The sequence below is a fragment of the Rhinolophus ferrumequinum genome, chromosome 13 (assembly GCF_004115265.2).
Source record: "Rhinolophus ferrumequinum isolate MPI-CBG mRhiFer1 chromosome 13, mRhiFer1_v1.p, whole genome shotgun sequence".
NCBI lineage: Eukaryota > Metazoa > Chordata > Mammalia > Chiroptera > Rhinolophidae > Rhinolophus > Rhinolophus ferrumequinum.
The window spans coordinates 66406629-66550807 of NC_046296.1; the positions used below are offsets into that span (position 1 = coordinate 66406629).

The window sequence follows — 144179 nt, forward strand, 5'->3', positions numbered from 1 at the left end:
TATTAGTCATTTTTTGACTGTACATCATTTGCATGCCTGCTTAAGTAAAATGCTTCTGCCTGCTGGAAGTCTAGCCAACTTCCAAGGAAGAACCAGCTCAAATCTGATCTTGACTAGAAGTCTTCCCAGCTTCCTCCAAATTAATTAATCTCTTCCTCTTCAAAGCGTATATCAAAATAGCCATAGCAAAGCACAGAAAGAAAAAAAAAGATAGGAAATATGGAGAAGAGAATAAGAGACACAGAGGATATGGTTAAAAGGCCAGCATATGAATGAGCAGAGTCCCAGAAGGCAGATGAGAGACTGTCAGAGAAATTTTTATTCTAATGAAAGGCATCAATTACTGTGAACTCCAAGAAGGATAAAAACAGTGGAAATTCCAAAGGCCAAGAAGGATTATCTTGGAGAACTTATTCTAGAAAATATTACAACTAATTATAAAGTGATAGTAATTTAAAGTATTGTATTGGTTCAAGGATATCTAAATGCATAAATAAATCAAGTTGAAGTCAATTTAATTCGAGAAAGAACCACTCTAGACAATTTGAAAGTAGAGGAGAAAAGGTTTAATACTTCATAAGATATAAATGGAAAAGCAGCTATCTTTAGGTTAAATGTTGGTTTTAGAGAAAATTAGAGGAAAACTTATAGAGAGAAAATAGAATCAATAATAAAAGTAGTTGAATCTAATGCTATGTTAAGTGATGTACTAACCTAAATTTTTAAAGTATCTTTAGCGAGCAAAAACTGCTTAATAACTTAAAATATGATCAAATGAAACTAAATCTCATGATTAAGATAGGAGACAGGTGAAATTTCAAAACATACCACTAGCAGATCTGAATGACATAGTTTTTATGGCACCATAAAATTAAACATTAATTCACAGTCTCATAGAATTGAAGGGGTTAAAAAAATCCACAGTGGACCTAATGCAATATTAACTATCTCTTCTGTTCCAGCCCTTGTTTTCTTTTACGGGAATCTGTGCTGATAAGTGAACTTTAGCTTCAGCGGCTACTAGGCACTCAAAGCTAGAGCAAGCAGCCTGGAAATGGGAAAAGTTCCAACATTTCAAGTAGGGGAAGAAAGAACTGAACCTCTTACTAACTTCATGTTACCCTAAAAATACTTTTAATGTGAAACTCTAAATGAGTGCAGTTGGATGTCAATCTTTTTATTGTTTTAATTTAAAAAAAATTATTAAATTTATTGGGGTGACATTGGTTAGTAAAATTATACAGGTTTCAAGTGTACACTTCTGTAATACATCCTGGATATATGGCATTGTGTGTGTTGAATGGCGTTTCCTGACCATGCAGTGCCCGTTCCCATCTCTTAGTCACGTCGTTGTCTTGATGCCCGCTCACCTCCTCCTTTCTCTGGGGGCACTGCTCAAGTCCCACCAATCCCCAGAGACCGCACACTCTTCTGAGCTGTCATGTCCTTGGGTCTTAGCCTATGCTATTTGGGGCTGATAAGATTTCCTGTTAGTATATTTCCCACCTCCCTAATTAGGTTGCACTCTTGTGAAGAGAGGCTCCAAATCTTCAGAGTCTGTTAGCAAGAATTTGATGATGAAAAAAGCTTTAGAGAGTCTAAAACAGCTGTGGTGAGGCAGTGGGATGGCAACATGAAAATGTGCCTGCCCTACTGACAACCGTGTGGAACTTACGCGGCGCTTGCAGTCAACTAAATCCTGACGTCTTTTACATATAAACTGATACTAACTCAGGTATAACTCTTTAGCTTTCCTCCAACTCTCTCTCTTTTTCTCCCCTCCACCGCTCACTTACACACAGGGTTTTACACTTGCCCCTCTCCTATGGCCTCTTTTGTCTGTTCTTAACTCGGTCCTGTCATGTATTCCTTTTCCTTCTGGTGCCATCCCAGAGATGAGGAAATGTTCCTTTACATGCTTTTTATTTAGAAGGAAGAAGCTGAATACACGGGTCAGGGAGGATACTGGCAAAGACATTATGAGAAGTGATGGCGACAACCATGATGAATTAAGGCAAAAAAAGGCATGTCAGGAGCATCCTTGTCATCCCTCCTCTTTTCAATAATGGATGTTTAAAATAATGACTTTGATCAATAAAGTTTTTGTTTCAGGTCTCTGTTAGGAGGTCAGGGAACTCCAAGTGGTGAGATTAGGGGAGCTATCTTTTCTTCAAATGCTTCCGTATTCTCCAAGCACTTTATAATGCATACGTATGCCTTTTATAATCAGAGAAAAACGATTTTTAAAGCAAGATAGTGCGTAAAACATCCTAAAATTTCTATGGAAAATTTTATACAATGAGATTGAAACCATGTAAAAAGATTGGACTGCTGAAATCGCCATTCCGGTATGCTGATATTGCTGAAGAAGATGAAAGGGTGATTAAAATTACAGTTTTGATGGGGAGTGTGGTGAGGAATGGAAAGATAACTCATATTTTTCCTTTGCTATCATAACACATGACAAGTAGAAAAGCCAGGTTCTTGAAGTGATTTCAGTGATTCCACTGAAGCAAGAAACCTTAGGATGTGTTTGCCAGAAAGATGTAGGCAAGCTGCACAAACCACAAAAAGACCAGTGGTAGCGGAGGGGTGAGGTAGCCGAGACAGAACGGAGGAGAAAGCATTTCAGTTGTATTTTACCACATTATCTCATTGCAAGATTTGAGCCCGAGAGTCCCTAAGTATGAAAGGAATAAACAGCATTTGGCATGAGTTAGGAACCATTTATTATCAAAATAGATATAACTTTTGGAATGTAACCATTATGTTGACAGAGGAGAATGTGACACAGTGAGATTATAAAGCAACTTTATTTTTTATCAGGACTGCTCCCGCAAATGCTATTTCTTGCTTCCCAGCCCTGGGTGAGATTTTGAATAGGTCTCATAATTTTTACCATATTTCCTCATTACTCTTAGCTCACAAAATATTCCCCCGTCACTGTTGGTCTTACAATTTTCTCGTGTTAGTAATGAAATGCCTGGCCTGCAATAACATAAAACCTCCGGACGCCAGGCTTCTTCCTCCCCTCGTTCAGACCTGCGATGAAAAGGGGAACCCTGCTTAACGAATCTATTCTCCCCGTCAGCGCTTCTCTTTGCCCCACCCTGCCATGCTTGGAATCTGACCCTCCTCTTGCCCTCCATTAAAATTGTGGGCTAAAGTACAGCCTGTTTCTAGTAGCTTCTTCCCAAGCTGTTATCTGGACTGCTTTGAAAATGTTCCCCAAAGAACAACTTGTGCACTGAATATCTTCAGGGATTTTTCTTTGTGGGGGAAGAGGCAGGGAGGAGGTTCAGATGGCACAGGCAATCGTCTTTTCTATGTCTGGGACTGAATGTCCCACTTCTGGACCGGTTTGCAAGGCTCTGGACTGAGAACCCCCACGGCAGTGTGGTGGTGCTTGGGACCAGCCCTTCCTGTCCTCCTCCCACCCCCTTGCTTACTGTTGTGTTCCGTTTTCCCCCAAGACAGGAGTCTGGTCCTGCTGGTTTACTGCTCCTCGGCATGGCTCACATGTGGTGGGCAGAGCTCAGCCTGAGCATGAGGCTGGTCCCACCTAAAGCCATCTTCCTGGGCTCGTGTGGAGGTTCACTTTCACTAACCAGGCGATGCTGCTGGAGGTTCAGAAATTATGGGTGAAGGGTTGGGAGTGGGGAGTGGGGAGGCAGGTTGGAAAGGGGGATTATCACAGGAATGGTGTTCCAAAGGGGAAAGCACTTAGGATTACAAAACCTGTCTCCCTGAGCCATCATTGCACTAGCTACCTGCTGCCCTGCAATCTTTCAGCGCCTTTTGACCCAGCCTCTGATGTGTCCGCAGACCATCAAGAGGACCTGTCAAATGCCTTGCTGACTATGCAGATAGAGTAGCCCCCCTTACCCACAGGAGACACAATCCGAGACCCTCACTGGATGCCTGAAACCGTGGGTGGTACCGAACCCTATATATACTATGTTTTTCCTGTATGTACATACCTATGATAACATTGAATTTATAAATTAGGCATAGTAAGAGATTAATAACTAACAATAAAACAAAACAATTGTAACAATATATTGTAATAATAGTTAGGTGAATGAAGTAAAAATCAGGGTGACTCACACACAAGCACTGCTAACCTCCGCAGCTGATCTGATAACACAGCCAGCCTCTAAGTGACCAAGGGGCGGGGAGCGTCTGCGGTGTGGATCTGCAGGACAAAGGGATGACTGACAGCCCAGGTAGGATGGAGTGAGACAGCGTGAAGTTTCATCATGCTACTCAGAACGGTGCACAATTTTAAATTTTTGAACTGTTTATTTTTTGAATTTTCCATTTAATATTTTTGACCAAGGTTGCCCACCGGTGACTGAAACCCTGGAAAGTGAAACTGTGGATAAGGGAGGACTACCGTAGTTCTTTATGTTTAGAGCACAGGTTCCTTTTCTGGGGCGACAGAGCCCTATGAAACCACAAATTCCAATTTTCGCTCTCTGAATCAGCGTTTACTAAAAGGCCACCTGCTATCCTGTGTAGTTCCTCACACATTGCTCAACATTAAAAAGGGATATTCATACTTCAAATCACTGATTTGGACACCATGGGACCAAAACCAAAGTCTGAGAATGGTGTTTCATTGGAATCAGCCAGAGAGATATTTTTAAATCCCCAACAAATGTCAAGTCTTGATTTTTGCAAAGGTCAATGAGGATTCTGAGGTGCCAAGCTTGGGACCCGTGGTAAAGCATCTCTCAGTGGATCAACCTGGCAACTCATGAAAAGAGTCACCAGGGAGTGTGGCTCCATCAGATGTTGCTGTGACATGCATGTGACAATGACAGAGTGCTCCAAAGAATGTGACGGAGTCGTAAATGGTGTGATTTCTTCCTTAAAGGTTTGCCAAAGCCAGACATGGTTCCAAATAGGGTGAGAGGGGTTGATATGGAATAAGGATGGAGTGAGCCTCATAGTGGGGGAAAGGGAAGTAAACAGGTTAAAGATGCTTTGATACATACTTTTGAGTCCTACTGTCCTAGACACTGGGGTGTAAAAGGTGAACACAGAAGGTGGGATGACAAGTCTGCTTGAGGTCATCCAGAAAGCTGCACAAAATGGGGGGCCGCTTAAGTTGTATTGTATCTTAAAAAAACAAAAACAAAAACAAAAAAACAAATAGAATTCACCTGCTGGAATCAGCTGGACAAGAGGCAGGAAAGAATGTTCAGGTGAGCAAACAACACTTTGGAAAAGAACGGAAAGGAGAAAGAGCATGGCCCAATGTTCCAGAAACTGTAAATATCGCCAGCCTGGGGGTGGGGCAGGATGAGAGGAGAGTAGTGGACAGAGCAATGGTGAGAAGTCGGGCAGGGGCCAGCTCCTGAGGACACTGTGTGTTAAGTACTATTAGGGAAACTGTTCTATGGAAATGGAAGGCTCTTGGGAATTTTAATCAAAGATGTGACATGATCTCCAATCTCTGGGGAAATGGTTAGTGGAGCACCAGTGGGGAGTAATTGGGGGCTTTTGGAATTGTCCTGGTGGGAGCTTCTGAAGCCTTTAACCAGACTAGGAATGATGCAAGTGGCTACAGTCAGGTGGTGGGCTGACTGGATGGTTGGGGAGGGAGGAGGGTGAGTTGCATGACTTCCCAATTCCTGTCTCCGGTGCATGGGGACAGGAGCCAGGTCCCACACAGGAACAAAACCACAGTGGGATCATATTAGGTAGGGGAGGGAGATGAGTCCAGCTCTGAAAACAACCAATTTAAGAGAGGTGAAATCTGAAAGGGGTAGCCAGAGAAATGGAAGGAAAGCTAGGAGAATTTGAGTCAGAGGAGCTCAGGGAGGGGAACATTTCCAGGAGGGAGTCGTGAACAAAAGGGCTGTGAATGGAAAGCTGTCAATTGCATTTGGCCACGGGGAAGTCTGAGGTTCCTTCTGCAGAGATGGGGGTGGAGGCCAAACTTCGGGAGCTGGGATGGGAGAGTGAGGAAGAGAGGGAGCCAATGGGCTGTCTTCACCAGGAGTAGAGATCCCTCAGGGGTTCAGAGAAGGCAGAGACCTGCTTCTGGGTTCCTGAGAAAGGCATTGGAACTGACCTTCATTTGCAATGTATTTTTATTGTCTTCCTAAGTTACAATTGTGGTTTAGTTCTCTGCATAAGCTTTGATTATAAGGGTGAATAGGGATTATAAATTAACCATAATAAAAAGAGTGACATTGACAATGAAGAAAATATTGCCTGGGGCACTTGTCAAAGATATACTGTGTTTCCCGGAAAATAAGACCTAGCTGGACAATCAGCTCTAATGCGTCTTTTGGAGCAAAAATTAATCTTAGACCCTGTCTTATTTTATTGTAATATAAGACCAGGTATATAATAGAATATAATATAATATACTGTAATGTAATATAATATAATATAATATAATATAATATAATATAATATAATATAATATAATATAATATAATATAATATACCGGGTCTTATATTAATTTTTGCTCCAAAGACGCATTAGAGCTGATTGTCGGCTAGGTCTTATTTTCGGGGAAACAAGGTATTAAACAAAAGGAAAGTGAGTGAACGAAAGGAGGATGGTGCCAGAAGTGTTCACACACAGATTCATTCTGCTTTTCTAGCATCCGACAGCAAGATGCAAACATGAACTGTGACAGTCACAGAGTCGATAAGATACAAAAACAAACTCTTTGCCCCTTAACGCACATTTATTTCTGATGATCTTATCAAGCACATGGCATCACATAATCATCAGTGTCTGTGGAAAAACATCCTAACACTGAAGACTGGGATGATTTCCACTGGGCTGCTTTTCATAATATCCTTCCATTGTTCTCACTGCATGAAAAATGAACCAAAGAACCCCAAAAGCCCAGTGAGTCAGAAAACAGCAATCTATAGACATTTGGAAGGAGGTGATATACGATGGCACCCAACAAATGACCCAACAAATGGCCCCACATGTCTGGCTCTACATTTCAGTGGATTTCTGGGTACCTGGAGCCGAGGTTGCAAACTGGCAACTTACTGGGCTTCATGAGACCTATAGGTACGGCGTCCTTACGCCACAGAATTAGTTCCCACAGTGTCTATTTTTAAAAATTATATCCTAACATAAAAGTCAGGCAAGTTCACATAAAAATCCAGATTTTGAGCAATTGTGAAGCCGGACACAGGTAACACTGGGTTTTCATTTCCACAAAGTGAACACGTTGCGGGAGAGCGCCCCCTGCTGCATTGGCTCCTGTGCACCGCCCACCTCTTACGGGGGGCAGAACAGATTCACTTCACTCACCCGTATCAACTCAGGCCAAATAGATCTTCATTCACTGACAGCCCTCCTGCAGAGGGAAAATGGGACCATTTGTCTTCAAGCAATCCCATCAATGTTGCTTCTCTCTGCCCAACTTTGTAAAGGTTTGAATGACCCTGAGTTTAAGGTCATTTCTATGGCAGCTGTTATGCGTACAACCAGCTAAGTATTAGTCTCCATTCTTTGGTTCAGCTGAGCTGGTGGTAGAATCTAGTGCTTGACGAGGATTGTGCTGAATGGAGTGTTAAACCATTGGGTTTATTCCCGCTCCGTGCTCCAATGCACTTCAGGGAAATGTTCCATTCTCACCAGTAGTGGTGACCCAACCATGCTCTGACCTCCAAGGAGAATGGGATGCGGGGTGGTTGGCAGCTAATGTCACTTTAGAGATACACATCTTTAGACAGTGCTGGAATCATGGGGGAAGAGATGCTCTGTTTCCCTTGGCTGACAGGATATGACGTCATCCTGTGGCAGTTGGTGGCCATCTTGCTTTCATAAAGGGAGACGCCAGCACAGAGGGAAGGAGGCAAAGCCAACAGGTCAGGGGAGATGACTCCTGTTGCCATCACCGAGCGCCCAGGAAGGAGAGTCTCTCACAGAAGCCCCTGTGGACTTCCTGTACTATCTCATTGGCCAAAACGGTGTCATGAGTTCCTGCCTCATCCAATCGCTAGCAGGGGGTTGGGGGAGGGGAGTGGTTGCTATAACCGACTTGGACCAACTGTGATTCCTTCAAGTTGAGCCTCCACAGGAAGAAGGCAGCATGTGTGCCATGTGAGCAAGCAACACCATCCTGCCACAAAGGAGAAATGGACAAGGGAGCTGAGGGCTCAAAGCCAAGGGAACAGAAGACCAAGAGGGTGCCCCATGCAAAGGTGCAGAGTTGTGCCAGTTAAGTCCAAGGATTACATCACTCCACGCTCCTCAAACTGGGGATGCAAAACAAGAATACCCAACACATCTTTCTGAAGCAAGACATTTATTGAAAGGTTTGGAAAACCAAGTACTTCAATAAGTACCATCCCCTTCCCACAGGGGAGGGAAGAAGGGCCCCAGGAAAAACAGTCCAGTCTCTGAAGTTTCACCCAGCTGGGGGCCGAAGTGGTGGACCTGCTGTGAGGGTGGTCCCTCCTCTTGTCTGCCAGGGAGCTCCAGGACGTCCTCCAAGGATGTGCTTCTGAAGGCCCTGGTGATGCTGGATGCTACGGCAATGCCAGATACCCTGGCTGTGAATCCCAAGCAGAGAACTCCATGGCACTGTTCACATCTCCATTGTCTGCTGGACCGAGTCGTCTTGCCCACTGCTCCTTGGACACACCATGTGTATTTCTTGTACTGCTGGCCTCTGGACTATCTCCTCCACCACGTGGTCGGGCTCCCTGGACCTCAGCTTCATCCAGCTCAGCCTTTAAAATGCAGGGAGCCCGGCTCGACTTCCCTGGAGTCTTGTTCTAGCCCTGCCTTTGCCAACCAAAATCTACAGGGGCTTTACCTGACTGCGTTTGCAGTACCCCTTTTTGGGTGGCAGACAGAAGAGCTTCCTAAAAAAGTTCACCTAGCCACGCGCCGCCGGCCCTGTTTATTTTCTTCTGGGTTTCCACTGCTGCTGGTGGTGCTGTGGCTGGAAAGAGTCCCCAGGGTGACACTGGGGGGCTGGGCCAAGGATGGTGGTGTTGGAACCAGGTCTGTGCTCAGGGGTGGCGGTCCTGGAGCCCCGGCTGGGCTTGGGAGTGGCGGTCTTGGATCCTGGGCTGCTGCAAGGGCGGGTGGTGGTCCTGGACTAAATTGTTGACTTACAAACGGTGGTGCTGGACTCCAGGATGGCTGTAGGACCTCCAGACTCTTGGGCCTTCTGCCCTGACTCGTGGTCCATAGGCTGCTGCTCTGCCTGCTGGAAACCAGACCACTCGGATTGAACCTCCTGGGCTGGGGAGGGACTGAAGCTTTGGAACTCAGGAGGATGGAAGGGCTTTACCTTGATCGTGCGATACTGGAGTTTTGGTTTTTTTGTGTGTAAGATGAGGTACGTGGCCATGATGTTGTTGTATATGTTATTTGACAATGTGTCCTTGATGTCTTCCCAATGAAAGCCCAGATTCACCATCTCTTCTATTACCCAGGGGTCTCTGACATCACTGGGTGGCTCAGCGTAAGGCTTCAGTTCTTCCTCTTGGCCCATGTTTAGCCAAGGATCTGGCATGATGTCCTTCAGGTTGTCTCTCTGCTCAGGGTTGAGGGTTAGCAGTTTTTGGAGGAAGCTTTCCATGTCCATGGATTGATAGGGAGGCACCATGTACTGCACTCTGTATAACTTCTTCAGCAGCTCTTCCAAGCTCTTGGCCTCGAAACGGACGGTGTTCGTGAGCATCTTGTACAGCAGCACTCCCAGGCTCCAGATGTTGATGGCATGGCCATCGTATGTTTGGCCCAGGAACAGTTCTGGGGGTGCATACATGAGATCGCCACAAAACGTGCTGAGTTGGTGGACATTGAAGGACCCGCCAAGTCCAAAATCTACAAGTTTAGCGTTCATCTGAGAGTCTAATAGCACGTTTTGTGGCTTCAGGTCCCGGTGAGCAATGCCCTTCTCGTGGCAGTAGTGCACCGCTGACACCAGCTGCCGGAAGACGCCACGGGCCTTGTTCTCCGACATGCAGCCGTGGTCACGCAGGTAGTCCAGCATGTCGCCTCTGGCATGAACTCCATGACCAGGAAGAGGGATTCCGCCCAGCTGATGACGTGGAATAGTTGGACGATGTTCGGATGGTGCAGGTCTGCCATGCAGCGGACTTCATGCAGGAGAGATCTGTGCATTTTGTCAGAGACCGTTGGTCGTTGATTTTCACAGCCACCTTCGTCTTCGTGAGAATGTGCTTGCCCAGCACTACCTTGCCATAGGTGCCCTCACCGATGCTTCCCTGGAGCTCGTAATGGGCACCGAGGGGCTCCTGGTCAACAGGGATGTCTGTAAAGTCACATAACATGGTGACCTACTAACTATGCTCACTGACAATACTAACTATGCTCTCCAGCTGGGCTACCAAACAATAACTATACTAACTATGCTGACTATATATACTAAGGGACAAAGAAGGAGAAACCAAGCTAAAAGGTCCAAGTCCAACAGGTCACCACAAATCAGCTTCCTGGGCTATAACAGACAGAAAGCTCAGCCCAGCCAGGGCCTTATATAGCAGCTTGGGGTAATTCCCTCACACTGGTGCTTTAAGAGCTCAGAGCCAGAACCTGACCATACATGGTTAAGGATAAACTACAGTGGTTTTCTCAGTTTTGGGTTTCAAGACCCCTTTACTCTGAAAAAAAGGGGGGATCCCCCAAAGAAATTTTTGTGTATGTGGGATATTAAAGACTGATATTTACTTTATTAGAATTTAAAGTCTGTAGGATGCTTTAAAAAAAAAAAAAAGGTGTATTAGAATGTTTTCCCAGGGGTGGATAGTGTTCCATTTTGAAAAGCCCCTAAGATGATTTGTTTCCACTCCTTCAGCCAAGAAATGGTGCTGCCCTTTGAGAAGCACTACTTGGGTGTATAATAAAGTAAATTTTATGTAAAATGTTCATTTCAAAGGTATCTACAAGGAATTGTTCTTTAAAACTACTTTGTGCTTATTAATACAGTAGCTTAGCTGAGTAGTTCCCTTAGAAAATACTTTCAGGTGTGTATTCATTTTGGATACCTTCAGTTTTTTTGTTTGTTTGTTTTGTTTTTTAAATAAATGGAACCTTGTTAAAAGTGAATTTGCTTCCAAAAGTGGCTACTTCATAGGTATAAAATTGGCTGTGCTCAGAAGAATCAGATTGAAATAATGGTAAGGACACAAAGTCTACAAATTTTCACCATTGATTCAATCCAGTTAATTGTTTGCACAATTTCAGTTTCACAACTTCCAGAAGTAAGTGTTGCCTGTTTTTCTCTAATTAGTAAATTACCATATGTCAATGTTTGTTTGATACATTGTTTAGAACAGATTTTTTGTCAACTTTTGTATCAGTTTAAAACAATCTACTTCAAATCATGGGAAAATCGTGAATATTTACTGAGTATATTGGATCTGATCTCAGTTTTCTTGAAGAGAGATTTTTTTCTTTAAGCTCTGCCTGATCCACTGCACTGAAGCTCCAGACATAGCTGAAACTAAACCATTAGTTTTAAAACTAAACCATTCACGCCTTCAGACTATGCCTCCCATCTTTCTCCATTAGCAGCACACAAAATGGAATGAAAGACACATCTTGGAATTATTATAATTCAATGCTTTTGGATAACTTATTTATGCCATATGTTTTGTGCCAAGTGTGTTTTTTTCTTAAAATTCATCCATTCAATTTTGTCTTCCTCACCAGCTCCCTGACGCCATTATCTTTCCATTAGTGAACTCTGATGCACCTCTTTTTCGACACTCTTCTCGGTGGTGTTTTGGGTCCTACAGAATGCCCCTCCCCATGTCCCCACACACTCGGGATTTATAGGGGCACTCTTCAATACTGAGATATTCTGAAAAATACTTCTGTTCTAATTGATACCTGCAAAGGTACCCAATTGGACACCTAACATGGTACCTGAAAGCAGAGTAACTCACAACCGTAAAGCCTCCTTTTGTCTGTTGTTGACAGCAGATGCTGCAAAGCTACATCACACATGCCTGCTTAATATTATCAAAACACTTATTCATGTATTCCTCTCAGTATCCCGGATCTGCACTACGGATCCTGCAGACATGGTCTTCACGAGTGCATCAACAGAAACCTGTGTCACCTGCAGTAAATCATCCTAGGCCTGCATCACCCGCATGCCTCCCGACGCAGTGCTGACCGGGAAATAAGGGAACCTCACTTTGACACACGCTGGGGAGAACCGAGATTCTCATTATCGACGAGCTAGTGATACTGAAGTCTGGTGCTATTACTTACATGTCCCAGGGCCTCAAAGCGGACGCAGTCTTGCCTTCTGCTGAGTGGGGATGGCATACAGTGAGAAGGGGCTGAAAGATGGAATTGTTTTCATTCAGTCAAGCAGTGAAGCTGAGCGAGTGAGTGACCAGGAACTGTGTATCACACAGTGTCTTCACTGAGTTAAGACAATTGTTATTCTTTGATTAAAATATGCCTTAGGTTTTAATGGGAGCCACACAGATGAGACAAAAATAAATTTATTTTTTAATTAAAATTTTAAATTAAAAAAATTTTTTAAAAGAGACAGGTAAATCAATTTTCATAATATGTTTATTAACCAAATTTATCCCAAATGTTATTATTTTTACACGTAGTCAACGTAAAAATCATTAGTGATCTCATATATTTTCTTCTAATTATGTCTTCACAGTTGGTTTTATTGTTTTACATGTACAGCTGGTTCTTCTCAGTGCAAACTAGCCACACATTTCCAGTGCTCAGTGGCCCTACTGTGTTTCCCTGAAATAAGACCTAGCGGGACAATCAGCTCTAATGCATCTTTTGGAGCAAAAATTAATATAAGACCCAGTATATAATGTAATGTAATATAATATAATATAACACCAGGTCTTCTGTAATGTAGTATAATATAAGACCATGTCTTACATTTATTTTTGCTCCAAAAGATGCATTAGAGCTGATTATCCCACTAGGTCTTATTTTCGGGAAACACCGGTACCTATTTAGAGCCCACAGGGAAGGTGCCCAGGGCGGCAGGGCCAGGTGAGTCACATCCCTGCCCCCTCCCGCTGCCCCTCCAGCTTACCGCCCCTCCACCCCTCGCCCAACCCGTCTGGCCTCCCCCCGCCCCCGCTGCCCTTTCCAGCCTTGCCTCCTGCGTGCTGGCCCCGCCCTCTGAGGGCGTGGCCACCTGCCCCCGCTTCGGGCCCACGTGATCTGTCAGTTCTGGCAGACGGTGGAAAATGGCCGCCGGGTGTGTTGAGGGCGACGCGCTGAAAGCCGCCGCCTCTGCATTTTCCATCTTCTAACCGCGCCTGCGGCAAAGCGGGTCCTTTCCGCCGGCGCTGTCCTCAGGCCGCCTTGTGAGACGGTCAGTGTGGTGGTCGGTTTTGCGGGGTGACCGGGGAGGAGGTGGGGGCCGCGGCCCGGCGGGGAGGGGTGAGGCCGGGTGTGGAGTCCGCGGCGGGGGAGACGGGGGGGGGGGGGGGGGGGAGGGGGACGGGGCGCCGGCTTTCCGGGCGATTCTGCGCTCCTGCGGCTCCGGGAAGGTCTCGGACTTGCTGTTGCAGTTGGTCAGCCTCTCCGGAGGCCGAGAGGCGCCTCGGGTGGGGGCGGGGGCATGGATGTCAGTGAAACGATTATTTTTCTTTTGTGGAGCCGCCTCTGGCACACCCGCCACCCGGAGAACCCCTTCAGCTGGTGCCGCTGAGCCGGGCATTCGAGGTTTCTCCCCCTGGGCTTCCCGGGGCGCGGTGGTTGGTTTCCAGCCTCGGCTTTCATCCTGGGCCCCATGGCCTAGCAAAATACCAGCAGGCCGTTGATTGCGACGCTTCCATGATTTATTTAGAGGGAAACGATTTCTTTGTCCGCCAGCAATGTTGGATTGTATTTCTTTCAAGTTGTTGTGACATACGGAAAGATTTAAACCCATGAAGAACCTTTTCTTACTAATAACTGTGCATATGGAGCCCTCTCTGCTAGCCATTGGGGGCGCTTGTTCCAAATGTAGCAATATTTGTCCTCACCTCAGAGATTCCCATTCAGCTGGCCAGGGGTGTGGCTCTGGTCCATTGTGGTGATTCCGATCCCTTTTTGTCACTGTCTGCACTTCGACAACACTGAGGGTCAGACATCTGAATTATTTTTAAAGGCACCGGAGGGGGTCGAGTCAAGGTTGAGACTTGCTGTGGCCAGGCGAGTTCTTTGTTCTCTGGCTTAACCAGCGTGGACACTTTCATCAGAATCATTTTGAGATGCTCATGCAAATGTCAGTTTCTGCTCCCACCCCAGGTCTACTGCATGGCATGCTCTGGGGGGGACCCCAAGGAACACATAGGGACAGACGCAGTATTGATAGGTTTCCTGAGGAACTGATGCCCACAGTGTGAGAATCCAGTCCTGCCGTCTTTGTGTGAATGATTTCCACGGCTCTTTCCCAAACACTGGGCGGATTTTCCGTCTCAGCTTGTTTGGAGCACCTCTAATTCAGTCTGGCCACAGAAAGCGCCTCGGCAGCCTCAGTCACCCAGCAGAAACGGTGGGGAAGGAGGGAGTAATGATAACCTTGCAGAGAAAAGTCCTGACGTCCCTTTTTGTGATAAGGGCTGCACCTTCCAGGCACCTGTGCGTAGCATGTAGTCATTTTTGACGTGTTCTTTTCATCTCCAGTCCGTCACATAGTGTCTTTTATTCTATATCCAGAATCTCTCTGCTGGATATTTTGGTAGGTCGGGGTGGTCACCTGTGGTGGGATTTTATGTTTTTCAAGTTTATATCTCTCATTTCTTCTCCGTCCTCACCGCTGCCCCGTCTCCTGTGGGTTGTCTGTGTTCATGGTTCCCTGGCTGGTATCCAGGGTCCTGATTCTTTGTGGTTTTCCAGTTTGGGCCCCATAACATTGCTGGGAGATTAATTTTCCTGGGATCCTGTGTGTGCCCTCCCCTTCTTCCTGTTTTTGCTCAAGAACTGTCGATTTCTGTGCTTTATCTACTGCCATATTAGGGCTGTTTAGAAGGCAAGGAACAGAGACTTACTCTTTTACTGCAGGGAAAAGGAGATTTATAGAACTGAATGAGAGACAGCAAGAAATCAGGCTCCAAGGTAGCTCCACCTTCTGCGGCTCTCAGGGGCCATATTTATTTTCTCACTTGTGAAGAGCCGTTTTCTCTGTTCCTATCTGTTGGGTTCTCTCTCTGCTGACTGGCTGTCTCAAAACTGTTATTTTGCACATGGCCCATGATGACTGGGTCTCTGGTTTCTAATTCCCAGTTCTAGAGAGAGGAATCTTTTTGGCCCAGCTTATCTTTGGAGCAGGCACATGTCGCAGATCCTATGCCCCTCCCTGCTTATGGCTGATGGCAGACAGCCTGGCTGTTGAGGGTGGCAGGAGCTGTGGGCAGGCAAAGTCCTACGAAGAGGATGATCCTAAGAGTTGCCTACGCAGTTAGCCAACTTGATAGTTACCCATGACATTTCTACTTGTTCTAGACCAGTAGGAGGTTCTGGTGATATAAGAACGAAGGCGACACAGCCCTTATCTTTGAAGGGATTACAGATCTAACCACCCTCACCTTCCAGTCTTAGCTCTCACTTTTTACTTAAATATCCCATCCATGTTGTTAATTGTTTCCTGGCAGACACCACTAGTCAGTCAGCACTCTCGGTTTTCATGCTGTTTCTTTTGCCTGTTACGCCCTTCGTTCATTTCCCACCTGTTGGACCCATTCTTCAAGGATCAACACAAAATGATACTTCCGTGATACCTCATGGGAGTAGTGACTTCTCTTTAAACTCTCATAGCACTTTGGGCTTCTCTAGCACTATTCTACCTTGATTTATAGGTTGGATTTATCTGGTTGCTATATCATTTGCTTTTTCTATTATGTTAGACAAGTTATTTAGGTATGAAACCTGTTTCTTATGTGTAAAATGAGAAATAATATTTACGTAATAAGATTACTGGAAAATCAAGTGAGATCATAAGTATAAAAGCATCTCATGAACTGTAAAGCGCTGTTTTTGTGATGAAGGTCTCATATCTCCTGTAAGTTGACTGAAGCCTTGATCGGAACCCATAAAGGCTGGCGTAAGCCCTGCACATGACGGTGCTCAGGAAATATTTGTAGAACAGATGAGACCTTGCTCCCTGGGCTTCCTTCATTCACCTGATGTCTATTGAGTCTCTTCTGTGTGCCTGGAAATAATGTCAGGCACTGGGGCAACAGCCATGACCAAGCCAGGCGTACTTCCTGCTTGGGAAAACAGATACTGCAATGAAGTGCGGTGAATCTTTAAGGCTGCTTTTGGAAGAGCCCAGAGGAGGGGGAGAAGGAAGAGAAAGGAGGAAGAAGGGAGAAGAGAAGGCGCTAAGCTGGTCTGGGGCGGGGAGGGGTGGCCATTGAAACCTCATGGGGAAATTGACATTTACGTTGAAACCTGAAGGCCGTCTAGGGTTTGGTTGGGCAAAAGTGTGTGGGGGTTGGCGGGATGTTGCAGAGGTGGGGTGTAGAGGTGGGGGCAGGGGGCAGGGGTAAGATCCTGGTCCTTGTGAAGGTGAAGGGGAGAATGACTTGAAGTTGACAGAAAATTTCTGGGAGTGATGAGAGGAAGATGGGATGTGAGGTTGACGGTACTGGTTTAAGACAGGTGAGAATAGAACCTGTGTCAGGGATTCGTTTAAGAGAGAAAGCAGTGGTAATCAGAGGTGAAGCCACCCCTGGGGGGACTGGGAGACTTGCCCTTCCAGGGACACGATCTGATTTACTGGGCATGCTCTGAGATCCAGCTCTTGATTTATCTTGTTAGAAGCCTGGCTGATGGGCGTCACTTTGTAACTATCAGCTGTGGCAGACTCTCTTCTCCTGTTAAATTAATAAATGTGATGTGACTTGATCAAATTCAGTTTAGGAAACATATATCAATTCTTTAGTATGCACAAGAAACTGGTAGGTGCTTCTGAATTTGTGACGGTACCGACTTGTGACGGTCCCGCCATTCAGAAACTTCATAAAGAAGTGAAGCATGGATGAATGCAGAGGTGACCAGGTGTATAATGCTGAACGATCAGCAAAGCCTGCGGTTGTATTTCCCCCCTAAACACACAGGGTAGAGAATCCGCATGTACCCGTCCTCCAGGTCCAACTAACAGTTATCCATATTTTGCCAACTTTAGTTCAGCCATTGCCCTCTTTTCCCAGTCATCCCCTTTTTCTTCCAGTACATTAATGAGACCTCCATAGGGAAGGAATAACGTCTTACTCAGATGGTAGGTGATAACAATAGCACAGTGCCTTGCAAATTGTAGACTGCCAACAAACTGTTGTTAGATTGAACTGTTATTGAATTATAGCTGTGTAGAATTGTACGCATTTTCTCAGAATTATATGACAAAAATAGATCACCTTTCCCTAATAGACTCGTTTGAAAGGATATCTTTTGGGCAGCTTAAGGCAAAACAACTTCAATTTATAAGATATTTTTTTACTCTTTTATTAAAATTTTCAGCTTAATCTTACTCTTAAGGAATCGAAGTCTAAAGTTTTAATTTTAGTCACTATCTATAAGAGTGATAACCATTGTATGTTTTCTGTATCTAAAGGTGATATACATAAAATCCACATAACAGATTGGGGGAGAGGTAATAAGATTTGGAAATCTAAGATTTTTCTATTTTTCTTCAACAGTTGAGGTCAATATCTGTAGTTTCTTTTTTTTTCTTTTACTGTGCTTATTCCAGTCTTGTTTGGTATTGTAGTGAAGCCCCAATAAGGGCTTGTCAGACCTTTGTGGGTATGAGCTTTAAATTGTATTTTAAAGCAATTGTAAACTTACAGAAGATTTGTAAGAATAGTACAAAGAACTCTCTTTTACCCCTTACCGAGATTTACTAAATGTAAAATTAAAGTTTAGGTTGCACATAGCATAACTATTTATTGATGACCTACCAAGCCCTTACTTAGTTTATGAGGATGAAGAGATGAATAAGATGTTTTCATAAAATGGTGAAATCCTGTTTTCAAGCATTTCACCGTAAATTAATAATTATGACACATTATTAAATCATAATACTGAAAGTACCCATTTAGCATAGGTGTACACATTGAAACGGGGCAGGGCAGGGCACGAGAAAATCAAGAGGGAGAAAGGAGGAGGTCCTGGCGGAGGTGACCTCTGCGCTGGATTTTTTTTTTTTTTTAAAGATTTTATTGGTGAAGGGAAGCAGGACTTTTTATTGGGGAACAGTGTGTACTTCCAGAACTTTTTCCAACTCAAGTTGTTGTCCTTCCAGTCTTAGTTGTGGAGGGCGCAGCTCAGCTCCAGGTCCAGTTGCCGTTGCTAGTTGCAGGGGGCACAGCCCACCATCCCTTGCGGGAATCGAACCGGCAACCTTGTGGTTGAGAGGACGCGCTCCAACCAACTGAGCCATCCGGGAGGCAGCTCAGCTCAAGGTGCCGTGTTCAATCTTAGTTGCAGGGGGCGCAGCCCACCATCCCTTGCGGGACTCGAGGAATCAAACTGGCAACCTCGTGGTTGAGAGCCCACTGGCCCATGTGGGAATCGAACCAGCAGCCTTCGGAGTTAGGAGCATGGAGCTCTAACCGCCTGAGCCACTGGGCCGGCCCTCCCCGTGCTGGATTTTGAAGGAATGTTTTTGGTTTGTTGGAAAGTGACAGCCAGTTAGGCTTTTCAAGTAGTTGGATTGGTGTAGGCATGCTCGCTCATCCTTAGATGTTGGGTTATCGCCTGCGTGCTGGCTAGACCCTGTTCTAAGTGCTGGAGATTCGGCAGCAAACAAAACAGAGGTAGTCTCCACTCACTCTCACTGAGCTACATTTTTGAGTTGGAGTGGAGATTGAAGAAGCAAAGAGAAACAAACAAACAGATGGTGTTTTAGAAGGTGTATATTGGGTCAGTGTTACTAGACGCTTAAATGAAAAGAGGAGAAGAGGCTGGAGTTAGGAGGACCACGGGGCCACACTCAGGAGTTTATTGTGTCACATCTGGAGGACACAAATTAGTCATGTTGGGCAACGCAGTCACTCTTGTTGCTTTGGTGGAGTAGCTAATGGGAAAAAAGTTATAGAGTGCATCTACTAACCATTTGGCCTTTGGTGAAAGCATTTTGAATATACCATAAGTAAAAACATTGTTAACCTATTAAATTTGTTTGCAAGTTCAAGAAATGATCTTACTGCAACCTATGTAAAGATTTTTTTTCTAGCCTTGCTATTGGCTGTATCTGCCATTTCCAAAAAACGATATCAAGACTTAACTTTCTTGTTAGTTCTGCAGAAGACGAATAACCTTATATTTCCACCAGACAATAAAAGCTGTAGACAATAGAGTCAAATGATGGCCACTCATTCCAGAAGTATAGTATCTCCTGTGGGTCGGGAACTGTGCTAGGAGTTAGGTCTTTGGTATAAAACAAAAGACACTAGTGCTTTCTCTTATGAAATTTATATCCTAGTGGAGAGACAGCTGTCAAACAGGTAAATATGTAAATTACAAATTTAGAAAAGTGCTGTGAAGGAAATGAAGAAAGGATCCTATGATAGAGAATAATCCACGTTAGAGGACTCCACGAAGGAGGGGGTAGTTAAGAAATGTTAACATTCTATTACTATGTAAAATAGCTAATAGTTCTCAAGTTTGTATGTGTTAGACACTATTTTAATCACTTTTCTTGTGACTATGCAGTTATTTAAAGACAGTGAAACTTAGTGAGGTCAAGAAACTAGCCCAGGCCGATGAAATATTAAGTAATAAAGTCAGGAGTCAAACTCAGGCCATCTGGTTCTAGGGTCCATACTTTTTACCACTACACTGGGAAGAAGGCCTTTTAGCAGAAGGCCTTTTTGAAGAGATGACATTGAAACTGACGGTTGGACAACGTTTATGTTTTTGTCTGTGTTCAGGTATGATTTCCAAGTGCTCTTGTTTTTGTCTTGACATAATGGTCAGAATGACCTCTGAGATTGTGTTCTGTGAGATAGTTTATGTCCAGATGAGAACGCCAAGGTCTAACTGTCGTGCCTGGCCCACTGCTGACCCTCAGGGATGGCTTTGCTCTTTCTCAGCCCCTGTTATGTAGGTGTTGGGCTACACTACACGTAAGATGGGCGCTGCCTCAGGAATGTGTGGTTGAGGGGAGATGTGGACAGGATGAGAAAGGTGGGAAGCTGAGTGTGGTATGAGCAGTCCGCATTTAGATGTGTACACAGGATGCGGAGGGGTCCCAGAGCAGGGCCACTGGCCCCCTTAGAGGGAGCAGCCAGTCAGTGTAGGCTTCCAGGAGAAGCGCACGGCCTTACCAAGGACTAAGTGCTGTCCAGGCCCCTGTGTGAAGGGTGGGCTCTCGAAGCTGACAGGCAGTGAGTGCAAAGGCCTGGAAAGAAGAAAGACTGGGCAGCCAAGGAGCTGCAAGTCGCGAGTCTGGCTGGAGCTGTGGGTGTGGGTGTGAGTGGGGAAGTGGGTTTGGGTAGCGGGTGGGAGGAATGGGACCTGGAGGGGAGGAGGAGATGAGGCTGCAGCGGTGAGATGGGCCAGATTGTGAAGGGTCCTCAGCATCGTGATCAAGAACTGAGTTCCTGGGTCCTCGCCGCTCTACACAGGGCAAAGCTTTTCCTAGGAGTTCGAGTTGAGTCTTTACAATGGCTGGAAGAGGCTTCAGGGTTTCAGTTCCTTGAATAACTTGTGAGTGATAAAGCCATCATCTTCTGTTCTCCCAGCCTGAATTTATGGGAAACTGAGGGGAAGATTTTAAGAGACCTGTATTTTTTATTACTTTTGCTTCATTTGGCAACTGGATTGGAGGGGGCAAAGACAGGAGGAAGGAAATGCAAGTTGGGAGACTGTCATGTTGATCCAGGTGAGAGATGGTGTAGGAGACATTTTTAGGACAGGTCCCTAGACCACAGTAGTTTCCTCTTTTCTGGAAACAGTGCCAATACTATGTGACCTTGTAATGCCCTCCCAACCCTCTGACTGACTACAGTTGGTTCCGGGCTGACGCCTGATACAATCTGGGCAGTCAGAGCCCTTCTCTGGGGCTTTTGGATTTGGGAACAATGAATAGTCTACTTTCTCTAGTTTTAGAAACTGTTTCATTTGGGGCTAGTTGTTGACAGCCAGCCGTATTCTCACTTGTGTAGAAGTTAGTCTATGAGAGTATATTAAACCAATAGAGAATGGGAAGTCTGCTGACATTTGAGGTCCAGTGGCACCCACCTTTCCCACAGTGTGGTTATGGGAAATAAACCAGTATCATTAAAATACATTTTCTGTTTGCTTGAAGTACTTTAAGTTTGTCTGTTGCACTGTTAGGCGTCTTAATTAGTGTGGATGGCAAAGGCCTAAAAGTAAGGCCCTGAGAGTGGTCTTGGCTGATCTCAGACATGAGGAGGTAAACTGGACAGAAAATGGTAATTGTACTCTGACGAGACAAGTTGGTGTTTTGGTAGAGTGGATATGAGAGTGTTCAAAATGGAGGCAGCAAAGTGAGCAAAGAGGTGTGTGGATAAGCATGGCAGGTGGGGGCAACTTTGCCTCAGTGTAGCCAGGCTCCAGGATGGCTGGGCTGGCAGAAAAAAATGGCCGGTCGAGCCAGATCCTGGATGCTCTCCTGACTCCGTATTAGCCTTGATCCTATAAGAAGCAGACATAAATGGAGGTGTTGGATGTTGGCGATGACTGTTAATACAGAGCTCTTATACCTTTGCAATGATAAAAGTATCACATTCTAGAAGATCAGGAATTGAAGGTTCTAAAGAAAATAAAATTATATTAATACCATTTTAGTATTTAAAAATGTGTATATTTTAAATAGTTGAGACGCTTATATATCATTTTTTAGTTAATTTTTTTCTCCCAGTTAATATATCACAAGCATTTGTCAGTATATATTTTAGAAACATTTTATTGACTGCATATTATTCCACTGTGTGAATGTATCATAATGTATGTAATTCCCCCATCTCTAAGTTTTTTTGTTCTTATGAACAAAATTATGTTGTGTTTAAAATCATTGTCCATGTTTCTTGTGGTTTTTAGAATTGATTCCTAGAATGAAGTTACTGGATCAAATAACATAACCTTCTTTGATGATTTTTTAAAAGTAAGGTATTAGTGAAGTACAGTTTACATACAATATAATTCACTCTTTTTAGTGTTCAATTTTGAATTTTGACAAAGGCATATAATTTTGCGTAACCACCACCACAGTCAGGATATACAACAGTCCATGAACTGCCCAAATTCTCTTACACCCCGTTGTAGTCATCTCATTCCCTCACCTTAAACCCTGACAGCCTCTGGTCTGTTTTCTGTCTGTATAGTTTTCCTTTTCTAGAATGTTCTTTAAATGGAATCATACAGTGCTATAGTTTCTGTTGTCTGGCCCCCAAAGATACACTTACACCCCACATGGCAAACCACATTCACCCCATCCCAAAGCCTTGCAAAGTCTCAAAACATCACAACATCAACTCAGAGTCCAAAATCTCATTTGAATCTTGTCAGCTCAAAATTTCTAATTCTCATCATCGAAATCAGGTGTGAGTGAGGCTGTGGCCATAGCCCATCCTATAGGAATAGGCACAATTCCTATTTATCTGAGAACCTATGAAACCCGAGAAAAAAGTTATGTGCTATAAGATGCAATGAGATTACAGACATGGGTACCAGGTGTAGACATTCCTGTACAAGAGGGGGAAATGGAAGGAAAAAAAGGAGTCACCAGTGCTAAACAATTTTATTAAGAGAGCAAACGCTTTTCATTTTGGTGAACTCTGATTTATCAATTTTCTTTTTTAAAGGACCATACTTTTAGTTTTATATCAAAGAAATCTTTGCTGAATCCAAAAGAGTTGGTTTTCTTCTAGAAGTTTTGTGCCTTTTGATATTATAATTAGATCAATTTTGTGTTAGTATATGTATTTGGTGCAAGGTATCAGTGGAGGTTTGTTTATTTGCATTTGGGTGTCCAGTTGAATAAAACAAAGTTCCTCTCTTTCGGGACTTACATTCTAGTTGTGGTAGATGGACAGTCAGCACACAATGAGTTGTACTGCTGATGGGGGTAAGTGCCCTGCAGCAGATAAAGCCGGGCAGGGTTGGGAGTGCGGGGACCACTGTGCAGTGTGAGTGAGGTTGTTACTATTTTACAAGACTTGGTCAGGTTAGACTTTCCTAATGAGGTGAGCGCAGGAGGTGAGGGGGCGGCCACGTGCATGCCTGTGGGAGAGAAGTTTCAGCAGACAGAAAGGCCAGTGCAGGGGACCCGGGTGGCCGGCCCAGTGCTGGGCGCGGCTGAGGAGGAGTGCTGGGGGATGAGGCTAGAGGTGTAACCCGTCGCTCAGACCGCTCAGACCGAGGTCAAACAGTGGGTTGTACCTTGAGTGCTTTGGGAAGCCAGTGGCGGGCTCGGAGCAAGCAGCCACGTAACCTGACTCAGTCCTGCTCACCGTGTGGGGCGCCTGGGAGCTTGTTCAAGATGGACTCGGGGCCGCACCCACAGCTGCCCTCAGAGTCTCTGAGGGGAGGGCCCAGCCGGCTGTGTTTTACAAGGTCCCTAGGTGATTCGGTATTACGGTTTGAGAAGCTCTGGTCCAACTCGTGTTTTCAGAAGGTCACTGTAGCTGCCTGTGGAGCAGGGACTGTGGGGCAGGCAAAATGGACGTGGGAGAGCAATGGGATCCAGGGGAGACATCACGGTGGCTTGGCCCAGGGGTGGGGAGTAGTAATCAGACGTGAAGTCGATTTTATTGGTAGAGCCAAAAGGATTTGCTAAGAGAGTAAATGGAGAGTGTACGAGGACGAGGTTGGTCACAGATAATTCTGAGGCTGGGCCTTGGAAGAATGGAGTGGAGCTGCCATTTCCTGAGGTGGAGAAGACAGCAGAGGAGCAATGGAGCAAAGCGCTTTCTTTTATTTGGAGGGAGAAGATGGAGATGAGTGCGAGTCTTGGAAAGAGGGGTGGGCATTGTGACAGCTGAGCTGGGGCTTGGTTTTCACTCTTGCCAGTGGAGGCATTTTTGTACAAGTTAAGGTTAGTTGTTGTTTTGTTTTTTCCCCTAGTTACAAATTATGTATATTTAATCTGCTTTGAACAGGTATTGGAATAAAGATAACTACAGCGTTCTGTGAAAATGTCAGTTCTCATATCACAGAGTGTAATCAATTATGTCGAAGAAGAAAACATTCCTGCTCTGAAAGCTCTTCTTGAAAAATGCAAAGATGTAGATGAGAGAAATGAGGTAAGACCAAGTTTCTAAAACTAAATTCTTTTCACAAATCTTTGTTGACCACCTACTATGTAGAAGGCATGGTGTTCAGTAGGGATAATGGTGAGTAAGTAAGAAATAGGTGGCTCTCACCCTCGGTAATATTGTTATAAGAAATGATAATTTCTTACAGTTAAAGTACTTCAAATTCCATATTTTTGGAATACATTTGAATTTACATAAATGATTGCATATTGAATTTAGATTTATGATTGACTTTTTTTGCAGATGGAATAATCAATATTTAGGAAGTTTAATTACTAAAATCTAAAGTATTTGTAGGAAGCATTAGAGAACTTCTAGACCCACTTCTCCTTTAAATGGATTAACCAGACAAAATTAGGACTTTTTGAAATATTTTCTTTGAAGGAACCCCAATTCTCTTTCTGAGTTGTTCATTCCACACACCTTGGGATTTTAAAGGCCTTACATCTTTAAGAGGCAGTTAAATAGGTCATGTGTTCTTTTTAATAGACAGAGAGGTATATATTTACCGTTTTCATTAATTTATATTAGCTATTTCTATTCAATAATATGAGTAAATAAAATGTTGCTCTTATTTCATCATGAACAGCCAAGCTGCAACATTTTATGGACTAATAGACTTTTTTTTGTATGACTATTTTGATGGCAAAATATGTATTTGTTTTGTAAAACTTAAGAAAAATAATTCTTTTTCTTAAAACTATATTTTCAATGTAGTGTAATTTTTTTGCCAGTGGATAAGAGGAATGAGAAGTCATTTTAGTTTTACACATTTACACAGGGTGCCAAAAAAATGTATACACATTTTAAGAAAGGAAAAAGTATATTAAAATTGAAATACTCAGTATATACCAATAACAGAAGATGAATACAAGTCACGTGTATACATTTTTTTGGCATCTCTAGCATACGTATGTGTATGTGTGTGAACTTTTCCCCCTTTAGTCCTGATAATACATCTTATATCTATTATTAAAACAACATTCTATTAAGATACCACATTCTAACTGTATTGTTAGAGAATTTAGTTACCGTCAATGGCTTAAGATTTGTAGCTATATTGTGGTAATTACTTTTCAGAGTCTAGTGTTATTCTTATTTACTTATTTTGAATGGAATTGCAGTGATGAAAAGATTACTAATGTGGTAAAAACAAAAAAGTTTCATTTTCTTTTTGATTTTTACATTATTAATAAACCAAAAACGATTCTAAGTTAAAGAAATACTGCAAACGTTGCTTCATACCCCATCACAACAGTGTAAGTGGTATATTTACACTGGTATTTTGTAAATTAGCTGGTATTTTGGTTAAAGTACAGCATCTTTACAAGCTCTCTGTGTCTTTTACATTCTCTAGTGTGGCCAGACTCCACTGATGATAGCTGCTGAACAGGGCAACCTGGAAATAGTGAAAGAATTAATTAAGAATGGAGCTAATTGCAACCTGGAAGATCTGGTATATATTGAATTAATTTACTCATTTGTCTTCTTTTTCTTTTCCTTAACTTTGCTGTGTTTTTGTTTTTAAGAAGTGATTCAAAAATGTTAGGTTGCACACTGTACTTTCAGTTATATAACAACTTTGCCCATAATATGCTCAGTCACATTTTTAAAGTGTAATAGTGAAAGAATTAATTAAGAATGGAGCTAATTGCAACCTGGAAGATCTGGTATATATTGAATTAATTTACTCATTTGTCTTCTTTTTCTTTTCCTTAACTTTGCTGTGTTTTTGTTTTTAAGAAGTGATTCAAAAATATTAGGTTGCACACTGTACTTTCAGTTGTATAACAACTTTGCCCATAATATGCTCAGTCACATTTTTAAAGTATAATAAGAGAGAAATTTTTACTTTGAATGAAAGTTCTCAGCATTTCATATTTTTCATACACAGATGGCACTGGCTGGATAGGGAACATAAAATTAAACGTCTGCCCAGAAAATATCCATGTATGAGTCATATTGCTAAGTAACTCCCCATAGTGGTATCTTATTATAAATATCACTACATATGATGATAGCCAGAAAGATGTGGTCCCTTCTGATACCTCTTCTGAGGGATGAATCAGTGTTCTGAGAGGTTTACATTTCCTGTTACTGTCTCTGTTTCCCAGGAATTGTTTTTTAGGGCCACACATCTATTTTTTTTAATTTATGATTTTAATTGAATGATCATTTGAATTACATTACACTCATGAATGAAAGCTAGGATAGGATACTGTAGTCTTTGTTTAAAAAATAGAGGAGACTAGTTCTTTATCACACACTTTCTAAACATATCATATGGGATCACTTTAGTTTGATAGCCTATGAATGTGCTTTTAAATCTGATTCCAGTATTTAATTTCAATTTATAGTAATTGCTAGCCACAAGCACTAGCTCTGACGTTCTGATAGTCATCTCTTCTCCTTTAAAAAAAAATGCATTGTGTGGTTAGAAGTCCAGTGAAAGACTGAACAGCTGTTGTGAAACCATTTCTACACCATTGTAATAACACGAGTAGATAGTAAGTTCTCTTACCAGAACTTATGCTTCATGTTAGAATAGTTTCGAGCGGGTTAGACCATGTCAGTTGGTTATGATCATTTGGTAGGTACATTCGAGTTTATTTTTCCTCATTTTGAAATGTCAGTTTTTTTTCCTCATTTTGAAATGTGATTTTTGGTGTTGAAATGGTAACATTTGTGTCTGTGTTCAAGGATAACTGGACAGCACTTATATCGGCGTCCAAGGAAGGGCACGTGCACATTGTGGAAGAGCTGCTCACGTGTGGGGCTGACCTGGAACACCGCGATATGGTACGGACGTCTGTGTGGCGTGTTCTTAGTCAGCTGGACTCCTAGTAACAGACAGAGATGTGTGAGATCGTCTGCTTTTATGTGTCAGGGGATCCTGTGATGGTGTTTTTAGGATTTGGGGTTGGGCGTTGAAATGACCCTCAAGAATGTTTTAAAATCCAGGTGATATAATATACCTTTTTTAGAATATTGTTAGTCATAATTTTCAGCTTTAGAGTTTAAAATTCTGAAATATTTTAAAAAAACTCATTACCCTTTAATATGTCAGTGTTTTAGAACTTAGGAGAGAATTGTTTCCTTTTAAGAAGAACATAGTATAGTTTTAAAAATATTTTGATTGTTTAGTCATAATTTTCAGAATAATATTTATAAATTTATTTAAAAATATAATTGTGTTCGGATATGCCATCTATATACATTAGAAGTTTAGAAAGATATGATTCTTAATTATCTTAGCTCTTATTTGATCTTGACATCTGCTTAAAGAATAAAGGTGAAGAAAGGGATCATTTCTGGCTTATTTATTCTGCAAAATGTTCAGTCTTCTCAAAAATAAATTTTAGCAGTGAAGAAAGGAAGGAATTAACCTGCCTTGGCATATAAAACGTGTATTACTTTGTTGATGAAGTAACATATACTTTGTATATGAAGTATAGGTGGTCTGAGTTTTTAAGAAACAGCAGCATGCCACCATATTGTACAGTGTTCTAGAACAATTCTGTGTGCTAAGGGTTAATTTTGTTCTCATAATTTTGTATATAGCTCAAGAAACTGAGCCTAGAGGTGCTCTTTGCCCAAAGTCACTCAGCTGCTAAGCATTCAGGCTGAGTTTTGCACCCAGGTCCGCCTTACTCCAAAGGCTTTCTCCTCTCATCGTTCCACGTATATTAGCAAGGGAGTTAGGAAGTATAAAGTATACTTATGAATGTGTGGAAACTTAGTAAGATTTTTTTAAAACATGATTTCTTAAACATTTTTTGTTCTCTGTATTTCTCATTTCCCCAAAATAATTATCACAACATCTTTCAGCATTTAAAGGTCTTTGTGTTTGGCACCAAAAATTAGGGAAACTGTGGACTGTGTCTTCCTTAGTAGTTAGTATTGAGGGGCTCTAATCTCAAGGCACGAGCTTCGAGGGAAGGCATGGTCCCTAGGATTTGTGTAAGGAGAGGAGAGTGACCACGGGGGTCATCTGGGATTCAGAAATAATTCCAGGATATAATATCAGGAAGTGTAGTGAGGATTCTTGCTTGAGAGTACGGGTACCAAATTATAGCTCTTGCTGTAGGCAGTCAGTGCCAATCTTTTCATTTTGCAAATTTGGACATAGTTTTCTCAAGATAAAATTTTTATCTCATAGATTCTTGCATAGGATGACAAATTAAAGTGAGGGCATGATACTAAAACAGTTTTGGGCAGGTATTTTACAAATTAAAATATTGTGTATGTAAGACTTGACTAAATGCCCAGCTTTATAATTTGACCAAAATAAATTATGTCAGCCTTTCCATGTCTTTGATACTTTTCAAGACTACTCACCTGGGGTTTTTAGACTGTCTCTCAGTTTGGATTTGTCTGATGTTTCTCATGATCAGGTTGAGACTGTGCTTTACTGAGAAGGACACCACAGAGGGATGGGCTCCTCGTCAGGGTACCTGCTGTCAGGCTGTGTCACTGGCGATGCTAGCCTTGGCCTTGATCTCGTGGTTAAGGCGGTGTCTGCCACATTCCTCACTGTCAGATTACTAGTTTTCCCTTTTCAGTTATGTACTAAAGATTTGGGGGAAGATACTTTGATATTCTACAGAATATCCTGTTTTTGACTGAACTTTCGCTCATTTGTTTTAGCATCTGCCAATGTATCTTTTGTGCAGCAGTTACTGCTGGGGCGTTCTAATGGTGATTTTTCTATTTCCCTTATTCCCTCTGCATTTGTTAATTGGAATTCTTCTGTAAGGAAGAGTTCTCTGTCTCTCTGTCTCACATATAAATATATAAGGACTCATGAATATTTATTTTATTCTTTGGGTTATAATTCAGGCCTGTTCCTATTTTGTTGCTCAAGTTGTCCCAGCTTTGGCCATTGGGCACTTCTGTGCCTTTGTAAGATGTCCTATCCTTTTCGTTTTCTTTCTTTTTTTGAAGCACTTCCTTACCTGCTGGCCCACCAGGTGCTTCTGGCTCAGGTTTATCTCGTATTCCCTCTGGCTTATTTTCCTGATTATCAGTCCTGGAATCAGTTTTCCAAGGAGCCCCTGTCCTTTTATTGGAAAGTGGTATTTAGAAATCAATATCTGGGTGTTAAGGTGTGCTTATTGTTTCTGAGGTGTCACTGGTTGTAGTCCTTCTCAGTGGTTAGGTTAGGAAATACACGCTCACATACTAACTCTTACATACAAATACATTTGTTTCTGTATCTCTCTGTTTGTGTATACTTATATTTTAAAAAGAGACCAGATTGATACCACCAACTCAATCCATTATAGCCTTCTCCCTTTCACTCTTCTCTGATGGTGAGAATTCTGCCTCTCATTGTCTACACGACGTATTTGCTTATTTGTTCAGCCTTGGTATACAAATAAAGTAGTTCCAGATTTCTAATCCAGACCTTGAGAGAAACAGATTTACCTACTTAGTACAGTGTTTGTGTACAGTTCTTGTTTTTAGCATTACAGTATTCAGTCAAAATATTGTTTTCCAAAGTTACCTAGGATCAGCTTCTAAGTAATTATGTGATTCATTTGTAATATAGTTAGATTCTGTCCCAGTCTGTATTGTCTTTCCATATTCTGGTTGACTTTTTAAAAAAATTTACGTACAGTAAAATTCACTCTTTGTGACATACAGTTCTGTGGGTTTTGACAAGTGCATGATGTCACATACCTACCACGACAGTCTATACAGAACAGTTCTGTAACTTCAACTGTACCCCCACTCTGCTTCTTTATAATCAACCCCTCCACCCAGTCCCCTGCCCTTGGCCACCACTGATCTGTTTCTCCTTTCTACAGCTTTGCCTTTTTCAGATTAGGCAAGTATTTTTTAAATCTCTTTTTTAGTGATGATGAAACAGCATCAAAAGGATTAAGTGATTTATATTCTCAGAAGCAAATGTGTATTGGTCCAAATACTGATTTTAAGAAAACAAAACATTTGTTTCTTAGTATAATTTGATTACATTGGTCTCTTTTATTGAATTGCATTATAGCTAAAGAGAAAATTACTGGGGGAAAAATTGCTTCTGTAGCATAGAAAATAGAAATTTGTCGTGCTATTAATTCATACTTGATGGTTTTGCCCACCCCTGGAAATCATGATCTGCAGATCATTGTCTTAACGTTGTCTCTTTAGCAAGAGGTACTGTGTGATCTGGGATTTCTAATGTGCCTAAACGCAGGAGTTGAATGTGATTGCTGGTATCCGTCTTTGGAAGAAGTCTAGATTCGGACAGGGTGGAGACTATCTTGGGACATAGAAAGTTTTCTGAAGAAAGAATTTTAAACAGCCAAAGTAGATCTTGGAAAGAGTCCGACATGAATGGACCCTCTTTCAGTTTTCATGATACAGTACAAAGTTTGGAGTAGTTATTTCTGGATTTAAGAGATTGGCTTATTTCAGGTACTATTGCATATTTCTCTGGAGTGCTTGGGAATTTAAAACCATATGTAGTAGTGACTTCATAAAACAATGAATATTATAAATAACATTCACAGAAGGAACTTCATTAATGGCATTTTTGTGCCTGGAGACAATCCAGAGGTTTATCTCCCCTCTTCCTTTTTTTAGGGAGGATGGACAGCTCTCATGTGGGCATGTTATAAAGGCCACACTGAAGTGGTTGAGTTGCTTCTTTCTCATGGTGCCAATCCAAGTGTCACTGGTCTGGTAAGTTGAACAAGAAATTCATCTGTAATGTAAGTGGTAAGTTGTCTCAGGGAATACTGAAGGCTGATTAGACTTCAGAGTGGATAGAATGATCTCCATCTTCTTAAAGCTAAGAATGAAGAATGTGATTTCAAAACACAATCAGAATTTTTTTCTCAAGCTAAGCTTATTTCTCAGTTTTTATCAACAAAAAGACAGCTCTTAGAGCTTAAATATTAATTATAAGCATATAACATTTCAAAAGGAAGATTTTGAAATCCTTAAGTCTTGTTGCCTGTTTTTTGTGGGTGTGCATTCTTAAAGTGTGTTTTTTTTTTTAATGAAAAGAGACATTTACCAAATATCCGTTTGTCTGTGCGTTCTCATAGATGGTAATATGTGCATGGTTACTTTGCTTGAGGCTTGATCTCAGGCTGGGAATCCTTTCATACCCACATGTAGTCAAATCATGTTATACACCTTAGGTATCTTACAGTTTTATTTGTCAATTATACCTCAGTGCTGTAAAAAAGAAACTTTTTTTCAGGTAATGGAAGGATTATATAAGGCAAATTTCACATCCCTTTTAATCTTGCCTGTTGGCTAGATAATTGTGTTGGATCTATAAAAATAAATGTGTTCATAATATGTATTTATTTAAGGTTGAGTGTATCTTAGTTGCCAATTATGTATTATGAGTATTATGTGTGTTTTTAAAGTAGAGAATGATCTGTAACTTGATTTTTAGAATGTTACTTTGTATTACTGTTTGCTAATTACTTTTCTTAGCAAATGTATGCTGTAAATATCCACCTAAAAGATTTTGTCTTCCCCCCTCCCTGAATTCCTCCCTTCCTATCCTTTGCTTTTACCCCTCCTGTCTGCCTGCCTCCATGCCTCTGTGCCTACCATCTCCCAGCAGTACAGCGTTTACCCAATCATCTGGGCGGCAGGGAGAGGCCATGCGGACATAGTGCATCTTTTACTGCAGAACGGTGCTAAAGTCAACTGCTCCGATAAGGTAGGTCAGCAGGTCTTCTCAGGTCCAGTCCGTACTACGTCCGTCCACTCCGTGCGTCTGTTACAAGTATTTTCATAGGATCTCATGAGGCTGCTCGGACGCGTGTTCTATTCATATGTTTTATATAGATACACATCTCATAGTTGGGTCCCTTACGTGTATAATGTACTAGGTGTCCTTGCATTGTTTTTATATCACATTCATTACTCACTGGAAGGTAGACAGGGATGATCCCTTGTCTTCCTCATTTGAATTTTTTTGTTTTAACTCTTCTTCCTACCTTCGCTCCTGTCTGCTTTTTGTATATTGTTGCCAGAATGAGCTCTCTAAAATTGAAGTTTAGTTAATCTCTCTCTCATGCTGAAAATCCTAAAGACGTCAGTCCCTGGTCTGATGTATGACAACAAGCCTTACCTCCCTTTCTCCCCTTTCTCCAGAGATCTATGTCCCCAAACTACCTTGCATACAGTATCTTAAGAGTACAGCTTGTTGGAAAAGTTTGTTAGGAAAGGAGAGACCTAAATCAGTTTGTAGGAAGAGGGAATAAAGAGGAAAAGCATGATGATGTGGGAGGTCATTGGGTGAGGTGCTCGATGAAATAAGGAAGCTAGGATGCAGAGTCCAGGTAAAGGGGTTCGATTTGTTAGGGATGGAGGCCAGGGTGTGAGAATAATAGAGAGAGAGAGAGAGAGAGATATTGAGGGCGTCCTGAATGCTGACTACAGAGGTGTTTGCCAGATGTCAAGAATCGTGGAATAATTAAAGTGAGATTACCTGCTGACTGGGAGATGGGGGGAGCTGGCTAGTGGAAGAGGAGGGGGGTAAAGTAGAATTTGCAGCATGTGGTCTTGTACAGTCCGGTTCTATAGGAAGGGTAAAGGTGAAATGCAGTAGGTGTCCCAAGGATGGGCACTCACTCATAATTACACGATGAATGCCTATGTGTACTGTCGTTGGCGAGGCCTAAGATTTTTGACTTGTAGAGTTAGGGATGGCATTTCAGCCAGAGAAAATGTTACCCATAAAGGAAGAGGCTAGAACAGAATTTAATTCTGGGAGAATATAGATGTAAGAACATAGAAATTGGGGAAGTCCTCCATTATTCCTTATTCGGTCTCTCAGCCTGCTGCGAGGGCATGGACTTGACAGCTGCCCCCCTCACATGTGCCTCCTCTCTGTTAGCTTTTGAGTTGGCAGCATTGTGATTCTGGCTGTCATGAGGTCCCGTCCATCAGGAAGGGCATCGGGGCTACAACTTTTAACCATGTGGTTCCTGGGATGTTTGACGGAATTAATAGAGTGGGGCTGCCCAGTACAGGAGCCACCAGTCACATGTGGCTATTTAGCCTTAAGTCAACTAAAATAAAATAAGATTAAAAAAATTCAGTTTCCCAGTCACACATATTTCAAGTGCTCGGTGGCCACAGGTGACTAGTGACTGCTCTATTGGCTAGTGCAGAATTAGAGAGCATCCCCACCAACACACAAAGGTCTGTTGGGCAGGCCTGTTATAGAAAGTGGTATTCATTAAAGGTTAATTTCAATCTGCAGTCTCCCGTGTAGTTCAAGGTCACTGTGGGTATTCGTGTGTCTCTTGATTGCCAGACTCCCCAAAGTTAAACATTACTTTTATGCGTGATGCATATTCTCTGATGCCTTTTGAATTACATTCCAGCAAAAGGTGCTATTGAGTGGTTTCTAGGCTACAGTTTATTGGGTGGTAGTGAAGAGCAGACTGAAGCCAGGCGTGTTGGGTTCATGGGTCTCTTAATAGCTTTGTGACTTTGAGCCTGTAACTAACTTCTCAGGGCATCTGTGAAAATGTGATATTACGAATTGTACTTATGTTGTGATAAGGATTACATGAGTTTACATGTAAAGTAGTTAAAACTGGGTTTGGTACTTTGTTGTAACATTTTTGCCTATAGCCAGACTGTTGAACTTTATATGTCACAAGTTATGGGAAGCAATGAAAGCTTATTGAAAATTAGAGAGTGTATTACTTTATGATGGAAAAATTCACTCACTGATTATAAAAGTTAGAATTTGTTAAAAAACATTTCATGCAGTGTGGTTAATCATCTATTCAGGCGAAATGAAATGGGGAAAATGTGATTTCTCTTTGATTAAAATTACGATTGGTGTAAGCACTAATCTAAGAATACTCAAAGTGTGATTTTTATCAAAATTCATGTTGAGAGCTTATTTCTTTGAGTACACCTTCTATAGTTTTAACTGCATTGTTTGTTTTAATAGTATGGAACCACTCCTTTGGTTTGGGCTGCTCGAAAGGGTCATCTGGAATGTGTGAGGCATTTGTTGGCCACAGGAGCTGATGTTGATCAAGAAGGAGCTGTAAGTATCTTTTCTATTTTAACCGCTGGTAACAGAGATGTGTTTTCAGTTTTCAGAGAGAGAATATTTTTTTCTTACTACATGCCTAGAGACATGTCCCTGCAGTTCTTAAACGATACTTAGAAAAACAAGCATTTTCTCTCTGTTGTCCTGGTAAATATATCATATTATACTATGTACTATAAATTACTATGTACATATTATACTATGTACTATAAATTTTTGCTCTTAAGGCTCTATTGCTAATGCACATAAATTTTGGGAGGCTATAACTATAAAGACTACTGTTCAGTAATCTTAGTGTAAATGAAAATAACTCTCAAATAGTTTGAAATACAATTAATTATGAAAAAAGTTTGGCTCTAGATTAAAATTCCCTTTATTTAAAGTTTTAAATAATACTGTAAATTTTTGGATATTTTTAGCTGTGACTTATTTCCCTTCACCAATAGAGAGATTAAAAAATACCAGAAAACAGTAGTCACAACCTAGAAAGCTTAAAAATTGATTCAATACCTTCGACCAACTAGCAGTTGTTTTTATTTTTTTTTATTTTTTAATTTTTTTATTGGGGAATATTGGGTGACAGTGTGTTTCTCCAGGCAGTTGTCCTTCAAACTAGCTGTGGAGGGTGCAGCTCAGCTCCAAGTCCAGTCGCCGTTTTCAATCTTTAGTTGCAGGGGGCGCAGCCCACCACCCCATGCGGGAATTGAACCGGCAACCTTGTTGTTGAGAGCTCACGCTCTAATCCACCGAGCCATCCGGCTGCCCCTCAGGAAGCTCAGCAGCAGCTTGTTGTCTTCAATCTAGTTGTGGAGGGCGCAGCTCACTGGCCCATGTGGGTATCAAACCGGCAACCCTGTTGTTCAGAGCTCGCCCTCTAACCTACCGAGCCATCCGGCAGCCCCCAAATAGCAGTTATTAATTCCTTATTGAGCACCTGCTGTGTACCCAGCCCTGTGACAAATGCTGGGGATACTGGAGAAGCCCAACAGATTGCTTTTCCTTTGAGATTATAGAATATAGTTAAAGGAAATGACATTTATGCATAAGAAACAATTAATATGGGCTATTTATACAATTAAGTGTTCTGTGAGATGGCCCATAAAGGATTCTGGGAAGAAATACTACCAAATCTCTGGCTGCAGTGTAACAAAATTAACTCTAAATCATACTTGACTTATTAGCATAATATGAACCAGTTCCTCTTATTTTGGCAGAAGGTACTAATTGCTGACCTTCAGGGAGTATTTTAGTGCTGTGTGGAGACAGATCGGGATTCTCAGACAGCCGTGGAAGACATGCTTTCACTTGTCTTCCTTTCTGGACAGTTTATCAAGTGGATGAATGGCTTCTCTGTGTAATTAATGACTGCTAAAGAATTTGAAAAGGCTGTGTTATTTTAATATGTGAAAGAATTGTGCCTTAGTTTGGGGCCTTATCTAATAACTGAAATATTTCTATAAGTAAATTGTATGACATCTCAAAATAGACCAAAATATCGAAAAAACAATTTTAATACTTCTTTTCGTAATAAGTCAGATTCTTATATTAGGTGATTTATTATTATAAATTAGATGTGCAGTTTTTGAAGAGTTTTTGAAAATGTGGTTTCTAGATCACTGTGAAAGACAGAAGAATATGTTATACTTTTACTGAAATAGCCTGTAGCTATTAATTCATTGTTTTACTTCAGTTTTTTACCATAGATTTTATTATAAATAATTCTTTGAAGTCTGAAAGACCTTACTTTGGGTTATTTAATTTAGAAAGTGTTTAATTTTGAATCATCCTGTCAATTATTTTATACTTCATTACATTTGTGAGAGGGTTTGTTTGTTGTAAATGAGTCCAATTTCAGATTATCATTTAAAAAATTGAATGTCATAACAGTCCTGTTGACTCAAGAGAATTAATGTATCTTCAGAAATAGAAAATATGCTTCCTGGCCATTTTTGGTATATTTCTGGTTATTTATATTGGAATTTTATTAGCAGAAGTAACTATTAATAATAGGCCACCTTTTTGAAAATATCAGTTTTATGATTATGGCATAAATCATATGTTCTCTAGAATAAACTGATTTGTTGGGCTTGTTTCTGTGTTTTAGAATTCAATGACTGCACTCATTGTGGCAGTCAAAGGAGGATACACACAGTCAGTAAAAGAAATTCTGAAGAGAAATCCAAATGTGAATTTAACAGATAAGGATGGAAATACAGCTTTGATGATTGCATCGAAGGAGGGCCATACCGAGATTGTGCAGGATCTCCTGGATGCTGGAACTTATGTGAACATACCTGATAGGGTAGGCTACCTGTTTGTCTTCTGGTGGTGACACTGATGGAAGATTAACGTAACTTCTCACTACTTTCAGGTTTCTTTTTGCGTGACATACATTGTTTTAAGATCAGTTTTATTTCTACCTTTGGAACTAGTAAGTTAAAAACTATTCAGTCTCTGTGAAGGGTGTTTTTTTAATTTTTTGTCTAATGATATTCTTATTGAAAATGTCTCATGTACGATTAGTCTGCAGCTGTCCTTGATGTCTATCACTGTAGCTGCTGTTCATGGTCTCCGGTACCAGTTGGCCTTCAAGTACCAGCCTTACACTTAAGAGTTTTCACAATTGTGTCTCCTGCTCTAACATCTTCTCAGTGCTCTGCCCTTGTATAGCCAACTCTGTTTGAATTCTCTGCTTGAATGGACTTTTTAAACTTATGGCCAAACACATTTCTTGCTCGTTTCATCCCAAACCTGCTTTTCCCTACGTCTTCTCCATCTCAGTAAATGCACCACCACCCACCCTGTTGTTAAATTCCTCAGTTGGTGCCTTAGCCTGATTTCTCCTCCTCCCACTTCTTCTCCAGCATGTTCCACTGGCTCTGCCTCCAAAACACATCCGTTACCTGTCCTTTCCCCTTCATTTCCAGTCCAAGCTGCCATCTCCCGTTGTCACAGCAATAGCATCTTTACTGGCTTCTCTTGTTGGCTCTGATCCATCCTTCACACTGTTCTCAGTACATCTCACGTGTGCTCCTTTGTTTAAAATCACCCAAGGCTTCCTCCTGCACCTGGAAAGTTACTCTTTAGTGGACGTGGAGATACTGCATGACATTGTCCTTGCCCACCTCTGTCCTCATTTTGTGCTGCTCTTACTCCTGTTTCAACAGGGTGCAGCCATATTAACTTCCTTTCCCTTTCTTGAACACATGGACCTTGTTGCTGCTTTGGAACCTCCATGCCAGCTGTGCTCTGTCTGGATGCTGACCTTCGTGGTCATCATGTGGCTGGCTCCTTGTCATTCCGACCCCAGCTGCAGTATTCCCTCCTCAGAAAGTTCTTTTCCTACTACCCAACCAGAGTAGCCACCCCATCACTGTCTGTCACATCACTGCATTTTATTTGCATGGCTTTGGTCTACCTTTTTGTTTGCGTTTTTCGTGTTGTCTGTTTGTCTCCTCTAGACTGTCGATTCTCCCAGAGGTGGGACCTTTTCTGTCTTGCTTCCCAGTGCCTAGAATAGTGCATGGCTATTAGTAAGCAATGAAATATTTATAACCGTTTATTAATTTACTAGTCTGGGCCCATCCATATTCGTGCTAACATTCTCAGTTAAACTTGATCTGCCTTGGGTTAGGTCTTCTTTCTGTTTAGTAGTTAAGATACCATACCATGGTACTCAAATTAAAAATCCTCAAGGATCTGCATCTTGATTTATAGCTCATGGGGGCCCACTCAGGGTTGAGATGAGCACAGCTCATGGGCTTACCCAATCCAAATGCCTACAACTGATTTGTAATTTGGCAGCTAAAAATAATTATGTCCATTGCCAAAATAGCCATTTCAATTATTTGGAGCAGTGGGAAGGTATGATGAATAATGATTATTACTTGGTGAATGTAATTTCAGGGCAAAGAGATGTCCTTATGAGGTAATGAACTTTATCTAAGCCTTGTTGTGGGGAAGGAGTCAGTCTTGTGCGCTGTTGGCCTGTAATGCACATGGACTAGAATATGGGTGCTGGTCAGAGACCAACCTTCTGCCTTAATTAAATGTGATTACAGACCTGCCACTGACTCCAGCTTTACAGCTCCCTTTTTCAGAACCCGTGGCATTTGTCATATAGCATTATTCCAAGGGGTTTATATTATATAATTTCCAAATGTTCATCTGGTTTATTGACAGCCATAGTGTCATTTTATTTGAATTACATTTGTAGTGGCAGGTTATCTTCAAAGAGAATGGTTTATTGTTCTGGGTCTTTCTAAACTTTTGTCCTGGAATTCCAGAGTCTTCATTTTGAGATACAAAGTTTTCTGTCTCATTCTGAGGGCAGTTGATATCAGGTATTAATATTAGTTAACTAACGTTTTTGTCTTTTTTTGGAGATAGTTTCTTTCAAGAAATTTTCAGGAAAATTATCTATTGTATTAATACATGATTAACCTTAACTTCAAAAGTGTGTGTGTTTTCTCACCATCAATTCACCTTGTTTTTTTGTCTTTTTAGAGTGGGGATACTGTGTTGATTGGTGCTGTCAGAGGTGGTCATGTGGAAATTGTTCGAGCACTTCTCCAAAAATATGCTGACATAGACATTAGAGGGCAGGTATGTGTGATTACAGTGCTCTTGTTAGCTTTGAGTATGATTGGCCATACATGTGGGCTGATCAGAATGTCATTCTTCCAACTTCTCTGTGGAGACAAGCTTGTGAACCCTGGCATATTTAATGGATGCCGATATTATTAAGTTTCACTGCCATTATTACGGGATTTCTGTATTAATGTCAAGTTAGATTTAGATAGAAATAAACCAAAGTGAAGCTAACATTTTTCAAATACACCTGTGTTACTAATATATAAATACATTCAATTCTGAAATAAGTAGTTTATGATCCTGAGACCCTTGGTGGACTTTGTGTGTAATTTATTTGTTTTGTTTACTAGTTTCCCTTAGTTTTGTCTTCTTCATCCACATGTTGTTCTTCTGTTCCTTTTGTTTGATCCTTCTACTTCCTCCCCCCTTTGCCTCTCCTGGGTCCACTGGGCAGTGAGTGCCTGTGGGCGTGGCTTACAGCGGTCACTGCTCAAAGGTTATTCATTTTAGGTAAAAGCTGCCCTAACTTGAGGATTTATCCAGTGTTGCAAGAGCTTTCAATTTAAAAAATTAGTACTTAATAGACCATTTTGTTGTTGGACAGTCTACATTTCTGTTCAGCTTTTCCTTGTATTTTGCTTGTACCCAAACCCATTTCTGAATCAAACTCGTAAATATTATGTCAGATGCTGTGAGGGACTTACCAGGGGGCCCTCGTCTATAGGAAACAGAACTTTAGTTAGGAACGTTTTAGTTCGTTTTGTTGTTCATGTTTATTTTTTACATAAACATAAAAAGTGATCCATCCCTCTGTTGGTATACGATGGTATATGATTGGTTGCCTAGTGAAAGGTTCAAATGTCAGAGTCTTGAGGTGGGGAAAGATGGCATTAAGGAATGCTTTGGGGAGAAGGTAGAATTTGAACGGTCTGAAGGATGGGTTGGATTCATATAGGTAGAGGAAAGGAAGGCTGGGTCTTTCAGGCAAGGAGAGTGGAATGATAGGTTGAGAAAATTCAGGAAAATGGGGAAGTGAAAGACTGGACTGCTTAGCTCGTGACTAAACCAGGCTGGCGGGTGGGCTGGTGTGGAGGGTGGCTTGGGAGATAGAGCTGGAAATAGACAGGCAGGTAGGGCCAGAGAGGTTTGAGTGCTGAGCTGGGGAAGTTGGGAAGCTAGTGTACATTTTTGACAAGGGGAATTCCATTGGGGAAATTCTGGTATAAGAAACAATGTGGCAGCGGATGAGATTCGTTCACTCTCCTTTGGGTTAAATCATATTTCCACTAAAAGATAGTTACTGGATCACTTAGTTAGACTTTTACCTAACTCCTCTTTGCCTGTCAATCCTATTTCCTACGCTGAGTCAGTTTATTTTGTCCTCTAGCTCTGCTTTCAAGGTGTATGTGGATCTATTTTTGGTTTCTGAGCTAGATAGGATTTTAAAAGATCTGATCAAAATTGGTGCATGGTGGGTAGAAAACTAGAAAGAATAAAAACAACTTTTAAGTTTGCGTAGTACATTCTCATGCATTATCTTTGAAAGGATTGGGAAGATGAAAAGCCAAGGTCAGAATGTGTGACTTGTCCAAGGACGCAGAACTTAGGAATTGATGACTTCTAACCCCATAGTCCTGAAATCTGATCACATTACAAAAGCATACTTTACCTGTCAACTGTGAAGTTGTTGCTCAGTCAAGTAGTGTTAAGTTTTCCTAGGCTTCTTTCATAGAGAATTTCTCAAAAGTAAATCCAACATGAATAAGGATTATTTCCCACCATGCTGCTTGTTGGTGAGACCTACTAATGCTTTCTGGCCGAAATGCTAATAATGATGTTTAATATTTACAAATAGCAGTTTTAATATTGTATCTTATCTGAAGTGATTGTTGATGTTTTTTTAATTATATAGGACAATAAAACTGCTTTGTATTGGGCTGTTGAGAAAGGAAATGCAACAATGGTGAGAGATATCTTACAGTGCAATCCGGACACTGAAATATGCACAAAGGTACAAACGACACTTCTGTTCTCTTAGCCGTACCGAGGGCTGAATATTAGTACTGCTTGTTTAATTATCTTTGATATTAGCATTATACTGATTTTACTGGTAATATTCTATATTACATTGAGGGGTAACTATATCCTTTCAGGAGTTGTGTTCACAGCAAAATACAGTGTGTAATTTATTGCTTTAGTTCAGTTGATTCAGAAAATACAGTATCAGCTATTCATAAACTGTGGACAGATCATTTACCCAGAATTCTCTTATGCTCCTGGTTTTGGGACACAACACATTTCCTTTTCAACGACTGTTGTGAGTGGTTAGTGGTTCCCCAAACCAGCCACTGTAGTCCATTTTACTTGAATCATGTGAAAATATAAAACTACATGAGACTTTAGTGATTATATTTGGTCTTATGTGTAATAATTTTCATGGGGAAGATACATTTGGAATTTCAGATTGAAGCAGTGGAATTCTTAATGAATAAAGCAAACATATGGAGTCACCCATAAGACAATCCTGTTCCACCTGCCGGAGGTCAGGACAAGCGTCTTTCTAAGCCAGTGGTGGCAACTGCAGTGCCACAGGGCACGGCTTCCTGGGATGCCTTCTGGTTTGCAGGTGGCTCCTTGGTCATCCTTTATCGTTGGGTCATGTGTCAGCCATCGTGAGCACCTGTGGCTTCCGACCAGGTTTCTCTCTTTCCTAATTCAGTGCTGAACTGTGATCTCTTCTCAGTTCCCTTAATTTGATTTTGAAAGCAATCATGAACCCTTTCAAGATTTTCCAAAGGCACAGTGCTTGTATGCACTTGTTTTTCCTGTTACGCACACGTACTTCGGGGCACAGAACTGAAGTGGTGCTGGTATAGATTTCGCAAAAAACCTAGACACTGGCCTGCGTGGGCGCTGAGTGGCTGGATTGTGGTGGTTGGTAGGGAGGTGGCGAGGATGGGAAGTTCTCTCTGGGGGTGCTGCCCCCATGTCAGTGGTGGCCCTGAAGAATGGCAGCAGCAGTGGGGGCAGGGGACTGGGGCCAGAAGTGGCTGATGAAGGAGCTAGCCACATCCCATACTTGGCTGAGTGATATAAAATGTTTTTGATACAAATGATTGGTTGTGAAAGGAAAAGCACTTTTCTTGTTAGGTTTTACAACTATGTTTTCTTGAGAACATTTGTAATATAGATTGGTACCAGAATCAGATACTTGAATTTTCACACGTGCGTTTATGTGACTGAAACATTTAGGAGTAAAGCTGTTAACCTGGCAAGCTTTCTTGTCTGTGCCCCCAGGATGGTGAGACACCACTGATTAAGGCCACCAAGATGAGAAATATTGAAGTGGTGGAGCTGCTGCTGGACAAGGGAGCCAAAGTGTCTGCTGTGGATAAGGTACAGGGGACACTGGGCCGCTGGTGGCCTGACCTCCATGGCTGCTGCACATGAAAGGGGGTCTGATTTTATTTTGGGGAGCGAGAGATTACTTGCTGGGGATGTCTGGGATTTTGATGCTGTGGTATCTTCATGGTGGTTCCGGTATATGCTGACGAGTGGGCGGGCTCGTGTGCTATAAAGAAGCTGCTTCAGATTTCCCTTCTGTTGCTCCTGCCACTTCTGGGAGCTGCCGTGGATCACCGTACAGGGAGGACGTCATTAGGTAGAGCTTGTTGCAGATAAATGGGGAAAGACCCCAAAGGGGCTGGAGAAGATAGACTCTGAGCCGACTGGCATTAGTGCTCAGCCACAGGACAGAAAGTTCTGCCACGTGTCCTCACCGTACTCCTCACTCACATCAGATGCACAGCAGCATGGAGGGTGGAGCTTCCTGACAAATGGGGAAGAACCTTGGGAAATAGAATGCAAACTGGTTGAGGAAGGTGGTTGGCATCCGTGGATAGGTAGCATTTGGATGATGGATGTTACCGACCTGTGATGGAAGTGGAGCCATGGTTGTCAGAGCCACAAGGAGAAAACTTGATGCTTCTCCTCTTTCAATGAGTTGAGGGAGGGGAGAAGAATGACCTTTATTCTAAGGGCTGTGGCAGAGATCAGTCCTGAGAAAAGCTGGGTGAGGACCTAGAGAAAGAAATTTCAAAGAAGACAGAGATAAAAATTCATATTATTCAGGTACTCTGTGAAAAGTTCAGATTTTCTGTTATTTTAGAGAAACATGAAAATTGTTACTCTGTATATACTGTTAGTGAAAATATGGAAGTTCACGTTTCCTGCCACTGTTTTACAGAAAGGAGACACTCCTTTGCATATTGCTATTCGCGGGAGGAGTCGGAAACTGGCAGAACTTCTTTTAAGAAATCCCAAAGATGGAAGGTTACTTTATAGGCCCAACAAAGCAGGCGAGACTCCCTACAACATTGACTGTAGCCATCAGAAAAGTATTTTAACTCAGATATTTGGAGCCAGTAAGTATTGGGTTTTATTCCTGACTGAGCTTTTTAAAAATGAATGTTCTGTGAACTATAAGAGACCAACAGCAGTTTTGCATTTATCACTGAACTGGAGATTATAAAAGTTGAGAAGATTATTGTTTTACTGTGGAAAAATACTCCTCCCTGTCTAAAGCTCCTGTGCGTTGTGTTGTAACATTCTAAATGAAGAGTATTCGCCATCATCAGTCAGCTTTTACGACCCTAAAAATCTAGCCTACTTGTCTACGAATCTTCCCCCATTGTTCTCCCAGGTGGACGTGGTGCTTTTCATCAGAACCTGCTCTGTTTTTCCAGTGTGGCTCCAGCACTTAGCTCCCCACCTTTGCTGGGTCTTGCCCCCCACAGGCCGGGCCGCTCCATCCCCGTGAAGGTCTTTGCCTTATTGAAGTCATGTCTCCAAGGCTCCTGTCAGCTGTCTCAGTGACGAGCTAACTCATCTGCCAACCAGATCCAGTTTTCGCCTCATTTGAATACTTAGGCGCTTGTGTTATATGTCCTTTTCTAACACTTATTATGTAGAGCTTTTTATTCCATTTCTTTCAGAATTTTCTCCTCCAAGATTCCAAGTTCTTCAGGGCAGGACGGTTTCTTCTCTTTGTATCCTCTGACATTTAGTGTGATGCCTTCAGTGTTGTGCTAACGTAGTTTCTGACGGAAATGAATGCACGTGAGAATGTCATCATTCATGTGTGGGCTTTTGAAATAGAGGCTAATCTTCTACTGGGATTAAAAAAGAGATGTGTTACCAACATACTTGTATCTGACAAAGAAACCAACAAGAGAGAATCTTGCCACCTTCCACTTTAGCTTCTTACTTACATCTTGTTTTTGAATATGATTCTGTTGTATTATGAGTTCTTCCTTTTTAAATATTTTTTTTCTAATTATAATAATGCACACTCATTAAATTTCAAGAATGAAGACACGAATATAGTAGAAAGTACAAATTTCCCATTGTCCTCTATCTCCTAATTCATAATTGTTTGAATGACCTTCCAGAATTTTTCTTTGTATTTCTAAAAATGTTTTATACTACGTCTATAGCTTTAAAAAAATTGGGTCATACAATATTATAAAAGCTTTTATATCACATTATATGAACTGTATCATATTTTAATTGTAGCATAATCTTTCATCTTAGCTTCTAACAGTACATTCAGTTCTCTTGATGAATATTTGGCTTGTTTTGCTGTTAAAAGCTAGTGCTTCAGTGACCATCCTTGTACATAGATCCATTAACTCTTATTTTTAAGATTATTTTCTTGGAATAAACTCCCGGAAGTAGAATTGGCAAGTCAGTGGATGTTCACAGTTTTGATAGACTTTCCAAAATGGTTGTAGTGTAACAATTTCTCCTTCTCCCTGGGGCCACATAGGAAGTGCAGTTGTCCGCAGCCTTGCTGACACTGGGTGTTCCAGCTTCGTTCATCTTTGCTAATCAGATCAGTGCCAAAAGAGATCCATATTAATTTGCATTGTAAAATTATTAGGTTGAGATCTTTTCATATATTCTTAGGCTGTTTGTATTTTTGCCATTTTTCTCTTTGTATCCTTTGTCCACTTTTTTCCAGAGTTTTTAATATTTTTTAAAAATTGATTTGAAGTGTTTTTGTATGTCATGAATGTTGATCTGGATCCAGCCTATATGTTGCATCCTTCTCTCCAGCTTATTCTTCGTTTATGGTGATGGATTTTTTTATTCCCCATCCAAAAGTTACACATTTTTGTAGTTTGTTAGTCTTTCCTTGAAGTTCTGGCTTTATTGTATTGAGAAAGAAAGGCCTTCACCACACAGATTTAAAAAATTTTTTCTCCTAATATTTTATGGTTTTACTTTTTACATTTAATATTTATAATGTTTCAGAAACTTATTTTTGTTAGGGTATAAGTTGTATAGAGTTTTAATTTTATTGTTTAAAAAAGGGATGTCTAACTTCTTAACACTACTTACTAACTCATCCTTTCCTCACTGATTTGAAATGGCTTTTATGGCAATATCCTGTGCAAGTTCTGTGATCTAATTGTAGCTTTATAGTATGTTTTGATTTTTCTCCAAAGACAACCACTCTTTGGTAGTCTTTAAAATTTTTTCTTAGCTATTCCTACATGTTCTTGCTTGTCAGTTTTTAAAAATATTTTCATGGATTTTGATTGAAATTGCTTTAAAGTGATAGATTCATTTGGGGAGAATTGCTATCTTTAAGTCATTGAACCTTTCTGCCTGGAAACATAGAATGTCTCTTTTTCTTCATTATCTATGATGTTTGTCAGTAACATTTTGTAGCTTTCTGTATATAGGTCTTATACCTACTAAATGTATTCCTGTGGACCAGTTTGTGTATTAATTATATTCTGTTGATTCTAAAATGTACCTTGTTCCACATTTTACAATCTCTGAAATTGGAATGTGTCTTATAATTGAAGGATAAGAAAACATCGTGTCATAATTTAGCAGCATTTTGTCTTTCTTAGTTGTACATAATAATGATGCATTTTGCAATCAGTAGTTATGTTAAGTTCTATGAAATATGGTACTAATATAAGAATGTCTAAACCTATTTTTACACAGGTCTAATCATTTAACATAAGCGTTTCCCTCTTATTCAATACAAATAAATGAGAATTGATGTTCTCTTCTAATAGCAGTGTCTCTTTTTAATGTAAGGAAATGGTGTGTTCATAATTACAGGACACTTGTCTCCCACCGAAACGGACGGTGACATGCTTGGATATGATTTATATAGCAGCGCCCTGGCGGATATCCTCAGTGAGCCCACCATGCAGCCCCCCATTTGTGTGGGGCTCTACGCACAGTGGGGAAGTGGGAAATCCTTCCTACTCAAGAAGCTGGAAGGTAAAGGACACGTTTATGTAAGAAGGTTTCCTCTGGTGTGGTTTTTTCCTTCGGAAGTAAAGAAAAAAGACTTTTATGTATGGGTATGTGTGTTACACAGTTTAGTGAATTGAAAGTATTAGGGTTTTACTCCCGTCTAGTTGTTCCTCCACACAACCAAGCCGTGAGTTCTCTCTCTAAAACAAAGACCGGTTGTGTTATATACAGAGGATGCCAAAAAAAAAGGATACACATTTTAAGACAGGAAAAAAAACTATTAAAATTGTAATACTCAGTATATACCAATAACAAAAGATGAATACAAGTCATGTTTGACTTCTGCAATGACAAGAGGTGCTCAAAGTGGTTCCCATCAGCGTCCAGACACTTCTGATTATGGCGAACTGCTGCTTGAGCAACGCTGACCAAAGGGTCCACTTGTACACATTGTTTTGGCACCCGTGGTATAACACACCTAAACCCCTTGGTGGCAGAGTTTCTGCATGTGCCATTTATAATCGTCATCTCCAGGGCCTTTCACAAACCTGTCACTTTGCATGGCCACACCTGCCAGCACTCCGTCTTGTACACTCCGTGCCCTTTTCCTGAGCTGCTCCTTGTATTAGGAGCTTCCCAGACAGCTCTCCCCTCTCCCACCCGGCACCCACACCTTTTGCTTGGCAAAATCTTACTCATTCTTCAAGGACAGGTTTCAGTATTTCCTGTAAAAGTTTTACCAACTTTTGTGGTATGACTCGTTTAGGGCTCATTTGGGCTCAATACACACCTTTAATAAGAGCAACGGTTCTCAAACGTGATTATAGGCAGAAGGGGTGACATAGTGAAGACACATAGCAAAGGAACAATTTTCAGTTTTATATATGGAAACAATATCTTGTTACTCGTGTAATAGAAACCACAAAAAATAAGTACCAACAGAATCTTGACAGATGGGAATGTCTGAGAAAGGCATTTGTGCGTCTTCAGTGTGAAGCAGGAGAGTGGGTGAGACGGGGGCTGTGCCCCCAGGGAATGGCATTTTCACATTTATCAAAAGAGCATTGGTTAAAATGGTCAAGTGACAACATTTTATCCTGGGACTTAATAAGTGCCCACTAAATGTTTATATTGAAAAATGTCAAAACTCCAAATTGAGTTAGGAGTCGTGCTGCTTAAACAAAGCAGGAATAATGTTTTCTCACTCATTTCTCTTTCAGATGAAATGAAGACTTTTGCAGGACAGCAGATTGAACCTCTGTTTCAGTTCTCGTGGCTCATAGTCTTTCTGACCCTGCTGCTTTGTGGAGGCGTTGGGCTTCTGTTGGCCTTCACGGTCGACCCAAACCTGGGGATAGCCGTGTCCTTGAGCTTCTTGGCTCTCTTATACATATTTTTTAGTAAGTCTCTGCTTTTTTATCTTTTTCTAAAATGTAGACAATGTCAAGACTCATTGTTTTACTTAAAAGATTATCTATATCTTTCTTAAAACCTGTGGTTTTCGTAATTAGGTTAGAAAGTTGATCTTTTGGCTGTTGTGTGAGTTGGCTTAGAGGAGCAGTGTCCACAACCTGGCTGGAGTGGCTTTAAAAACGGGGGTTTTACATGTTAATATTGATGCGGAACTCTGATTTATTATACTTACCCCTTTATATGTTCATTAATGACTTATATTTAAATCTTTTTTGAAAATAAGTCTTCATAGCCATCACTTGGCATGCTCTTGAGCATTGACTGTAATTTTTATTTTATCTAAAAGCAAAATAAACCAATAATATGTAATCCCTATTCTTGGGGTATCTTCAGGTGTAAGAAAGGAAATAGATTTGCTATTGGAAGAACTGGTAATTTCAACAGTTGCAAGTAGCGATACAGGCAGTCATTTACACTGGAGTCTGAACTAAGTGATAGGTTTCTGTTTTGAGGCATTATCTTCCTGATTGTGTGTTGTTTTCTTCTTTTTTTTTTCAATTTTTATTGGGGAATATTAGGGAACAGTGTGTTTTTCGAGGACCCATCAGCTCCATGTCAAGTCATTGTTTTCAATCTAGTTGTGGAGAGCACAGCTCACTGGACCACGTGGAAATCGAACCAGCAACTTTGTTGTTATGAGCACTGTGCTCTAACCATTGAGCCAATTGGCTGCCCCCCCTCGATTGTGTTTTGGTCTGTTTTACGTTCCATTTTTCATATACCTTCTGATGTTACAAGAGGTTAATTAATTGAGGAATTCTTACAGGACTAGTTAGAAAATAGTGTGGGGGTGTGAAAAGTTACATAAACCTACCTGTCATTACTTGATATTTGACTGTTTGGGGAAAGGCTGCTGGACTAACGATTGTTTTGGATAATTTTTTTTAAACCGTGAATTTCAGTTGTCATTTACTTTGGAGGACGGAGGGAAGGAGAGAGTTGGAATTGGGCCTGGGTCCTCAGTACTCGATTGGCAAGGCATATTGGGTATTTGGAACTTCTCCTCAAACTGATGTTTGTGAACCCACCGGAATTGCCAGAGCAAACCACCAAAGCTTTACCTGTGAGGTGAGTTGTCCCTTTGATAGAAGTAACTTTTAATAAGATGAAGCAAAATAAAGTTTATGATGCATCATTTCTCAGTGTGCATTTCAAAAACATTGGTCCTTTGACTTTTTTTATATGAGAAACAAAACACGCAAACATGCCCTGGTCAAATATGTTGGGAAAATATTCATATTATATCTCCCTTTTGTGCATTAAAGGGTCAGACACCTTTCCAGAAAGAAATCTGTTTAACTTTGATTTACCAAATTTATTTGAGTGTGAACGCTTTTCCCTCCTCCCCCTCATGACACCTCCTGTCATCCTTTGGACATACTTTGAAAAGAGCACTGGATCTAGTAGGATGGGGTCCTGACACCTCCTCATGTTAGCTTGTAACCTCGGCAACTCAGCTTGAGCTCCAAGTTGCTCCTCCCTCATTTGTGGGAATATATTTACCCACCTATCCAAAATTATTGACACATCAAATAGGAAATATATGAGAAAACAGTTCAGAAAAATGAAAAAAAATGTATGCCAAGGAGTAAAGGAAAGCTGCAGGGCTCTGAGGAAAGTGGGGGGGAAAAATAAAAAGTTAGAGAACTGAAAGCAAAAGGAATTCAATAGAAATTGGCATAATCATTAAATATTATAAAGTAAAATATGTGTAATTTAAGATGAAAATAGAAAACCAGATAAAACATCACAACTATAAAATATAAAAAAATGAAGGAAAAAAGCTTACAAGTCATGGATTAAGTATTAAGAAAAGGATTTAAAAATGAAAAGTTACAATGAAAATGTTAAAAAGAAAACATACAGAGTAGAATGAAATAATTAGGGAAAATATATTTACAAAAAATAAAAACATTTTAAATGAATGAGATGCTTTTTTAAAAAAAGTTAGGACAATTAAAATAGTCTAAATCAAGAGCACACAACATAGTACAGTGTGATCCCAGATTGTATTTTGGAAGCCATGTTTTTTACTGGATGAAGATGAGAGTTTATTTGGGGATGGCAGGGGTGAAAGGAGCTAATGAAGAAATAATATCCATTCAGAGACTCAATTACGATTAATTCAGTTATTTCAAAGAAAAACTGTGTGGAGAACATTTTATAACTTATTTCTAAACCCCTAGTAGCTATAAATAAGACATTCTAAAACTTGAGTTTTTTAAATGGCATTAAATTCTTACTATTTTTTCAAGAGTCTAATCTTTCCAGTTGGTACTTAGAAAACTTTCCTAAAGTGCATCTTTTTGGGCTACATCCTGATGTGGGGTGCCACCTTTTAATTGCTGTATCGTAAGACCTGTTGAAATATCTGATTCCCTGTCTAAACTCCTTGTCAGAACTTTTTCCCCCCTTCTGCCTTTGGTCAGAATTACTGCATATAACTCCTACATTTGACTTTGTTATTGTAAGATGTTAGAAGTGGAAGACACCTACCTAATTCCAAGTTCTTTTCCCTCCTTAGAATTTTAAAAACAGTATTTTGAAAGAAACATAAAGAAAATATAGGGTAAATGATACAGAGATGACGTATGTTGAAATGGTTGTTCTAGGGAGGAGTGATGTTTTATTTCCCCTCCCCCCAAGGTTCTTGTTTACAGATTACAATCGGCTGTCCAGCGTTGGTGGAGAAACATCGATGGCGGAAATGATCGCGACCCTGTCAGATGCTTGTGAGAGAGAGTTTGGCTTTTTGGCAACCAGGCTTTTTCGAGTATTCAAAACTGAAGATACACAGGGTAGGACTTCCATCTTCTTCTTTGTGTGTGTATAGGGATTCAGGCTGGGATGAAAACATGAACTGAGTGTCAGATTTGTCACATCCTGTCACTGCACTGATTACGATTTTCTAGATCCTTGATATGAAAATAATTGTTAAAACCATTTGCTGTATGTACAGGTAAAAAGAAATGGAAAAAAACGTGCTGTCTCCCATCTTTTGTCATCTTCCTTTTTATCTTTGGCTGCATTATTGCTGGAATCACTCTTCTGGCGATATTCCGAGTTGACCCAAAACATCTGACAGTCAACGCTCTCCTCATCTCAATTGCGTCTATCGTGGGGTTGGCCTTCGTGCTGAACTGTCGTACCTGGTGGCAGGTGCTGGACTCTCTCTTGAATTCTCAAAGGAAACGCCTCCATAGTGCTGCCTCCAAGCTGCACAAACTGAAAAGTGAAGGATTCATGAAAGTAAGCTCTCACTGGTTATCAGAAAACAAGCGTAATGTGCATGTGCTATGACGACCGTGATCCACTTGGGTTGTAGAGCCTGTGCTCGCTACACGTTAGTGTCGCGTTGGTTTTAGCTTTAGTCCAGATGTTTTTTGTGCAAATGTATATTTGAAATGGAAAAAGTTACAACGATAGCATGTTTTTATAAAATAGACTTTTATAAGCTACTCAAAAGAGTTGGCGTATTGATTATTCCACAGGTGGGAATTCCTATCTAATAATGAAGAATCCTCTGGAGCCTGGTAGAGTAAGGGAATTGAACCACCAAAACATGAAATAGGATCATCTTTTCCGAACCAAAAGGGCCTGTGTACAGTATCGGTATACAATACCTTCGGTTAAGGTCGTGTCCCATCAGGGAGCCAACCGTAGAGTGGTGTTTTATTTCCCCTAAATCTAAATTTAGGTCATTTAGATTTGCACTTCAATCCTAGTCTTTTGACATTCAGAACATGTGATTTTTTCAAGTAAGTCACACAATCCTTTGAAATAATTAGAAAGAGGGGATGTGCCAGTGTCACCTCATTTGTGAGGGTGAAAGCCTCCAGTTTCTGGGAAATCGCCTTGTAAATTGTGACGCACTCGTTACAGTGTTAAGTGGCACCATAACTGGCAGCAAGGGCGTTGGACATTTTTCTTTCCAGTAGATGACTTTCCGACAGCTTTTCACGAAACGTGCTAAACTTCCTCCTGTCTTCAGTGCTGTCTGTCCTTTCTTCCCACAGGTTCTTAAGTGTGAAGTGGAATTGATGGCTAAGATGGCAAAGACCATCGACGGCTTCACTCAGAACCAGACTAGGCTGGTGGTGATCACTGACGGGCTGGACGCCTGTGAGCAGGACCGAGTGCTGCACATGCTGGACACTGTACGTCCTGGCCGTCCTGGCGCTTGTCGCTGTCGCCTGGGTGGTGCTCAGAGGAAGGGCTGCATGAGCATATCAAGTGGACTTTGAGTAGTCCTTCGGTTTCGTGAAACAGTAGTTTTTTAATGCAGAGACAGCATGAGTAAATGTTGTATCACAAACAGATTTAAACAATTTTAGCTGCACAAGGCAGCGTGAAAAGAAAATGAAAAATCAGTAGCTCTGAAGACCTTAGTGTAGTGTGACTCCAGCTTTTCTCTGCAGATAGTTCTGGTTAGAATCAGAGATAAAAGTAGGGAGCCCACAGAATTTGCAGGGTTTTCTGTTAAAGTAGGGTACATCGTGGCTCTCTGGAAGGTATGTTATAAGCAACAGCGTAACTGGGCAGAGACAATGTGCACAGTACCTCATGCATATTCATGAATGTTTCACATGTATAGGTATTGATCTTTCCTCTTATGTAGACCATTAAGTGCCTCAAAATAGGGCAGAATTAATTGTTTCCTTGGGAAGTTTTATCACTGTCAGATGGTGAAAAATTGTCAGGTGGTGAAAAACCAGATTGAGACTTCAATAAAATTTGTTTTCATATAGAATTATATTTTGATGAAAAATAAATAGTTTTTTAAAAAATATAGTCACCAAAGAATAACAGATTTTGAAGAGACTTTTTATTTTGGATAATTTAAAATTTATATCATAAGTACACATTTCTTTTCCTATAGGTCCGAGTTCTGTTTTCAAAAGGCCCATTCATTGCCATTTTTGCAAGTGACCCACATATTATTATAAAGGCAATTAACCAGAACCTCAATAGCGTGCTCCGTGACTCCAACATCAATGGACATGACTACATGCGCAACATAGTTCATTTACCCGTTTTCCTTAATAGTCGTGGGCTAAGCAATGCAAGGAAATTTCTTGTAACTTCAACAACAAATGGGGACATTACATGCTCAGATACTACAGGTAAAGATCAAGTTCTTCAGGTACTTTGGGATTGAAGTAGTTTTCTAGTTTTTTATGGTGATTTGCTCTTTACCCTGAAAAATATTGTTGGTAGTTCACTTCTCTTTAAATATGTACAACAGAATGTTAGTACAAATGGTGCTTTTGATAAATCTTTAAGGGATGCAGGAAGATGCTGACAGAAGAGTTTCACAAATCAGCCTTGGAGAGATGACAAAACTCGGTAGCAAAACAGCCCTCAATAGACGGGTAAGATGCCATTTGTTTTGAGTCACATGTTTGTATTGCTATTATTCAAATAACACTAAGGTGATGTCACTTAAGAAGTCTTTTGTAAATATCGGACTGAGCTCATCAGATAAATTTGACCACTGAATTTCCTGTAGCTTCAGTGGTTTTTCAGGGAATGTCTGAACCTGCAGCCAGAACTGTAAATGGTCCAGGAATCCCTGTCCTCCCCCAGCCTGTTCTCAGCCTCAGTGCCGCTCCAGACTCCAGCCCCCAGGCTCCCCGAGAGGGAGGCTGTCAAGCTCCCCAGTGATGTCACCCAGCGCTGAGAAGCACTGTGTTCATCCCAGGTCAGCTTGTATTCATTCCAGGCGCCCGTTGTACCGTAGTCTAAGGACAGCTCCGTGCTTGGTCTTCCCATTGGCCCTCCTCCAAATGTTTGTGAGGTGTCACTCTTCTGTACCCACACAGTGATTTGGGGCCCCTCCCAGCCACTTTGGGGTTGTCCTGGGACACTGTCGTTGTCCCTGCCCTGCCCCATTCCTGGAATCCTCCTTTGTATGGAACAAAGAGTGTTACTAGTCAGTAATATGTCCACTTGCAGGAAAGTGACAGTGATCGTGCCACTTTAAGATAGTAGGGTGGGCTAACATTGCCACTGTTTTTCTTTTTTCTAGTTTGTTACCATTAAATTTGGACATTTTACATTTAAAAAATGTATCTTAAGTGACATTTTGACGTTCTGATTTTATGCCTCTACCCTATACAAGTATGGATGCAAAATTAATATTATGAATGACAATTGATAGCATTGAATTAAGAGGAGGGTGTGATTTACCGTTTTGAGTTTGTCTCCCGGGAGCTGGACTTTTGGGCTCCCTGTGGTTGTAGCCATCGTTCCCTGTGCCCAGGATCTTTTGATGAGGACGCACCTTTGTGTGCCTGTCCCTCCTCTGATTAGGTGGTTCCCCTACCCCACCCTGACCAGTGGAGTGCCTTTCATGTGGTTATTTAGTTAATTTAGTACATTTGATGCAGATGTGCAGGTAGTTAGAGCCTCTGTGCCTTTTAGGTAGTTGCCACACATTAAAAAATAACCAAAAACCAAAATGCTGAATTCTTAAAACTAGACAAGGAGTTATTGCTTTATTATTTCAGGGTTCATATTCATACTGAGCTCCTATAAGAGTTTGAATTGAATTCTCTTTATGTAATTCTACTTACTTACAATCTTCTACGCATTGAGCTTTCTCTAACTGTCCAACTATAAATCAAAATCCATCTGAAGCTAAACCATAGCATTTGATGCACTCTGCTGGCTACTTTATAACTGTTCTGTAAAGCTTCTGGGAATACCACTCAGGGAGTACTGCTACCACTTTTTATTATATAATCTTCCTCCTTGACTAAAATGTTAGATTTGTTGCTATCGTAAAAGCGCCTGAAGTTCTCAGACTTGGAGTTCTGGTTTGTTCTCATGGACGACACACTATTTCAGGACACTTACCGGAGAAGACAGATGCAGCGGACCATCACCCGGCAGATGTCCTTTGATCTGACAAAACTGCTGGTGACGGAGGACTGGTTCAGTGACATAAGTCCTCAGACCATGAGAAGATTACTTAATATTGTTTCTGTGACAGGTGACTTTTGTTTCTTACTGTCTGTGGTGGACAATGAGCTTTTACATTAACCAAGCAATTCAGTTTCAGAAACTAAGGGATGTACGTACGCTTTGCACTGCTGAATACTAGTTTTATTTGCGTTAAGTGCATCTAATAAAACCAGCATTAGTTTTAACAACAAAAATCAACTATCAGTTATGCACTGTTATTTTAAAACTTGATAATTAAAAAAAAATCCTTTTATTTCATCTTAGTTTAATTGGGTTGAAGGTAAGACCCTGTCATTGATCTAGCAGACCAGACCCCACTTTCCACAGAAAGATGAATCCAAGCGCTGATAGTGTAGTTTGCATGTATAAGCAAATTTGCTGAGGGATGAGGGTCTGAGGATATGACAAGAATTGGATGGGAGATTATTTATATCTGTTGGTAAGGAAAGAGGTAATTCATATTTGAACTCAAACAAATACGTAGATCTTAATCTAGATATAAGCTAAACTGAAAATGGTCAAGTAAAATTGACAGTGTTTAAAATTAAAAAGCAACAATATCAGCAGTTCAGAATGCTAACAAAATCAAGGAAAAAATGATGAACAGTGAAACAAGGCATCAGTTTTAAAAGATCATGGGTTACAACTGTCCACTTGTAAGCGTGCCCAGTGTCAGAACACTGAATCAGCGTCCTTGCAAAACCCCAGGGATAGACAGGATTTTAAAAAACATGTAAACAAATTTTATACACACATTATAACTCACCTGGTAGGTTACTTACGTAGGTTGCTCTTAGTATCTAAAAATGAAAATGTCTGGGATTGCACACTCAATAAAACAAGATCGGACCAGCACACTGGGATTTGTTGAAGGTCCATCAGCAGGCAAGTGGGCGGTACTCTGGAGGGTGGGGCCCCCCAGGGGTGCGCTGAGGTTCTGTACAATTGTGGGCAGTGCCCAGGCTGACACACAGTTCTGAAAGATGTTTGCCTGCGTGTATGCGGGCAAGGCAGTGGACAGCAGCAGTGGCAATCACACTAAATTACTGTAGAATTAAACAGAATTGGGTTTAAGCCCGAAAAGCTTTCCACTGGAGCTCTTTGGATTAGAGAAGCCATATAAATAAATACCAGGTGTAAATTTTTTGCATAAATTAAATGGCAGGTTTTAAAGTTAAATTATTTGTGAATATACTAAATGTTTTGTTTAATATAACATTGCACAGTTATTGATTTAAAAATGTTTTTGTATTCCTTAAAGGGCGATTACTGAGAGCCAATCAGATTAGTTTTAACTGGGACAGGCTTGCTAGCTGGATCAACCTCACTGAGCAGTGGCCATACCGAACTTCGTGGCTCATATTGTATTTGGAAGAGACTGAAGGTGTTCCAGATCAGACGACATTAAAAACCATCTATGAAAGGTACTTGGTCTGATCTCTTTATATTTAACTTTATCTTAGATTGAGTTGACTTTTTAGAAAAGAGTTAATGCATATAAAGCAAAATGAATACAAAATAATATGTATTATGAATACGTACACTTTCAGATTCAACTAATCATTCTCATTAATTCCATTATAATTTTAGAATTCTGTTAGCACAACTATATATCCCATCATAAAATTTACAGCTTTATTTGGATATATTCTTCCCTTTTCAGTGTAACCTATGTGATAAAATGTTTAGTAATCCTATTGTCTTTATGTATTTGTATGAAATGCAGTGCTTAAAACATTATTGTTTCCATTTTGTTTTTTATTCTAAGTGTCTTCATTGAATCTTAAGGAGGTTTTATTTTTCAAATCATTAGTGCAGATATTTTCTCAGCTTTGTATCTGCAGGACTTGGGGACTGTGAATACTGGCTGGAAAGCATTCTTTGCATTAAACAATAAAGGAACTTATTATTCTTTTACAGTCAGTCATTTGAAGTACTTCTAAAATTCCTACTTCTGATAAAGGAATTGATTATATTTTTTTCTTGGAAGACATGCAGTGAAGGCTCAGTGAAATGTCAAGTATGTGAAGTGTTAAGTTACCAATTTATCATCAAATTCAGAAATAAAATTACAGTCCTTTTTGTTTACCAGAACACATAATACCTTCAAAGTTATCTATTGCTACTCTAAATAAACTATCTCTTAGAAAAAATGCAATACAAGGGAACTATACACACAATTTTATAAAACTCGGTAAAATTGAAACTATTTTGAACATGTAAATGAAATATTAAATCTAAAAAAGTGTGTGGTTCATATATTAAAAAAGATTTCAAATAATTTTTTCTTAGAGTATAGGCAACATATGGTTTTCCTATCCCCATTTTTCATGTATAGATTTTATTTAATATTTTCTAGGTAAGTAACTAGTTTTAGAATTGTAGAGGATGGTTGTAGTATTAGCCTACAGGTTTGAGCTCTTCTCGATTTTGCTGTTTAATTTATGCTCAGTTAATCAGTTATTTCAAACTGTGTGTGCTGTATCAAGTAGGTGTTCCAGCAGATGGCAGTGATGCATCATTTCCATTGGTCTCCAGCGAAGGGCACTGAATTGTGTCTGCTCTGTGTGACATTTTAGAAATCATCTTATGAAATGCGTGACTGGTTATTCCCTTGATTGTGTAGTAAAATATTATTTTGTTTCATGAATAAATGTTTTCATCATAACACAGGTACTGTGTAATGATGAATGTTTGCTAGATGAGCACAGTTGTTATTAAACAGTTGAAATTTAACTTTTTAAAAGTTTTCACTTGTTAATAATAATTCATACCAATATAATAGGACTTGTTTTTTACATGGTATTTCTACATAAAGCCCCAATTAATGTGGACAGGTAGTCCTTTGACACCTCATTTTATCCCTGAGACGTTGCTTTTTTGTGTAAATACAAATATGTTAGAGGAAAGGATAAGCCTTCATTTAGAAACTACGAACTGGATTTTTAGAGTTTATTTTGCCTGAGTTGATATTGTTCTTAAAGTAATATATTTGGTTTCAAAAAAGGTGAAAGCGTGGGAACAGGAAAGCTGCTTGTGTCACAGGGTCCTTCTCTGAGGAGGAGAGGTTGCTTAGCGTTAGCGTTTTCTCCTTCTGGCGTCAGTATCCCCACCCGTTCTTCCTCAAGGCCAGGTTCTGTGCCGGGCGCCTTCAGGTACTCAGGAACCTTTGTAAAGCTCAGAGAGGTGGTTAGAAGGGTCCATGTTATTACCAACGGAGACTGTGAGTCCGAAAGTTTCAGTAATTTCCCAAAGTCGCAGTTCTTAAGGAGCAGAGCTCTCCCAATCCGGGTGTCTCAGACTCCATGAACAACTTACGTGCCTGTCACTTCTCTAAACAAAAACAGCTAACCTGTTAAGCAGACATTGCTGTAGTATATTATTTTCCCACAATTTTTTGCCTTCACAAAAACATCAGTTTCCCTATTTAAACTATTATCACCTTTTTCAGTATTTCTTTTATCTATCTATCTATCTATCTATCTATCTATCTATCTATCTATCTATCTATGTATCTATCTTACTTATAACAAAGTAAATTGTCCATGTCAGTCTTTGATTTTGGTATAGAATAGGACTCAAGTCAGTCTCTTTACTTTCCTTTAATTAAATGTAATGCTTAGAAGTATACTGTGTCTCAGGGTTGCAGAAATATTGATCAGTTGTTACATTTCAAGGACTGGGTACTTGGACCCCCAGGCCCTGGGTCCCCTGCACCTTCTGTGAAGAAGGGGGGCGGTGGTGAAAGAGAGTCTGTGTCCTCAGGAGATAAACAGGAAAGATGTAAAGATAAAAGATTTCTAAAGTCCTCTAAAAAATTTGTCTTTTAATTCAATCCAACACAAATTTATTACGCGTCTACCATTGGGGCCCTGCTGCTAGATACTAGGAATGTAATGGTGAGCAAGTACGTATATTTACTTTTTGATCTGACAATCCCACTTGTAGAAATTTCCTCTGACCGTACACCTCCTCAATTATAAAACAGTACTTGTACAGGTTATTTATTGTGACCTTATCTGTAGCGGTATAACTTACACGCACATTTATGGGAACATTGGTTGAATAAGTTATGGCACATTTACCATAATAGAATATTTTGTAACTGTAGAAAAGAATGAAGAAAAACTCCATGATTTGATTTGGAGGAATGTCCAGAATATATTACTAAGGGAAAAATGCCAAGTGCAAAGAGTATATAACATGCTACTGTTTGTGTAAGGAAGAAGGCAGAATAAGACCATCATATATAAATATCTAGATATGTATTCTTTTTCTGTAAAAATATAAGATAAACCCACATGAAGGTAAACCAGAAATTAATGAGAATGTTTACCGATAGAGGATGCTTAGATGAGGAATGAGGTGTACATTTTTATGCAATTTGGTTTTCAAATCATATTTAAGAAACAAAGCTAGGAAGGATGGAAAAAAACAAATTGCAATATTGACTATGAAAGAAAGAAATGATCCTAAGTATATATGAAATTGATGACATACCCATACAGAGAAAATAATTAATTCAAGCACCTTTCAACTCAGTTCTCTGACTCTTTATTTTTAGTAGAATATATTCTGAGGACAAAATTAACTGTAAAGAAATCTTAAACTTAGTAGGTTTGTTGTTGGTAATAGTATTGTTATTATACTTCTGAAATCCTTTTGAGTGCATCGTAGGGTAGAGTAAATGAGTAAATGGATATTTTGGGGAACCTGTATTTTCTACCCAGTGGATCCATACCAGTGCATCTCCAACCAGGGAGATACAAATATTAAATGAAACAAATTGAAGAAGAGCACTATACTATTAAATCGGATTTGGAGATATAAAAGATTAACTCATAATTTTTAACGCGATTTCTCCTAGCTTTGTCCACTGAAAAGGGCCTAGAACCAAAAATACCCCAAACTTGTGAGCATACCTGGAGCCTAGACCTTGGTTTCTGAGAACCAGGACTTCTTGGAGAAATGACTAGTTCCAGGCTTGAGGCGGGGAATGCTCAAGGTGAGCCTGTGCCAGAAAGCAGGGAAGGAAGGCTTCAAATACAGTGGGGTCTGGACAGAGGGCCCAGGACAGTGTGAACGGGGCACCTTTCACACTGGGGTCTATTTGAGCATCACAAAGACAACTGACAGTAATGGATTATAATGTTGGGGAAAAAAATCCAAGAGTTCATAGTGATGCTTAGAATAGAGGGAAAAAGGCATGGTTTGTGTTTAATCATAGGAGAATGCCAGCTAATAAATGTGAAAGGAATGAGTGACAGACAAATCACTGTCTTTAACCTCCGCTATGATAACTAATTTAAGCAGATCATCAGTGGTTCTGAAATGCATTGGGAGGACAGGATGCTCACATAGTCTCAAAATGTCACTTCTGAGGTTTCTTATAAGTACAGAGAGGAAGGGCTCTTACAGTGGAGAGAGCTGCCTGGCACCCCATTTTTAATGTAAAGGTCAAGCCTGACGTCATTTATGGGATGCATGGCATCATGCGCCTCCAGATAGAGTGCAGTAGGAGGTACCGCATCACCTGTGTGGTAGCGTGGCCGGAAACGTTTTACTGTGATTCCAGCGTGAGGAAACAGCCAGGTGAATCCAGAGTGTGGAACATTCTACAACACAGCTGGCTTGGATTCCATATGGCCACTGGCGGGGACTAAGACAATGTGTGAATTGTGACTGGAATCTTTATCAGAAGGAAAATGGAGCACTGAAGGACATTTTGGGGATAATTGAGGAATTTGAGTTTTTAAATTAATGTTTATTTCCTTGGATATGATACTGGTGTGTTAGGGGGAGTCATGCTGAAGTATTTAGGTGTGAAATGCACTTTCACATGCTTGGCAAAAGAAAAGTGTTTCATGTATGTGTGAGTAGATATGTATATATGTGTATGTATATATGTGTATGTATGATTGTTTATGTATCGTATGTGTGCAGTGGTCCCCCCTTATCCATGGGGGACACATTCCAAAACCATGGTTAGTACTGAACCCTATACGTATATACTGTGTTTTCTACTATACATACAAACCTATGATAAAGTTTATAAATTAGGCACAGTAAGAGATTAACAACCATAACTAGTAATTAAATAGAATAATTTTAACAATATGCTGTAACAAAAGTTATCTTACTGTACTATACTCACCCTTCTTGTGATGATGTGAGACAATTAAATACCTCATTAAGTTGAGAATTTTCACCTTTTCACTTAAAAGAAGCTTTCTTTGGCATATCCGAGTTGCCAGTGTCACTAATCTTGGGCTTTGGGTCCGTTATTAAGTAAAATAAGAAACACTTGAATACAAGCCTTTCAATATCATGACAGTTGACCTAATAACCAAGAGCGCTAACCAGTGGGTATCATAGTACAGGGTGGAGACACTGGACAAAAGGATGATTCATGTCCCAGGCAGGATGTAGGGGGACAGAGTGAGATTTCATCACGCTTGCTACTCAGAACATCACGTAATTTAAAAATTCTGATTTATCTGTGGAATTTTCCATTTAATATTTTTGGACCATGGTTGACTGTGGGCAACTGAAATGAAACCACGTAAAGCAAAACCACAGGTGGGGGGTGGTGTGTGTGTGTGTGTGTGTGTGTGTGTGTGTGTGTATGAGAAGGAAGAGGGAGGTACTGTGTTTCCCCAAAAATAAGACCTAGCCAGACAATCAGCTCTAATGCGTCTTTTGGAGCAAACATTAATGTAAGACCGGGTCTTATTTTACTATAAGACTGGGTCTAATATAATATAATGTAATATAATATAGTACAGTGTAATAGAATATAATACTGGGTCTTATATTAATTTTTGTTCCAAAAGACGCATTAGAGCTGATTGTCTGGCTAGGTCTTATTTTCGGGGAAAAGCAGTAGCAGGTGTATTAAGATATATGTTAACAATTTGTGAATCTAGGTGAAGTGTATTTGGGTGTTGTCTTGTTGTTTCAACTTTTCTATGAATTAAAAATTTTAAAAGAAATTTTAAAACAGAGGAAATAGAAATAACTGAAATATAGGATGATAAATGCTATGATTTGAGCAAATAAAATAGAGGAGGGGTACAAATACGAAGTTCTGATTAAAAGGCTCCTCCCATTCCTTTGTTCTCCACAGTTATTGTTCAGTAAATATTTGTTGCTTTGTTAACATTTATACAAAAGGACATAGTATAAATGAATCTAAGAGCTGTATTCCTTAGTGCACTCATGTGATTTCAGTAATATTTACACACATGCTACGTGTAATTGAAAATGATTATGTATAACAGTTCTGTTGAAAGCTTTAAAAAAAAAAACCAAACCACTGTTTTTTGTTTCATGATGGCTGGATGAATCACAAACCACAGCTGATTGATTGATTGATTGATTGGTTGGTTGATTGATTGATTGATGCTAATGTCAAAATCAACCAGTACCTCTAAAATGTATGGAGCAAGTAGATGCAGAAGGTGTAGTGCTCATTGGTGTTTTCAGAACTGATATCTACAAATGTTAAGTTAGCCACTTCAGATTCTGTAAGGAGATGGACAGTCCATCAGTGAGGTCAAGTACTATGAGTAGAATCTGCAGCTCTTGGGTTAGTGAGTAATTCAGATGAAATCATATATTTTTTAAAAATCCACAGTGTACAAATGTTTTTTTGCAGAAAATTTATCTTATTCCTAAGTGGTGTTAAACTCTATAGAAAATGCAGAGGATGTTTGCATGAAACTGAGTTTTAACTTACTGGACAGTACTTGAAATTAAGAAGTAATAGTTTTGGAGTTGTCTATGTAGGTTTTTGCTGGGATGGTGTCAGGTAGACAAAAGGTACAAAAAGGATGAGGAAGAATTTGATCTCATTTTAGAAATTATCATTTGGCTATAACATGTCTTCCTGAAATCTTGCCTCTTAAAGAAGTCAAGAGGAGTAGGTATTAGAGACCTAATGACTTCCCTTGATTTTTGTTTATTCATTCTAGTTAATTTTCTCCACTTAATGTGTATTTAGTGTGAGTTTACTGTGTCTCAGCTTATGTGGTTGTCCTTTATACTTTTCTGTGTTGCATGGCTTGGCTACGGCGGTGGGGTGCACGTGGGCTGTGGAGTTCGGGGGGAGGAATATAAAAAGCATTTTATGCTTTTTTTCCTAAACCATTAGATGGTGAATTACGTACAACATATCTTTTTTCCTTAAATACTTGAGTGTCGAGGAATTATGTTCTGACTGAAGGTAAAGCATACACATTTGAAACAACTGGGGGAAAGTAAAAATGTGGTGGTTCAAACAGTTAACCAATTAATAAGTTTTATCATTATCAGGCTAACACATTGCTTTCTGGTGATGGGAAACTTTTCAGGCTAAAACTACTCTTTGCTAATAGAAAATGCGTGACCTCTTAAAATTTCATCCTAATTTCCAGCTTCAAGCTATATGACTTTAGGCTATATGACTTTGTTTTGTTCAAGGAAATTTTCAAAAATTTACATTTTTAGTTAATTAAAATATATCTTAAGGACAAAAATGAGTATATCACCTGTAGTTTAAAGGTAATAGTACTTTTTTCACCCTGTTTATGAAATAGAACATTTGTCAAAGAAGTGTTTTTGAGAGGGGTATTTTTCATTATGCAATTAAAATAGCTTAGAGTCAATTTTTGTAAAGGGAATATTTTGTTCAAGTAAATATAGAATATTATATATTGGAGGTATAATGAGATGATGAGACTTTGTTTTGCCATTAAATTGATCTGTTCTTTTAGACTTTAGCACTTAGTGGGCTGCCTGCATCTATGAATGGGTTGGATTCAGGATGATTTTGAGATGCTTTTTTTTTTTTTTAAAGAAATAAGTATATCATATGCTTATGAATACTCACAAAGGTAGTCTAAGGAAGAGAAAAAGACAATGTAGTAAGAAACTTTGAGAATTCATTAAGAATTTGACTTAAAATAATTAAATTTAAGATGATTTGAATGAAAAACTATGAGAAGACATTTAGATCACATATTGAAAAATCACATATTGGAATATGTTAGAATAATTTCGATGACTATTTCTCCTTAACCATAGTTGAGTTCTTTGATGCTGTTGCTTGTCATTTGAATACTAAAAAGTTTTATTTACAGCAGACAAAAAGCAGCAATATATAATTGATATTCATTTATTTTATTAAAGAAATCTGATTTGGTAAAAACAATCAGAAAATAGTATTTGTAACGCTAGTAGTAAAATTTTCTTAATCCATAAAAAGCCTCATTTATTTTTATAGCAATTTGGTGACACATCTGCCTGCTTTATTCAGCTGAAAAAGAAAATGTTGGTTCTTGGTGTTTGGTAGAATTGCTTTGTTAAATTATTTTCTAAATTGTTCAACTTTTAACAAATGACATTTGATACTAACACTGAAAAGCAATTTCAGCTAATTAAGTAGATCCCTCCAGAAACCACTGGAACATTAAGATGACATACTGTTCATTCAAGATTATTTTAATTGGTACAATTATTGTAATTTTCTTGCAATTATGTGTTGAGCTAAAAGCTTTTGTCTAGATCATTTGAGGGTTTTTTGTGTTAACATACGTTTAGTAAGAAGAAAGGGAGTAAAATACTAGATAAAAATTTCCTGTCTACTTTTTATTATAGTGTTTTAGACAACCATTGAAATATTTTAATAGAAAACTTTATTTCTGGTATTTTTAGTAAGCATTTTAAGTAATGATAAAGGTGTAAAAAAGATCAATTTAAATAGTTTTCATGAAGATAAGTTTTAAAATTTTTGTTTTGACACTGCTCAAGAAGGCTTTTACTCAGGATGATATGGTCCGAATAGTTTTGTGATAAGGATATTGCCATACTCTGTTTTGGTAGTCTTTTTTTTTAAAAAAAAAGATTTTTATTGGAACAGGACTTTATTGGGGAACAGTGTGTACTTCCAGGACTTTTTTTCCAAGTCAAGTTGTTGTCCTTTCAATCTTAGTCGTGGAGGGTGCTGTTCAGCTTCAAGTTGTTGTCCTTTCAATCTTAGTTGTGGAGGATGCCGTTCAGCTTCAAGTTCTTGAACTTTCAGCTCAGCTCCAGGTCCAGTTGCCGTTGTTAGTTGCAGGGGGCGCAGCCCACCATCCCTTGCAGGAGTCGAACTAGCAACCTTGTGGTTGAGAGGGCGCGCTCCAACCAGCTGAGCCATCCAGCTGAGCCATCCAGGAGCTCAGCGGCAGCTCAGCTCAAGGTGCCGTGTTCAATCTTAGTTGCAGGGGAGAAAGAGCCCACCATCTCTTGCGGGACTCGAGGAATTGAACTGGCAACCTTGTGGTTGAGAGCCCACTGGCCCATGTGGGAATCGAACTGGCAGCCTTCGGAGTTAGGAGCACGGAGCTCTAACCGCCTGAGCCACAGGGCCGGCGCTCGTAGTCTGTTTTGATTTTTTAAAACAGTTGAATAAGTTTTGAGAGAGCCTCAGAACAGTAGCCATTTTTCCTTTCATTGAAATAGCTATTTGCTAAATAGACACTATAGCTATCTAATTTGTAACATTTATATTAAATTCAGTATCTTTAAATTATTAAAATAGTGGTATTTCTGGACTTAAAACTTTTTCATAATAAAATATCGTATCTTAAGATATTTCTGTCTGATATTTAGCCAAAATTTTTGTAAGCTTAATTTGATATTTCTGGTTATCTCATGCCTGTCTTAGCTCTAAGCACCTTCCTCTTTCCTTCGTGTTCTGGGCTATTGTTAGTTGCTCCCTGCCCCCCATCCTTTGGCTCAAATTATGTGTGGATTTGTTTCTTTGCATGAGGACTTAAATTATGAATTTGAATAGCATGAAAAATTGGACACTAGTTAGATTTGTGAAGAGGTTGTCTCATCTCCTTTGTAGTACAAAGTATATCTTTTGTACTGATCATTTTTCTCTTAATTTAAGTTTTGAGATACTATAAATTTATTCCAAACGCTGTTTTAGCATTTTTTAACACATAGTTTAGAATCTTAATGCAGTTCTGTCTTCTTTATGTGAGGTGACTTCTCTGGATGTTCATATTGTCATCATTCAACATTTATTAAATTACCCTCTTGTGTATAATTATTGGTTCCATCTTTATTCCCAGAATACACATGTCCTTAATGTATGTTTAATGTAAACACTTTTTTCATGGGTTCAATGTTTTATCAGTATCTTTATCTTTTTAAAAAGATGGCCTGATCTAATTCTTTGCAAAATCATAGGCTAATTCTTCTTATAGGAGAGGAAACTAAGCAGGTTTGTGTTGAAAAAAGAAAATATAATCTAAAATAGAAATCACATGTTATCTGGATGGAAATAAATAACATTCGTGTATTTGCCAGGTTTAATGTGAAGATTGAGCCTTCAAACCACGAGTAAAGATGCCCATAATCAGGTGTAATGTTGACAATTAAACATGCATTTCTGGTTGCGCATTGTTTATTCTTATTCATTGTCTTTGTGGAAATTAATGGGAAGATTCAGGTTCCTAAAGACAAATAAGGTGAAGGGCAGAATTTTTTGGTTTATTTTGATGTAACTACAAATCAGGTCTAATTTTGGTTTTGGGAGGAAAAAATGAAACCTGTTAAACTAGACATGTTTCACTGGTTTTTGAATTTATCTGTTTACATACCTTGCTACTTCTTTGTTTTATAGTTGCTACAGACTTGTAGGAACACCCAAAGGTGTGAAAGAAATTACAGGGAGAAAGCTTAGAATTCATTCACTTACTCAGAAAATAGTTATTGAGGCACCATTTTAGGAGCTTGGATATATCCGTGAGTTACTCCAGCAAGGAGTGACGGGTAATAATACTATCTATAATACAAAACTGTACAGTATGTTAAAAGGTGACAGGTGCTATGGATAAAAGAAGAATAGAGCAGAGTTGGCGGTTGGAGAGCAGATTGCGCGTTCCCTGAGAGGCTCAGGCAGTCCTGGAGAGGGGAGATGTTGAACAAAGGCTTGAAGGAGGCACGAGAATTAGCCAAGCAGATATGTGGGGGAAGCGTTTCCAGGCAGGGGGGTGTTTGGACAAACGTCCTAAGGCCAGAGAATGCCTGGAATGTTCGAGGAATAGCCACAACGAGGGATCTGGTGTAGCTAGAGCGGATTGAGTCAGGGGAGGGGGGTAGGAGACGGGGTCAGGGAGGTGGGGCGGGGTCATGGGCAGCTTTCGGAGGACCCTTGTAAAGACTTTGGCTTTTACCCTGAGTAAAATGGAGATCCATTGCAGGGTCTTGGAAAGCTTGCATCTGTAGCTTTATGCTCTAAGGTAGCAGTGTTTTGGTCGTATCAGTGTAACTTGGCCTGGGTTAGGGAACCCTGTTGACCTGGGGGAGGATCTTTTGAGAATCCCATACAGGGAAGGGGTAGGAATGAATGGGGGGGGGGAGAATTCAGGTAAATGAAACGTTGTGCAGAAAGTAGGTGGTGATCCCACAGTAAAGATGACATGAGTGATGGAGAAGGACACGTAGTGGCACTCCATGAACACGAGAAGCTGAGAAATGAAGGCCATCGATGCTCCTGTATCAATGTACGAAAGAAAACTCGTTTGCTAAACATCTGCAAGAATTTAGATGACTGATTTCCCTGTGTTTCTCTTTTTGGAATCGTTTCTTGTTTCTTAAGATCACTTTGTTCTTTTTCTAATAAAGTGGTGGATTTATAAGCTACTTTTTGGATCATTTTTCAAATTGCTGTCTTTTTTTTGGACTAGCCAACTGCATGGCCTGTTCCCCCCGTTAATAACTGCATAGTTAACCCCCTGGTTGAGAGTGAATGAAAGGTGGTTCCCGTAGCATTAGGACTGGTATGTGTGGAGAGCAATCGATGAGTTGCTTGTAGAGTAATAGTGAATGAAATGAAAATGATGGTCATTGCATATCAAATTGGGCTCCAAGGACAAAGAGAAATAATCGGTCAAAATTCTGTGTACAGGAATTAGTTGTATCTGGAGTTCCAGTCTGAGCGTGGAACTTCTTGTGCTTTCTCCCTTGATTTTCACCTTTCCACCTGCCCTTGTCTCTGGCCCATTCTCCTGTCCCACCTCATTCTTCAGTCTCATCTAAATGCCACTGCCTCAGGAAGTCCTTTGTAACCAGGCATACCCAATTCTCCAAGATTTTATCAGATGTGTTCGTTATATACTGGTATGTTCCTTCATTGTGCTTACCGTAGTTACCCTTTTATAACTATTGGCATTGCTCTTTATTTAGTATTTTTTCCCTAAACTAGACTGTTAACTTCATGGACTGTGTAACTTCCTAAGCATTACTGAATTTCTTGCTTCTGGACATTCTTGGCATGGAGTCAGTAGTGGGTATTTCTGAAGAAATATGATGATGCCTTTTGGATTGAAGAAGCATGGATCGGGGAAGGTAGTAAATGAGAAGCCACATTTGATCTTGAAAAGAATACTATCCATATAGACACTCGTTCTTTGGTTATAAATGTGGGTAAAATGTTTCCCTTGGTATTATATCACTATATCTCTGGGTCAGGCACACAGGAAGTTCTCAGTACACAGACATTGAAGGGAGATTAAGTATTTCAGCTAACACCTAGTAGCTTCTGCCTTTTGTCAGGTGAGACTGAAATCAGTGTTTTCGTCGTCATTTCCCTATAACTTGCACTTCAGTTACATTTTTAAGGTTTCTTACATTTATCATCCTTTTCTGAATGCCATTGTTGGAGTTGCTTCAAATCATTTTTAGCTAGGTCCCTCCCACTTGAGTTTCTACTTACAGGTTGTTGTCAGTATTGTTTAAAAGGGCTGTGTGACTTAATTGAACTCCATTTTTGTTATAAACTCTATAAATACAAGTATTTATAGAGTTTATTATGTGCTGAGTACATCTAATAAAAGTAGTAGCTAATATTACTTGAGCCCTCAGTACATGCCACACATTGGATTAAGTACTCTACCTAGATTATTTCATAACTGGGAGGCAGAGAGCAGGAGATAAGATCACACAGCTGTAACTGTTGGATCTTCCCCTGGCCTATTTCTGGAAGCCAGGAGACAGTCTGTAACTACACGAGCTAGGCAGTACATCTGAGAGCTTCGAAATACAGAACTAAACTAATTCTCTTTTTATTTCCCGATCTAGTATATTCATTTTCACATTATTTAGAATCACTTATTATGTATTAGTGGGCATGTTACAGCAGATAGAAAATTTTCCAAAGGATTGAATTTATCTTTTCTGTTAAGAAAATGCAAACCTCTTACCAACTTAATGTAAAAACCCCCAAATAAATGCTTTATTCAGTTGTGATTGTGTCTAGTAACTGCACTATGTTTTGTATGGAAAGCTTAAAAAATCAGTTGTGATATTTAGCACTTAAGCAGCTGGTGCCTGTTTAAGCCTTTATACCGTTTTTATGTGCACTAAGTGGCTGTAATTTTTTTTCTAGGCAGCTTTTCAATAGCTTTTCTTTTGCTTTTAATAGGAAAAAATTGATCATAAAAATATATTCTCATTTAAACTTATGATGCCATTTTTAGTATTTTATGCTATTGTAGAACAAAGGAAGAATATTAATGTTCTAAAGTTGTGTATTTCTAATTTCAACATGAAAAACTCAAGTATATTAACTCAGGCCATTTGAAAACAGAAATAGGAGCTTTTTAATATATAAAAAAATCATTACCTATGCAGGTTTACAGTTTATTTTATAACCTAGTAAGAGTATTATGCATGCTTACATTTTAAAAAATAATCTGATTATTGAAGGATTCAAATTTACCAAAAACTTAAATATGCCATTAGAGATCACGTAGAGATTGATTTTTTTGTGAACTTATTTTTTTAACAGAGGCTTGTGATTTCAGAATTTCAAATGAAAATAATTTTAGATTCTTCAAAATACTAGAAAACACAAAAGTAAGGTACAACAAAAATGCTCGCTAGTCCAAATGTTGCGATGCTGAGTGGAGCCACACTGCAGGTGAACTCTGTTTGCAATATCCAGGAAATCCACAAGATGGCAGTATTTCACTAGAAACATTAGCATGGGCAGCCAAGAGATGCAGCTAGTGCATTTGGCTTTCCCCTTTACAGTAGAAAAACAAGGAAAACCCTGAGTTTAATGAATATTTTGAACTCTGCAGTTCAGTTTCCATGCCTGTTTTTCTTAAGTGGCTTCACAGGACATTTGTAAACCCTGAGAATCACGATCAGAGGTAAATGAATGGTTACCTGATCATGTGGCATAGTTTTTATTAAGTGTAATAGTATTCTTTTCTCCTAAAATTCTTTTAAATTAACTTTTGGGAAAAGGGTGAATACAAGAAAAGGAGTTTTTCAGTTGATCTTATGAATTTGTATTTAGATTTGAAAATATAAAATGCTTGACAGTGTAGAACTTGGATTTTGTACATACTACACAGTCAATCTTTGCGATAACTCGTGTAATAAAGGCTTTGCTCTGATCCTAGATTTATTCCTGGACAGCCATTCAGTTCTGAGTCTCCAGTCTCTGTGCTCCTTATTCAGAGTCTTACTGCAAAACATTTGCTTCCTATGTATAATTAATGTAAAAGTTTTAACGAATTCTTAAAGGCCACAATAACGTGAACATTTCTTACTCGGCAGCACCTCACAATGGTATTGGTGTTCCTCAAACAGCGATGGAAATTGGATCTGATTTACTGTCACTGGAATATTTTTAAATATCATGTCACACTATCAGCTCTTGATATAAAACAGTGGGCTTTGCTTTTTTTATGATAGGTACTGTTTTCACATTGAATCAGTTGTGAAATATTTTGCCTCTCTTAACCTCTTTTCTGACGTCTTCTGTATTACCATAGCTTAAAAGTCCTGTTTTGTCATCTGAATTGCTGTTATCTGAACACTGAATGGTAGGACCTAGGGAGGTGGTATGCTGTAGTGCACCAGGCTTTCCCCCTACTGGAAACCTTTTTGCAAATTAAATCTTATTTAGAATCCCAATAAATGAAGCAGGATGAATATCAATTAATTGATTCAAATTATAACATTGCCTAATAAATTCAGTTAGTAAGGAAAATGAGCTATTCTGAAAATTGAAGCATGTGGATGATTTGCAATCCTACATTTGTTTAAACATCTATTTGGTTCTCTGCTTAGTTTTGGTAATATAACATCAAGAAAATTCTAAATCCTACGTAGATGCAGATGTTCCCAATTTTTAAACTTGACTCTGTAATGGCAGGATGTTTTCTATTAATCTGATACAGAAACTTGAAAGACGAATTGGGAATTTTGCTTTGTAGGTGAATCACCAATATAATCTTACAGTTGCTGCCCTTTCTTAGAATTAGTTGAAGTGTTGGGTGCTACTTCTCCACTAGGTCCAGTCACCTGGGTCATGAATTAACGCTGCGATTTTCTAACTGGTTGTTACTCTCTGTGCTCAGGCAAGTAGGGTGATGTGCTGTGTTTGCCTGCATAACTTTGTGAACAGAGAAGTGTTGGTCTGGATTAAAAGAAAAACAATGCAGGAATTTAAATGTGCACATGAAGATGGAGGAGAAATTTTATTTCAAAGGCTGCCAATAACGGATACAGAAAAAGCAGGAGGACCTGGTCACACAGGCTTAAATGTTGGTCTTCTTTGATGTTTTAAAATTTAGTATGCAACAGCATTATATTTTATTACATTTTTAAGGAGTTAAAGCATGTAAATAATTACTGTAAGAATTTTGAACTGTGTCTGTGGCACCCAGTTTGAACCAGTACAGTAGTGTGCAGGGCACAGGCTTCTGAATCAGGCAGGCTTGGGGCCCAGCTCTGCCGCTTACATCCGGGGTAATTTCAGGCCAGTTGCTTAACCTCTCTGAGCCTCAGTTTCCTCATTTTAAAAACTGAAATAATGTTTCGTGGAGTGTTGGCGATAGAAATTAGATAAACGAGGTAAAACACCTGGTTTAGAGAATGCAGGCAGTAGGTATTAAATAATATTAGGATAAACATTAATATAATAATAATTGAACAAATACTAGTTTACTTCCCTGTGAATTATTTATAATTTTTAATATACATTTTCCTAGTACATTCTATTTAAGAAAAAGGACACTTACTCAGAACATTTGACATAATACACATGAATGAAGGCTGTGCCTGTCAGTATTGCAGCTGAGCCTGAGCAGGTACCTCTCTGAGCTTTTGTGTTTTACCTTCCCTGTTTGTTGATCCTTTTTCAGCCCTGTAGTTACCAAAATTACATTTAAAGCCAAATGAAATTATGCTTCAGGTGTCTCATTTTCACACCAGCCACCCTGGGAGCTTGCACATGGAGGGCTGGCTATCTATGTTGTGTTCATTGCCTTGCAAGAGAGCACCTTCCACATGGCAGGGCCGGAGTTGGAGGGAACACCTCCAGGACCCGGGGCAGGGTCCTAAATCTACTTCAGCCCCTTTGAAATATGGAAAATGCAGTCTAGAGGGTTAAATGGCTTGTCCCAAGTCACACACAGTTCACAAGTGACCCAGCCTTTAAATGTATTTTGTTATTCCCTCTAAGAAATCAATCTCATTGCTTTTACTTTTTTTTTTTTTTTTAAAGATTTTATTGGGGAAGGGGAACAGGACTTTATTGGGGAACAGTGTGTACTTCCAGGCCTTTTTTCCAAGTCAAGGTGTTGTCCTTTCAATCTTAGTTATGGAGGGCGCCGTTCAGCTTCAAGTTGTTGTCCTTTCAGTCTTAGTTGTGGAGGGGTTGCAGGGGCACAGCCCACCATCACTTGTGGGAGTCGAACCGGCAACCTTGTGGTTGAGAGGACACATTCCAACCAACTGAGCCATCGGGGAGCTCAGCGGCAGCTCAGCTCAAGGTGCCCTGTTCAATCTTAGTTGCAGGGGGCGGAGCCCATCATCCCTTGGGGGACTTGAGGAGTTGAACCGGCATCCTTGTGGTTGAGAGCCCACTGGCCCATGTGGGAATCGAACCGGCAGCCTTTGGAGTTAGGAGCACGGAGCTCTAACCGCCTGAGCCACCGGGCCGGCCCCTCATTGCTTTTACTTTTAATTGTCATACATTACAGCCTTATTCTGTTACCTCAGAGCAAGTCTGGATTTAAGGAGTCAGTGCGGTAAATATTCTTTCATTTCAGAATACAGGCAAGTTGTACTTCATGCACACGTTCTATTCCTAGAGATCACTGCCTTTGTCCAAACTACATTTAATGGAAAGTATTTAACATGTAAATATGTAGTAAGTTTATATAACAGCTTCAACAGGAGACTTTTTCCCCTCAGACTTTGCTTATATTAAGTTTCCTTGTCAGTTGAACACACTGGTGAATTGAACTAAGCCTCATTTCTTTTTGAGTGTAAATGCTTTTGTGTCAAAATAATTCAGTGCTCTTTCTAACTTATAAAGAAGGAGATTTATTTTTTTATTAGTTTCAGGTGTACAAAACAATGTAATAGTCAGACATTTACCCCCCTCACAAAGTGGTAACCCCCTCCCCCAATCTACTACCCTCTGACATCGTATGTGGCTGTTACAGTTCCACTGACTCTATTCCTTATGCTGTACTCCACATCCCATGACTATACATATTTAATTACAGTCGACATTCCATATTATTCAGCTGCAGCTTCAGGTGTACAGTGCAGAGGTCAGGCACCTACACGGCCCATGAGTGGTCTCCCTAAGGAGACAAGTGTGCATCGGATGCTCTACACAATCTTTACAACATTATTGATTATATTCCCCAAACTGTCTTTTGTATCCCCATGGCAATCTTGTGGTTACCAATTGTGCTTTCTACTGCATTTCCCTGAAAATAAGACCTAGCCGGACCATCAGCTCTAATGCGTATTTTGGAGCAAAAATTAATACAAGATCCGGTTTTATGTAAGACCCTGTATTATGTTATGTTATGTTATGTTATGTTATATTATATTATATTCCCAGTATTATATTAATTATATTATATATTATACTGCCGGTATTGTATTGTATTAAGACCGGATCTTATATTAATTTTTGCTCCAAAAGATGCATTAGAACTGATGGTCCGGCTAGGTCTTATTTTGGGGGAAAACACGATAATCCCCTCACCTTTTCCCTCATCCCCAACCCCCTCCCATCTAGCAACCCTCCGTTTTTCCTCTATATCTCTGAGATCGCGACAGACGTGACAAAATGCTCAACCTCAGTGATCATTAGAGAAATGCAAATAAAACCCACAATGAGATACCACCTCACTCCAGTCAGAGTAGCTATCATCAGTAAATCAACAAACAACAAGTGCTGGTGAGGATGTGGAGAAAATGAGATTTTTATGGTCATAAACTTTTCCTCTTATTAAATCTCTCGTCGTAGTTTGGTTTTTAGTCTCTGACCATGTTTGTTATTCATGCTTGAAACAAAAAGGAAGAACAGCTGAAATATGTGCCAGCAGCACTGATTTGTGACCCAGAAGGGGGGCCATAACTTGGAAAGGAGAGCTGTGGCACGTGAGGTGCTGGGCCTGGTGGTATCTGCCGCCAAGGCCACATTCGTGCCGCCCAGGTGAAGCCTGGCCGAGGCCCAGCTGCACATGTGTAAATTGTGTGTCTAATGACCGTCTGCTGAGCTTGCATATTGAACATCTTTTTCATCCATTAAATTACATGCCTACACGTTTCCTCCATTAGTAGAAAAAAGTCATCTTAGGCTTTAGTGTTTTGGCTATTTAGATCATCTTGGAGATAATTTTTTAAAAATGTACACTAAGTTCTTAGTAAATAAAAGAATAACATTGTTTAGCTCTGCCAGTGATTTCTGTGGCAATGTGGAAAGTACTTCTATGGTTTACTTTATTTAACCCTAATTAGACCATCTTTAAACACATAAGTCAAACACATTAAGTACTTGAAATCAGAAACAAACAAACCTGAAGGTTTGGCACAATTATTCATTCAGTGTGCGCAAGTGCTTTGTGTAGTTACTGAATCGGATGCTTGTAAATGCAGCATTACTTTTGTAGGCTTTGAAAAGTAGTGAGGACACCTGACACCGTTGCCTCGTTTTTCTCTTCTGACAGTAGTTCTTTGCTCCATGGAGTGCTCTGCACTCAGCAGCCTTCTGTGTGTGGGCGGTTCCAGATTTTGTCACTTTATTACTTTTGTTACTTCAGCTGTAGCAAGGAAAGCCTCTGTCTTTCTGAACCCTTAGGCAATGTTCTTTCTAACATAATATGAAAGGTGACTCATAGAATCGTTATCAACGTACTTTTATAAGACTCTTAGGAGTGATTAAAACTAATGGGATGCAGCAAAGGCAGTGCTCAGAGGGGAATTTATAACTGTAAATATCTACGTTAAAGAAGAAGGAATGTCTTAATAGCCTAACTTCATACCTTGAGGAACTAGAGAAAGAAGAGCAAATTTCAAAAATTCAAAGCTAGCAGAAGGAAGGAGATATTAAGATTAGAGCGGAGATAAATACAATAGAGAATATAACAACAATAGTGAGAAGCAATGAAACCAAAAGTTGTTTCTTTGCAAAGATGAACAAAATGGACAAAACTTTAACTAGACTGACGGAAAAGAAAGATGGGGAAAAAAATCACACATAACTAAAATCAGAAAGTGTGGACATTACCATCAGTCTTACAGAAACAAGAAGAATTGCAAGAGAACACTCAATGAATGCAGAAAAAGCATTTGACAAAATACAGCACCCTCTCATGATAAAAATCATCAGAAAACTAGGAATAGAAGGGAACTTTATTCATGATAAAGGGCATCAATGAAAAACCCACAACTGACATTATTCTCAGTGGTGAAAGACTGCAAGTTTCCCTCCTCAAGACAGGAACAAGACAAGGATGCCTTCTTGAAACCCCACCCCCTATTGTGATGGTGTTGGAGGCCAGGCCTTTGGGAGGTAACCAGGTTTACATGAGGTCACGAGGGTGGAGTCCTCATGGTGGGTTTAGTTTCCTTCTAAGAAGGACCAGAGAGAGAGCGAGTTGCAACCCAGAAGAGGGTTCTCATCAGAATCCCCCCAGGATTGTGCTGGCACCCCGATCTCGGATTCCAGACTCCAAGAACTATGAGAAATAAATGTTTATTCTCTTGTAGCAGCCTGAGTTGACTTAAGACACCCACTTCCACCTGCTTTTCAGTGTTATACTGGAAGTTCTAGCCAGCACAATTAGACAAGAAACGGAAATAAAAGCATCCAAATTGGAAAGGACAGAGTAAAACTATCTCTAATAACCAGTGACATGATCCTGCGTATAGAAAATCCCAAAGAATCCACAAGAAAAAATTTAACCAACAAATTTAAACCCAGAAGGATATAGACCAGTGGGATAGAATTGAGAGTCCAGAATAAACCCATATATCTATGACCAACTGAGCATTGGACAAGGGAGCTAAGTCCATTTGATGGGGGAAAGAATGGTCTCTTCAACAACTAGTGCTGCAACAACTAGATTTCTACCTGCAAAAGAATGAAGTTGGACCCCTATTTCACATCATGTACAAAAATTAACTCGAAATGGATCATCCTACTCTCTCCCAAGTACAGAGTTCTTCTTGATATTGGGAAGGATAATGAAAGTGAAAATTATTTTAAAAGAATAGAGTTCTTTGGGGACGATAGATTGTCTTGTATAGTTTACTTACAAATATTTATTAGGCAGTAGTGATAAGACAATATTCTAGAGTAAGCGCTGGAGATACAATGGTTGACAAACCAAACTTCTCCCAGCTTGAATGGAATTTACAGTTTAGGGTGCGGGGTAGACATTAATAAAATAATTCCACTAATGGATATAACGTTCCAGTTGTGATAATGTGGTATCCCAGAAAACATATGTGCTAGGAGGGCTTGTCATGGAGGAGGACCGCCTGGTCTCAGGGAGGACCTCCCTGAAGACGGGGTGGAGCTGAGCTACGAAGCAGGAGCAGGTAGAGCTGGGTTAAGGCAGAAGGAGAGAGCTTAGGTTAGCTCCTGCCTGGGGTGTGGTTATCTTTCCACGGGTCGTAGTGGACTTAGCGGTGGATGTGATTTTATCTTTGTTTCTTACCCTTTCAACAATGCTGAGTGGGCCTTTTCTGTGTGTTCCACCTAACTCCCAGAACCCCACAAGTGCTCTGTGCGTAGAGGATTTAACAAATGGACATGCACTGAGAGAAAGTATTTGAGAGTCTACTAGAAGTTATATTTGTTTCAAGGTAATAAAATTCTGAGGCAGTTAAGAATTTTCCCAGTTTAAAATTTTAAAGAAAATTTATCTTAATTTTTAATGTCTTATGATGAAATAATGACATTATTAGGCAGCTATTTTTAGATAAAGTATAATAAATAACACCTTCTCCAGAAATTATGCTCTTAGATCCTGTTTATGTTTTGATTTAAAATAGAATTTTTCCCATGTAATTTAAAACCTCATTTTGAATGGAAGTAATATGAATGGCTTGTGTAATTTCTGCCAAGGAATTAATATGGACTTTGTATAAACCACTGTCATTTATAATCAAATGCTTTTAACTTACACTGATCTTGGCATTAACAAGTACTGTACTGCTAGATGGTAGCTCAGAAAGAAATTGCATTTAAACTTACTAGGATCTCATTGATGCCTGAGGTTTTATAATGCTTTCTGTGGGCCATTTAACTGCTGGCAGCCTGAATTCACATGATTCATAATACTGGAAATTTGAATTCACTCTTAATTGAAAAGTGAAGTTACATAAATTCTTTAAATACTAACCTTTGGAAAAATATCTGGAAACAAAAGGCACATATGATTTGGGTGACCCACTGCCAGTAATGCCCATTTACATAAATATCTCTTTCAGTAGGACAGTTTCATGTGCTGAGCTCAGAAGGTTGGGCAGAGACTTCAGTCTGGAACCAGTAATAGACTATTGGCTTGGAAACAGCCGTATTGTTTATCAGATTGAGAACAGTGTTCACATTCAAGCTTAAGCAGAGCTGGCATTAAAATTCAGTTAATATGTTTCATGTGACTTGTCAGCTGTGTGTTTTTATCTAAATTTCGCTAGCTTCTCTTCTGAGGATTGTATGTTAAGCTCCTGAAATAGATGGACTACCTTGTGAACTGGCTAAGCTCTGATACTTTGGCCACTTCTGCAGATGATTCTGTGCAACTCTTCTCCAAGTTTTCCATTTCATTTTAAATACATTTAATCATCAGTTTGAATGCCATTTTAATTTATTAAGAAGTAATCCCATTTCAGAGGGCTTTTCTAGTACACGCATGTGTGCCTGAGTCCATAAAAGGGACTTCCTGAAATTCATTAAGACAAAATTGCTGTCCTTATTTTCTCACCAGCACCCTAGTCTTTTCTTGTTTGCTAATTGTGTTCTCTGGGTTTTCCCTTAGATGGCTTTTAAGGGTCTCAGCAGTAAAGTGCTGGTCCCAAAGAAATAATATAACTGTAACTAATACTAGAGTAAGAGCCCATTTCACTTTTGGAAGGGCCTGAAAAATCTAAGTGCTCCTCTGAAACGGGTCAGTAAAATCTAACAGTTGATATTCTTGACTAATTAATTGAGAGTTGAGGGTCTTGAAGATATCTCCAAATGTACAGTGATTTTAAAACAGCTTTATGAGGGATAATGGACATACATTAAACTGCCATGTTTAAATTGTACAGTTCCACAAGTTTTGATACTTGTATATGTATTTACCCACAAAATCATCACCACCATCAGGAAAGTGGACACCTCTGTCATTTCCAAAAGTTTCCTCCTGTGCTTCGGAATGCCTCCCTGTCTCCTTTCTCCCCACACCCCTGACCTCACAGGAACCCCTGACTTACTTTCTGTCCCCATAGATTGTGTTGCATTTTTCTAGTTCTGTGTAAATGAAAACATACAACTGTGCAGTCTTGATTGGCTGTATTCGTTCACGCAACCTAATTTATTATGAGATCGACTTTGTCAATGCGTGTGGAAGTTCACTCCTGCGTGTTGCTAGGCGGTGTTCCCTTATATGGATGTACCACAAGTTTGTCATCTCTTCATCTATCAGTGGGCATTTGAGTGTTTCCACCTTTCTCACCTATCTCCTTGTCTTTTTATCTCTTTTTCATATTTTCTATCCCTTTATTTCTCTGTGATGCATTTTTACTGCTTGCCTCAGATCTGCACTTTGCCTGGCATGCGGTATTGAACCATATGGAATTGTCAGTAACTGACCATTTTGACCTATAAAAATGGCAGTTTTATATAGTTCAACAAAAAAGGGTTTACTAAGTATTTTTTTAATGACTATTACTTGTCTTTACATTTAAGACTTCTGCCTGATACAAAGTTGTTTACATATCTAAACCCAACTATTTAAAAAATTCTGCATAATAAAAAATATTAAGTGACACACTGTATTTGTAGTTATTATGTCTAGTTGGTAAAATTATGTCTTTCCTCCTCTATTTTTCTGTGTTTCTCTGCCTTATATAAATGCTTATCTATTAATAGTGAGCATATGTTACTTTTACAGTAGAAAATAAAACCTTTTTTAAAAAAAAGGGAAAGCCTGTGCTAATTATTTCCTGGTCTTTGTAATTTATGTAAAGATTATTCTTTATTTCTTCTTTTCTTTGCAAAGGCGAGGCCCATGGTATTCTGTAGTAAACATGGCTTTAGAGCCAGTCAGATTTCTTTTTCCGAGTCTTGCGACTTTAGGCAGGCTGTTTAATTTGTATAAGACCCACTATCTTCATGTATAAAATGACAACGCATTTGATTTTCACTGAGACGTAATCAGTAACGCTGTAGGATCGGTATGTGTGTTACTTTTTCCCTCTGTTTTTCTAACCCAAGTCCTGCCTTTGGTGAAAGGCAATGTAATTCTGACCTCACTTGTTACCTAGTAATTTTGTAATTTTACCACTTATTTTGTTTTTCTTTTTTTAAAAAAAATTTTAATGAGAGCAAAGTGTATAATGTGTTATTTACTTTTATAAATAACAAATTTTAAGATTTGTTTAAGTTATATACAGAATTTGCCTTTCTAATCATGGCATTAATTACCTTTTTCATTTGTTTCTGTTTGAAGAATATCAAAGAATATTCCAACAACTAAAGATGTTGAACCACTGCTTGAAATAGATGGAGACATAAGAAACTTTGAAGTGTTTTTGTCTTCAAGAACCCCAGTTCTTGTGGCTCGAGATGTGAAAACCTTCTTGCCGTGCACTGTAAACCTAGACCCTAAACTACGGGAAATTATTGCAGGTGGGTATTACTAGGAAATTTAATTTTTCTTTTCTAAAGTCCTAATGAATTTTCCTGTTTCTAACTTAGCTAATTAGTTTCTCCTGCTCCCTGAAAAACCAAGAAATACTGACCCAAGCACTACCCAGGAGGACGAATGGTTAGGAGTCTTGACATCTTTTGGGGAATGTTAAGGAAATGTTGTTAAACTGACTTTATTATGTTCCCCAACCCACACGCCCGAATCCTTATTTTGGAATTAGATTCCTTTTAACATACGGTCACCACTTTAAGATGTCAGTCCATTGTAGTTGTTCTGTCACCAATCTTCTGCTCGTAATAGAGATCTTTATCCAGAGAGAGAAGCTCTTTATATTACTTTTTAAATTTTAACTTAAATTTGTGGACTGGAACTTGAGGATAGGGACATGAAGTATGGGGAATAATTTAAGTTGTTCTTGAGGTACCTCTATATATGTACGTGCATGCATGTGTGCACGCACACACACCATACACACACCATACGCATACCCTCTCACACACACACCATACACACACACCCACAACATACACACCACACACACATACCCCCCACAAACACCACAGATACACACACACACCGTATACACAACATACACACATGGATACACCCCCCCCCACACACACACACACACCATACATACACACATATAACACACACCACAGTCATACCCCCCACACAGCACACAACACTCACAACACACACACCATACGTACACATATAACACACACACCCCATACACACACATAACACACACATACCCCCCACAGACACACCACAGAAACACACACACACAGCGCGCACACACACACACCCACACACACACACACAACTTTTCCTGGAACACACTGTCTTGTGTGTGACCCCGACACTGCTGAGCCACCTCTGAGTTTCCAGGAATTACGAAGAGAGAGCCTTGGACTACTTTTCCATTCTTGTTGTAGACACCTGTTAAAAGGCTGTTGTCGTTGTTCAGAGGCGGGTAAGTTACGTCATTTGCCAGCCACAGCCTCAGCTGACATTGTACTTGTTAACACTAAGCAAGTGTGCGTTACTAATAGTCGGTAACACTTTATGAATCAAGAATTGCTAGAATAGCACCAACAAATACCTTAAAGTCAGAGAAACATTTATATTTCTGGTAACCGAAGAGAAAAATCCAGATGGTGATTTTCAAATGGTGAAAGAAGATTTTATGCAAAGTGTGAGTAGTCAGGAGTCCTGCTGCTTCAAGCCAGTTGGAACCCCGGGCAAGAGTGACAAAATCATGTTTCTCTCTAGTAACTAGAGGAGGAAGTGGTAACTGGGCTAATTATTAATGTCCTATTCTCTTGTGCCTTCTGGGGGATCATTTAATTTTTCAGATGTTCGTGCTGCAAGAGACCAGATTAATATCGGGGGCCTTGCATATCCCCCACTGCCTTTACACGAAGCTCCTCCTCGACCACCGTCAGGCTACAGCCAGCCTCCGTCTGTCTGTTCTTCTTCCACTTCCTTCAATGGGCCGTTCGCAGGTGGGGTTGTGTCACCACAGCCTCACAGCAGCTATTACAGCGGTATGACGGGACCCCAGCATCCATTCTATAACAGGGTAAGGAAGTACTAGGAATCTTTCATTTGAAGAACTTATTCTAGGGAAGTACCAGAAATTTCTGCTTATGGATTCTGTTATTGTTTGGAAGCTGTACTTTAGCTTTAAAATAGGAAAAATGTTAAGTTTTAATTTAATATGACTTTTTTAAATCAAAAGAAGTTGGAATTTTAATAGGTTCTAGGTATCAGTTGAGATGGAATATTAGCGATGCTTTTTGCTTTCATTTATTATCTCGATAAGAAAGTGAACTCTACAGGGTTAGCAGTGGCTAGCCTATGATTCAGAGGAATTTGTTGATAAACAAATGTTCCATTTGTTATATCTTGTATAGTAATTTATATTGACATTTAAAGCAATGATAAACTTAAATTTCTACAGTAGTTCAGTAAGCCTATAGTTAATATGTGTTACAACTTTTAACTGAGATAATGATGGAAAATACTGCTTTAGGACTCAGATGTTATTGCCAGATAACAGTACCACACCCCATTTCTGGAGTCTTATTTCAGGTTACCTTCAGTCATTATAACTGTTTACTAAGTGTAAATATGATAACTTTCTACTTGAAAAGATGGAAGCACAATTAATTATTGGTGGTGTTCAGACCCTATCAAGTTTAGTAGGCCCGAGCTGTCTGCACCTTGATTAACACTAATATTTCCTGTAGGACAATGGAGCATGAACACTAGTATTATATTTTCTGGAACTAACTCTAAGATCCATTGCAATCCCTTATTTTTGTTGTTTTCCTCTTTAGTCTAATTCAAGAAAACATAGGGGCTAGTATTCATAGAAGCAAAGTGCATACCTAAATAAATTTCATATGAGCTAGGAAAAAAAAGAGTTTAGAATAAATATGGTAAAAAAGGAATTCCAGAATTTAAATTTTCAATTTTTGAAAAATGTTGCCTGTATAAGTTCCATTCTTTTACTCAGACAAGGAGAAAAAGGCAAAACAATCACATTTTATAATGTCTCCCATCCTTGGAAACTTTGGTACGCCGTGTGAAATGCAAGTTTTTATTTTCTGGTCTTCAAATCTGCTGTAATGTAACTTACTTAAAATGGCTCAATTGATCATTACATGACAGTTCAACTTTTGAGACCAAGAAGTTTTTTTCTTTTTTATTTAAAAAATTTTTTTTAATTATCATACCATCTGGGCTGAGACCTTGTTTGTGTTCACTAATTTTACATAAACAACAATCGTGATGCTTTAATAACGTTTTTTTATTTTTAAAACATAAAATTCTCTCATGTTGTTAGGTCTAGATTTTTTTTGCTCTAGCTACTTGAGGTTTCTAGTCTGGAAATTAAAAGCAGAATAATTTTCTTAAAATGGCAGGAGTGAAAAAGGTAGCAGAAGATGTTATTTCAGTGTAATGAAGCTTGGGGAAATTTTAATCTTTATGTTTAGCCCATCTAATCTGATAGCTCCTATTAATATGAAGCTTGTTACAAATAAATGCTATAGTTAGAAATCTTAACAATCGATTTCCCACTAAAAAAAATAAGCTTGCTCATTTGGAATCAGAAGATAGAGTAAACTCCAGGGTATAGGCTGTAAGGTAAACTGTAGGAACTGAGAGTAACAGATACTCCTGGAATTCATGCTAGGGTGTTCTTGTATAATCGAGACTTTTTTTGGTCTTTCTTAAGGCTAATCTTCTTTTGTAAAGAATAGTGTTCTATTAAGATTCCACTCTGCCTTTTTTTTAAAAGAAGAGATTATGAGTTAATATTTGTAAGTCACTTAGAACCGGACACATGGTGATAAGCCCGTAAAATTGTTAAATGTAAAAAGAAACTCTTGTGTCAAATTGTAAGGTATAAAATTTAGTTGCTTAAAAAAAAGCTTTTAGTAAATCAAAAATATAAAAATTTAAATACTGTGTCTTAAGTTCGAGTTTGATATCTTACGGAATATGAGTGAGGCTTTTTTCCTTTGTTTTGTCACTTGCATTAAAAGTTTGGAGTTGTATTTTATTGGTTAGTTTCATTTATAAGTCTCATTACACTTTGATTTCTGTGATTGTTTATCCCCTTCTTTTGTTACGTGTTTTTTCCATAGCCATTCTTTGCCCCATACCTTTACACGCCAAGGTATTACCCTGGCGGTTCCCAACATCTCATCTCACGTCCATCAGTAAAATCGAATTTGCCCAGAGAACAGAGCAATGGCCTAGTAAGTATAAAAAAAGGGTAACTAAAGTATTAATCTAATAAGGAACGCAGAGAGCATTAGAAGTTTGATTGTTTCCTTTCTGTAGTGAAAGTGCAACTTACTTTATAAATAGTTTTAAGAAACAAGCTATTACTAAGAAAATATATTTTGTTTTCATATCTCATAAATATCTATGCAGGGCAATGACTAGTAGCCTCAGTGGATGAATGTTGAGTAGTTGACAATCAGTGTTTCTGGCCGATAATGTAGTGTCGGTTACCAGACTTTTAAAAGTAAACCTTTACGTCTGCTAATTTCTAATATTTTTTTCAAGGATATACATATATGGTATCTATATATACATGTTAGTTCTGTTGGGTAAAAATTAGATGACGTATTGAAAGAACATTTTAATCTAATGGCAGAAATTAAATAGGGTAAGGAAATCATTCAAATGTACTACTGAATCTAACAAAATACACCAGTGCCTAACATGTTAGGTGTTCCTGATGATAAACTTAGTTTAACAATTAAAAAAATATTCCTGGTTAATTTGTTTTTATAAAGTAGGAGGCAAAAGATGTAGGATTTAAGCTGCTGTTTATATTTTATATTTTAAAATGTTGTCACTGAAGGAAGAATCTAATCACCTCCTGGTTTTGGTGTTTTCTGTTATTATTTTAACATCATGTTCATTCATCATCCTAGTCTGGCTCACCCCCCCACCTTTCACCCACACTCTTGTTTTGTGTTGTTAGGAGGTTATCAAGGAGGACGCTGCCGAGGGGCTTTCTTCACCCACAAGCTCCTCGAGGGTAATGGAGTAGTCTTGTGGTGTGGAATTTCGGGCGTCTTGTCGCTTGCCGCGGCAATAACGACTCTTCATTGTGATGTTCGCAGTTCACTAACTGCATCTGTGCTGTGATGGGCAGCTAGCGTAGAGTACTGAATACTAATATCGTAGATCATGAAGTAATTAAAGAGCTAATGTTGACTTGATCTGTTTTTCCTCTTGCTTTTCCCCTTTTTCAATAACATGGGATGGGTTTTTTTGATTGTCCAGTAAGGAAGGGGTGTTTTCCGCAGCCGCCAGGAGCATTCGCTTGGTGGTATTTGTTCCTTAGTGTTGAGCTCTGTTTGCACCTTTGCCTGTTTTCCTTAAGCCCACAGCTGGTACTCTACATGTAGAATATTTTTGAAAATACCTCAAATCACCCATGAGACTACAAAAAGACACTATGAGCTAGATTGTGTAGATCAGAAACGGCTCTCTAGTGACTTATCCTTAATGTAGGTGTCCACAGCTTTTGAAGCCTTAGTGTAAGCACAGTACTGCTTTTCTTTATCTGTTGATTAAAATAAAATTTTGATTAAATTTTGAATAAAATATTGATTAAAATAAAATTTCCAGATAAACACAGAGCTATCAGCATGTAAAGAGAATTCTTCAACCCCCCACCATCGCAAGGTGGGTTTCCTAAACAAACAGACAAGTGTGTAGGAAGTCACTCTATTATTGAAGACTTTGTACTTAATAAGAAATACAGTCAATGTGATAAGCCTGAAAGTCTTCATTTACTCAATCACTGTGGAACTGAAAAACCCATTTGTATTTTAACTTCTGTTGATATATTTACAGAATGCTATGTCCATATAAACATGATCAGTTTCCTGTAAAGCTATGCTGAACTGTGGTACAGCACTTGGAATTAATGTGGTGACGTATTGCATTCTGAGTTTATCCATGTTTTAACTTAAAACATGCATTTGGATAGGCAATAGGCTTTTAACTCTAATTTTGAGTTCATGTTAGGAAGAGAGAACAAGAACCATTTTGGTGTTTTCATTGAGGAGTTGATGATTCTTTTAAAATCATTAACACTTTAGCTGAATTGTTTGAGCGACTCCAGTTATCCACGAAAGATAGACACAATAAACCATAATAATTCTATTTGGGTGTTATTTGGAGGAATCTTTAATCCATGGATCATTGCCATTCTATGCAAGAATAACTTTTAGTTTGGTCAGAGAGCCCTTACTACATAGATGCCTGCATTTAAATGCAATTCTCTGAGCTAAAATTCCTCAGTAAACTTTTGATGAAAATCAGATACTGTGAAGAATTTGGTGGCCTAGTAACACAGACATGTTGAAATCGTAGCTATTCCCGTGCTTAAGAATGTGAACAAACGCTTGTAATTAAAAGGTGTCTGTAGTTTCTTTCAGGGACCAGTGGAGGAGCATTAGGCAAATTTTGAAATGAGTTTTTGGGGAAGGGGAAATAATGCAATTCTTCAGGTGTGTTTAGAAGCCCAATAACAAAGTGTAAAGATGTTCTGAATATATTAATGCTTTTGTTTAGTAAAATAACGTACTATTAGCTGTTCTTTTAATATTAAAAGATAATTTTGTGATCTGTTTAGTGAATAATAGATGCTTACCAGCTTTCTTTGCTTTTAAGAAATTAACAATGACAATAGCACGTGAAATTTGTTTTGTAGCAAAAGTAGACACTTAGTTCAAAGCCAAATTAAAAGCAGTGGTGGAAATGTGGAGAAGTATCTGTATATCGGAACATTGTCTGGGATCTTTATAGCTGAACAAACATAGATATAGTTAATATAAAAATTATTTAGCCCCTCATGGCTCCTATGGCTTTCTGGTCCTGCAGGAGAAAACTGTTTCTGGGAAAACAGGACTGCAGATTGAGTCCATCTCTGCTCATTCAACTGCTCCTTCTATGGAAGACTTGATAACAGGAGCCGCACAACATTTTTTGACAAATCATCATCATAGACACAGAATAATGAGTTAAAAAAAAACCAAACCATAAGGAATTAGCCAATTACAGTCTTTTCAGTAAGGGTGGTCTCTTCTGTTTTTTTATTTGCAAGGAAGTTCTGATAAATCTTTATAAAGCAGATCCTCATGAAAATAATTGGGTTTTGTCACATGAAGGAACATTGTAATAATTGTAGCTTGTGAAGGCCAGTCCAGGACTTAGCAGATAAATCATAGACCTATCCAAGTTTTTCACAAAGTTCAACATGTAAAACATAAGCCTCTATGTTAGCTTTTTGCTTATAACTTTATAATAGAGAAAACACATGCCAAGTCTTATGAAACTGGAAAAAAATTAATGTTGGACCCAAAATATGCTGCCCAGAATTTTCGAGCTAGAAAGGACCAGTGTTCTTCAAACCTTTAGGAAAGCTTCTTTTAGAAATAAAATCTCCATCAGAGTTCCAGTTTATAAAAGCAGTAAAAAAAGAACTCTGGCCCCCACCTTGGACTTGCCTTCCCTCTTGAGGATCTTCAGAGAACCCTTGTACCCATGGTCAAGTCCAGCTCTACGGTCCAGATGAGCCTTTGAGGCCCAGTCTGTGAGACGTACCTGAGTTGTGCAGGAGAGGAGCGCCCCATGTGGACCTGTCAACACTAAACATGACTTAGTCCTGTGTTTGGTTTCTCAGGTTAAACAGACCCTGTGATTAGCTCTTGGCCTTGGACAAGTCACTTATCCTCTTAGATACTCAGATTTCCTCATCTGGGAAAAGCAAACCTACCTCAGCAGTCTGATTTAAGGATTACTCAGCCTGAGCATACTTTAAGTACTTAATACTATTAGTAGTACCCCAAAGGCCAAATTCCATGGAGCTTTAAAGATTCAGAAACTACAACTATTTCATATTAAAATACCTTTGTCTCAATACGAATACTCCAATCAGTTTAGATTAACTAGATCTCTTATCTGTTGATGCTTCTCTGGCCGAAAGGTGTCAGTCAGTTTGTTTTCTTAGAATATAAAAAAATCCTTGGTTGTTTGAATGCTCCAAAAGCCTTAACATTTTGAAAGCTTTGCAGGAGAATTTTCCTCTGTACTTTCTTTCAGTCCATTTTCTATTAGGAAGTAGTGGCATTCAGACGGGTCTGTGACCGTGACTGGAAGGACCCATTATGGGGACCTGTGTCGAGCCAGGTGTCCTCAGTGGAATTTCGTTTCCATCTTTCAGAGAGTTGCAGTTATGAGTATCATAGTCTGTTTTTACTTAAGTTATGCTGTTTATGGTGGTACCTGTGTCATTGAAAAGCATTTTTTCCAGAGAGGAGTGGTAGAGATTTCTTTACCCTTCCATCCTTCCTGGAATTATTTAGCATCAAGTACTACAGATCCTGGGTGATCGTTTACTGGCTCAACAAATGTCCCGAGTATCTATCTACCAGGCACTGTTCTGGTGGGATGTGGCCGTGAACAGTACTGATGAAAATTCTGCCCTCGTGAAGCTTACGGATTTGAAGGCTGCCATGGGGCAGTTATCAGTTGCACTAAGTTATTCTTTCTGGACCTTTTCTGCCACAGGGTTGACTCGATACCTTCAGACAGCTTTATTTAGATCACTTTTATACCTCATTGAAAAACATGCGAATAGTTAATTAGCACAAAGGATAATTGTAAAGAACTTTAGAATTGCAAAGGCAGTGTTAAATGGTATCCTGATTTCCAGTGTGCTGTCACTTTTACTTTTAGAGATCGATGAAAACTACTGAATTAATAAAGGTATTAAAAATGAAGATCTTGGTTTTCATTAAACTGGGTCCAATCAGTGGAGTGACCAAGTAAAAAGTAAAAAAAGATGGGCTCATCTGTAGATAATTTTTATTTCCACCACTGGTTTAGACTTAACAACCTGTTTTCAAATGAGTATATGCCCAAATCAAGCTGTCTCTCATTGTTCAGGAGCAGACTTGGACGGGAAAGTGGTGGGTAAGGCATGGGTGGGGTCAGAACGCAGCTCAGGACGGGCGCTCCCTGTCAGCTCTCAGCGGCTTCTTTCAGAAGGTTCATTCACACTTTCTAAAGTACTTCAGAAGTGCGTTTTTATTATTCTGTTTCAATTTGGAAAAGAATTAGCTTATTTTTCCATTAATAATATAGTGAAAAATTGTATCTACTGAAAAGTCCTTATGCCAGACTGCAACTCAAAGAAAACTTTTTTCCTGAGTAATTAATAAACCACAACTAAATTGATTGATATACTTTCAAAGAAATATGATATCGTAGTAATGACACTATTGAAATCCTAGAGTACAGTTAAAAGTTAAACAACAAAATCGTATTCACTGCAATCGTTTAGTACTTACGGTTTTTAAAACTTTGCCCTTAAAACATGGTGTTAAGCCTCATCTGTGAACTTTGACCTAATTATTATTTCTCGTGTAGTTTGAAGAGTTAAATTACATTTTCCAACTAGATTAACAATAGCTTTCTTTTGTGCTTTGGGTCTCTTGTAGTGTAATTTCATTAGTACTCATTTTTTGATATTTTTTTCAAGTCTCCGCAGATATCCATAGTAACTTCCTAAAAAGTCTCCTTATAATAAGGTTGATACTTAAACTAGAAAACAAGAGTTCCCATGAGGTGCTCCAGATAATGAATATGTAGAAAGAAAAACATCTGACATTAGGCTAGCAAAGCCCTGCCCTTTCTCTTATTAAAGCAGTGTTGTAAATTAACTGTGAATCAGTATTGTCAGTCGTCTCTAGATTGTTTTAACCTTTACAGGAATATTTACCATCTATCTAGTAGGCACAGAAAAGTAATTAATGGCAGTGTTTCTGCTTTGAAAGACAGTTTTAAAAAAATCTACATCACCAGAATAGTTATGTTAATCATAGTATGCAGATAGATACGTTTCATCATTACATTATGTAATTTCTTGAGCTGCACGGCTCTTAAGGCTTTTCTTTTGAAATGGTCATCTTTAGTGCACATATCATGTGCTCATGCCCAAGAAACAAAACCCAAAATTGAAAAGGATGTTTCTGAACATTAGCTGTAGTGTAGCTAGACAGTATTTCATTTATGAAGTGATCATGATTCCAAATGATTAGATCTTATTAAATTGGTCTTCAGTAAATAGTTGCAATTTTTAAATGAGAATATTTAATAATTTTAAACTTGTATGTAGTAGGATTATTGACTTTTCATAACAAAATTGATTTACCTGGTTTTCTTGTTAAACGTATGGCCAATGATTTATTCTTTTAATAGAATATACATTTTGAGAGTACTGCTTTCAAATTACCAAGCACATGTTAATGAAATTAAACTACTGTGTGTGTGTGTGTGTGTGTGTGTGTGTGTGTGTGAGAGAGAGAGAGAGAAAGAGAGAGAGAGAGAGAGAGAGACTGTGTCTTGCTTTGTGTTGCTGTAGAGTTTTGTTTAAAGTTACAGGAAAATTAAAAGGAATGACAAGTGCTGCCTATGTTTATATATATATATATGTGTTTGATGGTTTAACTTGAAGCTCGTGTCCTTCATTCTGTTTTATTCCTTCCTTAAAGCCGTGTGACTTTGGGTTTAACAAACAGAGACAGGTACAGAAACTTTCAGTGAAATCTTATTTTCTTATTAGACCAGTAGAAGCAATCTTTGGCAACTTCCTGCTGGGCTGTTTATAAATCTGTGCTCATTTCAGTGCCTTGGATTTATTATAATAGCTGCTTTAAGCCTTTGCATGGCACTAAATTCTGGCTAATCAGTTCTAAGCTTATTTAATAAGTTTACCAATAATGTTTCAGAGTGTAGTTTTAATCTACTTACATTATAAAATCGTACAGTTGCATCAAGGTAATTTCAGTCTGTTTTGTTAGCTTTACTTTAGCTCGGAGAAATGTTGATTTGTGTGCATTTTGAAATTTGTATTTAATCATTTTAACAAACTAACATCTTCTGCATTCAGTTCTCTGGGTTAGCAAGAAAAGTTTTAATAAATTGTGATGTATACTGAAATTATCTGTTCTTGACTTATAACAGGTAAATTTCAAGTAAGAATGCATGATAAACTTTAGAGTATTACCATTCTGTGTTTTGTCAAAGTAATATAATTAGTTTTCTATTAAGAATTTACCTATTGAATTATTACATATGCTTTTTCCTTATCACTTTTGTACTCTTTCTCCTTCCTTTTATGAGATTTCTATACAAAAATCATTATTTTGGTTACTAAGATTGACTTGGTTTCAAAATAATTTTATTATATACGAGTATTTTAGAAAAGACCTGGCAGGTAATGACCATTTCTCCTTTATTCAAAGAAGCATATTGTAACATTTTATTTATTGATAATTTACTCTTTATCTTGGTAAAGCCCAACTTTTACAAATGATCGAGTTAGACTGTAGCTTTGAAGGAATCACAGGGAGCTTATGTCCATGTGTGTCTGTCTTTCTTACAGAACTTCTAAAAGTCATTCAGAATTAATACATAATCCCCAATGAGGGAGAAAATACGTTTTAAAATAATTGATAAAAGGTAAAAGTTTTTAAAGGATCATGAAAGTAAAATGATGTGGACTTTTTTGTTTTAAAGGAAAAGTCTCTATTGCTGAATTCCCAGAGTCTCTGTGGAAATAAGATACTCTAACATTTACATTCCCCCGCAAGCTGACAGAGTTCATCTGTTCCATGTCTGTTATACTTGTGCTTTTTTAGCACAATTAGAAATGGAGTTCTTTTCTGATTTATAAAAACACCCAACTTTTTACTTTAAAATAATTCTAGATTTAAAGAAAAGGCTCAAAAATAGTATTCACTTAATGTTAACATCTTTCCTACTTGTAGTATATTTTTCAAGAGCAGAAATTAAAATTGGTGCAGTCCTATAACTAACCTACAGAGTAATTTCACTAGCTTTTTGACTAGTGTCATTTTTCTGGTCCAGGACCCAATCCAGTGTGTTTTCTTTTTTCTCCTTAGGTTTCTCTAATCTGTTACAGTTCCTCCGTCTTTCCTTGTCTTTCATGACCTTGAACTCTTTAGAAGAATACTGGTCAGGTAGTTTATAGACTGTTCCTCTAACATGGGCGTAGGTGCTGTTTCCTCATGATTAGGAGGAGGCTGTACATCTTTGGCAAGAGACCCACAGGCATGATGCTGTTGTTCTCTTCTTAGTACATCCCAGGGGGTCTGTGACGGTCCTGAGTCTGACCACTGGGAGCGCTGACCTTGACCAGTTGGGTAAAGTGGTGTCGGCCAGATTTCAACACTGTAAAGGTTTATCTTTCCCATTGTAATGAATGAATAAACACCTTGGGGAGATACTTTGAAATTCTGCAAATACCCTGTTCCTACTTCTCCTTTTGCCCATTAATTTTAGTACCCACTGCCCCTTGTGTACAGGCACTTCTGTTGTGGTGCTTTCCTGATGCTAATGTTCTGTTTCCCTTTTGTACATTTATTAATTGGAGTCCTATAAGGAAAAACTGTCTCTTCTTCATTTACTTACTCAATGATTTATATCAGTATGGACTCATGGATATTTATTTTATTCTTTGAGTTTATAATCCAGTACAATCATTATCTACTTTGATGGTTAAACTGTTAGTTTGTGATTTTTGAACCAGGAAAATGTAAATAAGCATAAATGTATCCAGAGAGAAGAGACAGGTTGAGGAATAAAAATGTTTGAAAGTCAGTATTAAAGAACATTTAAAAGATAAATATTCAGCAGTAAAAAAGAATGAAGTAGTGATACATGCTGTAACATAAATAAACCTTGAAAACACTCCGCTAAGTAAAAGAAGCTAGTTACAGAAGATCACATATTGTGTGGTTCCATTTATATGAAATGTCCAGAACAGGCAAATCTATAGAAACAGAAAGTAGACCAGTGGTTGCCAGGGGCTGGGAGTGAGGTTGGAGGAGATGGAGAATGACTGCTAAAGGGACAGAGATTTCTTTTTAGGGATATGAAAGTGTCCTAAAATTGATTGTGGTGATGGTTTCACAACTGTAAATATGTAAAAAAAAAAATCATTGAATTGTATACTTTAAATGGCAGAATTGTACGGTATGCAAATTACATCACAATAAAGATGTTTAAAAAGAAAGAAAAGATAAAACAAACATGGCTATTAAAAATTCATAGAATGAGGTAATATCAGCATCATGGCAGAGTGAGAAGATCCCTTTGTATCTCCCCTTAAAGTTACAACAAATTGGACAACTATAATCCAACAAAGGATTCTCTGCTCGATATACAAATACGTCTGAGAAGTCCGAGAATCAGTACCTCTGAAGGTGGATGTGTCAGAATAAGCCTGGGAGGAGGACAGAGATGCAGTCTGGCATCCGGCATCTTCTGCAGCCCCAGCTGACGTGGTTGTGGGGAGAAATCAGGCTGCAGGCCTCATGAGGCAGGGGGGTGGGGAGGCGAGGGGCAAGGCAGAAACAACATTCTTGCCTCAGTAGCCAGCTCCCATTTTGGCCAAACCCCATGATGGTGGAGACAGTGACCAGCAGTGTGGCAGCTGCAGACTAGTGACAACCATCTGACAAGGAGGCAAAGCCAAAGGCTCATGAACCTGCCTCCCCTTGCCCACCTCCTGTCCACCCACACATCTGTCGTGGTAGAATCCAGTAGAGGCAGAACCTGCAAGAAGCAGCTGAGACACCTCCATAGCACAGTGTGGCTGGCAGCCGGGTAGGCCCGGAACTCACAGGCCCGGAGCCCCACTGCCTGCCACATCACAGCATGGGGGTTGTGCCCTGAGGCCCAGGCAATCTGGACACAAAGGGGACACCCACCGCCTTGGGGGACATGGGATATTTTTCACAACCTAGAGAACACTGCCCCACGAAAATCCTGGATGTGCCAGTAGTGCAGGTAAGGGAAAACAGAAACTTGCATTGTAGCACTCTATACTGGAAAACAAAAGAAAGACGTCTACTTATCAACCCGCCAAATTGATAAAAGCAAAACCTAACAGAAATGTTCACTACCTGAAATGCACAGGCAGAGAAACAATCCAATTACCAAGTATATCCAAGATAACAAGGTAGCTCAGAAAGAAAATGGAAAGTATCCAGAACCAAACTTAAAGACGTGGAAGACTGATTTAAACGACAGAGAATTCAAGATCGTGGTTGTGAAAAGCTCTATGAGATACAACAAAACTCAGAAAGGCAGTTCAGTGAGCTCAGGAATGAAAGCTCAATGAATAAAAGGAGTACTCTACCAAAAAGATTGCAACTATAACAAAGAACTAGAGAAATTCTGGAGCTGAAGAACTCAATAAATGAGATGAATAATAATTAGAGAGCATTGGAAATAGAGCAGACCAGAGAGAATTAGTGAGCTTGAAGATAGAAATCTAGAAGTGATTCACGTGGAAGAAGAGAGAGAACTAAGAATTTAAAAAATAAGCGAACTCTACAAGAACTATCTGATTCTATTAGAAAGAGCAACATAAGGATAATGGGTATACCAGAGGAGAAGAGAGGAAGGAAGCAACACGGCCTATTCAAAGAAATGATTGATGAGAACTTCCCAAATATGTAGGAAGAGCTGGACCTTCGAATACACATAGTTAAAAGAACACTTAATTATCTTAAGAATACAAGAATACCTTCTCTAAGATACATTACATTAATATTATAAGAAGTTAATGACAAAGAAAGAATTTTCAAGGCAGCCAGGGAATAAAAGACTGTAACCTACAAAGAAAACCCCATTAGATTATCATCAGATTTTTCAGCAGAAACCTTACAAGCCAGGAGAGAATGGAATGAAATACTCAAAATGTTGAAAGAGAAACCACAAGCCAAGAATAACATATTAAAAGGATCATAGATCACAATCAAGTGGGGTTCATCCCAGGGATGCAAGGATGGTTCACGTACACAAATTAATCAGTGTGATACGTCACATTAACAAAAGATAAAAATTATATGACCATATCAGTAGATACAGAAAAACATGTGACAAGATACAGCATCCACTCAAAATGAGTATAGAAGCACCTAAACATAATAAAGGCCATATATGACAACCTCTCAGCTAATGTCATACTCAATGGTGAAAAACTGAAAGCTTTTCTTCTAAGATCAGGAATAAGACAGGGATGCCCACTCTCACCACTGTTATTCAACACTGTACTGGAAGTTCTAGCCAGAGCAATCAGGTAAGAAAAAGAAATCAACTGCATCCAAATGGGGAATAAAGAAGTAAGACTCTCACTATTTGCAGATGATTCTATGTATAGAAAACCCTAAAGATTGTGCCAAAAAACTATTAGAAACAATAAACAAACACAGTACAGTTGCAGGATACAAAAGCAATACACAAAAATCCATTGTATTTCTATAAACTAACAATGAAATATCAGAAATGAATAAAACGATCCCATTTAGAATTGCAACAAAAAGGGATAAACATAAAGGAAGTGAAGGACCTGTATACTGACTACCAGACATTGTTGAAAGAAATTGAAGTAGACACAAAGAAATAGAAAGATATCCTGTGTTCATGGATTGGAAGAATTGACATTGTTAAAGTGGCCATATTACCTTAAGCAATGTACAGATTTAATGCAGTGCCCATCAAAATCCCATTGGTATTTTTCACAGAAATAGTACAAAAAGTCCTCAAATTTGTATGGAACCACAAAAGACCCTGAATAACCAAAGAAATCCCAAGGAAAAAGAAACCTTGACTTCAAACTATACTACAAAGCTACAATAATTAAAACAGTGTGATACTGGCAGAAAAACAGACACACAGACAAATGGGACAGAATTGAGAGCCCAGAAATAAACCCACACGTGTATTTTCAACAAAGAGGCCAAAAACATACAATGGAGAAAGGAGAATCTCTTCAATAAATGGTGTTGGGAAAACTGGAAAGCTACATGCAAAAGAATGAAACTAGACTGCTATCTGACACCATACACAAAAATTAACTCAAAATGGATTAAAGACCTAAACATAAGACCTGAAACAAACACATAGAAGAAAATGTAAGCCTGAAACTTACGGACCTTTGTCTCAGGGGGTTTTTGTGAACTTCCCAAAGGCAAGGGAAGTAAAAGATAAAATAAATGAATGGGAGTACTTCAAACTATTACAAAGCTTCTGCACAGCAAAAACATCAACAAAACAAAAACATCAAAAACAAACAAAAAAAGGCAACCAACCAAATGGGAGAAGATATTTGCAAACAATACCTCTGATAAGGGGCTAATGTTCAAAATATATAAAGAATTTGTGCAACTCAACAACAACAAAAACAATCTGATTAAAAAATGGCAGAGGACCTGAATAGTTACTTTTCCAAGGAAGACATGCAGATGGCCAACAGACAAATGCAAAGATGTTCCACATCACTAATTGTAAGGTAAATGCAAATCAAAACCACAATGCGATACCGCCTCACACATCTTAGAATGGCTGTTATCAGTAAGACAAGAAATAACAACTGTTGGAGAGAATGTGTAAAAAAGGGAAACCTCACAGGCTGCTGGTGGGACTGTAAATTGGTGCAGCCACTGTAGAAAACAGTATGGAGTTTCCTCAAAAAATTAAGAACTACCATATGACCCAACAATCCCTCTTCTGGGTATCTACTTGAAATTTTTGAAAACACTTATTTGTAAAGATACATGTACACCTATGTTCATTGCAGTATTATTTACAATAGCCAAGACAGCCTAAGTGTCCTTCAATGGATGAATGGCTAGCGAAATGGTACATATATACTCATACAATGGAATTCTACTCAGCCATAAAAAAATGAAATATTGGCATTTGTGACAACGTGGATGGATCTTGAGAGTATGAGGCTAAGTGAAGTAAGTCAGAAGGAAAAGCACTGGGACTGCGTGATTTCACTCTGTTGTGGTTCTAGTTTTTATCAACTCTTCAAAAAATAGGCATTTGGAGCAAGAAAATGGGAAGTTGTAAGACCTGATATGTTAGGATTCTGGTCCAAATATGCTACTAACTAGCTATTTATTCTGCAACCTTGAAATCAAAACTTAACCCCCTCTACACCTCATCTGTAATTGAGGGGATTCTTACATAATTGACCACAGGCAGATACTTCTTTAGTATGTCACCACATTCAGAAAATGATTTTCTTCTAAGTAAATACAGAATTACTTATGATTTTGACTTTTCTTTTAAATGAGACCAAATTGTAATGGGTTTATCTACTTTCTCATGCTAAGAAGCAATCCTGTTGTTTTCTATTTACATGATTATTGCATAAATTCTTACAGGGAAGATTTAGGTCCCTAAAGATCTGAAAACTTCAGCTGTTGGAGATGATTTTATTCTGTAGAAACACTTAAAGCCATTTAGGCACTTTAAAAATTATTTCATAGATTGACCTTTTGTGTTTTTATATATAGGCATCAGTAATGTGCCCCCTTTGTGCCTTTGGAAAAAACCCCTGTCCTTCTGTTTTTAAGGAGTGTGCCCGTCTTTCTTGGCGGTTAGGCTGTAAACATTTAAGAAGTTACCCTAGGCTTGGTTCATGGAATGTTCTATGTTACAAAAGTGGTTTTGATCAGGCTGTGTCTGTATAAAAGCTGCTCATTAAGGTATAACAAGTAGATAAAGCTATTCCCTAGTGACATTTCCCCATATTACACACATCTGTTGTTTTTTAGTTTGAAACTTTATTGTTAATCAGGATACTTCATAGTGTAACTTCATGCATGTCTCTGTCACGTGACTCCTTATATCTGACATTACATGCTATTCATACATGTATTTTTCCATAACTTTTCTAGGGATCAGGCCCAGCCTCAGGAACAATACCGCTAAATTCAATGAATGTGGATGCTGTATGCGAGAAGCTGAAACAAATAGAAGGGCTGGAACAGAGTATGCTGCCTCAGTATTGTGCCACAATCAAAAAGGTGATGTACATACTACCTGCCCGCTCAAGGCACGGCTCAGGGTGCGGGAGACCGGCCTGCCAGACAGGCCCTCTGCACAGCTAACGCTTTATATTTAGCTTCTCAGAGTGTGTTTTCTGTTTGAAACAGGGAAGCTCTACATGGAAACGTGATCCTCTATTTTGAATCCTAAATTGCCCTATAACCCCTTAGTTCATAAGTGGATAAGGGAAAATAAAGTAGCTCTGTTACGATGTTATTTTTAAAATGACCTAATGCAAGTAAGAAATGCCTTGAGGAATACAAAGTGCTACAGAATTTCACATTTAGATAAACAAGAACTCCTATTTCTAACATGCAATATAGAACACCTTGAAGGCCTTTTATGTTACATTTTCTTTAATTGTAATATTTATTTATGATTTAATAATTATCAAAGTAAATAACACTTGCTTCATTTCCCCCAAATTCTCACTTTCATGTCTTAAAGAACGTCTAATCACGTCCTATTTGATGAAACCTCATAGGGTTTGCAAGGCTAACAAATTTGAAGAAGTTTATTTCTTCCTAGATCTTATTCTTGCAATGCTAGTAGCTACCACGAAGTTGGACAGTGATCCCTGGGTTTTTGAGGAAGCTTCCCATAACAAGGCTGAGTCCCAGTTACACTAGATGTTCCCACTAAGTTACACTTTTTCTATCGGAGAAATGTAATGAAGTAGAACATTAACAACAAGCCTCTAACATTTACATACTTTAAAGCATGGCATCTAAAATGCTTTTTGAAGAATTGTGAGCACATATAGATACAATTTTACTAATCTCCACCTCCATTTAGTCAGAAAGGTTTGGGACACCATCAGTCTCCATACAGATCTGGGTCGTGCTGATCGCCTTTTGCAGCAGCCTCAAGCACCGCCTTTCTGAGGTGCACACCTGCCGGCCTCCAGGCAGCTTCTTAGTGTCAGGACAGAGTGAGGTCTCCAGTATGACTCCTGTGGGGATGGGGGTGGCATCAGAACTCAGCTCTTGACTCCCAGACCTTGGCTTTTTGAAGCCCATCGTAGCAGCTGGCTTCTGAGTACTGCACACTTGCCTCCATTTCTACAGCAGGACCTCTATCAAGGGCTTGCTCTGTACACTCTTTTCTTCTGAGTGAACTGGAGAACGGAACATTCTATCAGTTTTAAACACAGGTATTCCATAATTTTACCACAGTTAATAAAGTCTGCTTTTGTACTGCGTAAAATCAGTAAGCTGCCTATTATTAATACAGAAAATTCCATTGCTTTTTAGGTGGGGGATATTAGAATTACAGAGACTTAATAGTGATACGATCATTTTTGGTGCATTTAATACACTGGGAAATTAGTAGGTGGACATTTTTTATGGCTGAAGTTATCCAATAGACTGATAAACAAGTTTGTCAAGCTTATGTCATTTAGAACTTCGTTAGTGACCAACACAATGACAGCCATCTTTGTCACCTCCCAACAGCTTCCATTCTTGTTAATGTTTTACAAGATTAGAGGAGAAGAACAACAGTTGTGTTATTACTCATGGCAGGGTAGGTAGTTTTGGAAACAGTTGGGAGGGTTAGTCTTGGGTCCCTGAAGAGTGATTTGTTTTACCTGAGTACTTAAGATACTTGGGAAAATATGGAGTAGCTTATGTTGTTCAAATTCGGCATGTCCATTATATTACTAAATGGGATAACCTTTTTTAGGTCAATATTGTCTAATCGCTAATGACTTTCTCAATGCTACATATGTAAATGTACTTTTTAATCACTAGTAATTCAGAATATGTCATATTTCTTTTGCCTTTCTATTTATCCAGGCAAACATAAATGGCCGTGTATTAGCTCAGTGTAATATTGACGAACTGAAGAAAGAAATGAATATGAATTTTGGAGACTGGCATCTTTTTAGAAGCACAGTAAGATATTTCATATTAACAGAATTATTTACAACATGCTATAAAAAAGTACCAGTAAGCGTTGGTCTAAACTGATGTTTTTCTATAGTAAAAGAAAAAGTAAAAGCTGCATTTTACGCTTCTGTACAATCCTTGTATATTCTGTTTGGCAGCATATACACAGCAGCACTTGGCAACCTTTGCCTTGTGGCATTTCACTTGGAAATTTGGGAAAGAGGCCATTGCCAGCTCTTCCTGCTTTCATTGGCAAAGACTCTGTCCTTGACCTGCCTCGGACAGGCTCCTCTAAGCCTCTTGGCCTTAGCCTTGATGTCTGTCCTTGTCAGGCCCATGTTGTCCAGTTTTGGCCGGAATCCTGTGAAGTCACTTTATAAAGAACCCCCACTCCCTGTCTCATCTCCCTCGGTGTCTGATCAAATTCCTCACCCCGACCCCCTGGTGATACCTGATCACCTGGCCTGCCCTCAGCAAGGATCCTGTCACATAGGTTCAGCCAGGATCCTCCTTGCCCCGGATGTTTCCTCTTAGCAATTGTCCATCCGCCGGCCCCCACCCCTGTGCTGTAAGTGCCCACGTATCCATGGTGCTTTTGGAATTGAGCCCGGTTCTACTTGGAGGTCTCTTTTCCCCTATTGCAATAGTTCCTGAGTAAAACCTGATTGTACTGCTTCAGCTACCGCCCAGCTCTGGCTTTGTTTGACACACTCCAGTTGCTTTTTGTTTTCTTCTCAAGTTAAATTTGAAATTCAAGTAATAACATAATAGTCGAATTAGAGTATAATATGCATATGATGATTATTGCCATTACTTTTAGTATTAATTAAAATGAAAGATAAGCACATATAGTATAAATTCATTAGAAATTCACTTACTGGAAGTGTGTTTTCTCATTTCAAATATAATTACTTTTAATGTTGTATTTTTTAAATAATTTCTAAAGCTTCTAAAATGGGACTTGTCAGTGTGGATATAAATGCTATTCTTTCCTCTCTGAAGGTACTAGAAATGAGAAACGCAGAAAACCAAGTGGTTCCTGAAGACCCACGTTCACTCAGTGAACAAAACAGCGGCCCGGGCCCTCTTGCTGAATCTGCTCGTCGGTCTTCACACAATGAGCTGCCTCACACCGAGCTTTCCAGTCAGGCTCCCTACACGCTCAACTTCAGCTTTGAAGAACTGAACGCACTTGGTCTAGATGAAGGCGCCCCACGTCACAGCAACCTCAGTTGGCAGGTATTTATTAAATGTCATTCTACTGATGAATAAGGGCAATATTTAATTCACCGAAATTATGTTGGTACATTGATATGTCATTTAGAAACTACTTGGTGAGTAAGTACCAAAGTGAGCAAGATGCAGGACTTGCTGTGCTCCAGGAGCTGTGTTCTGGAGAGGACAGTCAGTAAAACGGACAAAGCAAGATTCCTTCAGAAATTGATGAGAACTGTGGAAACAATAAAATAGGGCAATGGCATAGAGAGTAACGGGAACTGGGCTACTTTAGTTCGGATGGTTAGCAAAATTCATGCTTCACTTGCTACTTGCCTGTTACATTCATTAACCATTGGCTAGAATAGATCTTGCTCAGAAAACTTGCCACATATGATCCTTCTGAGCACCACAATTTGGTTTTTCAGTATGTAGGTGCTTTTACAGATATTTGTTTTCTTTTTATTACTTGATGTTAGATATGGGTGAGTTCTTTCTCTGGGTGTTCTTAGAAGTGGGAGAACAGGAGAGGATCAGGAATGAAAACAAAAATGAAAGACACATGCGAAGGAGTAAGGGGAGAATCAGAAGAGCAGTCAACAAAGATAGAAACAGAGCAGGGTACAGAAAAGAGAGGACGAGGGAGGAAAAAAGTAAGTGGCTGCAAAAAAGCTCGAATAAAAGAGAGCAATATTTAGGAAAAGCAGTACCTGGTAGGTCTGCCATTTTTAAGCGTGTCTTGTTTGGTAGTAAAAATATTTTTTTCGTTGTTACTATCTTTTTCTATGTACTATCTACCTTATTTAAGTTGGAAAACCATTTTATTACTAGTTATTGACGAAGATAATATAATCCCTTATTTTGCAATGTGACAGTCCACATCTGGCCCGTTTGTCTCCATGTTTCAACAACAGTAGTTCCTTTCCTTCCCCTGGGATTTTTTTTAACATTTCTGAAGAAATCCTCCTCCTCTACTTTTCCATACGTGGTGTTTCCTACCATGACCTGGACATGCACAGTCTTCCCACTAACGCAGCAGTTCTCAGACTTTTTTTTTTAAAAGAAAGTCCCAGAATTCTTTTACACTCTTTTAAAAATTACTGAAGATCCCCAAAGAGCTTTTGTTCATGTAAGTTTTATCTGTTGTTAGAAATTTACTATGTTAGAAATAAAAACTGAGAAACTTTGAGAATATTTATTTATTTAAAAATAAACAAATTGCATGTTAACATTTTATAAAAAATGACAATATTGTCCAAAACAAAACAAAATTTAGTGAAAAATGACATTGTTTTGCAAATCTCTTTAATGCCTGACTTAAAAGAAGACGAGTAGATTCCCATGTCTGCTTCTGCGTTAAAGCTGTGTGAGGTCGCCCGTGGTGAAGCCTCAGGGGACCCTCACTATTATGAGAATGAGAGTAAAAAGGCAAAGGAGTCATGTTCTATGGAAATAGTCCAGACCTCATGGATCCCCCAAAAGGTGTACACACTGCATTTGAGAGCAGAGGTGGCACTCACTGCTGACAGTCTGAATCTGGCCCCAGGGGACCTTCTGGGGTTGGGTCATGTTCCCCCTGTAGGAGGAATACTCTGCCTTATTTCTGTCTCTTTGTTTCAGCTTTGCTCTCATCCCTCAGCTTCCTTGATTCTTTTTCTTCCATTTCCCTTCTCTTCTAATTAATCTGTACTTTTTACTCATTTGATAACTTTCTTAAGATCTAAAGCAATTCTAATCCTAAAACTTTACATTGGAAATCAATCTTTTGAAAATATTTGCATCTGTGCATTTGGATCCTCTGTTTATCTTTTCTTTTGAACTCTAATTCCTTTTAAATTGTTTCCTGTTTGTTTGTTTGGAATTTTGAGTACATTTTCTTACTCAGAATTGAAATTTGACCTTCAATTGAAACTTCATGTCTTACAAGTTGAGAAAGTTTCTTTTGAACATATATTGAAGATACCAGTATTTAGTTTTTGAGATACATATTAACTCTAATCTTTCTTTTCTCGGGGAAATTTATACATTGTATTGATGAAGGTGGCTTTTGCCTTAAAATTAAAAGTTTGAAGTTATAAAAACAAGTGCTAAGATTATTTGTTAATACAACCTTTAATTATACTTTTAATATTAAATTAATTTTATTAAAATGTATAAGGCTTTCTGATAAAAGTAAAATTATCCATAAGTTCACAGCTTTTGTTAAACTGTTACGTTGAACTCTTTTAAAAGAATTTGGTACGTTGAGGACTTTAAAAATTCTTAGTGTACATACAGAGGGCGCCAAAAAAATATATACACATTTTAAGAAAGGAAAACTGTATTGAAATTGTAATACTCAGAAAAAAAAAATTTGTAATACTCAGTATATACTGATAACAAAAGATGAACTCAAGTCACATTTGACTTCTGCAATGACAAGAGGTGCTCAGAGTGGTTACCGTCAGTGTCCAGATACTTCTGATTATGGCGAACTGCTGCTTGAGCAATGTTGACCAAAGTGTCCACTTGTATACATTTTTTTTGGCACCCCCGGTATATATTTCCTAAACTGATGCTTATTAAGCCCTTTTCTTCTTATTTGAATTCTTAATTTTTTTTTTTTTTTTTTTTTTTTTTTGTCTTCACAGTCGCAAACTCGCAGAACTCCAAGTCTTTCGAGTCTCAATTCCCAGGATTCCAGTATTGAAATTTCAAAGCTTACTGATAAGGTGCAGGCTGAGTATAGAGATGCCTATAGAGAATATATTGCTCAGATGTCGCAGTTAGAAGGGGGTCCAGGCTCTGCAACAATTAGTGGCCGATCTTCTCCACACAGCACATATTATATGGGTCAGAGTTCATCAGGGGGCTCCATTCATTCTAATCTAGAAGCAGAAAAAGGGAAGGATAGTGAACCAAAGCAAGATGATGGAAGGAAGTCATTTTTAATGAAGAGGGCAGATGTTATCGATTACTCCTCATCAGGGGTGTCCACTAACGATGCCTCCCCCCTGGACCCTATCACCGAAGAAGATGAAAAGTCCGATCAGTCAGGCAGTAAGCTTCTCCCAGGCAGGAAATCCTCCGAAAGGTCAAGTCTCTTCCAGACCGACTTGAAGCTGAAGGGAGGTGGACTGCGCTACCAGAAACTGCCAAGCGATGAGGAGGAATCTGGGACCGAAGAATCAGATAATACTCCGCTGCTCAAAGATGACAAAGACAAGAAGGCTGAAGGGAAAGCAGAGAGAGTGTCCAAGTCTCCGGAACACAGTGCCGAGCCGATCAGAACCTTCATTAAAGCCAAGGAGTATTTATCAGACGCCCTCCTTGACAAAAAGGACTCCTCCGATTCAGGAGTGCGATCCAGCGAAAGCTCTCCCAACCACTCTCTTCACAACGAAGGCGCTGACGATTCCCAGCTTGAAAAAGCAAATCTCATCGAGCTTGAAGATGACGGCCACAGTGGGAAACGGGGAATGCCACAGAGCTTGAGCGGCCTGCAGGATCCAATTATAGCTCGGATGTCCATTTGTTCAGAAGACAAGAAAAGCCCTTCCGAGTGCAGCCTGATAGCCAGCAGCCCTGAAGAGAACTGGCCAGCGTGTCAGAAAGCCTACAATCTGAACCGAACACCCAGTACCGTGACGCTGAACAACAACAGTGCTCCGGCTAATAGAGCCAACCAGAATTTTGATGAAGTGGAGGGAATTAGGGAGACTTCCCAAGTCATCCTGAGGCCTGCTTCCAGTTCCAACTCAACTGCTGTTCAAAATGAAAATCTGAAAGGCATAACCCACAAGCGAAGCCAGCGTTCAAGTTACACGAGGCTCTCGAAGGATCCTTCAGAGCTGCACTCAGTCGCCCCTTCTGATAGCACAGGCTTTGGAGAAGAAAGAGAGAGTATTCTTTAAGAAAAACACACAAGAGTAGGATGGTATTACTGTGCCCTGTGACAAAATCGACCTGAGTTTTGTGGTGAATCCATCCAAGACAAATTGCTTATCGAAGGGTTTTAAATTTTTAAGTAGAAAATGTATGATAAAGAGGACTTTAAAACTGATAAGAAAGTGAGTCAAAAGTGCCCCGAGTGTCACTCCAGTAACTGGGCCATTACGAGCTTCTAGGAGAGTGACCTGCGGGGAGGGGACAGTACCTTCCCTGTGACCTGGACGCTCGTCTCTCCAAGCCAGACCTGGTTTCAAGCACCATCCATCTACCTGAGAATGCACACTGGCCGACTCTAACTCTTTTAAATTGTGTGTCCAACTTTTCTTAGCCTAGTCGTGAGGGGGAAAAACATGGAATTCTTTTTCTGGAGAATCGAGGAAGACATGGGTAATAATAGGCACTAATAAATAGTTATGGAATGAGAGAATGAGGCAATTCCATCAGAAAGGTCAGTGACAATTAACAAATGACAAGGAAATTTAATTAGGTACAACTAAATCATTGCCTTCTGTATCAGGGCGGAGTTTATCTACTTCACCTATTTCTAAATCAGCATGTTAATTCTGGGGGAGGATCATAAGAAGGGGAATACTTTCAAAATAAAAGTTTAAAAACACGTAACAAAGTAAGGGTAAAAAGAAGATAAAACTGGTGTGACTTTCCATTTAGTGTTAGCAGAGTTAAGAGAATGATCACATTTAAGTATTCAGTGGACTAGAAATGTCATCATGCATTGAAATTTTGCTGTTTTAACATAGCTTATTTATGTAGAATTAATTGTGGCAGTATGGCGTCAGTCACAGGTAAGATTATAGATGGTGAGATTGTAGATGTATAATTACCTAAATTTAGTGTTACATTTGAGGTGGTTTTCACTGAATGGATTTTTATTAATATGTTGAATAAATTATTTACTTGACCAGTCATTGCACTAAATAGTTACTCTTTTGGATTTCGTTGCCTTGATGTTTGAGTGTAATCTAACATTTTCATGAAGTGTTATTTTGCATGTTAACAAATGTTTTAGTCAACTAAAAGAAAGACAGGATGTCATTAACATTATATATTGAAATGTTAACATTTTGTATTTATAGTATTTATTAGTTTGTAATGTTATATAATTGGTAACTATTTCAGAGGCAATTATTTTTTTCCTTTTTAGCTGAGTAGATGCAGCTTGATATCACTGTAGTATATTTCTACTGCTGTGAAGTTATTACTAGAGTATTAAGTGTACAAATAGATTTAGAAAAAAATAAAAAATTTGCATGCTATTCTGACTCATGAATTTTTATTCACTACAGTGATAGTGATTCGCATTTTGATTACAAGTAAAGAAGTAATTTGTGTATTTGTTTTTTTCATATGTCCAAAGTTTGCTAAAGACGTTCAGGTTCATGTAACAGTCATGCTACGGCACAAGTGTCCTGAGCTGCCCCCACTTGTCACTCTGAGAGACTTGGCCCTCAGGTCCAGGGCCTGAGTGGTGCTTTGCCGAGGCATGAGCACCCAGCAGTGTAACTCCGTGCCGTGCACACATGTCTGTAGCAACAAGAAGTAGGTTATCCAGATCCTGGGAGGATATCAGTCATTATATGGACATTTTGGAAAAGTTTGCTTTTCATACTGTTACAGAAATTGACAAACCAGATGGGTTATTGAGTCACACCACCATCCCTTTGTGTGTGTGTGTGTGTGTGTGTGTGTGTCTATTTATAATACATAGCTCAGTCTGGTTCTCATATGCAAAACTCTTTAAGCTGGGTGGAAAATGGTAGAAATGGAAATCGGTGCTCTAATCTTGCTGGCCCTTTAGATTTGGCATCATGTAGTTTTCCATATTTTACACGCCATTTTACCTTTAAGCCACAGATAGTTCTGTTCAGGTAGCATAATATTAGCCAGATCCATTTACCTTGCATATGCGGAGTACCTTTCTGCAGGCGAGACTAGAAACGGAAAGAAGACATTGCTATTTCAGGTGGTACGGCTCTCACAGGGCTGAGTGTTTGAAGGTCTGCTCTCACATTCTGGGAAAGTGAAGCATTTGACACTAAAGTAATATTTTCATTGTTGACAGGAAAATTTGTTTTTGTGTTATATTTTACTTACATGAATTGTATGTAGCAGAATAATTTTAATTGCCTAGCCAAATCATTTTAGAAACTTCTTTGCTAAAATTCTCATCTTAAATTGAGAACTCTTTCGATCATTTGCGTGTTCCAGTGCTACTGTAAAAGATATTTGTAATCATGATTTTTTTTCTCACCAATACTAACCATTAGAAAATATTTTTGAATGAAATGAAATCCTTTATTCTTCTGGCTAAACCACTAAATTTAAACAGCTTTAAGGCTGCATAATTTTTGGTAATACCAGGAACTCTCAGCCTATGTAGAAGTATCCCAGAGTTTTAAAATCCTGAATTCCTGGCTATAACGCAGAGTAAATCAACATAACGACCAGGAAAAGAGACCACTAGAGAGCACTGTTCCCATTTACTTTGTGGCTAAGGGACATTGAGGGAATACGCAGGTAACAGGGCAAGTGCAATACAAACTGCTTTGGCAAACACTTGAGACTGAATATCTAGGCTCCTTTATTCCCCCACGTGCTCTTCTAGACTTAGGCTGACAATTGGCAAAGGGAAGAAACAGACGGGGAGAGTCTTTTGCTTGGGGTGGGGGTGGGCCGGCCTGGGTGCGCTATCCAAAATGATTGCATTTTTAATTTCCAGGTTGTGGTGCCCCCTACCCTTCCCTGCCTCAGAATATTAAGCACAGACCATAATTATGCCAATGAACTGAAAAAGAGAAATTTGTATATAACAGGGAGCCCACACTAGGTGGTCTTTTAACGCTTGTCACTTCGGAAAGGTTGAGAATCCTTGGTTGAGACCGATTAACTAGAATTTAAAATCTTATAAATGTTGCCCTTGAGATAGATAGATCTTCAGAGGATCCAGTGTAAACTAAGGTATGTGAAAAATTACTTTTCACATTCAAGTCATTTTAAGCCAGCTGTTGAAAAACAGTTCTGACCAATTACGGAATTAATAGTCTCATCACTTTAAGAAATAGAGTTAAGTAAGAAACACTTAAATGATTGCTAGAGACCCATCACTGTTGCTTCTATGGTCAAAGCTTTTTAAGTAAAATTACTAGTAAAGCACAGCCTTGGATAATTCAAGTCTGCCGTCCCTGGCTTGTGTGTGGCTTTGAAAGGTTTTGTAACGAGGGCTTCCTGGCAGTCCACACACAAAACTTTTTGAGTGGGGCCTGGGTGGCTATATGAAGAACTGCATCATCTGTGTGATGCATTCCCAGTTACAGCAGCGAGGCATTAGGAAAGGAAAGAATTTATTAGAATGAAAGGGTCAGTCAAGAAGGAAGAGCAATTATTTCCAGACTATTAGTAGAATGACTCTTTGAAAGTCAATAAAAATGTCAGTGATTGGACCTAACTGTAGGGAAGACCAACCAAAACTGGCAAAAAGATGAATTACATAATATTGTAAAATAAAGGCAGTACGATTGTTTTAAAGCTCACAAAAGATTCTGAACCTGCCTGGGGAATATAATCAGCAGTTACTTGTTTATAAATGCTATGCTTAAGTCCCTAATTTTCTGAGTTTATGCTTTTTGCAATGTTATTTACACGGGTGCCACATCATAGGAGCCCTTTCTTAGTTTTAACAAAACATGAAATAATATGTCAAACTGGTTTATTAGAACTTGAATAAATGAGATTTTACTTTCAAACAGAATATAGAACTCCATGTTCCATATTAGTGAAATTAAGAAGGTGTTTGAAATAACTGATATCATCTTGATTACTCACTATCATTTTCTAATGTTAACGTATATTTTATACTTATTTACCTCATTTTCTTTCAAGGCAAGGAGGGCTCTAGATCTTAGTACCCTGCCCGTAGACCACTCCTCCTGACTACTCGGTTAGCTTCTCAGAGCTGGCTTCCCCACCACACATACTGGCGTGAAGAAGATACTGCCTACCATTCAGTAATCTGGCTGGAGAAGGGATATTTGTTCTCCTTTACCAGTTTTCTTTGTTCTTGGTAGTTGTGAAACTTGAATTTGTTTTAATGAAGTGTTCCTTTTACGAAACTAGGTAAAAGCCCAAATGTAGAGCAAAAAGCATGTAAATAAATTCACCTAACCTGTCATTTCATATCTTACAGCACCTTCTTGGTCAAATGTTTAATAAAAGTTAGATTGTTATTTTCAAAATTATCATAGTTCCTGACACTTGCACTTTTTAAGCTGTGTTTCTGCATATTGTTCTATTTAATGCAAATTAAAACTCTAGTTGTATTTATGAAGAAATTATTTTCTTTTTCAGTTCTTCTGTTTTTCTTCCGCTATTTTTTACCAGAGTTCTTTTCACTCTTTTTTATGCCTTAAGTTGTTTCTTTTTGTTTTATTTTTTTATTTTTATTTATTTATTTTTTACACTGTCATGCATTCATCCTATTTTTACCATAAGACATTCCTTAGAGCAGTAACATGGGAAAACCTTGGATTTCAGATAGTGGCCATTCAGTCAATACTCGTTAAGTGAGTGAATACAGTTTACCTAACCTTGGAGAGTCTGCCCGCAAATCCTACACTGTGTCTTAAAAATACTGAATTTGAATGCCCTAACCCTGTGTTGGTGCTCTTTCCTTACAGGCCCCACTCTTCCCTATATCTTCTCACCCACCTTGTTACCTGTCTGGCCCCTGTAAGCTTTTCTGTTGTGACTCTAGAAATCTTTTAAGATATAATACCATGCTTTGTTAAAAACTCCCCGGGAAGGATAGCCATAGTCCATCTTGATAAGCACTACCATTTTAAAGTGCTAGGCTGTATGTTTTACACGGATATATCTTAAAATCCTCTCACGTGCTTTAAGTCTTTTGTTTGCTTTTGTGGAGATGCCCATCTTATTTTTGTAGAATTATAGAATCAAATTAGAATGGTTCAACTCTACATTTTATTTTAAGATATTGAAAATATTTTCGGGTGTAACTTCACTATGGTGAGCCTATTTTCTCTGAGCCCAAATCGGGATACATCATTATAATGAGTATATTTAATATCTGGACCATTTCAGAAAATCTGATATGTGGGTTTACCTTATCTGTAGTTCAGTTTTCCAAACGTTCCTTTGGTAGGATTACTTTTTATTTTCATTGATCACCCCTCAGTGTTCTCTATCATTCCCTATCTTAGGTTGACCACTCTGATAGGTGTGACCTAAGATAAGTGTGTTATACTCAGATTCTGTATTGAATATTTTATACATGAGTGGACCAGTATGTGTTTGAAAATTTTTTTATTAAGATAGGCTAACCACTGTAACAATACCCCCAAATGTCATTGACTTAATACATTTCACATTTATTTCTTGTTCCTGTAACAGTCCAGTGTTACCTAAGTCGACAGAAAGACTCAGGGACCCAGCTGCTTCATCCTGTGGCTTCACCAGGCTCCAAAGATTCAGAGTCCTCTGCCCCATCTTCTGTATTCCGCGGATACATAGGGAAGGAGAGAGGACGAAGGACTACACGTGGGAAGTGTGTATTGCCCAGGCCTGGAAGTAGTATATGCCCACTTCTATTGCCTTCCTAAGTCACATGGTCGTGCTGAGCTGCAAGGAAGGCTGGGAAATTAGCTTAGCTGTATGCCCCGGAGGAAGAGCAAATGTTTGGTGAGTACATAGGAGTCTTTTCCACTTAGTACTAAACATGAATTATCCATGGAGGATTAAACATGGTGACTCACCTTGTTTTCAACTTTAATGGCAGTTGTTTTTGTTTACATCTCTTTTAAGTTTTACTTTGTATGTAGCTTTCATTCTGGTAAGGAAGTCTATTAAAATCATAACATCTAACCTAGAAGAAGGATTTTAGGGGAAGGTAGTTTTCAATTAGCTAATTCTTTCCATACATATGAGAAATAAACAGATCTCCAGGGTGCAGATTGCAAGGAGAATTAGCAAGGTTAAGAAAGGGGCAAAGAAAAGCATTTGATGGCTCCTCTAGAATCCCCTTTTATCCAGATATTCTCAGACCATCCATAATCTGCCTGATTTTTAAGATTTGATTATAAATATTTATAATACACCACTTACTGTTGCTCTCAGTTCTTTAAACTTTCTTCCTCCTGGAGCAATGGCAAGAGCCACTCTTGGATGCTTCTCCTTGTAGTTGACAGAAGTGGCAGGACGTGGTCCTGGGAGGAGGCTCCTGCCCCCAGCGTGGAGTTGATAGTTAACGAGAAGCTAAACCTCCATTAGTGACCAATGCCTGTCTGGGAAATACAGCTCCCACCCTCAGAGTCCGTGGGAAAAAGAGACTATGTCTGCATTTCGTTTTCCAACAAACTCTTCTGCAATCTAACTCATGACCACTTTCCAGTTTCTTCCTATCAGTATTTCATCAATTCTAAGATGCACATATTTTCACATTTTGACTCTTTTGAAATGTCTTAACAATTGATAGCATCATGGCAGCATTTTTCCCTTAATGTTTCCTAAAAGAGCGGCGCATCCTACTGTTGATGGAGTCTTGCTTGGGTTGATGGGACACATTATTTTAATTTCTGGCACGGTCACGTTGAGTTGTAGTTTTACCAACAGTAATGGGCTAGTGATGATTTATATCCCACTAACCCACCAAATTCAACCTTTTATGTTGAATATTTGTTTTGCCAGTTATTCCTCATCCTGTGTTAATTTTGGATATTTAAAGCATTGTTATGCATTTATTATAACAGAAATAGCTTACATTTATATATCACATATTACGTGCCTGACAATGTGCTAACTAATTTAATATGTATTAAATTAATACATGTATTAACTAATTTAATCTTCGCAAGAACTGCATGAAGTAGTCCCTCTTATCCTTAATTTACAAATGAGAAACAAGACAGAGATTTAAGTGGTTTCCAAGGCCACACAGCTACTAAGTGGCAGAGCCAGGAGTCAAGTGCAGGCAGTGTGGTTCTGGAATGCCGACTTTTCACATTATGTTTATCTTATTGGTCTTTAAGGATGAGTCAATGCTTACATTTTCTCACGAGACATTTTAACTTTAGCATTATTTTCTATATCATCATGATTGCCTATTTGTTTTAAAATAGTATCGGGGTCCTTGAAAGGGCTATCTGTTTAAGAAAAGTAAAAGTTTTTAAAAATCTGTAGCCATGTGAATTATAGAGAAAAACTCTTTTTTAAAAAAAATCAAACGTCGTTTCTACTAAACAGAATTTGGTTAAAAATCTATTGACTTAAAAAAAATCGATCGACTTTCTTTGACATCCTTTGTCCATTATTATTCACTGATTAGACCACTGCATTGAAGTTTGTATATACTGTTGAGTGCCTTGTTCACATGCAGTCTTACTGTCATATGGCTTTCGTGCAGTTCCCCAATTATCTGTATGTCAGTGTTGGCAGTACTCTGCTAGAGTATAATCCTAAATCCCACTGTATGTGTTTTTCTTTATGCTCTATGACTGAACAGTACTGGTGCTTAATACATATTAATAGGTAAGCTATTTATGTCTATTTAAAAAAATTGTTACTGCAGTAGAGTTTAAAAAAAAAAATGATTCTGGTCACTGTCTCCTAAGGAGAGAAGAAAAGAAAATAGGCAAAATGGAACTCTGTCTTTCATAGTGACAACTGCTCACTAAGGGCAAAAAACCACAGACACAGTAACAGTGGTCAGATGACAATTTAGTTTTACATAATTATCTGCCTAAGATTTTGAGTGCTTACTTGAGCTAGACATGGTTATAAGCACTTCACGTGGATTAACTCATTAAATCCTAAAGCCTATGAAGTGAATATTATTACCCCTAGTTTACAGTTGAGGAAACGGAATGCAGATAGTGATAACTTTTACATAATAAAAATGCATTAGATTGTTATAACTTCCCTAAAATATTGGCATTATTATTATCTTTATTTTTGAGAAAAGTGAAGATTCAGGAGTTTGAGATGTCCCCCCGCAACCCCCCCAGCCAACCCGCTCCCAAGGTTACCCGGCTAGTAAACAGAATAAAAACACTAATGCTGGCTTTCTGACTCCAAATCTGATGACTTTCCCAACACGCACCGCGCTGCCTACTTCCCTTCCCCCACTACCCATCACTCTGACATACGGGGGTCTGTGCCGCTTCTGTTTTCCACACCCTACTGTTGTAGAGAATGTTAGTGGAATGTATACCGAACATACCTGAGTCTTCATTCTCAGCTGAGTGACTCCCAGGCTCCCCCTGGACACTCTCATCTCCTCCCTCTGTCCCTTCCCCCTGAACCACTGCCACCTTAGTGCTGGGCAGGAGAGCAGCCCACATCGCAGGCCTTCCTGGACCTTTAAATCCTGTGAATCTCAAAATGAATCCTTGGTCTGTCGACACCCTTCTCACTGACAGGGTCTCCTGAACTGAACTCTGTCCAGCTGAGCTCAGGTCTGATACCAAAGCCAACAATGCATCCCCAGCTGTGCTTTTCTGCCTCTCCAGCGATGTATGTGAACTCAGTTTGCAGACATTCAGGTGGTATGGAAGGGACGGTCATGGCTCGTAGACGGCGAAGAGAACTGTGGGCCATTTAATTTGGTCCCCTATGTTTACAGATGTGTAACTTATAAAGTGGTTGTATTATTACAAAGGTTTTTGTGCTGCATAGAATGGGTTGTTTTCACCCCACTTTAAACTTCATTTTGTCTTTGTCTTAGCTTTGGCTGCTATAATAAAATGTCATAGGCTGAGTGGTTTATAAATAACAGAAATTTATGTCACCGTGTTCTGGAGGCCAAAGTCCAAGATCACAGGCAGTAGGACTAAAACAGAACCCCTGACCAACTCTGCCTGCTGTGTTTTCCTCCTTGTTGTCATTGCTGCCATTGATACAGGAGAGTTAGCATGTCCCTAGGTAGACAGGGAGGTCCCTGGAATAAACAAAAGACAGCCATATCCTAAAACTTCAGGTTTTGAAATCACTCCTTCGCTCCAGGACATAATGTAATGTAACAAGGCCTTGAGGTTAATCATAATATTCCTTTTGGCCTGACAAATGGAGCAGATCTGATAGATAAAGAGTGGGTTACTTTGCTAATTCCTTTAGGATGGGCAAGCAGAACCAAGGCGCCAGTTCCCTTCTTCAAACAAGTTCCCTTCTTCAAACAGCAACCCTTCCCCAAGCAGGCAAGGGAAGGTATAAAAGTAAGAGCTTTTGCCTCAGTCCTGGGTCACCCCCCCATTCGGGACCCCCTCCCACTCAGGAGCTACAACCTCTTCTCCTGCCTTTAATAAACTATCTTCTTTTTAAAACTTTTTGCCTCTCCCTGGTCCGTGTTTCCATTCCTCGGCTTCACAAGACACGATCCCGGCCCACACTCAGAAACTGCTGGCAGATCCAACATCACCTACATCACCATGTTGTCTCTATTACTCAGGCTCAGAAATGGAGTTCTCTTTGCTTCTTCTCCGCCTGTTCCCTCCACCCATCAATCTTAGCTCTTAGCTCTTCTCGATATGTCTCTCCAGACCATCCCTTTAGGGTCCCTCCACCTTGAATGTAGCCACCACCATTACCTGCCTCCCACTTCATCCTCTCTTCATTCCAGTCCGCACACAAATGCTGCTGGAGCCTCCGAAAACGCCGAGTGCATCATTTCCTACGCAGTAGTGGTGATGACTCTCCCGTCACTCAAAGTATCCAACTCTAGCGACCTTCGATGGCCATTCAAGGCCCTTCAAAATATGGTCCCAGTTTACCCCTGTGCAAATCGGTTTCTAAGCTAAAATTGTCCACTTACCTAGGTTTTCCTGAATATTACAAAGATCTTCAGGAAAGTAAATTCACAGCTGGTCCTTATTTTTGTGTTTGTCCTCTCTTCTTCACATGCTGAAATGCTGTTGCTTCTTGGCGCAATATGTTCTATTGAAATGCAGTTGTCTGGGGGTATCCCTTAAAGCTTAGAAACTTATCACAATCCACGGCAGTGTCCACTTGTGCCTTCATGCCTGCAGCCGCTGCCATATGCAAGGCACTGGCCAAGGGTGAAACTTGAACGTGGTGTGTAGCAAGTTAACAGAATTTGTTACTAAAAGAGCTGCAATAAGTTGAAAAATAATTGAATCTCAAAAATTTTAGTTAGTTAATGAATGATAAGTGATTGGGCGTGTTATTGTATAACTTATGGAAACAGAGAAGTCCTGAGCTTAGCAACATGCAGAACATATAAAGATCTCCGAAGAGACTTTGAAAGATTCAAGTCTAACATCCTTAATTTGCAAATTTAAAAAAAGAGCGTTCTCCAGCATGTTGCAACTTGTTTTGACTTGTAGCAGCATTAATCTCAACATTGTCCAAATTAATCTTGTTCCAGCTGCTTTAACAAATAGAAGAATGTATTATTATGTATTGGCTTAAATGGAACTGAACTTTATTTAGAGCAAAGCATTAATATCACAGATTATGTGAGGCCAAGTTTTCATGTAAAATGTAAATACATAAAGAGGGATTTGATTGGAATGAAATGACACCAAAAGTGAGAGTGTGGCCCTGAAAATTATACAAGGTATAGAAGACATCAGTGATCAGTCACTTCCATGATCATGAAAAAGGTAAGAGCTGTGATTCTAGCAAAGTGACAGAACTGGGAGGAGAGGTTACTTTTGAGTGTGAACCACGTGTTCTGAATGGTATAAAACTACAACAATGACATACTATGTTATATAGATATGCTTTTTATAAATCTTTCTCTTACAGTTCTGGGGTTGACGGGGCTCCGCCAGGCGTTGTTGCCCAGGGTTCTGCTTACATTTGTGGTTAGATGGTGGTGGAGACTGGAGACATCTCAGAGGCTGCCTCACTCACATGTCTGGTGGGTGATGTGGTGTCAGCTGGGATGGCAGCTGCTGGTGGCAACCTCTGCCCAACCTCTGGTCTCAGTCTGCAGCTTGGGCTTCCTCACAAAATGGCAGTCCCATGCCAAGGGTGACTGTCCTGACACTGAGAGACAACCAGTCAGAAGTACTATTGCCTTTTATGGCCCAGCCTTGGAATTCACAGAGCATCTCTTCTGTTGCATGACAAAGTCCAGCCCAGGTTCAAGGGCAGCAGACAGACTCCACCTTTTGTCATAATGTGGGACCGGAAATGTAAGGTGGGACCAGAAGAGCATGTGGGACCAGAAATAATTTTTTTCAGCCATTTTTGGAAAATATGAGCTGCCACAGATCACTGCAGGGATCAGGAAGACAAAAAAGACTTTCCCATGATTCCATCATGGCAGAAAATGGGTGAGAAAACAGCTGTGCTACATGCTGGATGCATCCCAGCCTGATTTTAGAGAACTGTACCCCTCCTAGGGCGGGAGAATTACCATGTTTCCCTGAAAATAATACCTAGGCAGACCATCAGCTCTAATGCGTCTTTTGGAGCAAAAATTAATATAAGACCCAGTGTTATTTTACTATAAGACTGGGTTTTTAATATAATATAATATTATAATATAATATAATACCAGGTCTCATACTAATTTTTGCTCCGAAAGACGCATTAAAGCTGATTGTCTGGCTAGGTCTTATTTTTGGGGAAACACGGTATGGATACCTGGTGGAGCTGACAGGACCCTTCTCTTTGTGTCCAGCAAGACCCAGAGCTGGCTCACACGTCCCCAGCCGTGGCAGCACCTAGTTCCTCTTCCATGGGCTTCATAAGCTCAGCGTTCCTTGCAGCTCCCGTGAGGTTACTGCGGGGCAGGAAAGCATCTTGGTTGAAAATATTTGAAATCAAGTAGATATTTTCCCTCAATATTGAAGCCTTCAGCACACTTCTGGTATGTAATTGCCTACATTTTCTCCCCCATATGATTTTCACTTATTTGGAAAATGTCATTTAAAATTTTACACCCTTACTCTAGTGAAAAAGATGTAAAAAATAGAAATGGCTTTCTTTTCAGACACTGTCACCATCTCTCTTGCATATGGCCTCCAGTACAAGTTCTTTTTTTTAAAAAAAATTCTATTTCACTGATGCTTTGGCTGTGGGATCTCACAAAATTTGGGCTATTGCCTATAACTAAGAATATAAAGGCCTCACCCAGAAAATGTTGAAGTGTATAAAAATCTTCAATATATACTATTTTCAGATTGCATATCAACATAAGATGTAGGATTCAAGTCCCTCATCTTAATCTATCTAGATGTTAGATACACAAAATCTACCACCTTCCTATATATAAATGTGTGGAAATGGCCCAAAGACCACTTTCAACATTTCCAGAATTTGGTCCTTTTGTCTGCTTCAGCCAGTCACCTGGAATTGAAGGGTGTCACTTTCAATTATTAGATTGAAGACTATCAATTGTTTTTAATAAATTTCCAATAATTAAAATATTTTCCTCTAGACAAGCTGCATACATATTATAGTTGAACGGGGGTGTTAGGGTCATGGGCAAGAAGAACTGAATTTCATCCTTGGCTGGTACGCCTTGCATTACATTTTTTTATTAGAATAATTCTTTCAAGCCCAAAAACATTTACTAGTGTGGATCTCTATCTATCTATCTATCTATCTATCTATCTATCTATCTATCTATCTATCATCTGTCAATCTATCGATCTATTTATCCAACCATCATCTACCTATCTATCATCTATCTAATCTTTTAGGTATGCCAAAATTATCTCTGACATTGTAGAAGTGGAAATTTTATTTACCTCAGTCTAAGGTTCTGCTTATAGCCACATACTATGTCAGCTGGGAGTAGTAATAGTCAGGAAAAGTAAAACGATCTAATGAGTTCTGATGTTCTATGATGTGTGGTTACTCAATATGCTATTTATTCTTGCATTAAAAAAACCAAGTTAATTGTGGCCTAGTTAATAAGTTTGAAATGCATTGGCTATAACTAAAAAAGACACATATAAACCATTGACGTCTAGACATCTCAACAGCTGGAGGAAATGCCAGCATAATTCCTAAATTGAGTTTCAGTGACAAAGCAAGATATGCCTGGAGAAGTTACACAGCCAAAATTATCCCTGCCATTTCCACCAAATGTTTTCAAAGCTTCTAAAATGGTGCCTGCAGTAGGAAGTTAGCCATTTTCTACTGGAAGGGCTGATGGATTAGAGCCCCTGCTCAGAGAGTAGGGTTTCTTCTGATTTGCACCAGCAGTGAAGGAATCAGGACACTATGGCTGGCCCTGATCCCACCCGCCCTACAACCCAAGTTCTTAATAAAAAGGCCTGTGTAGCCAGCCACCCTCCAAGATGGCCCCATGACCCCACCTCCGGATATTCACACCCCACACCCTTGTTGTCACCTCCCATTGTACCCGAGTTGGTCTTCGTGACCAGTGGTGGTTAGGTTCTGAGATTAGGTTATAAAAGACTGTAGCTTTTGTCTTTGGCATTATCTCTCTGCCTCACACTGGGGGAAGCCAGCTGCCATGTTGTGACAACCCCATGGAGAGACCCGTATGTCAAGGGACTTAGGAGCTTTGGGCAACATCTGGGGAGGATAGAGACTGGCCAGCAACCACTTGAGGGGGGTTGGAAGCAGATTCTTCAGGAGACCTGACCCTTGAGGTGAGAGACCCTCAGCCTGAACCATCCAACCAAGCCACTCCTGATTCCTGACCCTCAGAAATGGTGCAAGGTACTAAATATTTGTTGTCTTAATCCACTTAGATTTGGGGGACTTAGTTATGCAGTAATATAGAACTGAAATATAACTAAAATTCTCTTTGAAATCCAAGACTTGGCAAGCCTTTAGAGTTTTTCCTCTGAGCAGTATGGGTTTCATGTCATACAGGAGAGGTTAAGGCGATAACAGTCAGGGGCCAGGCAGGAATCTTAGCAGAGAGGATAGAATTGTTAACTAGGTACAAAGTGTTAACTAGTTAATTGAGAAAGTTCTTGTTTTACAATGATTCTCATAAGTCATTGTCTGGTACAAAGCCAAGGCTTGACAAACTTGGCCAGAAAACTCTTTCCTAGTCAAGACATATTAAAATTGGATTGACTCAACCAGTTTGGATTAAATTTAAATTTGAGATTTCTTGATCCTTTAAGTACTTTAGCGGATTAAAATTTCAGTTGACATTTTTTTTTTGACATTCAATATTATTTTATATTAATTTCAGGTGTACAGCATATAGTTAGACATTTGCATAATTTAAGAAGTGAGTCCCCTGACTAGTCTAGTACCCACCTGACATTATACATAGTTATTACAATATTATTGACTCTATTCCTTATGCTATACCCTACATCCCCATGACTACTGTGTAACAACAAAATTGTATTTCTTAATCCCTTCGCCTTTTTCACTGTGGCTGCCAACCCTCTCCCATCTGGCAACCATCAAAATGTTCTCTGTATCTATGAGTCTGTTTCTGTTTTGTTTATTCATTAGATTCCACATATAATAACCAAAATCACATTGCCTCTGTCTTTCTCTGTCTGACATACTCCACTCAGCACAATACCCTCCAGGTCCGTCCATGCTGTTGCAGATGGCAAGAACCCATTCCCTTCCATGGCCGAGCAATATTCCATTATATACATGTACCACCTACTCTTTTATCCATTCATCCATCGATGGACACCCAGGCTGTCTCCACATCTTCATTGTAAACAATGCTGCAATGAACATATGGATGCACACATCCCTTCGAAGTAGCATTTGGGTTTCTTCAGATAAATACCCAGAAGTGGGATTACTGGGTCCTTCTTTGTCTCTTGTTATAGCCTTTGTTTTAAAGTCTACTTTGTCTGGTATATGTATGTATTGCTACCCCAGCTTTTTTTTTGTTTTGTTTTATGTTTCATTTTCATGAAATATCTTTTTCCATCCCCTTACTTTCCATCTGTGTGTGTCATTCAATCTGAAGTGAGTCTCTTGTTGGAAGCGTATATAAGGGTTTTGTTTTCTTATCTATTCAGCCCTCCTATGTTTTTTGATTGGAGCATTTAATTCATTTACATTGAAAGTAATTGTTGATAGATATGAAGTTATTGCCATTTTACTATTCATACTTTTTATCTTTGTTTTTTTCTTTCCATCTTAAAGAAGTCCCTGTAAGATTCCTTGTAATATTGGTTTGGTGGTGAGGAACTCCTTTAGCTTTTTCTTGTCTGGGAAGCTCTTTACCTGTCCTTCGATTCTAAATGATAGCTTTGCTGGGTAGAGTAATCTTGTTTGTAGGTCCTTGCTTTTCATCATTTTGAATATTTCCTGCCAGTCCCTTCTTGCCTGCAAAGTTTCTGTTGAGAAATAGGTTGACGATCTATGGGAGCTCCCGTATAAGTTACTAGTTGCCTTTCTCCTGCTGCTTTGAGGATTCTCTCTTTGTCTTTAACCTTTGCCATTTTAATTATAATGTGTCTTAGTGTGCACCTGTTTGGGTTCATCTTGTTTGTGCTTCCTGGGCTTGTATGTCTTTCCTTCACCAGGTTAGGAAAGTTTTGAGTCATTATTTCTTCAAATAAGTTCTCAATCTCTTGCTTTCTTTCTTCTCCTTCTGGTACCCCTATGATGCAAATGTTGGTATGCTTGATGTTGTCCCAGAGGCCTCTTAAACTCTCCTCTTGTTTTTTTTTTTTTTTTTTTTTGATTTTTTTCTTTTTGCTGTTCTGATTGGGTGTTTTCTGATGCCTTGTCTTCCAAGTTGCTGATTTGATCCTTCAGCTAGTCTGCTGGTGATTCCTTCTAGTGCATTCTTCATTTCAGTTACTGTATTCTTCATTTCTGACTGGTTTATTGTTTATGGTTTCTGTGTCCTTTTTTATGCTTGTTGTCTCTTTGTTGAAGTTCTCACTGAGTTCCTTGAGCATCCTTATAACCAGTGTCTTGAACTCTGTCTCTGGTAGGTTGCTTGCCTTCATTTTCTTTAATCCTTTTTCTGGAGTTTTCTTCTGTTCTTACATTTGGGACATATTTCTTTGTTTCCTCATTTTAGCTGCCTCTCTGTGTTTGTTTCCATGTGTTAGATAGAGCTGCTATGTCTCCAGGTCTTAGTAGAGTGGCCTTAGGTAGGAAGTGCCCTGTACAGCACTGGCACAGTCTCCCTGGTCACCTGCTCTGGGTACTCTAGGAGTGTCCCCTGTGTGGGTTGTGTGTGCCCTCCTGCTATAGTTGAGACTTGATTGATATTTGCATGTCAGTAGGTGGGATTGACCCTCAGGCTGACTGGCTGTGGGGTTTAACCATGTCCGCAGATTGTAGCTGCTGTGCAGGAGCCTTACCCCACTGAGTAGGATTTGCCCCAGCAGGCCCAGGTGCCTGTTGAGACCACCCTTTGTGTGTACCACTTGTGGGGCTAATTGGGCGGTGCTCTGCAGCCAACTTCCAAATATGTTCGTTCTAAGGCCTTTTGGGAGAGGCTCTGGTGCAGGCCCAGGTTAGCCACTGCCTGAGACCAGCCGGGAGCTATCTTCTAAGAGCTACAAAACAATTCACAGTTGTTCACTGCCTGTGCTAAAGTTGAAGGCACGTGGGAAAGGCCACATTATGAACCAAGGATGGCTGCCAAAAGTACCAGGCCTGGGGTAGCTCCACACAAAGCCAGGACACCCTGAGGCCTGCTGCCATCTGCCAGCTCCCTTATGGTTCAGCCACTGATAAAGCCTCATGAGGTATGTGAGTTGGGGAGGAAGGGTCTCAGGGAGTCACTATAGTGAGAAGAGTTGGGGTCACTAGGTTAATGTAGGTGCCAGTGCTGAGCCTGGAGTGACTCAGCAAAAGTCTCAGAGGACAAGGGGTGATCAAACAATATGGTGAATGTTTAAATTAAAAAAGTTATTGCAGTAAAAGACACATTGGCATTAATCCCCCTCAAAATACTCTCCCTCACTTCAAACACACTTATCCCATTGTACTTGCCACTGTCTGAAGCAGTTCTGGAAGACCACTTCCATGAGTGTCTTTGGTTGCACTGTCGTGGCTGCCTCAATGTCCTGAATCAATTAAAAACGTTTACCTTTCGTGGTCATCTTGACTTTGGGAAAGAGCCATAAGTTGCACGGTGCCAGACCCAGTGAATAAGGTGGATGAGGACACACCATAATGTTTTCATTTGACAGAAATTGCCATACCAGAAGCGATGTGTGACATGGAGCCTTTCCACTGTAGTCAAAAACTACAGTGAATGCTTCTGCCAAGTACCATCCAACAGAGTGACAAATTTCAACTTGTCTGGTGCAGTCAGTCAGGTGTGAGCTATGATTGAGAGAGGGTGTGTTTTAAAGTGTGCCCTAAATCATGGATCATGAACAATGCATTAACATGAAATGGGCAAACAGTTTCATCCTCCATCATGACAACACTCCATGTACCTCGAGGCCAGTTGTTACTTGCTTGGGGTCCACAGCCTCTGATAGTTTTCACTAAAGAGTATAATGTGCGTGGGGCTGGCTGCTCACAATAAAATGCCTCTGGCATTGGGGCAGCTGGGTAGGGCAGGGTTCCAGCGGAGCTCACCAGACCAATCAGATTCAGATTTGGCTACGTGGGGGCAGGCTCAACACAGGAAAGATGGCTCCCACCTGCTGGCTACACAGGAGGAGGACCTCCACACAGGGAAACCGGCAACTGTCCTCCAGCCCTCACCATGAAGGCACACACCTCAGTCTGCTCCCTGTTTGCCTCCGATGCCCCCAAGTCACTGCCCCTGCGCTGGAGCCCGAGGTGAGTGCCTGTGAGTGACTGGGCCTGTGCGCTGGCCTTTTAAGAGGACGCCTGGGTTTCCAGAAGCCTCCATTCTACCGGGACAGTTGGAATCCCCACTGTTTTTCAGATGTTGTGGGGGGCCCTTTTCCCAGTACCAGTGCTCCTGGCTGGGGAGCCTGATGTGGCCCTGGGGTGCCTCGCTCCTCCACGGGGGAATGTCCGTGGCTAAAATATCCCTCCTGGTTCTCCGCCGCCACACGCAGGTGTGGGCCTGTTTCAAGTCTCCGCCCCTCCTACCAGTCCCCACGTGGCTTCTTTACATTTTCAGTTATAGGACTTCTGTTCAGGTAGGCTTCAGATGGTTCTCCAGGTTGATTGTTCTATAATTTAGTTATAATTTTACAACTAAATTTTGTGTTCATGGAGGAAGTAGGCACAGTGTTTACTCTGCATCTTGGATTTCTCCTCAGTTGACATTTTTAATGAGTATTTTTTCCCATGGTAGGCTTTGGTGAAATCTGGTAAAATTAGAACAGTAAGAATGGCCTTTCCTGTTTCCTTGGTTGCAGTGCTTCTGTAGGATTTTTTTTTTTTGAGACATTAGAAGTTTGAAGGAAAGTGTGAGTTTTTTAAAACTTTCTTCCAGAACTGATGAAACTTATTTAGAAGACTATTTGTAGAATAAAATTTACAGCATTGGCTCTAGGTAGAAAATTGTTTAAAACTAAGACCATATTCTAAAAGGATGGCATAATCACATATGTGGAAATGCACATACTGTTTTCTTCTGCTTGTGACCGGGGGGAGAAGAGGAAAGGACAGGAGGACCTTTCCAGGCCCGTGGAGGTTTTCTTTGCTGGCAAATGGTGAGACACATAATAGGTGTCCTTGCACACACGGAGCAGTACGTGTTGTCAGTGGGTGCAAAGTCCACTGGGCTAGGTAAGGAAGTTCAGTTGCTCTATAGGTCAAGGCAAATCTTGAGGGAGAGAAAGGGAAGCCGCGCAACGTGGCAGGAGGCCTAGAACCTCTGGGGAACCCTCTAGGAAAGTCCGTTTGCCAGAGTAGACCCAGCAGTGTGTTTTTCTACCTTACTTATCGTGAACATTTCTACACCCACACATGGCCACGTACCCGTCACTCGGCTGTGACATTAGCAGCATTTTGCTGTATGTGTATCATCTGTCCTTCCCGCCCTTTCCTTTTTCTGGGGTATTTTAAAGCAGACACCAGGCATCACATCACTTCCCCTGTGAATACTTCAGTGTGCATCTTAAAAAGCAGGGGCATTTTCTTCTGTAACATAATACCAGTTTCACATCTAACAAAACTAATTCTTTAATATCCTCTAATGCCCAGTCCTCATTCAAATTTCTCCAACTGTTTAAAACAATTGTGCTTTCAGAGTTTAGGAATCCAAACTAGGCCCATCCCTTGTATTTGGCTGGCATATTTCGTGAGCATCTTTAAGCTGTCTTACTCTTTCTCACGGCACCATTCCCCCATCCTCACCGCCCTGCCCTCCTTTGTGCCATCGACATGTGGGCAAATTTGGGTGGATTGCCCCGCTGGCTCCCATGTGGTGTCATCTCACAGGCTCTCTCCTGCTTCCCACAGGCAAGACGTTAAATAGAGAATCATTATGGTATTTCAAATTGAGTTATTTAAAAAAATTTTCCCCCTAAAAACGCTTCCTGAGTGATGCTGTGTACACCTACCCATAACCCACCAGGAGGTATCTAATGGTCAGTTGTCTGGCTTTACAGTGACTGACCTGTACCTTCAAGGAATCACTTGCTTACAAACAGCCTGATGGTTTCCTTAGGAAATTCCCCATCATCCTCTCACCTACCGGTTTTGCTAAAACGGTGATGACTGTTGCCTGAATCAGTAACTACCTGAGTTATCACATTGCAGTTACTACATGTGTTATTCCATTTATTGTTATGTTAGGAACTGCAAAATGGTGGTTTTCTAATTTTATCTTTCTGTTACGGTTATCTGAAATACAGCTCATACTGGAAAGACAGGATAATTGCTTTCTTACTTCCCTTTAATTAACCATTTTTAGAATAAGGTAGTGCCCTAGAAACCTCTATTGAGATCCAAATACTTTTATTTTTATTTGTGTCCCTCTTGTTTATTTATTTATTTTTTTACTTCCTGTCCTAGACTGGGAATCAGCCATTTCTCCAGGGAACCTGGTTACTTGGTGGTTAATGGTACTAGAGAATTCAGACGCTGTAGGGGTGCTTCTGACTGCCACGTTGTCACTTATAGGCATTTTCAGGTAGATGCATTTTCAGGTAGAAAAGCATTTTTTTTTTAAAGATTTTATTGGGGAAGGGGAACAGGACTCCACTGGGGAGCAGTGTGCACTTCCAGGACTTCCCCCAAGCCAAGCTGTCGTTCCTTCAATCCTAGCCGTGGAGGGCGCAGCCCCGCTCCAGGTCCAGCCACGGCTGCCAACTGCAGGGCGCGGAGCCCACCATCCCTTGCAGGACTCGAGGAATGGGACCGGCAACCTTGAGGTTGAGAGCCCACTGGCCCATGTGGGAATTGAACCAGCAGCCCTTGGCACTAGGAGCACGGAGCTCCAACCGCCTGAGCTACTGGACCGACCCAAGTATTCTTTTAAAGAGGAAAAATAAGTTTAAATTGGTATTTTTATTTCAAACATAAGATTCCTGGACTTTTACTTCTTTAACTTGATAATTGTATCTCATTTCTCTTACACTGAAAATCTTGGTTCCTAATAACATTCATAGAATTACTTCTTTGCTTATCTTACAATGCACATTTAATAGTTTAAAAACAACAACATCAATATTATTACTAACAATATGAAAACTAAATGAAGTTTTTGATTTTTTTGCACTTCTTTCTGTCCTTATGACCTAACTAACTGGAATAGACAGTAATAGTACTGTGTTCTAAAGTCGGTTGGGATCATTCTTTTGCCTGTGTGGATATGTCACCAACTTGTGATACACTGAGATCAATTTGTTTCCATTATTTTAAAAAAAATTTATACATTGCTTTTTTTAAGTTTTTAAAAAAAAACATTTACATATTCCAAAGTCAAATCTCCATAACAAGGTGCATTTAGAAACATCACATTTCCATCACCTTCTCTACCCTATTCTCTCCCTGCCCCAACAGTAACCATTTTAATTGATCTTGGATTTGTGCTCCTACTTCATTTCTTTGCAAATATAAACAAATATGAACGTGTACATGTATATTGTACTTTCCTTCTGATATGAAAGTTAGCATGCTGCATACACCACTCTGCATTATGCTTTTCCTAGACATTATATCCTGGAAATCCCACATCATAGTATAAATAATCTTTACATTATGTCATCATGGACGTACCATAGATTTTCCAACCAGCTCCTCACTGATGGACATTTCTATTGTTTCCAATCATTTGCTATCAAACATATTGCCAAATCTGTTAAGTTGGAGCACATATTATTTCATATTTTTGTAAGTGTAACTTTGGGATAGATTCCTAGGAGTGGGTGAGAGTTAATGTGTATATAATTTTGCTAGATATTGTCCAATTCCTCTGCTTAGGGTTTGTGTCATTTTGTCATCAACTAACACACGATTGTTTTCCCCACAGTCTTGTCAACAGGGTATGCTGTCATTTTTGGACTTTTCTCCATGTGCTAGGTGAGAACTGGTCTCTTGTGTAGTTTCCGTTTGTATTTATGTTGTTATAAATGAAACTGACCATATTTTTGTATATTTAAAGACCGTTCTATTACTTTATCTGTGAACTCTTTGTTGTGTGTTGTTAGATTTTTTTCCTCTCAACTATTAGAACCTATAGATGTGTGTGGCATGTTAGCTTGACTAATGGCTTGTCTAATGGTCAAGTTTAAGTTGCTCACTTACTGTGCTGCACTCCCCATGCCACAGCCATCAGTGAAGTCTGCCTGAGGTGCTGGACCTTCTCATTCTATCCTTTGTGTCTCCTATCTTGATTTCATATTTGTTATATCTTTATCTCTCTGGGCTATATTCTGGGCTTTTCCTCAGATCCGTCAGCCTGTTCATTAATTCTCTCTCTAGTAGCTTAAAACATTTTTTTTATTGTGGCAAAATACACATAACATAAAACTTATCATCTTAACCATTTTTAAGTGTAAAGTTTAGTGCTAGTCAATACATTCACACTGTTGTGCGACCATCGCCACCATCCGTCTCCAGAACTGTTTTCATCTTGCACGTCGGAAACTTTATACCCATAAACAATAACTTCCTTCTCCCCTCTCCCAGCCCCGGACAGCCACCCTTCTACTTTCCGTCTCTATGATCTGACAAGTATTTACTGCCTATAAGTGGAATCCTATATATTTGTCTTTCTGTGACTGACTTGTTTCACTTAGTGTAACGTCCTCAGTGTTCACCCATATGATAGCATGTGTCAGAATTTCCTTCCTTCTTAAAGCTGAATAATATTCCATTTTATATATATATATATATATATATATATATACACACACACACACACACACACCACATGTTGCTTATTCATTCGTCTGTCAATAGACACTTGGGTTGCTTCCATGTTTAGGTATTATTAATAATGCTTCTATGAACATGGGTGTACAAATTATCTCTCTGAGACCTGCTTTAATTGGGTATATACCCAGAAGTGGAATTGCTGGAATATATGGTAATTCTATTTTATAATTTTTTGAGGAGATGCCATGCTGTTTTCCACAGTGACTGTATTCATTTTACATTCTCACTAAAGGTGTACAAGAATTCCAATTTTTCCACATCTTCCCCAACACTTGTTATTTTCTTTGATTTGTATTTTCCTAATGATTAGTGATATGGATCATCTTTTCACGTTTTATTGGCCACTCAGTTATCTTCTTTGGAAAAATGTCTATTCGAGTCCTTTGCCTATTTTGAAATTGGATTGTTTGTTTTGTTGTTGTTGAGTTTTAGGAGGCCTGTATATATTCTGGATATTAATCCCTTATCAGATATATGGTTTGCAGATATTTTCTCCCATTCCATAGGCCACCTTTTTCACTCTGTTGATAGTGTCCATTGATGCACAGTTTTACATTTTCATGAAGTCCAGCTTGGCTATTTTTATTTTTGTTGCCTGTATATTTGGTGACATATTCAGGAAATCGTTTCCAAATCCAGCATCATGAAGCTTATGTCATATGTTTTCTTCTAAGAGTTCATGGTTTTAGCTCTTACATTTAGGTCTTTGATGCATTTTGAGTTAATTTTTGTGTATGGTGTTAGGTAAGGGCCCAACTTCATTCTTTTGCATGCGAATATCCAGTTTTCCCAGCATTATTTATTGAAAAGACTGGCCTTTCTCTACTGATTGGTCTTGGCATCCTTGTCGAAAATCATTTAACCACATATGTGAGGGTTTATCTTTGAGAATTCTCTAGTCTGTTCCATTGGTCAATATGTCTGTCCTTATGCCAGTATCATACTGATTTGATTAACATAGCTTTATAGTAAGTTTTGAAATCAGGAAGTGTAAGTTCTCCAACTTTGTTCTTTTTCAAGATTGTTTTAGCTATTTTGGGGGTCCGTTAAGATTCCATGTAAATTTTAGGATGGATTATTCTGTTTCTGCAAAAAAATCATTGGGATTTTGACAGGGATTGCATTGAATCAATAGATTGCTTTGGGTGGTATTGATATTTTAACAATATTAAATTCTCGAATTCATGAGCATGGAGTGTCTTTCCATTTATGTTTGTCCTCTTTTATTTCTTTTAGCAATGTTTTGTAGTTTTCATTATACAAATCTTTCACCTCCTTGGTTAAGTTCAGTCCTAAGTATTCTTTTTGATGCTATTGTAAATGGAATTGTTTTCTTAATTTCCTTTTCACATTATTCATTGTTACTGTATAGAAATGCTCCCTTAGTTTTTAATCTGGGTTTTAACCTTTTTATTGAGTTTTCAATTTCAATAACTATATCTAGTGATTTTCTTGTGTTTTCAATTAATTCTTTGATTTCTTTAATCACTTTAGTCATACTTTATAGCCTTCGTAGTTCTTGGTTTCTCATTCCTCTTCATTGTCCCTACTGATACTTTCTCTCATGGCAAATTGTTTTTCAGTGGTTCAAAAAAGCTTTTAAGTTTTAAACTTACTTTAGGCAAGCCATTAAATATGAGAATTTTATGTGGTCTGTGTTGAGGGATTCTCTCTCCAGAGAAGTTTTGCATTTGTTATTGCCAAATACCAGCCAGGAACCCGTTTTTTATGTTAATTTGTCAGCATTAGAATTTCTCAGACTAACTGGGTAGTATACACCAGGGGTGCCAAAACAATGTGTACACATGACTTGTATTCATTTTTTGTTATCGGTATGTATTATTACAATTTTAATACAGTTTTTTTCCTTTCTAAAATGTGTATACATTTTTTTGGTACCCTCTGTATTTGAACCTCCATTCCCTGTGAGGGCAGATCTATGGCTATGAATTTTCAAGGGAGACATTTCTTTCCCATCGTGAGCTCAGGCAAACTGGCAGGTGTCCTCCTTATGACCTTCCCAGGCTAGTGAGTAGTGTTTTTCTAATCCACACCTGAGAGTGCAGGCTGTCGAGGGTTCTGCAGGGTGGTCTCAATTCCCGTGTCCTGCTTCACATGGTTGCAAAGCCTTGTTTCCAGGTCAATGCCCTCTAACTTGCTGAGATTGGCAGGCTCCGTCAGGACTGTCACAGGACGTGTACACTCTCACCATTCTGCTTTTGCGTTCTCTCCACTGTCCTCTGCAGAGTTCCCTGATATTCTTGCAATCTCAGGTTGGAACTCCTTGGAGCCTCCCAAGTTCTGTATCTTTGCGCTCTATTCAGAAACTCCTTCTCCATGGACTTAGTCGGTCCACTGGCTGCTGTGTACCCGTGGTCATTCATGTCACATCTCTGAGTCCAGTTTCTGTAGTATGGAGAGACCACATGTCTGCCTTCCTTGGAGGATCTACCCATGGTGTTGAGAACTAAAATGAAATATACACTGACCTGCTCATTTATTGTTGGAGGCCAGTGTGACCTTGATTCCAACACCAGACAAGGACAGCACAAGAAATGAAACCACAGCTCCATTTCATTCTCAGAAATTCTAAGTAAAGTACTGGCTAACAGATCCAACAGTGAATATAAAGAGTATTAATACATAATGTTCAAGGAGGATTTATTGCAGAAATGCAAGGCCATTTCACATCAGAAAAATCAGTGGAAAACACTGGAGAAAATATCACTAAATACAGGAAAAATATTTTACCAAATTCACCCTCAAATTATGATTTTAAATTCTCAAAAAAAAAAAACAACTCTAACAATTGAAAGGTTCTTCCTAGAATTGATAAAGACTATATATTCCAACATAATCCTAGAGCTAAATCATGTATAATGGACAAAGTTTGACTTATTCTCGTTAAGATCTGGAATAAGACAAGAACACCCACTCTCAAAGCCTATTCCTCTAACATAATATTGGTTAAAGTCATTAAGCAGTAGGTGTGTGTGTGTGGGGGGGGGAGGATTAAAACCTTAAGGAATGAGAAGGAAAAACCTTCTGGCTTTCATTTGACTTCACAATTCATTTTTTCCTACAATCCGATTATAGTCTGTTTGAGGACAGAGATCATGTCTGATACAGTTAATAAATCCAAGACAGCACCCATTCTACAGATGGTGGTAGACACTAGTTTATCAAAGGGGACCCTATCTAAGTTATAAAGTAGTAAAGAGTCACATGCGGAAACAACTGCACACACTGCTAGAGAGGGACTCTTTCATAATATCATCACTCATTTTCAGAAGGCTGTATCTCCCTGGCCTTTTCTCCCCTAATGCTCCAGGGTCGTTGCTCCTCTCCTTCCAAGCATCTAGTAAGCCCCGGGTCCCCACTCGCGAGCCGCCTTCCTCGCGTCGGCCAGCAGGTGGCGCCCGGCCTCCACTGGCCGGACCTAGAAGGGCTGCCCGGCTCCTCCGCGAAAAGTCCCCTCCGAAAGGTGCCGCTTTCCCCCCGACAACGCTGCTACTCTGGGTCCTCGTCCAAACGTTGCAAAAAAGGTTCCCGGCTACCAGTGATTGCAGCAGGAGCTTGAAAGGGCCCGGTTCCGCGCTCACGGCTCCCCCGGGAAAACCAAGGAGCCCTTGCCTCAGACCCTTGGTCCAAGTCAGTCCCCTGCCCACCCAAGCCGACCAAGTGCGGGTCACCGAGACAGGGGGCAACCAGGAGCTGGTGTCTGCTCCCCCGCCTGCCACCTCAGAGGAAAGGACAGGTGTGGGGGCAGCGACCGGTCCTCGCGTTTCCAGCCCTTGCTATGCTGGGGCCCAGCCCTGTGCAAGGTGGCCCGTGCAGGGTGCTGGGCAGGTTGACGACAGGTGGCTGGACGTCAAGGTGACAGGTCTGAAGGGCAGCCTGTATCGGGAATGACCATCCCGGTCCAGATGCCGCAACCAGAGCCCGCTTTCCTGGCGGTATGATTGTCAACGACGGCCCTGGGTACTGCAGCCATTCAAAGCACGGGCTCCTCTGCGGGTACGGATGGTGTCCTGGGCTAGGACGTTGTGCTGGGCGCAGCTGGGAACCAGAGCTGCAGGGGCGGCTTCACGGCCACGGCCCCAGAGGAGGGAGGGTCTCGGCTGGCCCGGACCTCATTGGGCACAGGCACAAGCCAGGTTCTGCTGAGAGCCCAAAGCCACCTACCCACCCCCTCCCCAGCTCTCTGGTGATGGATTCTGAGTCAGGGCCGGAAGCACCACCGCCACCAGGGCCGACTTGGTGGCGCCACCCAAACACCTGCTCGGCTGGGCGAGAGAGTGGCCCCAGGTGAGACACCTATTCCCACCGACCTGTCCTCCCCCACCCCCGCTTTCTTCTCCAGTTCCTGTCCACCTCTGACCGGCCTTCCAGAACCTCCCAGCCCCACCCTCACACACCTAGGGAAACGTCTTCCAATTTGAAAATATAAATACACACGTATGCATGTGAATTTTAAAGACTATATTATATACCTTTTAAAGCAGGGTCCAAAATGTTGCCACGTGAAAGCACGCTGGTATTTTTCTGTGACTTGAAAGGCCTTTCTCCTCCCTTCCCCCTTTCCTTCCTTGGGCAGTCCAGGGGCTCAGTCAAGGGTGAAGGGCGATTTAACAGCCACCTGGGCTGGAAAGTGGGCCAGACCCAAGCCCTGTCTCCCTGAGGCGGAGCAGCTAGCTACAGGTGGAGGAAGTACAGGGGACAGGCTGAGTGCTCAGCTTAATTCCCACGGGCAAACAGTGACACCGAGGGGTCCTTTTCCCCTTCTAGTATCATGTTCTGAATTCTGTGGAGCTTTCTCTTCTGATTAACAAGCAGCTTACTCCAGAAGCATCTTAAACACCTACTCAGACAGATAGTCCTTCCAGACACTACATTTATTTTCAGTGACCTAACTCCGAAGAGTCACTGCCATAGCAACTCCTTGATTTGAAATTGAGCCACAAGGCACAAAACTACTTTTCCCTGATGAAGGAAGAGAAACTTGTATTTATAACCTTCACAGCCCTGACCACACATTTGCACTCAGCTCCAAGGCTTAGTTAGAGGGTAGTGGAAGGGATGAAGGAGGGGGTTAAATAAAGGGGAGAGACAGAGAGGGAGAGAGAGCGAGAGCGATCTGAAAAATCATTCAGAATTCAGATATTGACTCCAGACATGTTTTATTATAATCTTATACAGTCTACATAAATTTGAACTTGTATTGATTTGGGTTCAGTTATAACATAGCATAATAAAAATCAAAGCACTGGTCCTCTGAAATAAAGCAGGCAATCACCATTCAATAAACACTTGATTTATTTTGTATAAAAGGGTTAAAGTTTACAACTAAACTTTTATAAAAAGTTTAGCATGAATAAGTACATCATTACAATTTGTATGCAGAAATATACATCTCTGCCACTATACAAGAAAACTCTAATTAAAGAGTTCACAAGGTTTCACTCAATATATATATATATATATATTTATATATAAATATATACACAGCATTCAGTAGGCTTGCGTCAAAAAGGTAATTTCTGACCAAAAGACTTCATTTAAGTAACTGAATACTGGATCCTTCTGGTATTCACGCTCCACCTTTGAAAAAAGGCAAAGTCTGCTTAGATTGGGCAATTCCTTGTGAGTTTTAACGTTTTCGCTCCCCATGGTGGGAATAGTATATAAAGAAACCTTCCAACTGCAGAAAGGGCATTAAAAGTCTTTTTCATAAATAACTAATATCAGTCCAGGTCAGACACCCTGGGGAAGATCTGATCCTTCTTAGTTTTGCTTCCATTTTTTTAAAAAGGTCCATTCAACTTGTTGTCCTTGTGAAATGGTTGAAAAGTAGTAAGTTCCTGTGGATTTGTTGTCTGTTGTGCAAAGAAAAAAGAGTCACGAACACCTGCAAAACATTGCAAGAGAAAGCAAGTTTAGGAGAATGCAAGCTAAGGGCAGAGGCGGGCAGACTGGCGCCCAGAGGAAGCCACAGTTTGAACATTTAACCAAACACTCAAAGATTGGGCAAACCCTGGCGTCCAGATGCAACACACGCAGTCGGCCTGGACAGCACAAATTAAACATTAAAATAGCAGAGACTCAAGGGGAAAACTTCCCAACGCAATCTCCTATTTGGATCTCCAACAGCAGTGCTCACAGGCGCCAGTCTGCTTCTTGTAACAATTATTTGATTGAAAACAGCCCTTGAGTTTTAACAGATAGGGAAGCTGGAATCCCACATCACAGGCTGAGGCACAGGGTAGCAATGCATGCCTCGCCGATTCCCAGGGGGCTACAGTTTTGGGAAGGAGGATCCCTGTGGAATTTGTGGCGATAAGATTAATTACATGGAGGTTAGTACCTCATAGCACCAGAGCAAAAGCAGAGAAGCCAGGGTATTACACTCGAGACAGAAGCCAATATACTTTCCTCTGTCACCTTCATAAGTCACTGGCATTTTTTTTTTTTAAGGAAAATGGTCTGTGAACTTTGTAACCAGAGGTAGAAGTCCCTTCACGTCAAGTACATGTAGACAATGTACTACGTGTAATACATCAAAGTACACATTCATTTACTAACTCCCCAAATTTACAGATACACAAGTACCTGGACACAAGAAGAAAAACACACTGGCTCGCGCACACACTCCAAGGGTCAGTTTAACCAACGGGAGCCACAAGCAAACACTCACCATTTATTCAGCCACAGAGAGCTTTGCTGTCATTTGACATTAACTCAGAAGGGAATTCAGAAGCCTGCAAGAAAGGAGATAAAAGGCATGATGTTAGACAATCTTAAGGAGAAAGCAAGCGCCTCTCTTTTTATGTAGTCCATGAACAGCAAGTTCCATTAACACGTTTATGCTACAATTCAGATCAAAGACATATATTAACATGTCAGAACTTAGCAGCAATTTCACGCACCGATCTACAGCAGATTTTAAGAAATAAAGTTAATTAGCTCATCTGTAAGTCACCGACTGCAGCCGGCTCGACAACGGGGCAGCCCAGGAGATCGCCGGGGTGCGCGGCAGCGAGCGCGGGCGCCAGGAGCAGGTCTTACCTGCAAGGACAGGATGCTGATGTCCGTGTTTAGAGTGGTCAGTGGCGTCCTGGACGCCTGACTCTGTCCGGGTCGCTGGTGATGCAGGCTGACAATAGTGGGGTGCGAGTCCAGGGCGATCTGCAGGTCCAAGATGTAGTCGATGACGTGCTGCAGGATTTCCATCTTGCTCACCTTCTTGTTCTGCGGGATGCTGGGCACCAGCTCTTTGAGCTTGGAGTAGCAGTCGTTCATGTTGTACAGCAGGCTCATCGGGTCGTCCACCGGGGTTTTGCTCCGGGAGATGCCCAGGCTGTGGTCCGACAGGCTGTTTTTCCTAACGGACCTCACTGGACTGAAGGCTTTCATGCTGACCGCCGGGAAGGAAAGACCGGGAGGAAGCGGGCTGCCCTGGAGCTCAGGCCGCCGCCGCCTGCAGAGCTTCCAGCGCTCAGCACCAGGCTCAGCTCAGAATGAAGCCCGGAGCGCGGCGGGGCGGCTTTTATACGCACTCGCCGGGGCCACACGATCAGGCTTCCCGGCGTCCCCATTGGTGGAAGTGGAGAGTCCATCAGGCTGGGCGGGCGTCTCTATTGGCGGGCTCTGGCGCGGGGCGAGCTTTCGGTCCTTCCGCGTTCGCAGCCAATCCCCGTGGGGTGGGCGGGGCGGGCGCGAGCCCAGCTGGGGTGGTAAATAGTGTACAGTAAGCGCGGGGAGGGAGGGGGAAGAAGGGAAGGAGGAGGGTGAAGGGGACTGGGGAGGAGAGTGGGGAGGGCAGGAGAGGAGGAGAGAGGGGTCAGGGGGAAAGGGTGGAGGAGGAGGAGCCCTGGGAATCTAAAAGTGCATCTTAATTCGAATTCCAATGGTGAGGCAGGACCTTCACCCTAGGATGTGCCCCGACTCCTTGGAGCTTTCAGCAGCCCTAAAATCACAGCGACCACGGCAAGTTCTGCATAGCAGAGGGAAAACCACAGTTCACTGCGACCCAGGGAATGTCATCAAGACAGAAAGCATTTCTGCAGAAAGTGAAAACGCAAATAAGTTGGCCATTGACAAGTGATGTTTGTAGAGTGAGTGCGGTTTCTTAAGGAAAGGCTATGTGACAAGCAAAGCAACACCCACGCACGCATTCAACGACAGGTTTAGTGTGGGATCGTGCAACCCGGAGCAACGCGGGAGGCTGATTGTGCACTCAGTAAAATGAGTGCATACTTATTGGAAACTGTGCTGATGGTTAAGCAGCTCGGAGAGGCGGGAAGCTTTCAGGGTTCCTTTTCTAGAACAGGGCAGATAGATCCTACTAATCGGAAGTGATTAGGAGAATTTGTATATTGAAACTATTTACATACACTGCCCTTGAGGCTGGGGTCTGTTCTGTGCAGCGTAGGAGGCAAAGTAATGTGATTAATTATGCACAAATCGTAATTTTGTGTGTCACATTCCAGCACCTACAGTATTTTTAAAGTTGTATGACAGGCGGCCCTAGCCATTGACCGACATCTTTACACTATTTAAAAAAAAAAAAAAATTCTGTTGTGTATGAGGTTTGGAATCTTTTCAGCACTAGTGCTGGATGCAGCCTCAGGTTTTATTTGTTCCTTTTTTAAAAAAAATGCAAATCTTTAAGAACTCATTCTTGCATTCTAAATTTTTTAAAAGTTTGCAACTATTTACTCAAATATTTTTCAGCAAATTCACACATAATTTCAGCTTAACTGAAGATCACAGTGAATTAGTTGTGTGTCTTGAAAAATCATACTTCTCTAGAATACAAAACTGGAAAATCCAAGAAAACATAATATTTCTACGTATTGTGTTTGTTTTTTGTCTCAGTTTCCATCTCCTTTGCGTGGAAGAAAAAGGAAGGGGGCAGCAATGGAGAAAAAGCAAAGCTTAATAATGGGGAAACAGTATTTTTTCCTTCAATTAATGTTTAATTCCTCAGCTGGTGGACCAGCCATGTGCCTGCCCCAGGGCTTCTTTTTAGGGAGGCCGAGTTGGTACTAGTGGATGTCACCTTCAGAAAATCCAGCCCCTTCATTTTGGAGGACGGAGGAGGATGGCTTCCTGACCTGCAGAGAAACCTGCTGAGGGCCTGGCTCTGCAAATGCCGCCTGTATCTCTGTTCCTGACAGTGTTCGATTAACAACCTCTCCTCTGATATTAAATCTGGAAATGATTTAATACCGGAGTCCTCCACAGTTCGAGCCTTTTGATGTGCTTTGTATGCATGTGTTTCTGTCACATACATGCCACAGTGGAACAGATTTTGTTTTGACACTATTTTGGTTCATGATGTTATACTTCGACTATTTTACAATAATAGCCAATGTAAACAAACATCTTTGGGATTCTCAAATTATTACTTGTGATTCTTGGACATTGCACTTCTGAGACACTGACGCATCCCTAGCTTTTTCCAAGGACACCGTATGTTAACGTCCCTGCCAGCCTCATTATCCATTCCAACAGCCAGGCTCCGGGCTGGTTGGTAATGAGTGGCGTGCAGCATGACTTTACACACTCGCGAAGCTGATTGAGGCAATGCCTTCTCCTGGGATCATTTGTGTACCCTGATGTAGTAAGATTGCTAAATATGGTGAGAGTTTTCTGGTTTCTTTCTTTAGCTGCCATGTCAGAATCCAGTCAGCCTGATTGTATCGAATTCGACTCGACTGGCACGCTACCCAGTTCTACATTCATTTAAAGATCATTTTAAGGGGATTATGAGACTGTATAAATTAATGATTTTAAAAAGGCCTGAGTTACCAGTGTGTCTGGCTCAGCAAGCCCAATACGGAATTACCTTTAAAGTTATGTTTTCGTGGGGAAAATGGTGTTGGGGCATTTTGGGGTGGGTTACAAGGCAGTGAAAGACCTGTCAATTGGTGTCTCCGTGGGTTTGCAATTGAGGCCTCTAAAGTTCAAATGCTCCCAGCTGCAGAAAGGGCCCTGGATTTGCAAGATCCGTGGGTGGTGGGAAGGTGTGAAGGGCTTCCGGTGTGTGTGTGGGGGTGGGGGGTGGGGGTGGAGATACCGTCCCCCATTTAAAGGAACACACCGCCCTGGAAGTTCCCCTAAGCCGGTTCCAGGGCTCGCCTGGGAACTCAGTCTCCAGCCCAGACCCGGCCGGTGGTTCCCAGCGCGTCCAGCCCCTCGCAGTAATCAGAAGCAGCCCCGGGTCCCGCGCGCGTGATGCAGCGAGACGGGCGGGAGGAGCCTTCGGGGGGAGGGGGCGTCTCAAGGTCCTCCTTGCACATCTGGCGCAATTGGGAGCGCTCGCTTTTCTTCCCCCCCGGTTTTGTTCTCACAGCTGTGTCCATTCCGCCCGTGACCCCCCGAGTGATCCCTGACAGGTGATGAATTGGCGGCGGTGGCGGCGGCGGCGGCGGCGCGCGGGCCAGGCCGCGGCGGGGCCGGAGTCGGAGCCCCGGAGCAGACTCTCTGGCGCCAGGCGCGTGACGCCGCCCATTCACGCCGCCCTGCAGCCTTGTCCTCGCGGCGCCGCTCAGGCGGCTGCCATGGCAACCGCGCCGTCACTCAGCGCGCGCTCCCAGCTGATCAATGCCTGCGAGGCCCGGCGGTCCCAGGCTCGCCCTGGCCCGGCCGCCCGGCCCGCGCGCACCTGCAGCCGCTGCACGTCTTAAGTTTCGAGCGATTTGGGGGAAGGAAGGAGGACAGAGAAGAAAAGAAAAGGAGGCGGGGAGGCGAAGTGGGGGGAAAGAAAAAAAGCCGGGAGAGGGAGAAGAAAGAAATCTTCCTTTTGCCGAAGGAGACATAATGTGGCTTAGAGGTTGCCAAAGCAAAAGGTTTTGCTTTATTTTGTTTTTGCAACCGAGGCGTTCAGGGTGGGGCTGGCGCGAGGGAAGGGCGGATGGGCAGAAGGTGACTGCCTTAGCGGATGGCGACATTTCTTTATTCCTTTGGGTCCTCGCGGACATGACTGTGATGCTGCACTCCTAAAAATACTTTGAAGAACCCGCGGCCCCGTCCCCACTGCCCCTTGCCTTCCTCCTAGGAACCTTTGGAGGCTGCACTAAAATACATCAGACTTTTCCAGAACAGCCCCAACCCCTTCCCGGGGGAGGCGGGGAGGATGTGCATCCCGACCCGGTACTTCGAGCCTCTGCGCGCCGGCGGACTCGCGTTGGCGCCCTCATTACCACTACAAAGCGGGCAGACGTCTTAGCCCCTTTCCAGTGCTGCGTTTTCCATGGAGAACATCAAGAGGCCAGTGACTTCCAAGGCAGCCCGCGGACTCAGACGCCGCCTCCGTCCCGGCTTTATCTCTAGGGAAAGTTCCAGTGTAAGAACCAGATGCCAACATTCCCGGACAGTTTATGGCATCCGGATCCCTCAAGGGGGCTCCTCTGCAGTTAGAGTGTTAGCAGCAATTATTTGTCGTCTGTTCTGGAGAGGAGTTCCTGAACGTGGATGTCCTCTGCTGGCCCTAAAACGGGGGGTAGAGGGGGGACGGAAGGGGGGCGCGTGACCGTGCCCGATCCCGTTATCTGGTTTAACAGAGTTTGTTGTGGTTTTCGAGGAAACAGCATCTGGATTACATGAGGATTCAAGTTTTTGCTTTCCTTGTTTATTTAATACATTGGCAAGAGGGAGCCCTTCCCCTGAAACCAGATAACCGAATTTGGGCTTAAAACAGAGTTAGATGAGGGGCAACGAGAAGGGAGGAAAATGAGCGGAGCCGCAAAAAGCCAACAAGGGGATGTTGACTTTTCTCCCTTTGGGTGTTTCTGCAGACCCGCCTAACCTTCTGTACTTCTTGTCGCGCACAGCTGATACATGGCGTTATTAACAAACCTCCTCGTCACCACAATGGCCTAGCAGTCGTCCTGCCCGGGGTTCCTTCGAGGACTCGGCGGTCCTGCTGGCCATAACCTCAGGAGCACCCGGGAAAACGCGGTGCTAAATCCAGCAGCTTTCCGCGGTCTGATCTCCTCGTGGGGAGATCACCTTTCAGCTCCGTGCGTTCAAAGAAAGCAAAGTTTGGGAAGTTTGGCGGAGGGGCCCAGTTAACAACCAGCATGGCAAATATTTAGTTACAAATGCTGTGAAGTGCCCGGTTTGTGGCCACGTCTGGCTTTCACAAAGGATTTTCCTGTGACTTTTGTTCCGGTCACCAAATTAAAAAAGAAAATTAACTTGAGCGAGAGATAAGGTCTTGGAAAACAATCCCGGGCCGCCCGCGAGCTGGCGGGCGCGGGGCTGGCGTCGCCGAGTCTGCGCCACCCCAGCGCGCGGCGCGGGGTCCGGCCGCCGCCTGCCGTGCGCCCCCGGCGCCGGAACACAGTGCCCAGGCCGCGGGGGCTGCCTCTAGCCAGTGTGAATCCGCGGCCACGCTCTGCAGCCAGCGACTAGGGCGGGCTTGTCGGGAATCAAGCTGCATCTTAATATTATAACGCGGCACCAAAAGCAAAACCCGAGTCCCGGCTAACAAGAAACACATTGTGCGCTGCTTCCACCCCCTTTTTGGCCGAAGCCACATTTGCGCGCCGGCTTCGACGCGCCAGCCAAGTCCATGACTTCAGGAGGGAGGAACCCGCCCGCCCCGAACCACGTGCGCACGGGCCCGGCCACCCCACCGCGCCCCGCCGCCCTGTCCCAGCGCCTGGTCAGGGGCCCAGGCCGGGGCGGGGCGCGCTCGGTGAACACTGGTCCTGAGCCCGCGGCACTTTAGGCACTGCCCTTTCCCGACCCAAAGGCCGGTGCTGCCTACCTCCCAGGGCACTGGTGGCACCCAGGTAGCGCCAGCGCTGGTAACTAATCACTGCCTTCACAGGTTGGTTAGTGAAGAGACTTTTGTTTTTAAAATAGTTTCACACTGTTCCCCTGACCGCCCCACCTTCACCCCCACCCCCACCCGTCCTTGTGGCCTTCACTCCCAGGGTCTGCTCCACGCGACCCATGGCTATTTACAGACCTCCTCCTTCCTAGTTAGAGGGAAATTCTTGAGGGTTCTGCAAGCTCCCAGCCACACGCCTGTCAAATGTCATTGCTACCCTGTCTGTGGGGAGGGGACAAGACCTGGGGCTGCACCTTCAGAGGGGTGCGCGCGGGGGACCTGATGAACAGTGGAGACCTGTAGGAGCTGCTGGAGGAGCAGTTCCTGGGCACCCGTGGTCAGTTCTGCGGGGGTGCCGCTGACCTTCTGAAGTCAGGGGCCTTGTCCGTTTAGTGCTGGGGGTGCCCATCAGCCGGATCCCAGAGGAAAGGCTGTGGGAATTAAGTTATACGTTTTATTTTAACCATGTCTGCCTTACCCAGTTGGAAGAACACAGAGACATTCCATTTCAAAGAGAGAAGGGCAGCGCTGTGGCCCTCTCTAAGGGGAGGTTAAACATTTACGTTGGGTAAGAATAACTAACCATTTACAAGCCTGCTCACGGCTCATCTATTCTGCTCTTCACTTCGACCCCACCAGTTAGGAAAGGCAGATGCTGCCCCCATCTTACAGAGAAAGAAACTGAGGCACAGATGAACGACAGATCCCTCTGTGGCCCACACTCCCTAGGACGACAGCCAGTGATGATGCAAAGGTGTGCGACTTTCACCCCCGGTGGGGTATTGATTGCTTTTTTATTTTGAAATTCCTTCCAATCTTACAGTCTGGAGAGCCCAGAGCCAGGAATTTGTAAAACATTTTGTTCTCACCTTCCTCAAAAGTTCACACTGAGTGACTGAGCTTGACTCTTTGTTAACAAAAGGTCAACTCAGGTCTGAGGACTTCTCAGACCTTCCCATAGGTAAGAAGCACCTTTCCATGCAGAGTCCTGGGACCCACCTCTATGAGTTCTGATTCAGAAAACAGCCTTTTGAACAAGCCTCCTGCTGAGATGATGATGTAGGTGGTGCAGGGACCACACTTTGAGTGGCTTCAGGTGCACAACTGGCCTCTTAAATCCACCCTGTAGTTGGTGAGGTCACCTACTGGGTGACAAGGAGCCATCTTGGACACCTTGAGGACACTTGTTTTTAGAAAACTGAAGCGGACAAGGAAAGTTTATCATATTTACTCCCTTTTTCCTTTTTCTTCTTTCCTTCCTGCTGTTCCAGTCCTCTTTCTTTCTTCTTCTTTTTTTATTGGGGAATATTGAGGAACAGTGTTTCTCCTGGGCCCATCAGCTCCAAGTCGTTGTCCTTCAATCTAGTTGTGGAGGGCGCAGCTCAGCTCCAAGTCCAGTCGCCGTTTTTCAATCTTTAGTTGCAGGGGGCGCAGCCCACCATCCCATGTGGGAATCAAATGACAACCCTGTCGTTCAGAGCTCGAGCTCTAACCACCTGAGCCATCCGGCCGCCCTCAGTCCTCTTTCTTTGGTCATTTCCTTTCTGTTTCAAGAGCATCCTTTAGACATTCTTTTAGGGTAGGTCTGCTGGTTACAACTTCTCTCAGTATTCCTGCATCTGAGCAAGTCTAGTTTTCCCTTTGATTTCTGAAGGATATTTTTGCCGGATCTAGAATTCTGGGTTGGCAGTTCTTTTCCTTCAGCATTTGACATGCTGTGCCATTTCTTCTGGCTACAGTGGCTTCTGATGAGAAATGTGTTATCATTCAAATTACATTTTCCTCTATAAATAAGGTGCTGCTTCTCTCTCCTTGCCTTGTTTGTCTTCAGTTTTCAGAAATTTGCCCATGATGTATCATCGGCATGGATTTCTTTGTGTTTTTCCAGTTTGGAGTTCTCTCAGCTTCTTGACTCTGTAGGTTTGTCTTGCCAAATGTGGAGAATTTTTCAACCAGTATTTCTTTACCCTCTTTTTTTCCCTCCTTCCAGGACCCTCATGACAAAGAATGTTACAGTCCCACAAGCTAGGCCGATTATTATTTTTTTTTAAGTTTACTTTCTGTTGTTCAGATTGGGTAGTTCCTATTGTTCTATCTTCAAGTTCGCTGATTCTTTCCTTTGTTCTTGCCATTTTTATTTTTAGCCCACCCAGTGAGTGTTTTTGTTTTGGCTATTGTATTTTTCAGTTTTAAAATCTCCATTTGGTTCTTCTTTGTATTTTCTTTTCCTTTGCTAAGATTTTCCTGTGTTGTTTGGGTGTGTTCATAATTGCTCATTGAAAAACTTTTTTGATAGCTTCTATAAAATCCTTATCAGTTAATTCCAACTTCATGTCAACTTGGTGTTGGCAACTGTCGCTTGTCTTTTGTTATTCAAACTGAGCTTTTTTCCTCGTTGTTGGTGTGACATGACAAGTGATTTTTGATTGAAACCTGGACATTTTGGATGTTAGGTTATGAGACTCTGGACCTTATTTAAATCTTCTATCAGAACAGACCTCAGTTGATATTACCCTGGCTGAGAGGGGGACAGGTGCCTCCTTACTGCTCCCTACGTGGTCTCCACAGATACTGTGGAGGTGGAGGCCTCTTACCTGTGGAAGGTGGTGAGGGTCCCAGCTTCTCATTCAGCCTTGTCTGAGACCACCCAACGGGAGGGAGAGCAGTGCCTGGTTACTGCTGGGTGAGGGTGGAAGTCCAGGGTCCCATGTGGTCTCTACTGATACTGTTGAAGGGCTCATTGATGGCGAGCAGGGCTGAGTGCCTCTCCTCCCTGCTCTGCCTTCTCTGAGACTGTCCTATTGCAGTGGGAGGCTGAGACGGGGGCAGCTTATGACGTCAGCGTGAGGGTGGAACTGTAGGCTCTCAACTCTGCCTTTGCTGATGGGGGTGGAGTTAGAGCCACTGTCTTCTCTGTGGTGCTTGGTTAGAATAGGATGGTCATTGCACACAGTTTTCTGTCTTGCCAGGATGCCTCTTTCCTGGTCTTTTGTCTGTGTCCATTGGTGTTTCTGGGGACCTGCTTCTGTAGTACCTGGTCCAGGAGATACGAAGCACAAAGAACACCCCAAGAAAATGTCGCCATGGCGTTCTTTGGGCCCCATTGTCACTAGCCCGTTTGCCTCTTCTCTCTATCTCTAGTCTTCTGACGCCTATTTTATAATGTTCAGAGTTTTTCACACTGCTTAGAAGGAAGGAATAGGGAGAAGTACATCTACTCCATCTTGTCTAGAACTGGAAGTCATGGATTTTAAAAAGTATTATTTAACTGTTGTCTTAGCAGGCTCAACCTGGCCCCGACAGCAGGGCTCACCTTTGGCTGGAAGGGTTGTATAGAATTCTTTTAGACCAGTTCTGACTCATCCCACTAGCAGTTTTTGGGTCCTCTCTAGCTAGGGGAGCTAGAGAAATCTTTCGCCTTCCATGGCATGGGTCCTACTTGTGCTGTTGTTGCTGCTGCCCAGACCATGGGCAAGCCACCTGTTTAGTGGCACGGAGGGAGGGTGCCATGTCACAGGGAGGAGGCTCTGGTATCTTCTTACTTGAGGACCCTTGAATTTTGCTGAAAGCAGAGCAGCTTGTGGTTAGAAGGGGAGATGTAAAAATCTGGTACTTGGGTATCCTCCCAGGGAGGGACTGTCATTTGGGAGCACATATATGGCATATTGTGCATTCATATAATTATCCCTGAATGAAAGCAAGAGGAAACATGTAGGGAGCTGTTTTCATAGTTCTTTTATTAACGTTTACATGAGTTAATGAACACACAAACAGATCTGATGAAAACATGTCAGTAGTAAAACTGCAAAGTTGGTTTTAAAGAGGGAAGTCACTGGCTTGTGAGTAATCAGATCTTACCTCAGTTGGGAAACAAAGCAGGTTTTCTAATCTTCAGAACTGCAGCCAGTGTGAATGGCGGCACAGATGAAATAGAGCTCAAAGGCAGACATCCATCCATCCATCCATCCATCCATCATCCATCTATCCGTCCATCCATTATCCATCCATACTTCCATTACACATCCATCCATCCATTACACATCCGTCCATCTCCCATCCATCCATCCATCCAGTACGTGTTTACTGAACACCTACTATGCCCCAAGCACTCTTCTAGGAACTTAGGAATTATCAGTGAACAAAACTGACCAAACTCCCTGCCAGCCAGGATGCTACATTTGTTTTAAACTTTATTTTTAATTATTATTATTATTATTATTTTTTAAGGAGGGCACAGCTCACAGTGGCCCTACGGGGATCGAACTGGCAACCTTGGTGCTACCAGCACCATGCTCTAACCAACTGAGCTAACTGGCCACCCCCAGGATGCTGCATTTTAGTGGGAGGAGACAAAGAAACAAACCAGTAAGTAAATCGCATAGGTTATTAGAAGATGATGACGGTGATGGCAGTAAATCATGGGTGGGGAATAAGCAGAGGGGGAGCAAGGGTGAAGTGACAGTTTTGAATAGGGTGGGCCTGGTAGGCTGCATTGAGAAGTGACATCAGAGCAGAGACTTGAAGAAAGCAAGTCTCCCTGCTTTCACGGCTTGGAAGATGATGACAGTAAAGGAGGAGAGGGTCAGGCATACAGTAGGCCTGTGCGAGACTGTGTGCCCAACCCTGACAAGCCAGGAAGCAGCTACAGCCTTAGGGACTCTACTTTAGGGAGAGTAGGAAGCTATCCCTTGGGGAGGTTAAGGAACACGTCAGAGGTCACAGAGCCGCCAAGTGTCAGGCTCAGAGGGCAAAGCCAA

At 40.5% G+C, this 144179-nt stretch overlaps 2 protein-coding genes across 11 annotated transcripts; one reads left to right on the forward strand and one right to left on the reverse strand.

The window, feature by feature from the left end:
• Positions 1-13199: 13199 nt before the first annotated feature.
• Positions 13200-105602, forward strand: KIDINS220 (kinase D interacting substrate 220). 10 transcript variants are annotated; one of them, XM_033124449.1, is made up of 31 exons: positions 13200-13343; positions 24085-24228; positions 25598-25696; positions 26941-27039; positions 30826-30924; positions 31823-31924; positions 34181-34279; positions 36390-36587; positions 38792-38890; positions 40791-40889; positions 42176-42274; positions 43125-43302; positions 46019-46183; positions 47380-47559; positions 48535-48700; positions 50279-50430; positions 50592-50881; positions 51649-51789; positions 52512-52755; positions 52916-53004; positions 54482-54626; positions 55860-56022; positions 79621-79799; positions 81183-81409; positions 83484-83597; positions 84335-84391; positions 89922-89954; positions 97152-97280; positions 99099-99197; positions 100194-100430; positions 103037-105602. In XM_033124449.1, the coding sequence occupies exons 2-31, from the start codon at positions 24121-24123 to the stop codon at positions 104297-104299; spliced, it is 5352 nt and encodes a 1783-aa protein (XP_032980340.1). In that variant the 5' UTR covers positions 13200-13343; positions 24085-24120; the 3' UTR covers positions 104300-105602. The 10 variants fall into 10 exon arrangements, with proteins under 10 accessions (XP_032980340.1, XP_032980341.1, XP_032980344.1 ...); XM_033124450.1 differs by having other exon boundaries at positions 31826-31924; XM_033124453.1 differs by lacking the exon at positions 84335-84391.
• A 26139-nt stretch (positions 105603-131741) lies between these two features.
• ID2 (inhibitor of DNA binding 2) lies at positions 131742-134109 on the reverse strand. Its single transcript, XM_033125622.1, has 3 exons — positions 133644-134109; positions 133273-133336; positions 131742-132486 (listed from the first exon to the last, which is right to left on the reverse strand). Exons 1-2 carry the CDS (start codon positions 133989-133991, stop codon positions 133280-133282), a joined length of 405 nt encoding a protein of 134 aa, XP_032981513.1. The 5' UTR covers positions 133992-134109; the 3' UTR covers positions 131742-132486; positions 133273-133279.
• Positions 134110-144179: the final 10070 nt, after the last annotated feature.

Bases quoted from the DNA above. Each gene is read 5' to 3' on its own strand.
- KIDINS220 (XM_033124449.1), top strand. From the start codon at position 24,121: ATGTCAGTTCTCATATCACAGAGTGTAATCAATTATGTCGAAGAAGAA. The intron at 36,588-38,791 runs GTAGGCTACCTG...TTGTCTTTTTAG, and splicing joins ATGTGAACATACCTGATAGG to AGTGGGGATACTGTGTTGAT. The intron at 50,431-50,591 runs GTAGGACTTCCA...CTGTATGTACAG, and splicing joins CAAAACTGAAGATACACAGG to GTAAAAAGAAATGGAAAAAA.
- ID2 (XM_033125622.1), bottom strand. From the start codon at position 133,991: ATGAAAGCCTTCAGTCCAGTGAGGTCCGTTAGGAAAAACAGCCTGTCG. The intron at 133,337-133,643 runs GTAAGACCTGCT...CCTTTCTTGCAG, and splicing joins TCAGCATCCTGTCCTTGCAG to GCTTCTGAATTCCCTTCTGA.